The following is a 121896-nucleotide window of genomic DNA, read 5'->3' as shown; positions in this document are numbered from 1 at the left end:
GACACATTGCATGCTCTGCTTTCAAGAACATACAGAGCATGTTGGCCACACACAGTATTGAACAGTTCGAGATTGCTGAGTTTCCAAGCCATGAAATAGCATAATAATTAGTTAGCCTGCTGTCCCCAGGAGGTACTAGACATGCCTGCTCTGTGGAAGGTGCCGATGCACACAGAATGCTGCGCGGTTCTTCAGTTTCTCAGCAGTCAGTGTTGCGGGTGGTTGTGAATGGTTTTTCTGCTTTCATGAATGCATGACACTTGACTAGGGCTGCATCCACAGCCAGTGTCTAAATCAAGAGGTGGTGGAGTTACTTTCCATTCTGACAGCTATTAGAAAGGCTTCCACTGGAACCCTCCATGCAGTTCTGGGCACTGTCCTCCAGGAAAGATGTGGATTAATCACAGAGAATCCAGATGAAAGCAACAACATCTAGAAAGTCTGGTTTAAATAGTAGGATTTGCAGTTTGTCTGGATGGAAGAAGGCTAAGGAGGAGAACACTTTAGAAAGTTTTCACTGATAAGTATTTTTATGTGTAGATAAAACAAGGCATGTAAAAGCTTTAGTTGCAGGAAGAAAGGGGCACAGCCAGGGAATTCACTGGAACTCCAGTTTCACTATTAATGCCAAAACCAAATAGGATGTATGTGCAGAAGCCCAGCTGATCATCCCTTGGAATGTGGATTTGCAATATCTAGTTCTTGGGACCCCACCCCACAACTTTACAACCAGAGAAAGAGAATGCAGCTTTGTTAAACATGTCTTGTGGATCATTGTGAATTTTAAAAAATGAAAAATGATCCTTGATTAGCTAGAGAAAACAGATGATGCTGTGATAACTAAAACAAACAAAGCAGGTGTCTTACTTACCCAAGGCTGTGAACAGTAAGCACTTGCAAACCTCCTCTTTTCTGTTTATTCAATCTCAGCTGTATTTTGTTCACTTGACAAAGTTTAAGTTTACCTGTTTTCATCTCCCAGTGTGTTCACTCCAGTCATTCTAAGGAACTCTTGTTTTGTCAGAGAAACATGAGAACCTTCTTTGCCATCTCAAAATGAATTCTTATCCCTAGGGTTTCCAATCCTGGACTACATCCCCCATTTGGGAAGACTTTTGTTGCAAAGATCTTTTGTCTCTGTGTTTTCACCACACTCATCCTTTGTCCTCACAGTTTTGCATCAGGCAAACCTAATAATTAGTTATGTTTAATTTAATTGAGAGCCTGGATTCTCAGGTGCTGTCTGTGTTAGACGAGAAAAGTGAAGGAAAATCATGCCATGAAAAAAACATCACTTTAAACCTTCATAAAGCCTGAAAGCTCCATTTTTTGTTCTTTTGCTCTTTGCTGATGTTTTCAGGTTGGACTGGAATTCTTGAACAGGAGAATTGTGCTGCTCTGTGAAGTTAGACCTTGGCCAGGGCAAGAAGAGCTTGGGCCTGAGTGGACATGCTTCAAGCAGGCCAAGCCACTTCCTTGAGAGCCCTGGTGTGGTTGGGTTAGTGAAACTTGGTGTCTTGTGAAAAGTGCTGCAGTGTATGTTACCTGCAGCATTCCTTACCTCAGTGTGTCACAGCAAACTGCTAAGAAAGAGCTACCAGGGATGCACTGAAAACAAATGTGCTGAGAAGCTGGGTCTGTGTCTTGCCTGATGGAGACAGGTGACGGCATTCTAAGGGGACCAAGACACCTCAGATAAGTTTCTGGTGCCCACAAGGCTACACCTGACAGCAGCCAGATCAAATGTATCTCTGAGTGCCAAACCAATGCGGGCATATATGGGAGCTCAGAGGTGCCAGTGGATCGCTTCCTGAGCTTCTCCCGGCTTGCACGCCCTGGAGGAAGGCACTTGGTAAACAGGTGGCAGGGAAACTGGCATCCAGGTTTGTCTGATCTTGCCTGTCAGGCTTCTTCAGCCTGGACAAACAGGCATTTGAGTGAACTGAGTGGTTCTAAGCAGCCTCTTCTCTCCTGCCAGCAGCTGGGATGATGCCAGTGACTTGGGCCTGCTCACCTCAGTGAGACATGCCCTGCTTGGCACAGGCCTTTGTATCCTTCCTTTGTCCTAGCTGGGAGCAGCACTTCCAGAGCTAACTACAGTTCTTCCTTCAAATGCCACAGGACATGGAATGCCAGTGCCAGGCAGGTCGTGCAAAAAAAACAGCCAAGTACTAACTCGAGGCAACTGGGGACATTTTCAGATGAAGGTCATCACTAGGTCTGGGAAGTGTGGGGCTGGAGAACCATTCACATGGACTGGCCACCTCTGGTAAACCTCTCCACTCTTGTCTTGTGGCTGCTGGTGGAGACCAGACAGCAGAGCTAAGGAGGAGCTTGGGGCTGACACTTTGTGGGAGATTTGGTAAAAAAATCATTAAAGGACAAATCCATGGGGCTTTGAAGTGGATAGGTGACAAAAGGTGACATAGGGTGACGAAGGTGACATAGGGGAAAGGAGATTTGGCAGCAATGTTAAAACTTGATACCACAAGACTGGAAGGCAGCTCTCCTGGGCTGACTGCAGACTTGGAGCAGCTCTAGTGGCTGTCACTGGGCATGTGGGGCAAGCTCACAGGGAGTAAAGTAAGGCACGGGATTAGTGGGTGCATTGACACAGGTGGCATTTGTGGGGAAGTAGCTTTTATAAAGTGCCCATGACTGCAGCTACAGGTCCCCGGCAGTGCTGGTAGTGGGGCCATCCAGCCTGAGTGGCCACGACTCGGTCTGGCTGAGCCTTGAGGCCTCCCTGCTCTCCCTGGCCCAGTGCTGCACCACTCCTCTCGAGAAGGAGTAGTTTTTCCAGCCGCAGTCTCAGGGTGCTTTACAGTGTCCTGGATCCCCAAGAAGACGCGTGTATATCTTGTGGGGCTTCCCAAAAAGCCGAAGCATCTGGCTCGGCACTCCGAATGAAGGACGTTGCCACGGGACGAAAGACAAACTCCAGCGTGTCTGACTCGTTAAAAAGCAGGAAAGACCCTCTGGAAACAAATGCTGCTCTTGCCGCCACCCTCCGCAGCGCCCCGCAGCTGCCCCGGGGATGGAAGGAGCGCGCTTGCCATCCCGAGCGCGGCGGAGGGTAAGGGCCGACCCAGCCGGGGCCCGGGGCGGGGGCCGGGCCGGGCGCAGCTGTTCTGGGCCGGGAGGGGCGGCGGGGCCGGCCCCCGCTGAGTGACGGCCGGCCCCGGGGCCGCGGCCGGCCCGGACCCCCGCCCCCGGCAGCGGCGGAGCCGGCGCGGCCAGGACGAGCCGCCCGGGCTCGGCTCGGCACGGCACCGCACGGCACGACACGGCACGGCACGGCACGGCTCGGCGCACGGGTGCGGTAAGCGAGCGAAGGGGCGGCGGGCCCGGCCCGTATCGGGGCACAACATTTGGCGGGCACCGGGCGCCCCCGGCTCGACAGAAATAGCGGGCGCCGCTGCGCTGCGGGCAGCGCAGGAAAGGGAACGGCTGGGGCGCTGGGTCGCCGTGCCTGCCTGCCTGCCTGCCTGCCTGCGGCACACTCGCCTGCCTGCCAGGAGCCGTGCCCGCAGGTGGGAGCGCGGAGCCGGGGTGCGCGGAGCCGGCGGCGGGCGTGCGGCTGCCGGGGATCCCGGGTTCGGGCAGGCGGGGATTCCCGGGGCTCGGGCAGGCGGTGTCCGGGGCTCGGGCAGCCGGGGATCCCCGGGCTCGGAGCGGCCGGGCCCCCGGCGGGCGGGCGGGCGGAGGCCCGCGGCGGAGGCGCTGGCATGGACGGACGGACGGACGGATGGATGGATGGCAGGCAGGCAGGCAGCCGGCGGCGCTCACGCGTGTCCGCGGCAAATCCCGGCGGGGATCGGGAGTGCTGGCACGGCGCTGAGCGGCTTGCAGAGGGCACCGAGAGCTCTTCTTTACTGGTTTTGCTTGCGCTTGTAATCCAGGGAGCTCTTCTAGGAGATGGTTTTCCAGACAATGAATCGCTAGAAAGCTGTGCTGCTTTTGTAAGGGAAAAGTGGAAATTAGCATGGGGGGAAGGTTCCTTGGGGCCGTTTGTCGTATTTGCTTTGGCCCTGCTTTCTCCAGCTTGAGATAGTCACTGCCTTGAAAAGCATTGCCTGTCCTAAAGATAACCTTTCTTTATTCAGATGGACACAGCTTCTGCCCTCACTCTGTGCTCATCTGTTGCCCTCTGCTTTTTAAATAGTCATGCATGGTTTGTTGGGCAGAATCCATAGCCCTCTGCCTCCCTTCAGAGCCAGCTGCTCTCCCCTTATGTGGAGGTCCTTCCTACTTGCTTTACATCTTTCCTTGGATGTTGGGCCTTGAGCCCAACAAGGGTGCTCAGCCATGTGACTGAAGTTGGTTTTAAGTGGTTTGATTTGTTTTTTAATCCCTTTCTTATGTGTGAACTGCCAGATCATGCAGCAGTAAAGAGTGATTTCCTCGTTTCTCGTCCAGATTTGTGCTGAGAGGTGGCACCTTTTCTCAGAGCAAATACTGGACAAGCTTTTTGGGCATGGAACCCCTGCTTCAGGTCATAGTAGTGAGCTCTTTTGCCCTCTTGAAAGGAAGAGCTGGGCTACAACATGGAAGCCAAGCACCGTCTTGCTCACACTGTAAAGCCAGATTCCTTTTGCAGCGCTGCCTCCTGACAGTGTCTGTACCTGTTGCCCTAATGTACACACGGCTGGGTATTCCAACCAGCACACTGCCTCACAGGCTCACTGCTTCTCATTTCAAAGTCTCTGTTTTCCCCCTGTCAGGGCTCTTCCCCCACCCCTCCTTCAGCGCTGCATTGTTTCCCAGCCTGACTCATCTTGTTCTTCACACACTTCTCAGCTCTGATGGTCTGCTGCCTTTTCTCCAGATACTGTGGTTTTGCATAATATTGGAAATATGTTGCTTCCCCCCCACACCCTTACTGTATTTGGGAAAGCCAAACAGATATGGGAACAGTCTGGTCTATCTCACTACTGACTTTCTTTCCTCAAGTTTCACTTTCATTCACCCAAAGGATCATTTGATTTATCTGTACAAAAGATCCTGAATTAACCTTTTGTAAGAAGCACCAGTCCTCTGTTGCCAGATGTGTAGCTCCTATTCCCCAGAGCAATGTGCTACTAAATGTAGTGTTTGCAGGTGAATTGTTGTGCTTTTCTGTGTGCTGCTTCGCTGTTTTTCAGGTGTGTGGAGTTTTCGTGAAAGCACAGCTAGGGGGAAGGAAACTGTGATCTGCCTTCTGATTTTTTTCCTCAATAGCTGACAGTCATTTGCACGTCATGAGCTAGCAAGACTCACTCCTTTGATCAGGTGGACACCTGTAGACAAAATGTCTTCACTTGATAAAAGTGAAGCCTTGACCAGGCTCTTGGGAGAGACAGGACAGAAAGTTGTGTTCCGTGACTCCGTGGTGCTAAATGGCCCCATGTTCTTGGCACGCGGAGGCAGCATCACGGGAGGCTCTGTGGCTCTCCAGCCCACCCCCAGCTCCCAGCAGACCCCCCCTCAGATAGGGAGGTTCTGGCTTCATATGGCCTGTGTCTGCAAATCCCCAAAGATGGAGATTCCCCCCCTTCCTGAAGCCTTGCCTTAGAGCTGCATCACCCTCCTTGGAGGGAATTCTTCCCACTTGTTCATGGTGAATGAGATAAACACATAACAGAGGTTATCCTGGGTCAGACCAAAGTCTGTACATCCCAGGACACTCTGACTGGGAGCAGCCTGGGGAAAGCTTGGAGGCAAGGTAGCAGTGTGCTCCCTCAGAGCTCTCTCCCATGCAGGCTCTGTGCAGCTTGGTAGCTCTCCCAGCTGGAGCTGGTTTCTTTGCTTCTGCAGGCCTTGCATGATGGTGTGAGGGTCTCTCCTCTGTTAATGCCTCACTCAGGCTTGGTGCACATTGTTCACTGCACACTCACTGCTGCTGACACAGTGCCCATTTGGCTTCGGTGTTAATTGAGCATCGGCCTGTCTGGGGCTGATCAGCTGCACCTTGGTGGGGCAGCTCCCTGCCGTTCCCTGTGCTTCAGCCGCACTAGCAGCAGGGTGGGCTTGGGATGTGCAGGCATTCGTGTGTCGCTAGCAGCACTCTGTGCTTTGGCTCTGGCTCTCTGGCAGGGCTGCTTCACAGGACATGGCCATTGCCCGCCTGAGGATCTGAGGCACTGCTCAGTGCAAGACAGGAGCCTTTCTGCTCCAGTGTTCACCATGCAAAACCAGAGTGTTCCACAGAAACAGAGGTGTCCATACGAGGGCTAAGAGAAACTCAGGAAAGAAACCCAGGATCAGTTTCCAGAGCAGACTGTGGTGGCTATGAAGCTTCCAAGTGGAAGGGTTCAAGTTACAGAGCAGGAACTGAGAGCAGAGTGTCACTAATGACTCAAGTGTGCCCACATGCTTTTCACAGGGATTAGTAATTAAGCAACTCAGTGCATGCCAGGTGCATGAGACAACCTCACCCCAAATAGGAGAACACATAACTGTGTTTACAAGCGTGTCTTAAAAATATGTGAAGTGGGGGAGATACAGCTGGGATGCTTTGTGTTTGGGCTTTGTTAGATCTTGGCCTGGTCACCAAACATCCAGGCTATTTGCTGATGAGAAAGACCACTTGGTGAGCACCAGTATTGAGTTGTGTGGCTTGCGGGCTGCAGGGCTATTGACAAGAGGAGAGCCAGGAGATAGAGGAGTTTCTGGATATTGGGTTAGGAGCTGGGTGAGCTGAGAAGACTGAGGAGAGTGCAAGCAGTGTGAGACTTTCCTCAGCACTAGTGGACAAAGGGACAGGTTACTTAGCTTGAGCGCAAGGAGCCTTCCCTAGTGTGTGCATGACAACAAGGTGTTTGCTGTGGAGCTGTCAAGGATGGGAATGTCAGCTCTGACATGAGGATATCCATGGGAGTGAAGCTGTACCGTCAGTAGGTCTTGCCCATGGCCTATTGAACTTCCCTGCTGCAGGGGTTGGGTGGTGACGGTAGCTGCAGATAGTGTTACATGTTCTGCATGGCTGGTATGTCACTGCAAGAGTCACAAGTCATGTGCTTTGATAGCTCCAAAATCCTTTCTTCCAGATGTTTCCTTCAAATATGAATTTCAGGATGTCTTAGATTAACAGCTGCTTGTTGGGAGGAAGCCTAGATCTTCCTTGGAGAAGTTTCAGTTCCCTGAAGGGACAGCAGATTGGTTGTTGGATTTCCTTAAGAATGAGCCTCTTGCAGAGAGGCTGAGTGTGCCTCAGTCTTTCTTGTTGATGGCTGACTTGCCTGGAGCAATGAGTGTGTGTGCTCTTCTTTCTACATCTGATATGGCAGAGCTTCTCACCGTCTGGAGCATCCCCTCTCTTTTCTCTGTCCACTCTCCTCATCCAGGACACGAATTTGTGTTTTTTCTTCTTTAAGAATAATTTCCATTTAGGCAGCCTGTTGCTGACTGCAGTTGGGTACCTCCGTAGCCTTCCTCTCTCCAGGCTGAATAAGTCCAATTCCTTTTGCTTGTTCAGCTTGGAAAGACGTGTGTTCTCCTAGAGGACCTCAAATTGCATCCATCTGCATCTCAGTGGTGCTAAGCAGAGGGTCCCCTTTGGGTCTCCCATGTGCATCTCCTGGCTAGACACTTTCTAATGCAGCTTGGACTCCAAGCCCAGGGCAGAGTCTATCGAAAGTCTTTTGTAGCTTTAACTAAAGTTTTCATCATCTTGTACATTCAAGGTGGTGATGCAGGGCCCAGACAGGCCAACAGTACTTGATGCTGCAGCCTGGGTGTGTGTTTATGGCTTGTTAAAATGATGCTTTCCTCTCTGACTAGAAAATGAGATCTGCTTGAAAAGGAGTCTACAGAAATGTGCAGCCAGCCATTACCTTAAGGGACTGGTCTTAGGCATTTATCTTCCTTTCATTTTAAGAAGAACAATGTACATTTGAAGTGGAGGAAACTTATGAGGCTCTGTACCTCAAGTGCAGGGCATGTAGTCACTTGCAAAGCCACCACTGGGCTCTGGTAGTGTCTGTGAGAGAAGGGACTGTGGGGCTGAGGTGTGATGTTGGTACCTGTGTGCTGGGAGGAGGCACACCTGTACCAGCACAGTACCTGTACCACACAATTCCCCTCGTGGGCAGGGTGAACCGTGGTCACAAGCACCCACCAGTGAAGAGTTCTGCTGTGTGTGGCTGTGTGGTGACACTGGGGATGGATCCAACTCCTCCTCTGCTCTGCTCTGATTTCCTACTGGGTTTTGCACAATTCACATAGATCACGTTTTTAGATGTGGTCTCGGTAGGAGCTGATGTGCATCTTTCCCTTCATTGCTGCTGCATCTGGCCATAATTTGTTGGTCAGTTTTTGAAACTGCAGGGAGCTGGTTATGTCTGGTTGCCCAGTGACTCAAAAAGCAGAGTTACCCATGGAGTTATCAGCACCCAGTTGTGTTGGGATACAAGCTCAGGGTTTGAAAATTGTCCCAGGAGGAGAGAATCAGCAGAGTAGCTTTTTGGTGGATTGATCTCCTTCTTCTCTACATCCCCACCGTGCCTGCTCCAGCACTACGTGTGTAACAGCTACCCCTTCTCGAGTGCTTCTGGTAACCCCACCTGGCCTTAGACCCCAGCTCTCCCTCATTGCTGGCTGTCACCAGAGAAGATCTCTGGGCTGACAGACCCTTTGCACACGTGTGCAGCTTCCCAAGGAATAAGGGTCTGAGTCCTGCTTGAGATTTCATTAAGGTTCACTACTGGCTTTAATGTTTGTCACCACATAAGGACTGACCACATAAGAACACAGTTTTTGTTTAGAAAAAAGATGGAGATTATTTGTTCCTCTCATCTGCACAGCATGCATCTTGGATCTGCACCTGGGTGACTCACTGAGATTTAAGTGTATGCACAGAAAGCACCTGGTTTCTCTTGAATTTATAGGAAATGGTCACTTGAGGTCAAAAAACTCACACTCCGTCAAAAAACACCCCAGTCACTGGCATTTATCTTTTAAGTTATGCTGCAAGCAAAGGAAAAGAAAATTATTGCAGCAACTATAGGGGGGATGGTTGATATTGGTTTGTTATTTTTATACTGCAAAACAATAATTCTGAACTTTGACTCAGATTTATACTTAAGCTGTAAAAAAAAAAAAACCTCATAAATCAAAACCCTGTGTGAGTCAAACAGGAACAGTTTTCAAGCCATCCCTCATGATATGAATTCCTGCCTTCACTGCTCCTTGAATACAGCTTTCATCCTGAAAAGATTTCTGTCTTCAAACTTGGCAGTTTTTGCAGGAATCAATTGCTATGCTGGTCATGCTTGGCTGCCTCCTTATCCCAGAACCCAAGCCCCATGCTCTGCTTTCACATTTCAGAGCACAGAAAAGGTTTTGTGGTAGATTCATGGGCTGTCTGGGGCGAGGATGTTAATTTTTTTCAGACATGGCTCTCGTTGTGTGGCAGAGTACGCAGAACTCCTGTCCTCTGCCTCTGGTGGTTGTTGGGTGTGGTGGTGGCCAGGGATGCTCCAAACCCTCCCACAGGCCAAGCCTTGGGCACGGTGCTGCCTGCGCAGACCCCGGAGCCAGGGCTGGCTGGGCTGACCATGGAATGTATTCCTGGAAAGCCCCGCACCCCGGCTGAGCTTAGCTGCTCTTTCTCCCTGTGTTTTGATGAAGGGCAGTGCTTTCTGTCCTGTGCTGTCCTGCTGCTGGCATGCTGGCACATGCGGGAGGTTGCGCAGGGAGGCGCTGGGCTGCCCGGCACAGCGTGCGCCAGGTGTGTCACACTCCATGTGCCAGGTGTGTCACACTCCATGTGCCAGGTGTGTCATACGTGGGGTGCGCCAGGTGTGTCACACAGGGTGTGCCAAGTGTGTCACACATGGCATGCGCCGGCTGTGTCACACACGGGATGGGCCAGGTGTGTCACACACGGGGTGGGCCAGGTGTGTCACACTCCATGTGCCAGGTGTGTCACACGCGGGGTGCGCCAGGTGTGTCACACACGGCAGACCTAACAGCACGTGTGGCTTCCACTGTGACATTTTTGTGTTTTCTTGAAATTTGTCTTGCTGCTGTTCCTGTCACTTTACCCAGTTCTCCCTCTCCTCACTTTTTCCTGGGGCTGTCAGATCACAGGGGGATAATCCAGCAGACCCTGCTGTAGCCTGAGCCCAGTGCTGCCCTGCTCCTGCCCTCCCTCTCGTCCACCTGAGGAGCACAGCCAAGCACTGATGCCTGCCCTCGGATGGTGGTGAAGCTGTGGGCCACGTGGGCCACTCTCCCGGATGGATTTCCACCGCTTCCCTGTGCAGATGTCAGTGCTGCTCTCAGGTTTCAGCACCCCAAAAAGGTCATGGTGCTGCAGGGGGCTGTACCAGTGCAAAGCACTGTGAAAGGATTATGTCCAGTGTTGCACAGGATGCTTTTCATTTTCACTTATTTTCAGCATCCATTTGTTTGCCCAGCACTTTTGAACCTTTCGGAAAGGAGCTGTTCTATTCCTCTCATGATCAGCAATGTTGTTTTGTTTGGTTTGGTTTTGTGTTCCCCTATTCATGGTGAGAACAGTCTTTCCTGTAGATTACCTTTTATTATCTCCCAGTGAATTCAATTTTTCTCCTTTAATAGTTTTAATGATTGTTGTGCATTCCAGCCTATGTGCTGCTCAGACTTATTAAGTGCAAGTGCTTGGGCTGTCTTCCTGTGTGACTGACAAGTACTTTGAACAAAGAGGCCTAATATCTTGCTATCTTTGTAATCTATATGAATTTCAATTTTTTGAGGACTTAAAGTTGCAACAGTGTCAGTTCTGTTCAGTATGTGTATATTGCACTTATATTATTTTGTGATGCCTTCCTTAGCTGACTGAATGAAGAGTGATAGGGTTAATGAAAAAGAGTGAGAACTCAAGTTGTGCTGAAGGATCTTGTTGTTTAGTTTGAGCCGAGGTGAAGGTGGAACCTGTGTTAAACCATGCTTTTACTCTGGCACAAGTCAGGGAGAACCGTTTTGTGGTGGTGGGTTGTACTCTGTATAAACGAAAACAATTTCACTTAGGCAGAATTTACCTGCTTTCTTATCACTGCCAGTTCAAAGCCCTCTTCCATTTACAGCAGATGGGCTGGTTTGCTTTTTCTCCCAGCACTCATTAGCAAGATAGGTTAGAAGAGGCCTGGGATGTGGAGATAAGGGAGCGCCAGCGAACACATAGGTCCTGGCGGCTGTGCAGGAGGAGATGGAGCTGAGCAGCTGGTTCTGCAGGCAGGGGAGCAGTACAGAATGTCCTGCTGCCACGGGCAAGGCTGCTCCTCTCCATGAGCAGCCCTCTCAGTGTGCTCTCCACGGGAAATGTGTGAGGTGCCGGCACCGTCTGGCTGCACCAGCAGTCTGGGAAGGCACTGTGCCCCCCGACACTTCTCTTTGGGATACTCAGGAAATTGAATTCTCTCCACGGGGATTTCAGCTGTGCTTCAGCAGGCTCTGCACCTGTCTTCAGCCCTCAGGGCCTTTTCTATATGCAGTCTTGGCTTCATATCTCTGCAAGATGCTTTGAAACCTGAGGCGTTTTCCAGAAGCGTTGCCTGTGTGCACTGACATCCCGTGTCTGTCCTGCCTCTCGGTGCTGACACCTCTGTCCTTCTGGAGGGAGGCAACAAGGTCACCCTGCGGGGCTGCGCTCTGCTCCCAGACAGGCCCTGCTTGAGTCTTGCCTGCATTCCTGGGAAGGGTCTGTGGCTGCCTCTGGGAATAGTTGTCCTCATGTAGCCAAGACAGATATTGCTCTGTGTGTGGCAGGTGTGGGTATTTTAAGTCATTTTAGGGAATTTAGCAGCCTGAGGTGGGTTATTCTCTGCCTTTCTCCTTGCTTCTAGCTCCAGCTCCTTCCGTGGCAGAATGGTCAAAACTACATATGGCAGATGAAATCCAGGCTGGTGGTGGCTCGTGCACTGCTATCTAAGGCTGCAGTAGCACAGCACATATCTGCCGGATTCTCGGCTGTTTAGATGGCCTGGAAAGGCCCGGGGTGGCCTTGGACAGCCCGCGCTTCAAAGGACGAGAAGGGACTTCAGATCTTTTCTCGGTCTCGGTGTTTATTAATTGTTTATCTAAAAGATTTTCCCTCTGCCCGACAGAGGTCTGCTCAGCAGTCAGCCATGGGCACACACTGAGAGCCCCTGGGGCGGTCACCTATCTTTATACTCGAAGTTACGTATACAATATTTATCATTTTTCCCCAATACCTTTTACCCTTATTAACCAGTGCACTTTTAGTAATAACCAATCCCAAAGTGCCAACATCACCACAGAAGATGGAGGCCAAGAAGAAGAAGAAGAACAGGACACGCCCCAATTCCTCCATCTTACTTCTTTAGACCCTCCTGTACAGAAATCTTAAACCCTGTGTTTCACTCTAACTAACTTATCCCTTCACCATTCACCCCAGTGAAATCCTCCCATCCTCATACAGATGTCGTCTCCTGTGTAGGATCAAAGTCCAGCCACCAGACACTTCTGGCAACATTCCAGGACTCCCGAGCCCCCCAAGGGCGGTCTCGGTCACTCTGCACCTCAGTCCTGAGGGGCTGAGATCCCACACATATCCAGATCGAAGTGCAGGCTGCTATTCTAGGATCTCCTGCCTCAGTGTTCATGGGCAACTGCAGCAAAGGCCCTTCTCTGTGCCTGCAGGGGCTGAGCAGGGGACACGGCTCGGCTCGTAGGCTGGCTGGTGTGTGGCTGCTGCCTGCCAGCCTTGCAGCACAGGGAGCCCTGCACTGAGGGCTGCAGGGGGCTGGTGAAGCACAGGGCTGTGGGGTTCCTTCCCCCCACTCAGCCAGACCCCCTGAGCCACACCGCTCCTGCTTCCATCCACCCTCCTGGCTGCCCTTGGCGCGGTGCCCACGGGCTGATGGCTGCTCCTTGGAGCAAACCAGCGCAGTGAAAAGGTGATTTTCACCCTCTCAGTTCCCAGAGAAACTGAGGGACTTTCAGGGGCTGTTTCTCCCATCCAGAAGGCACCATCTCCTCGCGCTTCCTAAGTGCCGAGTGGCAGGAATGTGAGTGATGCAGGAATTGCCATCACACTAGTGGGGAACCAAACGTCTGACAAGATGACAGCTTCTAAATTTAAGGGCTTGCTGTTGAGCAAGCATGTGTGCATTACTGTGCCCTTTTGTGACCAAGCTAAAGATAATTTTCCTATCTGGAACAGCAGCTGTGTTGTAACTTGCATAAAGAAACTTCTCCACTAATGAAGAGTGATCATAAGAGCATAATCTGTCTGGAGGGGACAAGCAAAGCTGGAAAGATGTGATTCAGGGTAGGGCTCTGATGTTCCACAGGAGCTGAAAAGAGACCATTTATAGAAACTCAGAAGATGTTTGGCTCCCTAAAAAATACACAGGCCTTGCTGCTATTTTTAACATAAATGTCACATAAAAGAATAGCAACACTTTAAGAAAAGTTACTTTAAATTATCTAGGACTTGGTATTCTCTGCAAAAACAGAGCCAAAAAAAAGTAAATGTACAGGCAGTGCTGTGGAGCAGAAGGAGACTGTCAGCAAAAGAGCAGAGTTGGATTTGCTTTTGTGTGTTATGCTGAGTGTACTTTTAACCCACCTGCATGTTTTCAACACATTGAACCTTTTTCTCTGCTGTCTTTTTGCTTGCAGAGGTCCAGTTACATGCATATGATTGTGTATGGCACATTGTATTAGGAGACATGGGCCAAACCTTGGGGTCAGCAGGGATTGTCCTGATAGACCATTCACTTCTCTTCTTGCAGGGTTGGTGTAGAACGTGCAGTAGCACACAGGTCAGCTGCTTAGCTGGCAGCAGGGCAAACATGTGCTGTCCAAGGAAAGGTGGGTCACTAAATAGCACATTTAACTGGCAGCCTCCTGAACCCGAGTGGATAATACTTCCTGATCTCCTTGCGGCTTTAAAATACGGGAAGAAGTGCCATGCACTGCAGCCCTGTGGAGGTTTCAGGGCTCAGAGGTACTCAGTGGTGCTACAAATCTGTTTTCCCCTCCAGTAGCAATGTTATCTGGAGTGCCATGTGTACGGCAGTGTTATTGGGGGCTTGTAAGGACATGAGTGAGAGCTGAATGCTTCATGACTTATAGTTTATTGTCCTTCAAAGAAATAAGTGCCCAGGATGCTTCATTAACATCTAGCACTGCTTGCAGAAACACATCCCTAGCCAGGGTCCTGTACCAAGAACTTCCTCAGGGCTGTCCCCTAGATCCGTGGTGGGCAGTGTGCTACTGGAGCTGTGCCGCTCTCTCCTCCCTGGGTGATTGTCTGTGTGTGGGATATGAAAGGGGGGCTCTGAGCAATCCTTTGAAATCAGCTGTGCTTTAAGCACAAATCTCCAGCTCTGGAGTGTTCAGTGTTCCCCAGCCAGGCAGGCTGCAGCATCATGCTTCATGTGTTCAGTGCTAACATGTCTTGTTTTCATATCAGGTTCTGTTACAGCATAGAAGTGAGATCCACAAGACTCCTCTAAGATGTCTTACAGAAAGGAGCTAGAAAAATACCGAGACCTGGATGAAGATCAGATCCTTGGAGCTCTGACAGAGGAGGAGCTCAGGAAGTTAGAGAATGAACTGGAAGAGCTGGATCCTGATGTAAGTAATTTTTAATTGAGACGTTAGGTCGTGAATCTTAGTAATTGTGGGGGAGTGGGCTGCATTAGTAATCTGTATTTCAGTGGGATCCTTTGCAGAGCCTGTACTTGGAGCAAGAGTAGAAGACACTGGATGCAGATACACAGAAGAATTTTTTGACGTTGGAAGCACAGTCTACATGTGTATCTTTGTTTCTGTTTTTCTGTTCTTTTCCCCAATGTGATGAGCATCTGTGACTTGCTGCAGCAATATGAGCCAGGGCTGGTGCAGTGCAGTAATCCTGTGGAAAATGGATCTCTGTTTCTAAGCAGGCCACCTTGGAGGGAATGCTTTGCAGGTTGCTTGGTTTGAGGGTTTTCTGGGGTGTTTTTGGTGTTCTGGGTTTGAGGTTTTTGTAACAAACTTCAAATGGCCTGTATTTTCATCCATTTAGGCAGAAATCCAAATCCTGGAGTTTTGCAAAGTGGGACAGTTTATTTTTAGCAACCTTCTAGCATCAGCAGGAGCTGCACATATGGAAACATGGGGGCTGCTGGAGCCAAGCTGGTGAAAGGTTTTTGGAGCCAGCAGTGCCCCGTTGCAGGGGATGTGCAGAGCCAACTGGCTGGCCTCTGGTGTACGGCAATGTTACTCGAGGAGCTCGGGCACTGCCAAGTGAGAAATTGTTCCTGCAACATGCAGTTAGTGTTTCTGGAGTAAACGATGGGTGCTGTAGATTGCATCATCAGTATTTTTAATTGTAATGCAGGAAAATATTTGAGAGCTGGCAAACTGGCTCCTGGGATTAAGTGTATGGGCTGATGGGCTGGTAACAGCTACCTCAGAAGACACGGGGTGAGGCAGCATTCTGTTAAAGATGAAGAAAGGTAAAATAATTACGGACATCTGTCATTGCAGGTGTAGTCTGCTTGAAGATTGCATTGTTGCTTTGCACGACATGAAGTCTGTGGAAGCAAGCTGTCTCCTATGCCTCCCTGTTTGTGCAATTCACATGCTTCTCTTGCCCTCCAGGGCTGCCCGATTCTAACTGCTTCCTGTTAGTAATTTTCCTTCCCAGGCTTTTCACTGATACAGACATAAATTATAATGAAGTACTTTTATCAGGCAGGCATGGAAAAATCAAAGTGTGTTGTTCAGTATCACCTTGGATGTCTTAAAAAGTAAATGTTGACTTCTATCCAGTAAAGCTTTAAAGAACATGCTTAGTGTCAAATCTGGGAATAGTCTTACTTACTGCATTAAGGCTGTTCTATATTTAAATATAAGCAGGTGTTTACGTGCCATATGTGTCAAGCACAAACCAACTTCCCGTGGAGGCTTACGTGACTGAGTAACAAGGAGGCAGCTTGAAAAAAACCTGGGATTCACAGGGGGTTTGCTCTGATCTTCTCTGTGAGACCCTCACTGTAGTTTTGTGATGGATCCTAAAAGGCAGAAGAGACCACCACAACTCTCTGATCTGCTCTGTGAAAGATCATGAGATTTAACTGAACTGATTCTTTTTGGGACACATGGAGCATTGTGGGCACTTGCACAGACTCATATAGTGGGGAGAAGGTGGCTGAGAGATTCCAGAAAGAAAGGGCTGGAGCTGATGTTGCAGAGAAACCTCTACTGGGTAGCATTTGAAACTGAAGGGGGAAAGGAGTATCACTTATCTTGGATGATGTGGGAATGAGTGGGGCTGGATGAAGATAACCTTTGACACAAGGAGAAGCAAACTGTCCAGCACTGTGGAAGAAGAGTGGTGCAGAGGGGAGAGTGTTGGATGGATGGGGATTGTGGCCTGCAGAGATAACCTGTGTTTCTCACCTCCATGTCTAGAATGCACTGCTGCCAGCAGGGCTCAGGCAGCGGGACCAGACACAAAAGCCACCAACTGGCCCCTTCAAAAGGGAGGAACTCATGGCCCACCTAGAAAAGCAGGCAAAGGACATTAAAGACCGAGAAGACTTGGTTCCTTTCACGGGTGAAAAGAGAGGTATGGTCATCCTTTGCACTGTGCTGGGTGTATCACAATGAAGGCATAGTGGGTGCACAGCAGAAGGGTTATGTCTGATCTGTGTGGATAAAACTTCTTTTTGACACTACTGGTGTGGTGAATCTGCTCTCTCTGCTGCCTAGCCCCAGCCCAGGCTGGCTGATAAACTGGGGTGGGCCCACGAGGTCCCTGTGCTGGCTGATTTGGGCACCACCTGATATGTTGTTAAGTGCTGGACAGAAGTTGTATCACTGTGCAGCCTTCTCCCATACCCATGCATCTGAATCAGGTTCTGGGAAAGAAATCATCTTCTGTCCTCTCCTGTTCCTCCTTGCCCTGTTCTCCTGTGAGCTCCTCATGTTAAGCTCCATGTTTCACTGTTGCCTTTCACTCTCCATTTTGACTCCGTGAGCTTCTCACCATAGAGAAACTCCACAGCTCTCTGCAGCTGTGATGAGGCCCAGCAGTTCCCATCTAGTTTTCATAATCTCTTGACAGCTCCAGCCTTATTTCCCAGTCTCCTGCAGGTTTGTGTCTTCCTGCACCGTACCCCGCAGTGGCTGCTGCACTCCTGCTCTGCATGGCCCTGAGGCCTGTGAGCAGGGCTTTTCTCTGCCTCTTTGCTTTTCTTCTCCTTCTGGCATCTTTTGCTGCTCTCCTTGTATATGACTCATTATCCAAGTGACTTTCCTGCTCCCATTACAACTCCAAATATCATCTAACAAGGGACATGGTCCGGTCAGTCCTTGCCTCTGCATTCCAGAAGCTTCTCAGTAACTTCTCTCAGCTGTTGTGTCTCCCTCTGAACCGTGATTCCCCTGCAGCAGAAGATCTGCTTGTCCGGTGTGAAAAAAAAATGCATGAAAATATGGGCATATCAACATGTTTCCTGAGGGTCTTTCTGAAAGGTGCCTCCTTACTGACCAACACGGCTCCCTTAAAAAGAGCTTGTGTAAAATCTGTTCATTTAACAAAACTTGAGGCAGTATTTTTAGATTTAAATTTTTTTTTTAAAAGTAGTCCTTGAGAGAGATAAATGAGTAAATTGAGTACTATTAGGAAGACTGGTTTGATACCTTTCAGATGTGTCCCAGTCCAGTGTTGCTTACCCATCTGGCAAGCCCAAAAGGTAGAAGCAGTGTTCTGCAGGAGACAGAGATATTTCAAGCATTTTGAGTCTCCAGCATCATACTTCAGTTTGTTGAGAATTTAAAAGCATGAAACGTATTTTGATTTGTAATACGCTGTTGAGAGAAGACATGACTTACATTAACTGTGAGCCAGAGATGGCAAATTACATATTCACAGCTGTGATGAAGCTGTAAATAAGTCACCATGTTTGAAGTTTGGAGGGTGATTTACTAGTTGGCCATGGGAGGTGCAGTCCCTGGCACACTGCGACATGAAATGTCATGTGTTGTCATCATGCATGCACTGTTTAATTTAAAGTTCAATCTTGTAACAAAGCACCACTGAGATACAAAACTTTCTAAAACTTAGAAATTGACTGAAATTAGGTAATTAAAATTAAAATAGAATTAAACCCCAGAAATTCTGATGTCACTGAGGTGTCAGAAGGAGTTACTGCATGACAGCAGAATTAAGTTTGCCCTGTTTCTCTTGTTCCCTGCTGGCGTTGCACCCACCAGAGGGTACATACAGTTTGCCCAGCCATGCATCTGGTGGGACAGGGGTTTCAGATCTCCACAGCAAGCCAGGGCAGACATTTTGCTGCTTAGTACCCAGAAGGTGCTGTGCAGTGCAGGCACGTGACACTCTGCCTATTTTTGCAAGAGCAGCTGTGTCTCAGGAGGCAGATTCCTGCTCTCTCTGTCAGAGCAGCAATGTGCAGGCAGAGGATAGGAGCAAAAGGCTCTTTATGGCAGCCTCCATTTTGTCCCAGGGGACCCTGAGGTGCAGTTGCTTCTTCCTTGAGTCTAAATTTAGCCCCTTTCTGCATATCCCTGAGCAGCAGGATTGTTTCTCCCTTTTGGTATCACTGACTCTGGTTTCAGAGAGGTGACAAAAATAGTCCTGACTGGCATGCTGGGCCAGGCCTTTTGCAGTCACTATCTCTGCAGTGATCCAGGACTATTTTAGGGGAGGGGACTGCTCCAAAATATTCCCAGAGCCCTCCTGCACCTGTCCCAGCAATGCTGGATTTACCCAGCAGACTGCTCCCTGCTGTGGAGTCTTAAAGCATCACAAGCCTCTCTCTTTTCTTGTGGGCTGTCACAGGTGTATGCCATGTTGAGAAATCCCAGACCTGACCCATTCCCTCTCCGAGAAGGATCTGCTGCCCATTGCAGCATGAGCAGCAGGGAGCTGGGAGCAGCTGTGCAGGGCCATCTCCAGCCCTGTCTGCTGCCCCATTCCTCCTGGGATGCAGCCAGCCCCAGCAGAGAAGGCGCTGTGGCTTGTCCAGAGGGTGCCACAAGCAGTGGGATGGGGGCTGGCAGGGAGCCCACTGCGTCCAAAGCTCCAGCCTCCTGTCCATGGGGGCACCCCCCTCAGGAAAAGGCCATGGGCAAGCAGCTAAGATGACAAGTCTGCATTAGCAGCTGGACCTGTGGATTTGCACCTTTGAGTTGCAGGGAGTAGGTCTGTTTTGTGGCCTCCTTCTGCCCAGAGAGATAAAGCACAGAGTCTCCATCTGGCAACTCTTTGCAATAGGGTTGAGCTAGACCAGCTGCCCTAAGCCTGCTCCTCCTTGCATCCCATATGTTCACTAAGTGCTGTCTCTACTTGCTCCCAGAGCTTCCCACCACCTCCTTTCCACCCTCTTGTGACTAATGTGCCATCTGCCTTGCCAACATGCACAACAGCAAGAGGTGTCTTGGTGGCAGGACTGATCCTGCCCAGCGCTGGGACAGGCTTCTCTTGAGTGGTGGCAAACCTTCACCCCTTTTGTGCAGCCTTCAGAGAGGCGGGGGTCAGGCTGTGCATGCCTTTCCGAGTGCTGGGCTATGGACAGCCGTGATCCTGCTCCGGTGTGCTCCTGGGTTTCCGTGGGTGCTGTGCTGCTGGAAGGGCTGAGCTCTGCAGCTGCCCACGGCCTCCCCCTTCGCATGGCAGCAGGACTCAGACCAAGCTGATGGAAAGCGATTCAGTTTCTCCTCTGATTTTTCTCTTGTACTCCCTCTGTCCTTTCTACTTTTCAAATCTCACAGCATGGAAATGCATCTGCAAGGGTAGCTGTGGACTGGGTGCTGTAGCTTATACTGAGAGTGACCTCATTTTGCATTCATAGGAAAAGCTTGGATTCCCAAGCAGAAGCCGATGGATCCTGTTTTGGAAAGTGTGACTCTGGAGCCGGAACTGGAGGAAGCCCTTGCTAATGCCTCTGATGCAGAACTCTGTGACATTGCTGGTAAAATAATTTCTCAGTAATCAGGGGTGAATGTTGTTCAACTTCTAGGGGTTATTTTGTTCTTTTGTGAGAAATGAGCTATTGCACTTTTTGCTGTTTCTCTAAACACTGTCAGTTCTGACACAATTCATTTATTTGTTAAAAAAAAATTACTCTAAGCCTGTGTGATTTAATCAAGAGTGGGGACCAAAGATGAGGAGGAAGAAGAAGGGTTTATGTATGGAACAGTGCGTGGTTTGATCTCTTCCTTTGTCTCTATCACTGACTGTTGCTAATTCCAGCCTGTACATTCAAGAGCAAAACTTTCTTCAAACCAAATCTTAGGAAACAGTCAAGCGGACCCAGTGGATTTCTTGTGCAACCTGGTAAAGGATCTGCCACGTTGTAGAAGTCTTTCAGTGGTCACTCAGGCTGGTCTTTGTTAAGGAGTTTTTTCAACACATTTTAAGTGGTGGGTTTGTTGTGATTTGTGTGGTTAGACAGTCAGATGACAAACTGGTATGTTGCTGAAGGCCATAGTGTGGACTTAGCTCTGTGCTTGGGATAGGGCCTGCCTTGGCCAAAGGAACACATGGACACCCCATGATGCCTTATGAAGCTCACATGTGCTCTGCTGGTCCAGCAGTCAGTGAATATTTCAGTGATACTGGCTTCTTCTTCCAGTTTTGTCTCTTCAGGTTTCCATACTCCCTAGCAGTGTCCTCGCTGGAAGCCTGTAAGACTTACAAAGTCTGTAGAACAGCTGCACCAACTAGACATCTTCTACATAATAATACCATCTTCTGGCTTAGAAATGTGTTTTGCATTAAGGCTCCCAAACATATGTACCCTGGCCAAGCATTGCATCCCTGGATTTAACTATTTTTGCTGTTGATTCCTGAGTCCCGTAAAGCTCTGTCCTATAAAATCAGCCTTTCTGAGCTACAGATCTGTGTAGCAATTATTGTCCCATGGAAAAGCTCTTCAGGGCAGCTTGTTCTACAGTTGCTGGGAGCATATACACTTAAGTGGGAGCAGGAGTACTGATGTGATACAAACTGTTCTGGAATCTCAATATTGACAGTGACAGCCTTGCTCCTGCCTGCTTAGCAGGATTCATTTAGCAGGAGCTCATTTTGCTCCTGCCTGTTTAGCAGGGACCATTGTGAGCTGCGGTGTGCTGGATCCCTTCCTTGGCAAGGCCAGGAGGGTGGCTCCCAGTAGCCCTGGAAGGGCTCCCACGCCTTTGGTCAGGTGAGGGAGACAGAAATGGGGTGCCTTCGTTGGGCCTGAGTTCCTGTGGAGAGTACACTATAAGCACCAGACTTAGAAAGAGTGGGTCCCTCTTGTCTAACAACACAAACTTGAGCCCCCAAAATGCATGGTCGTGACAGCAGATGCTTACCTCTCTCTGCAGTCCAGATACTCACACTCCTGGCTGCTGGAGAGATTTCATTGACCAAATAAGCTGTGACTGGGGGACTGTCTGAGTTACCAAAATGCTGAGCCTGAAAATTCCTTTTCCAACCTCTGTTGCACCCATGAAAATTCCATCTGCGAGAAAATGACAGAGAAAAGGGTGAGCTAAAATACAAACAATCACACCTGAAGTGCCCAGCCTTACTCAGACTTTCAGATGGAGACTGCTTGGCTCTGTGAGATCCAGTTGGGGATGTGCTGGTGGCCATGGAGAAGTTCACTGGGACACTTTGCTTCTGGCTGTCCAGCCTGTGCAACCCAGAGTCACGATGAGCTGTCACTATTGGAATTAAATCCCAATATTACCGGATGGAACGTGACATCACACTGCAACATGTCACCATAACAGATCCTATTCTTGTGCTAGGCTTCAAGGATACCTTTCTCCTGAAATTCCAGCCCTTCTTGGCCAAAGCAACAGAACATGGTGACACACTGGTGCCAACCAAGTCTAAAAAGTGCCTTTGTGGTGGCATGCTTGGATTTTAGGGAGAAATTTATTGTTTTCCCAACTGTGTCTATCCAGAGATCAAGACTTGTTCAGATGTGTCTGTTTCAACAAATATTCATATGTCTGCATTTTTCTTTAAAGAGTCATATAGCTTTTTAAAAAAAAAGTTATTGATTCAAAAATAAGTTTATTTTCAACTTGATTTTTCTGTGCGTAGCAGGCTTACTTTTCAAAACAAACTCTTTGCTCAAAAGTTCCTAAGCCACTGATTTCTTGTATGTCATTTGCAGGAAGTTCCCCAGAGCCCCCAGACATGGTTTAATTTGCATTTGCATATTGGCTTTGCAGTCTTGAGTCTGAGAGACACAAATGGGCTGAGTTTGGCTTTTGGGCTCTGACAGCATTTGAAGGTGTTCGTAGCAGCACTCTCTACATTTTGACCAAGACAGCAGAGCTTTAGCTTCTCGCAATGTCACCTTCCAAAGGTACGAACGTACCGAGTGCAGCACTCCAGCCTGCTGTTGAGTGAAAACACAATGTGCACTGCTGTGCTGCAGGTGACAGTCACTCCCTTGCTGCCTTGCGGTCGGTTTGGCTCCATGTGGGGCACAGCTCTTCTCCAAAACGGGCCTGTGGAATTATGTGGCATGTGCCCAGTGAGCAAGGGTGATGAGGATGTGCAGGCTCCTGCTGGACTGGGCCACTTTTACTAAAGCCTACCTAAGGCATTTTTCTGAGTTTTTTACTGTCTTCTTCCCATTATTTTTGTGTGATGCTGAGTCAGGTAGGTTACTGGGAAGCTTTGAATGTTTGTTGTCCACAAGAGGATGTTCCTCTTCTCCTGTGGCTCAGGCTATACTGGAATAAACAAGCAAACACATTGGAGCACTGTTTATATTAATGTCAGCTGAGGGGCTTTGTCCTCCCTTTGTATGTTTTTTATGCTTGCATAGGGAAAGGTAGTGTGCTGTAGAGTCTTTTCCTGGCCCTGGAGCCTACAATAAGTCCTGTTCTCCTGTTTCTGTAGCCATCCTTGGCATGCACACGTTGATGAGTAACCAGCAGTACTATGAGGCACTGGGGAGCAGCACCATTGTGAACAAAGAAGGCCTCAACAGTAAGTGATTCACGTTAGCAGTATTGGGCTTTGAAGCTGCCAGCGGAGGCAGTGATGATTATTTTTAGGCTGAAGGGTAGAGCTGTGCGTGTCAGAGCAGCCTATGATTGCTGGGGCCATCTCTGGTGCATCCTTGCCCTGTGCCAGCAGTGGGGTCTCAGCCACCTCCCCGGTGCCACCCTAGGGACAGCCTTGTGCAGGCAGTGTGCCTTGTGTCACTCGCATCTGGACACCAACAGCACACACAGCAGGCACGGGCTGTCCTGGGCTGCAGGGCCCCAGTGGAGTGGCTTCTCATCTCATGGCTGCTTGTCAGGTCATGCTTCCATCTCTCTTCTGGAAGAGGAGGAAAACACTCAAAGAAAAGATAGTGCTACTCAGGCTGCTTCCATTTTCACATCTTGCTTTTCACTCGCAGGTGTGATTAAGCCCACACAGTACAAACCAGTTCCTGATGAGGAGCCAAACTCAACGGATGTGGAGGAAACCCTGAAACGAATACAAAGCAATGATCCTGACCTGGAAGAAGTCAACCTTAACAATATTATGGTATTTCTTCCTTTCTACCCTCCTCTCCTAGTAACAAGACTCTGATGGCCAGAAGGCAGGCACTGTTTTGCTGCACAGAGCAGTATCATCACACTGAATGTAGCCAGACAAGAAACACCAGCGCTTCCTTTCTCCATTGTGGGCAGCAGAATGGATTGTTACCTGCTGTGGGACAAAGGCCTGGGGTTGGTAGCAGGAGGATCCCTCTAAGTGCCTGGAAAAACAGAGCTGTGTCAAGGGTGTTCTGGGGACACCCAAAACTGGCTGTCTGGTTAAAGCCATTTTAGATTGCTTTAATGACTTAGACAGGCATATTTGGGGGAGGGAATGTTGATGTGTATTATAAGATGGCGGGAGGAAAAAGCTTTCACAATCCAGATACTTGCCATAAAAATATGAAGAAGTCGCCCTTCACGCAGGTGACTCTGTCTATCATCCAACCATCCCTTCTGTGGACTCTTTTGCTTCTTGTAGAAAGCAAGTCAGGACATAGCACTGCTTCTTATGTTGCCTTTGGGACACATACATCCGCTAAAAAATACAGCTTCTATTTTAAGGGGTCTGTTAAATGATGACATAGCTAAACAGCAAGAACACAGTTAACTGCACGTGCACATCAAAGACATTTTTGTCCCCATCTTTCTAAAACAGAAATGTTTTTATTTTGTTTTTACGATTTGATTTGGGCTAGTGACCTCATCCCTTGAGGACACAGGGCTGAGGATTGGGCAGGCAGGCACTATTTTTGTGTGTTGAACTCATGACTTTGGGATGGGGTTGGAGAACTGGGGAGTGACGGTGGAGATGCTGTGCTTCTGGGTGCTGTATTATGGCTCTGCAGATGACTTTGAGTATAGATGATTCCACATGGTGGGATCCAAATGGTGTGGCAAGAAATCCAAGGTGAGGATGCCACTTACAATTTTAGTGAAAATTTGAACATCTGAAAGGGGTATCTAAAGTTCTTCATAAGTGAAAAATACTGATTTTGAAGGAACTCAGAAAAAGCAGCATGGATTTTTTTCTGGGCTGAGACATAGCCTGTAAGGTGTTGTATAAAGCAGTCAGAGGTGTCTGTGATTTGTGTTATGAGGAGATAATTTCAGGCCTTTCTGGATCAGTTCCTGTAGGTGGAAATTTTCTGAACGTGACATGAATGTTTCTCAGTGCTGCCATTCCTACCAGAGAGCACAGGAGCAGTGCTCTGTAGGCTCACGGATCCTGGTTACCAGCATCCCCACAATGCCCATGTTCCTAGGTAGCTGAGTTTCTGGGCAACTAAAGAGCAGAGATGTGGCTCAAATCAAGTCAGTGAGCTTTTAGCAGAGCACAAAATAGGATGAAGACGTTGCCATGCTCCTTAGAACACGCTGATTATAAGCAAGAGTGAAAACTTGTGAAAACATTTTTCAACCCCTTCCCAAATTACTTCAGTGCATTTGGTGATTTGACCTTGATGAGAATCTTGTACATGTATTGCATATTCATTGCATACAGATGATGGCCTGACACATGATTTCTGCATTTCTTGTCACAGAATATTCCTATACCAACTCTAAAAGCTTTTGCAGAAGCGCTGAAAAACAACGCATATGTGAAGAAGTTCAGCATAGTTGGGACCCGGAGCAATGACCCTGTTGCTTTTGTAAGTACTGTGAGCTCATTGTCCCAGTGTTGTGACAGGAACTGTTCCCAGGCAAGGTATTTTCAACCTTATTGACTGGCTGCTTCTGCACCTTGTGTTGTGTTTGGCACATTCCACACCTCTGGCTGTTTGCTAGTAATTCAGTTTCAGGAGCATTAGTGGAAGCCAGCAACAGACAGGCTTTGGTTCCTTCACTTCATTTTTCATCTATGGAGGTTTCAGTCCTTTAACCATGCAGTCCTGTATTTCTCCTCTAGGATCTCCTGGAAAAGGAGCATGAGACAACAACTGATGTCCTCGTGGCATCTTCTAAAAGCAGTTTGTCTCTGGAGATTTGTTTCTGTTGGTACAAAGGTGTGCACACCTGCTGCTCCCCCACACACGTCTGTTCCAGCTGTCTCTCATGTGTTCTTTGCGCAGACGTGTGCAGAAGCAGGTCTCTGCATCCCCTAATGTGTGCCCTCTGTAGGTAGGTGATAAGGGGTCTTTCTGGCTGCTGTGAGTGATCTTAAGTATCAGTGGGGACACAGGGAGGAGCCAGTCATTCTGCCTGGCCTTCCTGCTGCCTTGCGGGCTGCATCTTTGCATCCTTCTCCAGCACCATTGCAGTCAGGTTTTGCTCTTGGTCACCCAGGTTACCCCTGCCTACCTCCACACACACACACACACGCACACACACACACACACACACACGCACACACCAGTTTCCTGCTAGAGAAAGAAACTCTCTGGAGGGCAATACTGCTCCTAAATGAGTTCAGGCCCTCTGGACTGGGGAGATTGCCTGTGCAGGCAGGACAGGTGCTGTGTCAGAGCTTGAGCGTGCTGAGCTGGGCTGGGGGAGCTGTGGGGCTAAGTGCTGTGGGTGCAGATTAGCCCTGCCACGTGGGCATCACCTTCTGGTCCTTCAGCTTCACGTAGGTGAATCCTCCCTTGCAGTTTATTTGAAGTGACATGATCTGATCAGGTCTGGGGTGTTACGAGCATTCCAGCCATTTCCGGTCTTACCCACTAAGGAGGTAAAAATGATTAATATGGCTGCTTGGGAGGACACTTTGGATGTGGAGATCCCTTGTTCAAGACAGATGCTCCTCTCTCTGCATGTTTTAATGGGAAGCATCTCTACCCTGTGCAGTGCAGGCAGGGCCAATGCTGGTCAGCATCCTTGTCATACCATGCTGACTTGAGGGGAGGGACAGATGAAGCTGTCACAGGGCAGCTGCAAGGTATGGACTATCACCTTTTGGGGTAGCCCCAAGTGCTGTCCATGCCAGGTTTTGCTGTGGCCTCCAGCAGGCCCATGTTCAAGCATCCCCCTGCAGCAGGAGGGAGCCCCCTTCACTCCACAGAGAGCACTTCCACCTGGTGACAGTGAAACTGCACAGTGTGTAGGATGCTCCAGGAGTACTCTGGAGGTGAGGGGGGCTGAAGCCCTGCTGCCGTGTGGTGCTCTGCCCCTCCTGTCTCACTGCCAGCTCCTCCTGCCCACCTCTGTCCACAGGCCCTGGCAGAAATGTTGAAGGTCAATAGCACACTGAAGAGCCTGAATGTGGAGTCAAACTTCATTTCTGGGTCTGGGATCCTGGCTATCGTTGAAGCGCTGGAGGGCAACACGTCGCTCGTGGAGCTGCGCATTGACAACCAGGTGAAGCGAGCGTGGGTGGCAGCTCTGCTCCGGGGAGCCTGGGGGAGCAGAGTGTGCCGTGACACAGAGCCTGGGGCAAGCACAGCTCCCTGAGAAACCCACAGCTTGAGGCAGCTGTGCTATGGGCAACTCAGAGACAGCTGACTGATTGAGAGACCAGAATCCTGGTTTCTACACATGTCCAGCAGCTGCTAATCTGTCCAAGAAATAAAGTCTTTGGGCAAAAGGACTTGTGGGAATGTCTGCTGGAGGAGCTGGAGCCTCTCAGTTGTAGCATGTGTACAGGAACAGGCCAGCAGCTTGTTTTACCAGCTCCAAGTCAGAAATGGACACAGGTCCAGAGAAAGATCTGCAATCTCCACCCCTTCCCTCTAAGTGCTTGCTCCGAATCACCCTCTAGCCTGAACCGTTTGCTTTTCTGTTTTCTGTTTTAAAAAGAGTCAGCCCTTGGGCAACAAAGTAGAAATGGAAATCGCAAATATATTGGAAAAGAACACCTCCCTACTGAAATTTGGGTACCATTTCATTCAGCAAGGTCCCCGGCTTCGCGCCTCCAATGCCATGATGAGTAACAACGACCTGGGTGAGTCAGGCTGGCCAAAAGCTGGGAAGCATGGGAGGGTCCTGCGGGCAATTCCTGGTGGGATTAGGGCAGAACTGCTCATATTAAAGATGCATATGAATTAGACTGTGCCTCTTGAAGGGCCTGATGGTGCTTTGCCCCTCAAGGAGGAGGGCAGCCTTCACCAGCTGGTTTCTTACTGTGGCTGCTGTCAGCCAGGCAGTGTTTCTTGCAGTTACAGTGGGTATTGTTGGGAAAGAACAAGGGCTGCTGATGTGGTTCAGTAGGGCTTGTGATACAGCGTGCGGCACATGGGCTACGAGCTTCTAGCATTTGTGATTCCTGCCAACTGCTTGTCTTCCTCCAGCTTCATTCCCACTTTAACAAGGAGATGAAAAATAGTAGAGTCGAACTTGCACAGCAGTTAAAGTTTGGCCCATCCCCCTCAGCAAAACTGCAACTGTTTCTAGGGATATGTGGGAAACCACATTGCTTTGAGTTATCTGTGTACCCTCAATGAAATGATTAGACGTGCTTGTGAAGCAAAATGTGGGCAAGTCTTCAAACTGCCATTTCAGCCAAAGCACGTGGCAGAGCCTTTCCATCGCTTGGCCACAAGCTGCTGTAGAGCACTGGAAACCAGGCCAGCAGTGCTGAATGCAGCTAACACACCCACCACGCTGTACACAGCAGCTGTCATATCAGGCAGATGATAAATTTGTTGTGTTTTAAAAACAAATGGAAAAAATCAATCATGCTTCAGCTGGTACTCTGCTCCTAAGAAGCACAGCCAAGCTATGTGCCAGTTCTTCAAGGATCATACAAAGCACTCAGTACCTCGTCACTCCAGCACTGCACTGGGAAAGGCTTGCTATTTTGTCCTTTGGAACAGAGCATGATTTTTAATGACTCTGCAGCACCTGGCATGCAAAATAATCACCTCCAAGATTTACAATCTAGTATTTTGATTGTTCCTGCTGTTAAGAGGACAAATTCACAACTTGTCTTCCACGTAAGAGTTGTGTATTTTACCTCCTTGTCCACTTAAGATCTGCATTTTTTGTCTGATTTGGTTCTTGTTTGCAGCTCGTAGTCATCAGTCTGATGGTCTCTGGCGGTAGCATCTCAGCTGTACACCTGGACAATGTATAAGTAAAAAAAACCCTTTATTTTCCTCCCTGTCAGCAATAGCTCTCTGCTTGTGCTCCACTCCAGTGCTCTTGCCTATCAAGTGATGCTACCAGAACATGGTTTTGGTCTCATACCTTCCGTTCCCTAAGATGCTGTGTGTGAACTGACTGTGAAGGCTTTTATGTTCATCTTCACCAGCTAACTTCTGCATCCTCCTTACGTTCTGGGTTTTTTTTCCACGCCTTTCTTGGAGAGTCACGAGTGTAGGTGTCAAGAGGTATAAATCAACTTTTGGCTATGTTAACCATGATCAGAGGACTGGAGCCCAATGTCTTAGGATAAGAGGAGATTTTTAAAATTTTTTTTTTTAATTGAAAAGGCAGATTTTTAATTTGAAAAACCAGCAAAGGAAAAACTGTGACATCTGTTTCCTGCTGTCTTTCCATCAGTCAGATGATGAACTGGCTGAAGTCCAATTACAAAGGCAAACTGTGAAATATCATTGACTATAAAATAAGGGAGGTAAGGCTGAAAGTAGCTGCTGGCCTTAAAAGTCTATAGGGAGAAAAACCTCATCTTCCTTGATTTTACTGTGTAAGGCTGTGCCTGCTGCTTAAGGCGGGAATTCAGAAGGTGATGCTATCCTGTTTCTTTCCTGGCAGAAAGTACATCTTTCAGCTCCTTTCTATGGCTGTTAGGGCAAGCCTGCCATCCACATTATCCCGCTGCCATGACTGACTCCTCTTTCTCTTCTTTTTCAGTGAGGAAGAGAAGACTTGCAGAGGTGAATGGGCCTATTTTTCCCAAGTGCAGAACTGGAGTGTAGTTCCTGGCCATGGAGGTCATTCCCAGTGATCTGTGCTACACTGTGGAAATCTAAAGGCAATAAGTGCCTTGACAGAGTATTTGTGGTGCCTCTGTTCTGTTTTATGCACTAACAGTTGAAACGAAATAGTGGCTGTAGTTTTTATGAAGATTTTATCCAGTAGGACTGTTGATGTTTTCTGCAGAGTTGGAAACTATTCAAGCCAACTTGTCAATTTAATGCAACCTCAGTTTAGACTACAATCCAGTGTTAAAGGGGATTAATTTTTCTATAAAATTCCTGCACGGTGTTTCATAGTTAGGATGTGGTATGCATGAATGAAAGATAAAATTGTTTCACACAAATTATAGAAGTATTAAAAAAATACTTTATTTTATTTTATTTTTCAAAGTTGATCTCAAGTAACTACAGAGGAATAACTAGTTTAACAAGCACTTCTAACATATGGAGACATGGCTAATTTCAAGAATTGTGAGTTACAATTTTTGCCAACATTTGCTGAATCATTTGAGATGCTGTGTCAAATGCATCCCAGTGTTTCTTAAAAAAAACTGATCTCCACCCCCAACTAAATGGAATTTAAGGCCACCAGATATAAAACAGAGTCTCAGAAATCAAGGGGTTTAGATGGGTGAATATCCTTCAATCCCATGCACATGTGAAGACAACACTCAATCTTAGAGACAGCCAAACTAATCCGCAAATGACAACCTTCTCTTCTATTCCTCACTCCCTTCAGTTTCCTAGTGTTAAAAGTGTTTGTCCAGATACTCACTGCACACAGGTCACATTCTCTCCCTTTGCTGTTTTGTCTAGATGACCATGTCCATTAACTAAATTTTGTTCTGCTAGGAATTATTTCTCTTACTGCTGTCCCTTATGTCCACATAAATGCAAGAATAAATGCTGTGCCCTAAAAAAGCTGTGAAGTGAAATACCCCAAATCTGAACTTACACTACGTATGCTCTCACAGCTGTCAGTGTACACTCATCATTCAGCCTGGGAGGAATTCCCCACAGGCTTGTGGATCTCCCAGACCTGCAGCAGACTGGACCCAGCACATCCAAACCTCCCACTGTTAATGTGGGTGGGATCCTGCTCAGTAAGAAGTCTCCACAGAAGAAGCACTGCTGTACTGAAACCTTAATCTTGGGCAGATGACACATCCTAGAAAATGTTCTCTCTTGCTAAAAATCTACCTTTAAATGTCTGTTAGAGAGTGAAGTTTTTCAGCCTTTTACATACATTCTGGCAAAAGTCCCAGAGATTTCTCCAGAGCTTGTGCACAAACACTGCTGATGATTTAGCTCTGACCAGCGAAGCAGAGGAACACTGTTCAGCAATGTGGGAAACATACTTGTTGCTCTCCAAATCTTAATAAATGTGCCCGTGGTGTCATATAAAACACTTCACCATAGCTTGTTTCCTCCACTGTGCAAGTTCTGTATCAGAAAATGAATGTGGAATAAAAATGCTTGAAAACATATTAAAATGAAAAAAACTGGCAGACTTAAAAAACTACCTCCTTCTATGTGCACTGTGAAGACTTTGAAATGACCAACTGAATCATCAAATTAGAGCCACACACTTTCAGCCAAGCCATGTACTTGGATATGCATGACACAGGCTCAGCTCTTCCCTTGGTTTCTGAAGGTAAATGAATCTTATCCTGGAAAGCCCTGGTGGTACTAAGAAGCACAGACATGCAAGGAGATTAATCTCTTAGATTAAGGGAGAGACCAGGGAGCACTACCACACGGATACTGCTACCGCCCTTAACAAAAAAAAGATAAGAACTTAGTCCTGTGTTTCACTGTAGCAGCATCCACATTAACCTTGCAGCCCAAAGGTCTATTAAGCTGTCAGGATCATCCCAGGTTCCTTGTCTGATCCTCACAGAGCTGTTTTGCTGCAGGATGCATCTGACAGCTGAGGGTGGTGCAGCAGAGACAGGCAGTGCTGAGGCATCAGGCTGTGTGTAAACTGTAAGCTGTGCAGCAATGGAGCTACAAAATGGTGATACTTAGGAGCAAATGTATCCTTGTTTGCAAATCTGGCCCAGCAGCTCCCTGGGAAAAGGGAGGAAAAGCCATCTGGTGACTGCAGCATCTGGGAGTCACAGCCCATCCTGCTGAAAACTCTTCCCTCTCCTGGAGCACATGTGCCTTCTCCTGGAGCATATGTGCCTTCTCTTAGGCGTTACCACTGGATGCCAACAGATAGCTTTTCACATGCCAAGTCCTTATTTGTATTAATCTGACTGTCCTGGGATTACGTTATGATGCTTATATCCCCATTGTTCTGTGCCTTTAAGACTGGGTCTGAAGAGTGGAAGTTTTGTTTGGGTTTCTCTTGTCAGGGACACACAGACAGGCAGTACATAGGGCTGTTTTTCGCTTCTTGCTTTCAGCTTGCTGCTTTGCTTGCTCCCTTTTCTGCTCTCGCTTCTGCTCTGCTTTGGCCTCTGCTTACTAGCTAGTTCTAGCTAAAGAGTCCAAATTCCTTCCCGGACTGTTTCTCCTCTCCTGTTCCTGTGACCATCTCGAACCTGCTCCGGACTGGGGCCCGGGAACACCGAAGGTTTGCACCGTTTGGCTGCAGCAGCTGCCCCAGCGCCGGAGGGACTGAGAACAGAGCAACCACCCCCGAAAGAGACTTTCTGATTTTGTCATCTTTCTCAGAGCGGTGTCATCGGGTATTGTTCATTTGTGTGCTGGGGGGTGCTGTGCCTGAAATAAGCAGGTTCTTTCCACTTCTCTCCGAGGAATTTTTCCCGAACCAGTTGGGGGGAGGGGCCGTGTGGGTTTGCTTTCTGGAGGGGCCCTCCTTTGCAGATTCTTTAACAAATTTGCCCTAAACCAGCACAAAATATTGGTGCCCAAACGTGGGGCGAGAGAGAGAGTGGAAAAACCCTGTTTTGACTGCATTTTGGTTGCTATTACTCCGTGTTCGTTTAAATCAGCTAATAGCCATGTTTTTTGAATTCATAATATCTATTGGGGTGAAGGTTTGCATGCATTTCTGGTCCCTAGGGTTTTTTGAGATTTTAATACCTCTCTGGTCCCTAGGTTTATTTTCTTATCCAGAAATAGCTTTAGTATTGCCCCTAATACGTAGTTTTTACATCAGAGGGGCAGTGACCAGAGTAGCTATCCTGCTGGGCTTGGTGGCAATGATGTGCAAGAAGTTTATAAACATGCTAGGGTCTGCTCCAGGTATGAATGGTTCATGGCTATGGTTATGCATCCAGTTTGTTGCAGGAGGAGCAGGAGGGAATGAGGTTTTTCAGTCTCTGCTTTCCTCCTTCTCCTATGAATCAGTTGCATGACTAGTGAAGGATGTTCAGTTTCCCCTCAATGTTAAAGAAACCATCTTCCTGGTATTCAATCTGGTAACCTTCCTCTATACAGCCTGCTGCTTCTCTAGAATGAGAGCTGAGATTTCTAGACGGGCTGATGAGACCCCTGACTCAGGAGTAGACCCCGGTGTGGAAAATCCTAAGTGGTGTGGGAAATGGGAGGATATGGGCCAAATCCTGAAGGAATTCTCTGACCCTATAGTCTGGGATTTTCCCCACGAAAAAATTCAGAACCCAGCTGAGGTGGGGAAATATCTGAAAGAGAAGTACCAGGATGAGCCTAAGGGGGAAGGTCATTGCAGTGAGCTGGGCCCTGGCATATGCTTATCACACACTGCTAGATACTGTCGGGCAGCAGACAGAGGCAGAGGGGCAGGGAGATAAATCAGCAACTGTCCCGGTGACTCAGGCTGCAGCCAACACCCCAGGCTCGAAGCCAGCAGCTAAACCCATGGCTGTTGCTACCAGCACTAGAAGTGGGAAATGCACGGACAAGACCAATCGACCAGTGGGTGATGATGATGATGAAGGAGAAGGAACCTCAATGCCTCCTGACATAAAATCAGAAATCAAAGCAGCAGGTGCAAGATCAGATGCAAATATTGAGTCCTTTTCCCTGAAGGACCTTCGTGGCTTACGGAAGGATTACACTCGAAGGTCTGATGAATCCATAATTATCTGGCTGGTCTGTCTCTGGGATGCTGCAAGTGAGGCTACAATTCTGGATGGCACTGAAGCCAGGCATTTGGGATCGCTGTCACAGGATCCTGTCATAGACCAAGGAATGATGAGGGGGGCTAACCCCCACAGCCTCTGGGAACGGGTCCTAAGAAGTGTAGCACAAAGATACCTGTGTGCAGACGATGTCTATATGCAGCAAACTCAGTGGAAGACAATAGAGCAAGGGATCCAATGCCTGAGAGAAATGGCAGTGGCAGAGATTATCTTCTCAGATGATGTAACAACTAGGAACCCAGACTTAGTACCATGCACGCCTGTGATGTGGCGAAAACTCGTACGACTTGGGCCACACGAATATGGTTCTGCCTTAGCCATAATGAAGAGGGATGAGAGGGATGAGACTGTGCTTGACATGGCAAGGAAGCTCCGAGCATATGCAGATGCTGTACATGGCCCGACACATGCCAGAATCGCAGCGGTAGAAACACGTCTGCAGAACTTGGAGGATAAGATAGAGGAGAACCATAAGAAGCTCAGAGAGGAGATTAAAGAAGACCTTCTCCAAATCTCGGCAGTACGGATCAGAGGTTCTGGTATCCAAGGCAGACGTTTCCCAGATGGTGAGAGAAGGTACACCCCACGAGCTGAGCTGTGGTTCTACCTGCGTGATTGTGGGGAAAACATGGGAAGGTGGGATAGGAAACCTACTGCTGTTCTGGCACGACGGGTGTGTGAACTGAAGGAAGCCACCAGAAGGAAAGCAGCTCCAGTTGCCCGTAGCCGAACGGCCAGGTATGATGATGATGACATGTCTGATCCCCTCGAAGGAACATCCAAAACATACGCCCAGGGAAAGAAGGATAACCAGGCTTAGAGGGGTCCTGCCTCTAGCCAGGTAGAGGCCTGGGAAAATCGTGTTTTCTGGTCTGTGTGGATTCGTTGGCCTGGCACATCGGAACCATAAGAGTACAAAGCTTTGGTTGATACTGGTGTGCAATGCACATTAATCCCATCAAGACGTGTGGGGACAGAGTCTGTTTCTATTGCTGGTGTGACAGGGGGATCCCAGGACAGAAACAGGAGAGGAGAAACAGTCCAGGAAGGGATGTGGACTGTTTAGCTAGAACTAGCTAATAAGCAGAGGCCAAAGCAGAGCAGAAGCGAGAGCAGAAAAGGGAGCAAGCAAAGCAGCAAGCTGAAAGCAAGAAGTGAAAAACAGCCCTATGTACTGCTGGTCTCTGTGTCCCTGACAAGAGAAACCCAAACAAAACTTCCACTCTTCAGAGCCGGTCTTAAAGGCACAGAACAGATGAATGGGGATACAAGCACCATAACGTCACCCCAGGACACTGACAAAAAAACCCCAGAAAACAGGATAGAGAGCCCCTTATGGGCTAACTTGCAAGAAGCAGGCTAAAACAGTCTCTTATCCCCTTCTCTGCTCCCTGCAGCAGAGAGAACATGGCTTTTTGGGACTCCATCTGTACATCTCAAATCCTTCTCCTCCCTTACCTTAGTGCAGCAAGGACAAGGAGAGGCCTCATGGCTCCCCTGTGCCTTTGAGGTAGAATCTCCAGCTGCAAGGAGCTCTCAGAATTGTACCTTGTAGCCAGGTCTACCATGTAGCAGACTAGCTAGTTTCAGTGTTTATCTCTGCAGAATTAAGCACCTCCAACACAGTACGTGAAGTGTGTTTGTGCAGTACTTAAAAAATTACATTGGAAGCACTAGAAGTTATTTACCATAGACGCTTCAGAAATTTACATACAAAATAAAGTTGTTGCCATCCTGTACTGGTAAGTGATACAGAAACAGCATTTCAAATTGATTACAGTGTTCCAGACCTGCTGATAGACTGAATTACAGAATTGTGTTCTTTTTAGCCTAACACAGGAAGATCATGGGGCACTCCCCCATCAGTACTTTAGACCAGACCTGCAAGTAGAGCTTGCATGTTCCTTCACAAATACTCCAGTCCTCAAAACCACAGAGGCTATCCAGCCAGCAGGGACTGGGAAGCCAGGGAGACATGGGCACTGCTGAAGGTGCCTACTGATGGGAATTACCTAATTTCTTCTCAAGGATGGGTTGTGCACAGGTTTACTATTAAATAGTATCCTAGAAAGATTGCCAAAACTCCTAAGCTCCAGGGCTTTGCCTTGTTAATGGAATTGTTATGAGGACAGCTGGTACACCATTGATTTCACGGTAGCAATACTGGAAGCAAGAAGAAATATTTGTCATGGCTTTAATGGAACCAATGCCCATGTATTTAATTTGCTAGTCAAGCCAACAATGAGGCCTTGCTGAATTAATAGCACCATGGGAGAAAGGTACAATCTCTATGAAAATAACATAGCCCTGACATTAAGCAACTGCAGAAACCGAAGAAACTGTTTTCTTGCTTTTAAAAACATTTGCCAGTTAAAAACCCCAAACCTAGGGACTTTGATATCCTTATGACTTACTGTTTAGTTCCCAGAATGACAGTAAATTTAAAAGACATTTTTTCAGTCAAGACACATCTTCCATGCTATTAATAAATCCTTTCTTTACATTCTACAGCATCAAACACACAATACAGCACATGGAGCAGTATTTTAAGCTCATCTGCTGTAGGTCCCTTCAAAGACAATTTCTCCACTAACAAGTGCTGGAAATTGCATAAACATCCTGCAGCTTTTAAAAAACCCAACTCATGTTTAAAAAGCACAAATGCTTCCCAGAACTTGAATTATTTAACCTGGATAAAGGATCTTGCAGTCCTTTCATAGCTGTTGCTGACATTTATGCAGACATGCATCACTTCCAGTGCCATGATGCTGGTATTTTGACAGTCTCTGTGCTCCCCTCTTTGTGTGGTTGTTTCAATGTGGTTCAAGCTGTTAGGTGTTTTCAGTGCAAGCAGAGCTGAGCCCTGCCTATTTCATACACTGACAAGCTGAGGGGAAAAAACAGCTCCCAGGGAGACTGAGCACTGGAAAGAAGATGAGGTTTGCTGTTCATCCTACAGGTCACACAAGTATGGGTAGGCAAACAGTGTCTCTGGGCCTTTGCTCCAGCTCTTTATGCTGCCTTCAGACAGTTTTACAGGAGTTAAGCCAGTAATTTCAGGTAACATTACCTTGCTTCTCACTGCTATAAAGCAAGAGATGCAGGTCAATGGTGTGCATGTGGACTTATCTTCAGGATCTAATCTGGTCACATACTCATACCAAACTGATAAATCTGCTGTTTGTACACCTTACTACAAGCTACTGAAGCAGATGCATGATCCTTGGAGAGGTCAGACAGGTTGATCTCCATGCAGGAAGAAAAAAATGGAATTGTTCTTGAATTCCTTCAGTTTCTTTTGAACTGTGAGCAGCCCTGTCACATTGCAGATACTCTGCTTCAAAATCCCCATGGTAAAGGCCACACTACAAGACTGTACCCAGAGAGAGGAATCCTGTAGTGCTGGTGATGAATTGGGCACTCTGGTAATTTACGGGCAAGTAATGGATGGTTTTCAGGGCATATTCTATGTTTAAAGGCAGCATATAAACAAGACTTTCCAAGCTGACATATTTTCATTATTTCCAAACCTAACTGGTTAATGGATAGAGATCTGGTTACAGAAGCCCTTTACATGAGCACGTGCCAGATTAACCAGTGAAACAGCTTAATCTTTTCCTGTGTCCAGCATCCTTGGTGAGACAGGTTCAATGGGCACCCTTGGCCGTCTCCTTGTACATTCACATTCCTCCTTAAGTACCTGTCCTGAAGCCCTTGAAGTCACCTTGAGCTCCTTCTCTTGACAAACAGGACAGCAAGCTGTAAGACCTTTGTTGCAACAACTTGGACATGTCAGGACAAGCTGCCGGCAGTGCTGACTGGAACAAAGTTTATACTGGTCCCACAGCACCCCACAGTATCTGCATGCTGGAGGGAGGAGGAAAAGAAAAGGTTAACACCCACACTGCTCTGGCTGCTCCCTTGCAGAGGGCTTGCCAAGGCACCATGGGGCTGCCTGCTCTCATTTAAGAGCCTACTGTCTTGCAGGTTTTTAATTCCTGTTTAGCTTGATCTTCTAGAATCTAGTTCAGTTTAGAACATCTTTTTTGACACACTTAAGACAGTTTTCCCTGTGGAAAAGAAGGGAGTAGCTCACTAGTGCTTTCTCTAGTTCTGAATAGACAGAGATTCTTACTGACAAGAGAAGAAGAAAGACATGCAGGTGGCAACTAAGCCAGTATGCAGGAATGTCACCTGCAGAGGAAAGGGATGCCATGGAACTTCCTTCCATCTATAAATAATGGCTTGTGCAGGCAGGGTGCCATTTGCAGTCCTGGTAGAGTCCTTCCAGAACATTATGGGTTTTAACTCTTTAACTGAAAGCTACAGCCCAGTTTTAGCTGTACCAAGAAGGTGCATATCACAGCACTTCCCCTTGAAACTTCCGTAGGAATGGCTGTGATGTATCCAGAGTATGTTCTGTTTCCATACCAAGTCAGGCCCCTTCAAGATGTATAGAGTAAATGCAGAGGAGGAATGGGAGTTATGCTTGAAAAGTTACAAACTCAGAAAAAAAACCAGCACTGCTTCCTTAAAAAAAGGGGCTGGAGCCAAATTCCAGCTACTTGTATCTGGCAACTGATAGCAAAATAAGAGATTACTTAATTTGCAGAAGAGCAATCCCAGCCAGAAAATCAGGCAATGGTTTCAACAGCTTCAACTAGAGGCCACTGAAATTCCATGGATATAGAATTTCTTAAACATGAAATTAACAAATTGCTATAGAGCATAGGTGTCACTACTCTCCCAATATCTGGAAGCCTTTGTTGATATTCTGTGAGACTGCTGAAGCAGAGGACTACTGGTAGCAGGAGAACTATTTAAGACTTTGGTCACTTGGCCAACCACAGTCTACTCAGCACTGTGGGCAACCAGGTGGTAACAATGGCTGTAGTGCTGGACATCTGTCTCCATAGGTGCAGATGGCTCATAACAGAGCTGCTCTGCAGGGGATACTTCCTTCTACTGCTCCAGTTTTAGTGAACTCTTGTTAGTGACCCCTTTTCCTCTCGTTTCTGTTTTACACGTTAAAACACATGTAAAGCATACGTACATGTTTACATCTAGTGTTGGCAGTCATCACGAGAAGTGACAGCACTACGAGATCAAACCAAGTATGAGGAAGAACTACACAGGCCAGTTTGCCTGTCCCTATCCTGCACACCTCTGGAAATGACTGCAATAGCTTCCCAGCCTTCTGCACTTACATTATCTAGTCCTACCTGAGATGATATCTTCATTGGAACAAATGGCGTAACGATCATCAAATACAAACAGCTTCCCCCTGTAGAATCCATCTGGAAACTCTTCTAGGTACTTGTGAATTCCACCTTTTAGCTGGTAAACCTCTCTGCACACTGCCTGTTTAAAGCATATTAGCAGAAAAACTGAAGGAGACCACAGCAGTGGTGGTGTGCCAGAGTTCCCAAAGCAAATGCTGTAAATGCCAGGGGTCAGTGAGAAGCAGCAGCCCCTCAGTGACCATCAGATGGCACCACGTGCAGCCACAGCTCTAGGCAGTGCCACCAGGGAGTACAGGGCAGCTCCACAATGCTGGCTTGCTGGAATGAACCCAACTCTTCATTTAATGTTACACTCAAAAGAAGCTGGTAGCCTCCTCACTTGAGGAAGGTCTGCTGTATCAGAAATCAAATGCTTTTCAATCTCCATGAACTGCTGCTTTTTATTCAGTATTTATTTAATTAACAGTTAGTAGAAGCAGAATTTCACAGGGTTCACATTGATGCAGCTGAAAAAAGAACCCCAAGGTTTGAATCTCTGGAGAACCTTTGTGTTCTGTTTCCTTGATCCTTGGGAGAAGGATCCAGGAGAAGAGTGGGATGGAAATTTTAGAACACAATTAGAACAATGCACTGTGCTGGATTTAGTTCTGGGAAAAGCACTGACTGGCTAATTTTCACCACTGTGAGATGCTCAAGCTGTGCAGTAATGACCACAGAGCATAACCTCGACAGTCTGTGGAAACACTGCAGAGTATTTTCAAGCCCGCCTAAAACAGTCCTACAAATATCTCTTCTCAGGAAATGGGTTATATAATTATTTTCACTGCTGTGACACTAGTCCACACAGGTCATACTGAGCCACACTCAACTATCCAGGTCCTTGACTGACAGCATGAGACAAGCACATGTCAGAGGCATTTATCTCCCCACCTGAGCATTCTGCAGTTTGTGAACAGTAAAAATTCACCAGCAAGACAAAAGACAGGTGCCCTTAGAGCAGCCCAAACTCCCCGATACCTGTGCCCTCAGAATGACATCTTACCTTGCTCCTGAGGTAAGCAGAGCCTCTTTCACAGCGAATCCCTCCTGTGCAGTACATTAGGACACGCTTGTCTTTAAAAAGCTCCAGGTTTTCATCTACATAGCTTGGAAAATAGCTGAACTTCCTGATATCTGGAGCCAGACAGCCCTGGAAGTGTCCCTGCAATTACAACAGATGGCCATGCAACTGGTTACAAGCACTGGTAAGGTCCGTGCCTCAAACCAGAAGTAACAAACCTTTGGGCTGGAATATTCAGCTCACTGCAGCTGCTTCAGGCAGCTCCTCAGCTGCATTTATGCATCAAAACATATGTTAAAATCTGTAGGAGGATTCTGGACACAGCAAGTCTCCTCATCAAAAGAAGAGAGAGCTAAGCCAAACTTTCAGAGAGAAGACAAACCACAACAGTGCATGAGGGGTGGTGGTTGTGACAGCAGGATGCCCCTTTCCTTTTGACAGATGGGACAAGACAAAAACTGCTAAAATACATCCCTACAAATTAAGCTACTTCAAACATTCATTCTCATGTTGTATGGACCTCTTTGCTTTCTTTCTGCCCCACACTGTATTAAGCACTTGGCCAGGCAGGCTCCATCCTGAGTTCCTGGGCAGATCCTCTACTGCTTGTATCTAATATTCATTACTAAACTGCACTCTGTACACATTACAGTCAAGCTGGAGAATGTAATCTCTTCTACAGAAAGGTTACAGCCTTATTACAGCGACCTGAGGAGGTCTCCAGGGTGAGAGAAGGATGAGAATCTTGTTTGATGATCAGAAGGCTGGATTTATTGATATATGATATATAATACATTATTACTATACTAATAGGAATAAAGAGAGAAGTTGCAGATGCTGCTAAGCTAAGCATAGAATAGAAAAGAATCCATAACAAAGTTCTGAGTCCAGTTTCCCCGAGCTTGCTCCTGTGATTGGCCCTTAATTGTACACATGGAACATGAACCAATCACAGGTGCATCCTATTGCATTCCACAGCAGCTGATAACAATTGTTTACATTCATCTTCTGGGGCCTCAGCTTCCCAGAAGATGCACAAATCCCAAAGAAAGGATTTCTATGAAAAAATGTCTGCGACACAGCCTCACAATCATAAAATACTTCACCCCAGCACCTGTAAAGAAGCAGGCAAGCAGCACTTACTATTTTACTTTCATAGAAGTTCCGACAGTCCAGCAAGATGGTATCACTTTGTCCTTGAGTGGCCTGAGACAAATACTGTTCTACTTCTCTATGAAATTCCTGAGGGGATAAATGGATTCCTTTAACAAAACAAACAAACAAAAAAAAAAAAAAAAAAAAGGAGAAAAAAAAAAGGGGGGGGGGGAAGAGAAGTGAGAAGCAGAACTATGAAACAATGTCACAAATGAGATCACTGATCCAGATTCTCCTCAGATTTCCAAACAAAACTTTTTTGTAATTATTCACAGACTTTTCATCCCAACTCAATCAGCCAAGTTTATCCACGTTTGGCTTTCTACTGGCAAATGGAAGTTCTTCTGTTGTTCCCTACAATGGAAGAAGCAGCAGAGAGCTACTTATCTCTATGATCTTTTGTCATCCCCCTGGCTACTCTTACAGCTGCAGAAGAGGGAGTGACATGTGCCACTTCTCTTTGCTCATATGTCATTACACTTCGAGGTGCAGAAATGCAATTTTTAATAAACTCTTCTTGATAACAATAGAAAATGTCCATAAACATGTATTACTTTCAGCACACTTTACATAAAGTTTCTCAATTTTCAGGGCTTAGAACTCTTAATCCACTGAAAAACTAAAAAGCTCAACCAGCAAAATCATTTACTTTATTAAAAAACACCCCTATAAGCAGCCTGCCAGAGTAATAGGAAACCATCTCCATGAAATGCTAGAAAAAGAGTAGGAAAAAGGGCAAAAAAGGAAAGAAATAGCCAAACACACAGCCCGCAAACTACTAAAAAATGGGAACAAAAAATAATCCTCTTCCAAATCCACAAAAAGATGCTGTACAAGTTTGGCACCAACAAGACCTCTTGATGGAAAAAAAAGCCCAAAGCTGCTCTGTTAATTGCCATTTGCTGTGCTCCTTTTACCACCTATGTAAGCATCCTTAAAGCAAATCCACAGCCAGAACACCTTATCAGGCGTAATCCACACTAAGCAGCTACAGTTAGCACAAAGCAAATGCAGCCAGATGGAGTTCATGCAGAACTTGGATCTGCTCAGTCCAAAAGGCAAGAGCATGGTTGTTGGCACCAAAACCAGTGAAGCCAAGTCAGCAGTCCCTACTGCTCCATGTCATTGGAACTCTCCCACAAAACCTGAAGTTAATTCTGAGGTTTTCTGAGGCAACTATACACCTGGCTAGCCAAAATCTAGGCCAGCAAATTCTCTGCACCAGTAGCTTTTGACTACCAGTAAGATATCAATTTCTGTATCTATTTCTCCTGTGTCCTGGTGATTGTGCAAACGGAAGTATTTTTGATGAAGGATTTTACTCCTCACTCATCTCTCACCTGGGTGAGAGGCTTTCTTTTTTTTTTTTTTAATTACATAAACTTACCAGTTTCCTTATAAGACACTATCTTTGGATCAATGCCCATAGGTACAATTTCTTTGAATACTCCAACTCGAAGGTCTGGGAAACAGTGAGCTCCTCCTGCACTGCTCTAGGAAATCAAACACAAAAAAACAATTCACCAAAATTTTCCAGGTGTCAAAATTAAAATTACCCACTCACTTTAATTCTACAGATCATTAGAATATGAAAATATCTTTGTGGTTGAGGGAAAGAAGTGTCTTTCCTGCTGAAATCCACACTCTAAATCCTGAAGTTAAGGCAGTGGACCCCAAACATCACCTGGAAGTCTTAGGCCCAATGACTGCAGGTGAGACAGACAGCATTGGTTGGAAGTGCAGGGATGTAGACCAAACATTAGTCAGCAACATGTTACTAGCACTTATTGTGAGAAAGTTGAGGCCCCTACAAAAACATGCTGATCCTGGCAGGAATATTAACTAGTGTCCTCCAGTAATGGATCCGGTTGTCACCTGCAGACCCTGCAGTTCTCTTCATCCCTCTGGCAGAGGACACAAGCACAGCTGTGTCTGCAGTCGTGCTGTGTGAGAGGGGAGCTGCAGTGTTCACGCACGTGTGATGGACGTGTAAGGGAGGTCGGCCAGGCACACGATTTCTTAACAAACTCCAGTGCGGGATTTCCCCTTCATAAGTCCTGGTATGCCCTTTATTGGTAGGCACCCCCACTGCAGGCTACAGGGAGAGAGAATTTCTGCAGGGCTGAGCCTCAAACATGGCTCAGGCATCATCAAGTAAATAAACACTCAAGGAAAAGTGCAGTGTGCAGCAGCGCTCCAACTATTACGGAAATCAACCACGGGAACTGTAGTGGCCACTGGGTATGTTTATAGCTCCAAGCACGGTTGTCACTCCTCTATCCCATGTCTTCATGGCACAACAACCTGAAAGCCTCACTCACTCGGGCATACAACATTCAGAAGGAACTGTGAGACAGCAAACAGAGTATTCCACTAATGCATGAACACTGATGCCCAGAGAGGTCATGCAAGGTTGAAGGTTTTGCCAAGGTCTGGTAAAATTCCATCCCTGTTTTTTTGTATCTACATAGGACTGTGACTAACACAACTCCTCCTGAAATTCAGCCAAGCATAACAGACACTTTTAAACCTAAGACTGAATCATCACTGCAGCTCAGCATGGAATTTGAGTTTTGCAAATTTCACTAACTCCTTTGATCTAGTTGTTTATGAAAAAATAATAGCATTCCCTGCAAATAAAACTGTAGAGAAGAGCTGCTGCTTAAGCAGCAGCTTTCCTTCCTTGCAGAGAAACCAGAACCTACAATGGTTGGCAGCCAAAGCCTACCAAAATGCCATACAGTGCACCAGCCAGTGCTGCCCTCATCATCCGAGGACAGCAATCAGTACATATGCTTCAGCCAGGCACTAAGTGGAGTAGGAAGAAATCTCTTGAAAGTCCCTATACATTTTCTCTGCAGAATACCCAATCCATGGAACTAACAGTGCACCTATTTGGACACCAAAACTCTCATGAAGCTAAGCCAGTAGTACTGCTTCCAGTCAAAGCAGGGTGAAGAGGACAGTGTGCAACACTTTGCTGGGCTAAGCATATGTCACGATGCCTGCCCAGTCTGGAGTAAATGCTTGCTGCAGAATGGGGCTTAGGCACACTCCCTCACTCACCTGTAGTGGGGGGCCTTGCAGCTGCACCCAGAGCTGCCAAAGCTTGTAGCAGCTGCTAACACTGCCCATGGAAACTCCCAATTCTGGTAAAAACCAGCACAGATTATGGTTAAGATCCACCTACTCAGGTAAGTGGTGGGGGAGCAGAACTGGCAGAAGTAATACTAAGAAAGGGAAGAAAGGCTCTACTTATTTCTTGAAAATTAAATTACTTGCATTAACAATGTCTATGTAAAAATTGTTTTTTCATACCTTGAAATCCTCTTGACACAAAATGTTTTTGAACAAAGGCTGGGAAAGCATAACTTTAATGTAGAGACTGGTAGCTACTTTGCTTCCACCAACTGTCCCATTAATTCCTTCTGAAGCAACTCGTACCTAGGAGGCAAGAGGAGAAGCTGGGGCTGAACCTTAGTTACAGCAAAAGAGATCACAGTGAAATCAGCAAAATATGCCTGGGTGACAAAGGGCAGGCACAGGAGCATGTTCAGAAAAGAGACTACTGAATCGGGAAGGACAATACGGTTAGAATGAAGTTGAACATAAAGACAATAAACAGAGAAAAACCCTCAACAATCCAGTAATCACTTCTCACCCATTTTAAAAGAATCACATCAGGAGAGTCAGAGAAGTCCACTCACTAAAAGGAGAAATGCTGTATAAACAGAGAAATTGCTGTCTGCAAATCCTGCAGTCAGCATTAGAAATCCCACTGGAAGTTGTCTCAGAAAGAACAATAGGCTTGTGCTGCATGACTCACAGCTAAAAAAGAAAATGTGAATATGCATAACGTTGTATCTAATATTAAATTTCGGGATGAGTCATTTTATCTCCAGCACTGACAAATGAACAAAATCTTTGAAATGGGGATGGGGGGAAGGGGGAAAGACTGAATATAGGAAGCAAGGAAAAAACCAACTGATTGGGAAGGTGAATGCTGTATCTGTCTTGGATGAAATGGAAAAAAAAAAAGAAGAGTAACTGGAGCAAAACACCAACTACCACACAAAACAGCTGAGCAGAAAAAGAAGTGAATCCATGATGACACTTCACCCCCAGAGCTGTGCTGATGCACCACTGGCAGAGAGCAAGAAGCTACTCAGGAAGACAAATCACAGATAAAAGGAGCATCCAGCTCCACACTGCCCTCCTTCTCCCCACAGATATCCTAGGAACATCAGCTTTGTGAGGTAAAATTCACCTTCTCCCAGAGCATCCACAGGCCAGCTACACAAGCAACTCATGTTGTTGGCCCAGCCTGCCAGGAATGAAGAGAACAGACTGTGCAGGAAAGAGAACTGCTACATTATGGAGTGGTCTAAGGTGCTGGCTGCTCACACCTAATTCCTGACAGTATGGTTTGCAGGCTGGTGTAGCCACTCTGTCTGGGAGCCCACTGTGCACTGAGGAGGAAGGATTACAGGTGACCAGCACAGGTGACCAGCGAGTGGGGCAGGCCCAGACACATGCTCTCCCTCCAGCTGCGTTGTGCTGTGCTGCAGGTGCCCTTCAGCCCCAGGATGCACCTGGCCTGCTAACGCCAGCTGAGACACCTGCATGAACTCCCTGCTGACACCAGCGATAAAGCCACTTTCATTGCCTTGCCTTTATCGAAAAATGCATCTTTATAGAAAAATGCACATTTCTCATGTGAATATCCTTTCTGGTTGATGGCAGGAGTGATAAAAAGACTCATTTTCCCGTTTCCATGTGTAAAACTCATGGAAATGGGGTAACCCTTGCAAGGACAGGGTCTGCACTGTGTGCTGCTTGTCAGGTTCACTCAATGCCACACAGCCCACGGTTCCCTGTATCAAAAGGAATTTAAGATTATCTGTATTTCTTTTTCTTTGTTGTGATAGCTCTTAAATAGAATTCTAAAAGATACTTTACCAAGTCTGAGTGCCTCTCTTAATGGGATCACAACAGACTAGCACTTTGTGGTGCAAAATACAGCTGGTTCTCCACGTAACACATCATCCTACACTAAATAGGGATGTGTGGGTTTTTCTTAAGAACAGAACCATTGCTTCAAACCTTACCTTGCCAGTGAGATGTAGATGCTGACACAAGGCCTTTTGCCAAGCACAGAGTTTCTCTGGATCCCTCACCTCACAGTAACAGTAATAGAGAAGTACGTCTCCCACCTGGCTGCCCACAGCATGGCAAAGGTAAGCAAATAGAAAAAGAATGTTAAGAAAGAAAAAAATTACACTATTAGCAGTGACCATTCAGAAAGCAGACAATTTTATTTTGACAGATCCCTCAAACAAACTTTGGAGGGATTAGCACTACTGTATTTCAAGCAGAAGGAATCTTAACCAAGAAAAGCTCCCACACTTCTAATTCGAGAGTCTAGTTACAAAGTGAACTTTGTACTCTCACTGCCAGTGGCCTACCATATGCTCTCCCCACACACAGAACACAAGAATTGCTGACTTTTGTGCACACAAGCAAGACATTAAATGCTTGCTTTGCCAAAATGGCACTTGCTCAAGCACTTGAGCTGTTTAAATTTAAAAAGCCAAAGCTTTTTGTGAGATTGCGTGTTCCCACATTTTGTGCAGCACAAGCCGAACTCTGTCACAGTCAGAAATGTTGTGAATCTCCTTCATAACTAAATGAGCCCTTCAGGAACCTGAACGAACAGCAGAAAGGAACCCGTGCAGAGCACATCCTGCTGTTCTGCCCTTCTCTGTTGCAGTCCTTCCTTGCAGATCCAAGCTGTGAAATAACACCCAAACAGGCCTGCTTTAGCAATACAGGATGATATAGCTCGGATAGCTCTATCCACCATTAAAAACAGCAAGGAGTGTAACACTTTATCATAAACGATACTCAGAGGATCTGAAGATCCAGAAGAATATTGGGGAAGACTCCTCCTGTACCTTAGAAGTGTCGCTTGACTGAATCTCGTAAGAAGTACTATTGGCAGACCATGACATACAGCCGCGTACTCCGGGAGCTCCAGAGCGGTGAGGGGCTCCCTTACCTCGTCAGGTCCTCCTGGCTGACGTGGCTGGTGTCCGGGAGCGTCCAGGAGATCTCGGGGCTGCCGCAGGAGTGCCCGCTCGGCCGGGCCGCGCTGCCCGGGGGGCTGCCCGCGGCCTCCGCCGGCCCCGCCTGCCGCCCCACGTCCCCGGAGTGGTGCAGGGCCACGTGCCTGTGGATGCCGGGCAGCTCCTCGAATGCCTGCCGGCAGCACCGCCACCGCACGCCCTCTCCGCCGCCGGGACACCGCGACGCGGCCGGCACCTCCTTGGCTTTGACGAACAGGGAAAAGGCCTGGAACGCACCGCGAGCGTCCGCGTTAGCGAGGTTACAGCGCCGCCGGCCCCGAGCCGGCCCCGGCCCCGACCCACCTTCCTGCGGGCGGCCGCGCGCTGCTTCCTGCCCGCCGCGGCCCCCTCGGCGCTGCCCCGCGGCGAGCCCGGCCCGAGCGGCGCCGCCTCGCCCGGCACCATCTCCGCCTCTCCGCCAGGAAGCGCCTGCTGCCCTCCACCTCCGCCTCCTCCTCCTCCCGCTTCTTCGGGCCTGCCCCGGAAGGGCTCGGGTTCCTCAGGGAAGCGGGCGGGAGAGGCCGTGCCCGCCCCGGAAACAGCGCGGCCGCGGGCGGGGAAGCAGTGCTCTTGGTCGGCCCGCGCGGGGTGTCTCGGCCCACTGCTTCCCGGCGCTCCGCAGCGCTCGTCACCGCTCCTCACTGCTCCTCACCGCTCTTCCCGACTGCTCCTCTCCGCCGCTCCTCTCCGCCGCTCCTTGCCATGTCACGGCGGCGGCACAGCGACGACAGCGATGGTGAGCCCCGCGTCCACCCCGAGGTGGCCGGGCAGGGAGGGTGGGTTGGGCGGGATGGAGCAGCGGCGGGATGGAGGAGCGAGCAGTAGGGTTTCTGCGGCGTGGGTAACGCTGTGCTCGGTGTGTTGTCGGAGCAGGGCAGCCCCACAAGAGGCGGAGGACGTCCGAGCCGTCGGAGATCGAGGAGAGGCTCGAGTCGCTCATCTGCAGGGTGGGAGAAAAGGTAGGCGGGCTGGCGCCTCGGCAGAGTTAAAGCCTTGTTTCCCTTCGCCCTCTCCCCTTCCCGTGCGTGGTGTGGGGGCACTTCGTCGGTAGTAGCGACCCTCCAAAAAAATACTAATTTTATGAGATGGGGGGAAAGTTGCCGTTTTTTTGCTAAGCCACGTGCTGTGGCGGTTAGGGGCTTAAATCGTAGCATAGCGCTTCCCAAACGGCGATAAACGGCCGGAGGATAGTTACTATTGTATCTAAGGATGGTGCTGATGGTTCTAGCCTGGGAAGGGTGTGGAAGAATTAAACGGTCTTCCTGCAGCATAAGTTTCCAGTCCCGACAATAGGGCTGATGGAGGAGGAGGGGGTGGCAGAACAAAAGATGATGATGCTCTGAAAAACAAGGTGTTGTTAATCAACGCTCAGCCGCGCTACCGGGGTGTTCCCGGGATGATGTTGCATCCCTGGGGAAAGTTCCTAGCCGGGGAGCTTGGCGGTCGGGTGCAGCTCTTCCTCGGCAAGCGAGAACAGATCCTCGCTGCTGGTGGATTGTAGCCCTGAAAAATGAGGCGACATGAAAGGATGCTCTTGTCCAGCTTCATTGTCTTGCATGTGAGAGTTGGACTAGTTCGTTTTGCCTGGTTGATAAAACGTTTGTTTTTTTAATTTTCGTTTTAGAGTAATTCGTCTTTGGAGAGCAACCTGGAGGGCCTAGCCGGTGTTTTGGAAGCTGATCTACCAAATTACAAAAGCAAGATACTACGAATACTGTGTACTGTGTACGTATTGAGAAGGCCTGGGAATGTGGGATGTGCTGTCGTTGTGCATAAGTTTAGTGTTTAAGGTAGTTTCAAAGCCGTGAATAGCTTTAGTTCCTGATTGCTGTCATAGCCTAGAGTTTGTCTTACTACAAATGAAATAAATAGAGGAACAAGCTCATAACTTACTGGGTGTAATTCAAGCTCGAAGCAGGTAGATGAAACATTAGAACTGGTCTGCAGTGGCTGTGGGAACACGGCAATGCCGGGCAAAATCGTGTTTCACATTAAGTGCTTAATACCACCGAAGTGGCTGCTAACAGCTACCTTTGTGTTCTGCGATGATTTCTCGCAGCTTCGTCTTCCCTGGCTGGCAAGTGCTCATGCCTTTGTAAGCCCATTTGCTAGAGGAGAGGAACTGGGAACGAGAGGAGCAGAAACCAGGTTCTCTGGTGGCTGCCAGATCTCCTTCCTCTCCCTCGCAAAGTGCAGAAGCAGAGGTGCCATGTCAGGGTCACTCGGTGATGTTGAGGGAGGGATTGTGCAGGATGTGTTGCAGGAGGTAAGACAAGTCCGAAGGAAGGGTGTGGTGGCAGACTATTGAGCCTGTGCTAACATTTTGCAGATACTTAAAGTCTATTTTGTAGCAATATTTTTATTAAGGGTAAGTAGTGTGCTTCCTTCCGGGGCAGCAGACAGATACCGCTTATAGTATACTTACAGGTATACAAAAATGGTTGAGGTAAATTACTTTTTTACAGTGGGACCTGGCCTTCCCTATGCTGTGTAATAACATTTATTAATTTCGAACTTGAAACAACTTCTTGCATTCTCACAATAAATTCTGTCATTAATATTATTTGTTCAACCCTCCGGTATAGTCAGCACTTAGATGTAAATGAAAAGCAAATGTTTTAGCACAAGAAATTGATAGCAGCTGTCTTTTCTGATTTCCTCATGAGGCAAGTTTGTCTTACAGCAGGCAGATTCTAAGATGCTATGTTGTGGCCAATTGGCACGTGATGAACAAACAACTAACACAGTATTTCTTTTTCTGTGTCAGCGCACGTCTGCTACCAGAGAAGCTTACAGTTTACACGACATTGGTGGGCTTGCTGAATGCCAGGAACTACAATTTTGGTGGGGAATTCGTAGAAGCCATGATTCGTCAGCTTAAAGAATGTCTGAAAGTCAACATGTATAATGAAGCTGTGCATTTAGTGAGTGGAGTTTTATTTGTCTGTTTGTTTCATGTCCTTTTTCTTTCCTCCTTTCGTCTTTTTGTTACTTACAACGTGTGTTTCAGTGTCTTTTGCCATCAATGTGCAGTACACTGTAAGTATTCCAAGAGAAAATGTGTGTTATATGAGAAATATTTTCTTTCTCACGGACGAGGAGTCACATTACATTTGCAAATTTATTTCCAACAGTATCTTTTTCACAGTGAAAAATTAAATTTGTGTTAAACCGAGGTACTTTTTGCTGTTTGTCCTTCAGTCAAATGTAAAAGATTAAAAAAAAAAGTCAGTCCACTTCCCTGGTATTGAGAGGTACATGACAATCTTGTGCCTCCTCTGGAAAAAAAATTGAAAAGAAAATGAACACTGTAGTTCTTAAAAGCTATTTTTGATGTCTGGTTGCATTCTTCTGATAAGGGGTAAAGATCAAGAAGTCAATTTTAAGTGCTGGCTGTGTTTGAAACTATTTGCTCCATCCTTGCTGATTATAGATTTTGTCTGCTGTAAGGTATTAGACACCTCAGCAGTGTCTGATTTAGAAGCCCACTACCAAGTTCCCCACCTATTTATGAATCAATCCCACTGGTGAAAATTAAGATCCCAGTCAAGAGACTGATGTTAGGTCAATTGTAGGACACTTTTACTAATAAGATCTAATTGCTAGAACTTCTGTTATTTTTGTTATCTGATACTGTATAGAATAGAGAGAAGTACCACGGTTTTCTTCTGTAATATCAGTTTGCATGTTTCGCACCATTGCTTAATTAGGAATATTAGCCTTATGTTATTGCAGTGGGGGGGATTAAGGACATTAGAGTGAACAGTATATTAGGCAGCACGTATGATGCTTGTCATTTAAAGGTGAGTCTGTGCAGTGTGTAGTATTTCAGCCTTTGTGGTACTGAATGAGTATTATACTTTTATTAGTGGTTTGCATTAATAATTTAAGTAATGTTTATTTGTACTTGTGCTGCCAGCTTAAAAAGTATTAATTTAGAATGTTCTTTTTCTCTTTAGGTACGTTTTCTGTCCGATCTCGTGAATTGCCACGTAATAGCTGCACCTTCAATGGTAGCTATGTTTGAGAACTTTGTGAGTGTGACACAGGAGGAGGACGTACCCCAAGTAAGCAAAAGATCTGGGGGCTCCCTGGGCCTGTTTCACGGCTTGTTTGTACTGTTTGTTCGGTCCTTATGCTTAGAACAGGGATGTTTTAGGGAGGGGAGCCTAAATGGATTGACACATGCAGTTTCCTGAGCATTAGTGAAAGGAGCCTGTGGCAATTGGGAAATACGTGCACAGTAAGAAAGTATGACAAAGTGGCCAAATTAAAATTTATTTTACCTTACTCTGGAAATTGCAGAGTGTGCCTAGCTTTTCTGCTGTACTGACCATTTGGAGAATTTTGAAAGTGATGCCATTTATCCCATTTTTTAAGTCTGCCTAACACGGTTCAAGGGAAAAATTATACTTTTCAAGCATGAATATTTTTTTCTGATGTCTTGCCTGTCCAGTTGCAACTGCTCGTCTTTACATTCCTCCAAAACAACTTGCTGATGTTTTAAATGGAACTGCATGTGTACAGAATCTGCTGGAGCTTACTCAAGTTTTGGTATATTACCTTCTAGGTGCGATGTGACTGGTATATGTTTGCATTTCTGTCATCTTTGCCTTGGGTTGGAAAGGAGTTATATGAGAAGAAGGATGCTGAAATGGATCGTCTCTTGTCTCAGGCAGAAAGCTATCTGAAGTAAGTTGTAACTGGTTACAAACACTCTCTTTGGTATCTGTTCAAGTGTGAAGTAATAGTCTTGATTAACGCTTACTTTAATGTATTCTAAAACTTTAGGTGTGAACCATTTTGTGGGGGGAACAAAGCCCTAAAAATGCACTAGGTGGAGAGATTTTTGAATTTGAAAAGTTTTGCAGTCTTGTTGAGTTCTAGGGTATGTTTAAGGTCTTGTTCTGCTCATGATGAAGCACCTGGAGTCGTAAGTATGCTGTTAATACAGATAGATTGTTGCATTAGTGCTGTACATTGTGATTGCTTTCTGTCTAGGTGCTTCAAGTTAATGTTGTCAAGTTGCTATGACGGAGATATTTTAAGTATCGCAAACCTGATTTTTATCTACTGTAGACATTATCAGCTGAAGAGAATGAATATTAGAACACACGTACAATAAAAACAAAACTGCTGCCCTAAATTAGTCTGTTAAAGGTCATGTTTTCTCTCCTGTTTAAACAGACGCCGCCAGAAGATTCATGTACCCATGCTGCAAGTGTGGACTGCTGACAAACCACATCCACAAGAAGAGGTAATTAGACTTTACACTTCATTCCTTCAGAAAGCTGGAAAAATAGTTTCATACTGAGGTGTTCTTTTATCATGAAATTAGAAGGCATCTCTTAAGAGTGAATGCTTTGATTTGCCTGCTATTTGCCATTGATTTCAAAAAGTTCTGTGTGGGGAATTCTTTTCCAAGTATTGGGCTGAAATAAGAGGTTGAGTTGAGTAAGAAGGAGGGAATTCTGTTGTTTGCTGCAAGCCCCTGAGGAAAACTTATGAAGTAAATTGTAGTGTTTAATTTTGATCTGTAGGTTACAGGGCTTCATGTTAAAAGGACTTTTTGTGTAAAACTGTGAGCATGCTGGGATATTACGATGCTTTTAATACCACCAAAGAGTAGTGACTATTCTCTGCTGTAGTTTCTCTGGGGCTCCTGAGGTGCCTGTTGGCTTTTAAAAAATTGCCAGAAGTTAAATTTTACTGACACAAAGCTGTATGGATTCAGGAATAGTTCTGACATTTAGGGTTCTTAAATTATTTGTTGGTTTATTGAATCAGCAGTTTAAGAAACTTGGTTTTTTTCTGGATATAGTAAGGAATGTATACATTTCAGATAGTTCAGGAAACTGCCCTTTTTGTTCAGAGATTCAGCAGATCTAATGTTTCTCACCTTTCCCTTCAGTATTTAGACTGCCTTTGGTCTCAGATTCAGAAATTGAAAAAAGACCGTTGGCAAGAGCGGCACATCCTGAGGCCCTACTTGGCTTTTGACAGCGTGCTCTGTGAGGCACTGCAACACAATCTGCCTCCCTTCACACCCCCACCCCACACTGAAGATTCTGTGTACCCGATGCCAAGGGTTATTTTTAGGATGTTTGACTACACGGATGACCCTGAGGTGAGTGATTGCCTTGCGGAATGGTGAGTGGAGTTCACAGATAGGTTCCTGGGGCAATATTGGTGAAAATGTGATGTATGTGATGTCCTCTTCCCCAGGACAGTGAGTGATTGGAAGGCCAGCAACAAAATTGAGTCTGCTGCCTTTTACCATCGCTTACTGGCTTCTGGTTTTTGCAGTGGAGAAGACCATGAGTGTTTATTCTTTCCACTCTGTGGCTTTAGGCTAGGCTTCTTTAGTCTAGCTTAGCTGTTTGTTTTGTTTTTTTTTCCAGTGACTTCACAAAGCAAGGGAAGAAGCAGATGCTCTTACAATCATACAGAACAGAATCATGTTCTCTAACTTTGTTCTTATCTCTTGTAATGAGTGCCACTATTCGTTTTGTTTTAAACATGGGTGACTCTGAGGTTTGTGTGGAAATGTGTCATACCAGTTTTTTTAGTCCTGAAGGATACAGGGCAGCTGAGACCTCATGGTGTTTATGTGGATGTTGGGCAACTTTTTTCTACCTGTAAATGTATCTAAGAAAGCTTGCTGCCTGTGGTACCACTGCATTAGCAGTGACCTTCATGAATGTTCACTTTTTCTTACCAGGGTCCTGTCATGCCTGGCAGCCACTCCGTTGAGAGATTTGTGATAGAGGAGAACCTCCACTGCATCATCAAATCTCACTGGAAAGAGAGAAAGACTTGGTAGGAGAAGCTTAGTACTGGGAGGCTGTGGCACTTTTTAGTGCTGCTGTGGCTTTGGTGCCAGCAGGGATATGACCTGTGCTGGTGGGGCAAGAGCTGCAGATAAACGTTTTTTGAAGCTGGTAGTGAAAGTTTATTTACTGCATTTATCTGTGCTGAAACTGTTGCCTGGAATACTATGTATCCATAACATCCAGATAACAGAGTGTCTAATCCAGAGAGCAGTAGTTTCTTGGGAAGGGAATCCCTTGAGTTATATGGCATATGGTACAAAAAGTATGCAGACATGCCTTATTCCTCATGGGACCTCTGTGGAAAATGTGGTTGTGTTGTGCTTCCTGGAATGCTGATTAGCTGGGGCAGTGAGCATGGAGCTGGTTCATCTGCAGCTGACTGAGCATTGGTGTTTATAGACACCTCCTTGCTGTGCTTCCTGTGGGAATTACATGCCAGAGATAATTGACTTCACTCTGGGAAGTCACTGCTGGGCCAGATTTCATCAGTTTCAATTCAGCTGTGCCAGGAGGCAGTCAGGGCACTTTTCTTTATTTCTGCCCAAGCACTGTCTGATGTGGATAATTGATAACTAAGATGGTTTGCCACAGCTGTCACACTTCTCTATGAAAACTAGCAAACCTAGAAATAATGTTTTTGGTGATGGCATGTAATAAAATTTTGTGGTTGCAGCTGTTTGATCCAGCAGAAACTAGAGATTTGGTGGTGTTGTTGTTGCTGTTGCTGGGATAGTCTTCATTAATTCTCTGAGGATAGTAAAAGAGAGATACAAGATTTGCCAGAAGTAGTTGTTTGCTTTGCACAAGTGATAGGTGATAATGAGCTGATTAAAGATAAGGTATTTTAAACATAAGAGTTTCATATATAAACATTAGCTTAATTGTATTTTCAAGTCATTCCAAACATAAAATTGTTGGGGATAATTTTTTTCCCCTTTTCATGAACACATGCTACAATTACAGATCACTGTGACTTTCTGTGCTAAACATTTGTGGTTTAGCAGGATAGGGTTCAAGCAGTGTTACTGCTGCACAGAGAGTACATTGTTACCTATCATAGTTTAGGCAGTGCTAGTGAGCCCTTGTGCTATTTCTTTTCTTCAGTGCTCTGAGGATCAAATGAGAGATTTTGAAGGATTATTGATTTGTTTGGTGCTGTTTTAATTTTCTTTAATTCTCTTGCTTGAGTTTTATATCACATTTGCTGTGTTATGTCTGAATTTAATGTGTCTTTGGTTTTACAGTGCTGCACAGCTGTTGAGCTATCCGGGAAATAACAAGATCCCTTTGAACTACCATATAGTAGAGGTATGGATTGTAGAGATCACCTCTTTGGTGCTCCGTTATTTCATAAGTAACACATCCCTGTTAGCTCCATTATAGGTTCTTTAAATTACAGTTTGATTTGGGAATGAACCAGAATTTTGTTAAATTCAAACAGCACCTTTTAAATGAGCAGGTTATGTACACTTCAATGATAGTCTTCTGCTTTTGTTGTAATTTTAACTTGGTGCATTCAGTTTTAAACTAATATACAAGAGGAAACGTACACAAACTGAAATTCGAGGAACTCAGTTTAAACATAGGAAAAATCTGTTTTTAATGCTAAGGTGATTGAGCACTGGAAGAGTTGCAGAAGTTCAAAACCTAGCAGGACACAGCCCTAAGCAACTTGGTCTAAGTGACCCTTGCAGTATGCAGGGGGCTTTAGACTTGACGATATCCAGATAGACTCAGCCATTCTGCATGATTTTATGTTTTGATTGTCTAAACTATTTTGTCCTGCTAACCCTGAAAAGAACTTGTTGTGCAGTAGCAACATGTTTCCTCTGGGCCGTTCTCCTTACTGGAGAATTCTGGGTAGCTGTTACATTACCAGCAAAGCAGCACAGATCTTCTTTTACTGCCTTCATTGAAAAGTGTTTTCAAGTTGCAGAGCCATATTCACTAATTTTCATCAAAAATTCAGAGGAATTAACAAAGTAAAGTAAAAGCAACTTGTTGTATAAAGGCTTTATGAAGAAGTAATTAGAAGTATGATTTTTCAGTATGGTGTCATAATTTTTAATTATGACAAGAAATAATCCCATGTAGAATATTGATCTTAAAGTAGGATTGAGAATTACTTTTGCCACCTAAATGCCAAATACTCTGATTGCTGTGAAATTGCATGAGTTTTGGTCACCTCTGTTTATTTTTTTACTCTTCAGAGTAAAGATTACACTTCAGAACATACTAAATTTATTACATTAAACAGTGTTGAAATTAGGAATAATTTTATCCCTTAATATTTAAGTATATGCAGTGATTTTACATCCAGTATCTTGAAGTGCTGTAAAAAGTGATGAAAAAACTAAAAGTGTACAAAATCTCTGACTAACACTGTAAAAATTCCTTTTTTCCTTATGAAATTTCACTGAGTTTCAGAATCCAACTGATTGTCCAGTTGTTATTTCCTATCTTAAAAAATGGAGCTATTTTCTGCCCAACTGAGTTCTCCCTATCTTTTCGCCATATCTGTCTGACCAAAATGTCCAAATTATGCTGACACAGAAAGGTTCCCCAGCATCTTACAGTCTCTTCATGCTTTTGAGTCCTTCCTTAGAAAAACAAGTTCTAGCCAATGTGTTTTTATGCGATGTTTTCGAAATTTAGAAATGGATGTTGATTTCTTATACAAGTAAGACTTTTCTAAAAGAAGAAAGGCTCCCTTAAGCATTATTCAGAAATTTAAAGAGGAAACTGATCAACCATAATGAATCAAAGTTTCCCAGATCCTTTGATGAAATTAATTTTAGTTGAGTGTGGAATACAAAATAAACAGAAACTCAAAGGTGGATGTTGTACAGTGATGATTTTTTTTCTAGCACTCAGAGGCTGACATGCTGTTATAGGCAAACTTTAAAACCACAAATGTTGACTGCAGGATTATTTTCATGTTTCGTAGAAGGGTTTTCCCAAGGGGTGGCGAGCATATGTATTTATTGTATGAAATGCTTGTTGTAATTCTCAGTTTAAAGTTGTGACTTTATTTATATATGGTTTTATATAGGAGAAAAGAGGACATAATGGAAAAGATAAAAATGTAGTTTTAATGCATATATTCTTTTCATATATTTAAGAAGAATGCTTAGGCTTCATTATTCACTACTCAACAAGATCAGATTATTTCTGCATTTCCCAGATCACTGCAGTGGGTCATGTTATAACTATGCCCATTTCTACACTTACATGCTACGTTTGTTAGGCATAATAGAGTGTAATGCTGGTGTTGTGTTAGCATGAACTGATAAGAGCAGTTAGAGTGGAGTGTATTAGTAGAGTGTTGTGTTACAGCTGCCTCTTACTGGTTCTTTCTCTTTTTCCTGGAATGCGCATTTGATAGAAAAATATAGGTCTTTTGGGATAGGTAATTATTTAAGATTGATGGCCACTATTGAGAAGCTGAGAGTTGTGCAGGACACAATGGACTGTGCTCTTATTCTGTGATTTCCTCTCCCGCAGGTAATATTTGCAGAGTTGTTTCAGCTGCCATCTCCACCACATATTGAAGTCATGTACACAACGCTGCTGATTGAGCTGTGCAAACTTCAGCCTGGCTCCTTACCACAAGTTGTATCCTTTCTGTGCTCCTGAGGAGCATTTATGAAATGAAGTCTTTATTTGTTCTGTAGCTGATGGGATTGTAATAGATACTATTAATATTTTAATATTATTTTAATTATTAGTATTTTAATAACTACTATTAATAAATAGTATTAATATTTCACAGTATCTGCAGGAAACTTTTCCTGTAACACTTGCATTGCTTGTTGCATGATGTGAATTCTGTCCTTCGGTGGAAGAAGCCAGCAGTCTTGTTGGCTAATGGCTAATGCCATAATGGAAGAAGAGGTTGGGATTACAGGGTGGAACTCACAATATTCTTTGCTTTTTCTACTGTGGATTTACCTGATTTTGGGGTAGGCTCAGGGAGCTTCCAATACAAAAAGTTGATGACATTCTACTAAAACTGGAAAGGAAAAACATCTGATTTACCTACTTCTTTTTTATAAGCCTTAATAAGAAACTTTAAGCTTGCACAAGCCACAGAAATGCTCTACATGCGTTTGGATACAATGAATACCACATGTGTGGACAGGTATGTGTGTTTTGGAGAGGGTGGAAAACATTCCTTGATATCCAGTGTAGAAGAAAACAAAGAGGCTGTTGAAAGAGTAATCAGAAAGTAGCTTGTTAGAGCTACCTGATGTTATTCAAAATGTTCTATGAGCTCTGGCTCTGAGTGATCTCCAGAGAAGGTGGAGGGTTTACTGCTTGCCTCTCCTCCCAGGAATGCCCCCCCGCAGGTGACAAGTCCAGCTGTCTGTGTGGGACAGTTAAGATCGGTGACAACTTTTCTGAGTTAAGAATTGTTCATGGTTGCACTGTTGCACTCTGCTGCACACTGTGCCTGCTCCCTAGTGGTTGGGGGCATTACTTGGAAGAGAAGTTGATGGCATATGTGCCACCCAGAGGAGGAGAATGGTGGTGATTTCAGCCTTTTAGTAAAGTCTGCATTGAGTAGCAGAGTGCTTAATGACTCATTGAAAATGTGAAAGTTGTTTTTTTGTTTATTCACAGTAATTTTACATTTTAATTGGTTGTTAAATACTTGATCTCTTGATGTGGAATACTTGATAGGCTATTTGTCCATAAAACCTTTGTGACTCTCCAGACTGAGTCCTTTGTATCTCAGGTTTTACAACCTGTTTATTGCTGTAATAGCTTAAAGAGTTTAGGCTTGTCTTGGAAAAATAAAATGCATTTTTAAGAGCTCAACTGAAAGTTTTTCTACATTTCTGACTTTTGAACAGAGCTTTTTTTTTTTTCTTTTAATTAAGATTTATTAACTGGTTTTCGCACCACTTGAGCAACTTTCAGTTTCGTTGGAGCTGGGAAGACTGGTAAGTTTCTATCCTTTGGTTTCAAACCTGACATTGCTAAAACTTTAACATTTCAAACACATCCAGAAGGTGTCACAGTATGGTGGCTTTGTTAATGGCTTTCCTCTAGCTTATCAGAGACTTTTTGTTATCTGTCCACCAGCACTCAGATTATCTTGGTGATCTATTTAATCACTGTATTGTCCCTAGTGAACTCAAGCCAGTGTGTGCATTCCTTAAAGAAGGGAAGCAGAAATGTGATCCCTTTAATTTGTCCTGTACTTTCTGTCAGTTGCTAGCAAACTTTCCAAAATGCCTCCACATACCTTTTCTTTACTTCAATGGTTTGTGCTGACTCTGTATCCTGAATTCATTCTGTTGTTTTGCTCTCTGCCCTACCCTAAACCTTTCATTATAACTTTTATCCTTCAGACCTTGTGGTCTTTTTCCCACCTGCTAAATCCTAGTGCCTGAAGTTCCTTCAGAGTTTGCCCTGCCATCTGTTACTACTGGGCCAGATTTTGAACCTGCATCTCTAGCAGAAGCTCCCTGGAGCCTTGAGATTTCTGTTCTGGGCACCCATGTGGCAAGGGCGATTCCCTTGAGGCCATAGTCCTCCATGGAGTAGTTTCCAGAGCCTGTGACTGTACCTGCTTTCTGTAGGTTATCTGCCTGAGAGTCCTTGTGGAGAGGGGTTCAGCCTTCCAATAGGGTTCTGTGGCTTTATTTGAGTTTCATGCACTGTCCTCTTGTGGAGTTGAGTGCTTGGTGGCTATCCTGGCATGCATCCGTGGTAACTGACCAGGCAGCAGTCTTCAAAGAGTTAGTTTTAGTTTGCCTGGATGTTCCTTGATAGCAGTGCTTCTGTAAATCTCTCTCACAAGAGACTTTTTTCACAAAGCTTGCAAGTAACTGTATTTCACGCTTTTCTTTACCTGCAATGCATCTGAAATCAGCCAGAAGAGCTGAGGGAGAAACAGACTGTGAAATCACTCAAGGTTCTTTTCCTAAGGAAAGGGGAAGCCAGCTAACCATATCCACAAATTATTTTTAGTGTGGTGGGGGAAGGGAGGTTACTTGAAAATTTATCACACAGAGATGAGATGAAACTCCAGCTATGCTAATTGCCAGTAAGGGAGGAGTGATTAACTTACCTCCATGGCTTAAAGTGCCTACACTCCAATGGTCCAGCACCCCCATTGTCTTCAGGCTTTGTTCTATCAGACCAAGCCAAAAAGAGACTAACAAAACAAAATGCTTTTGCTAAAACCATTGTGTTTTGTCATTTGATAGGTCAGATTGTCTTACTCAGGACCTTGAAAAACCCAAACCCAAATTTGTGAGAGAGGTTTTGGAAAAGTGTATGCGGTAAGTATGATCTTTCCATAGTTGCATTCAAGGAAGAGTTTCATCTGAATACTGCCAGATTCCTTTTAACTTGACTCTTGTCTTGGGCACATCCATTCTTAAAATTAATTTTCAGTTAAAAGATGAGTCTCTTTGTATGATTTTTAATCTGGTTTACCTGCTGTAGGACACTGCCTTTAAAGTGAGGGAGAAACAGGTGATGCAGACAGTAGTGAGCTATCCATGCACACCGTAGTTACTTAAAGACATGCTTCACCATACGCATGGGAAGAAAGAGAAGTTGGGCTATATTCGTGGAAACTATTCAACATTCACAGAAATAGAGGGAACTGACCATTAATTGTATTAAAAACTAAGAACTTAGTCTTGATTTTTCTAGGTGCCTCTGATGTTCATTTACTTTAAACGAAGCAACAATTGTCTAAACAAACAAAATCTCCAAACTCAACAAGACTACATAATCAGTAGTTCTGATAAGTAGTCTGGGCTTAAAATTGTTGACATTAGAGTGGTGTAGAAGAGCGAAGTAGTTGGAAAAGGCTATGTTGTTCAGCATCTTATGTGAAAACAATCGAGGTTTGGGTGAATTCTGTATCCAAAGTGTGAAAGCATTGTGCTGCGCAACAAATGCATTTTTTTCTGCGGCAGTCTTCCATTGCACTGAAAACTCTGATAGCAAATTAAGTCTTTGTGAGAGTGAAATGAACCTGGAAAGTAAAATGAAGGTGTCTGGTTTAATATTTTTCCTGCTTTGAGTACTGACATCTTACTGGCTTTCTGCAGCACAGGTTTTTGCATAAAATTTCTTACCAGGCAGCCTTTTCACAAGGCAAATTAATTGTATGAAGATGAAACTCTAACATCACAGAGTTAAAATAGAAAGCATATTCTAATAAGTTTGGTTTATTCAGCTCTTACTACCCAGCAGAATTACCATTCTGTTGTATAGGAATCCTGAATCTTGTTCTATGGACATTACATACAGAAAAACATTATAAAGAACTCATTAGCTGTGGTATTATTCCTTTTTTAATTCAACTGCTGTGGAACTTGTTATTTCCAGACTCTCCTACCATCAGCGAATAATAGACATTGTTCCTGCAAGTTTTTCTGTCCTCAGCCCTGCTAATCCAGTGTGCATTTACAAATACGGAGATGAGAGCAATAGTAAGTATTGAAATTACTAGTGGTCAAGTTGAAGAAGTGTTTCAGCAAGGGAGCACACTAAACTGACTGTAATATGAGTTGTCTTGATAAAAAAGAATACAGATCAAATATACATGATTTTTGTATGGGTAAATATGCTTCACATGAGCAATTAATATGTATTAAGCCTGGATCTCTCTAATCCTTTCTGCTACTTATGAAGCAAAGAAAATCCAGATACATCAAGATACTATTGCTGGTGCAGTATTATTTGCCAGAAGTCTAAAATTAGACAATTCATCTATTTCACCTGTTAAAGCACAATACTATGGAAATCAGCATCAGAAGTGATAATGAGAAATTATTTTTTGAACTTCATGGAGCACTAGAATATTTTACCTGTAAACATGATTTAATGAGCATACAGAAAGAACTGATACCATAGACACTGAAGTAGAGAGGGACCTTATTATTCCTTTTATTGCTCAGTGTAAATACAGTCCTAAGCATAAAAGTGTCATCATCAAAGATATAGTGAGGAAAAACAAGGAAGTATTGTATTTTTAGAAACCTGGTGGAAACTGAAGTAGAGCTTTAGTGAGGAACATGATTGCCGGAGCTCACATCTAAAAGTTCTACTCCAAATTTTGAATTTAACATGAAGACCAGAAAATGTGTTGATCAATTTTATGGCATATTGAGGTTGACAATGATATTAGAAACACCAAGCTTTAGGTGTAGCTGGGAAGGGTTCTTGTTTCTCTGAGGGGCAGACTGATGTTAAAAGTGCTTACTTGCCTTTCCACGTTTTTGACCTTTTTTTGTTTTTTGTTCAGGGTCTCTTCCTGGATATACTGTGGCACTCTGTTTAACAATCGCAATTAAAAATAAGGCCAGCAATGATGAAATCTTCAGCATTTTAAAAGATGTACCTAATCCAAACCAGGATGATGATGATGGTAAGATACAAACTGTCATTCATTCCATGTGTAGACTGATCTGCCATGCTTTGGAGCTGAATGTGTTGGTTCACAGACCTGTATGCTTTTCCTTCTAGTAGTGGTTTCATTTGAGCAGTAAATACACCACTGCTAGTTTTTTTCTGTGAACATCTTACATGCAGAGGCCTGCTTGTTTTTCCTAGAGGTAACCTTGTGCTTGAGGTGTGTTTTCTTGCAATTATTGATGGAATAAAAGAATTTAACATCCTCTTTGCTTTCAGTGGCAGAGGGCAGTTCTGAAATTCAGGGCTTCTGCCCTAAGAGCTTCCCTCCCTTCAGGGCAGTCCCCCAACACATTAGACAGCAAGCCTGCTGGCTGGCATGTTCCACAGATTAAGTCTCACAGAGGGACTACTCACATTCCTCTAAGCCTTGCAGCCGCAGGCAGCACTCATTCCTAAAGCCTGAGTGTTTTATGGAGTGAGGGGTGTGAGAGGCAGTTAGAAGTGATCTAAACAATAGCGAATGCTTCATTATTTTTGTAGTATTTGCAAGGGTTCAGCTGCAAGGCAGAGAGCAACCATGGTCTGGTGGATTTTTTTTCCCTGGGATCCACTATCATGCTTCCTGATCCGCTTTTGGCATTACCCACTAGTTAATGCTCTTCCTTCTGCCCATGTTCAGCTTCAGGAGGGCACCTGACACCATTCACTATAATAGCCATATTTGCTGTACGTGCCTGGTGGACCCCTCTCCTATATCCTAAATGGTTGGCCTCTGTATGTTAGTGATCCTTACCTTCTCCCTCCTCACCCATGCCCCCATCTTTATGGCTTTCCAAGGACCTCATCTTGGTGCACAGCTGCAGTGTTTCCTTTGCTGACTTTCTGTGCTGCCACCAGTGCTGTCACATGTTAGTGGGGTGGCTGTGTGTCTGACAGAAGTTCATGTTGGTGACAAAGGTTTCTGCACATCTTCTCCATGGCAAAATTGGAGCGTGAAACTGCACATTTTGTGGGAGTCTTTACTAGCTCCTTGCTCAGCCCTGCAAAGCTCTGTGTATGGAACTCGTGTGAAATGAGCTAAAACAATAAGTTATCTCTACAGCTGTATGAGTGGCTTACATGCTTTACTTGAAGTATTTAATAGTTTCAACTTCAAATAACTTGCAGGTGAAGGATTTACTTTCAACCCTCTGAAAATAGAAGTCTTTGTTCAGACTCTGCTCCATCTAGCTGCAAAGTCTTTCAGCCACTCCTTCAGCGCCCTGGCAAAGTAAGTATATCATCTGCATTATTTTGGGGCTCACAGAACAGTTTAATTCTGACAGTGAAATGCATGATAAAAGAAGGGGAATGCCAGCTTCAGCATTGTTGGTATTCCACAAAGCAATATGACTAGGAGAGCTAATGACATGCTTACTGAAGGAATGGTAGTGTAAATCCTACATTATACATGTAGATGCATTATGCATTAGGAATGGAATTAACAGAAATGTATACATTCCAGTCATGTGATATAAATGAGACAGGTTTGGAAAATTACTTCATTTTTGTATTGCTTACTTGCTGATTATGGCAAAGAAAAAGGGATTTCCCTACATTTCAATGACTGGGTAGCTACCATCACAATATCTTGTACTATGAATATGAATCTAGGACAATTATATTTGTGTAAAAAAAAAAAAGGAAAGAAAAAGAAAACATGAAACTTCAAAATAGTCTGCTGCTCATTTCTTCTGTCTACGAAAGCAGAGTAAAATCCATACTAAAAGAGTTTAGAATTCATCCCTTAAAGATATGCTGGAACTGCAAAGAATTTACTGCACCATTTTTAGCAAAATTAGAGAAATGTTTTTAATCGTTTGTGGTTTGAAGTGGGTATTAAGGGGTTTGTTACATGAAAGGTAGTCACTTGCATGACTTAATGAGTTATTTTTCTATCTGGCCCTAAAGACAGATAAAACTACTACAAAAAACGTGCACCTGGAAGCTCTACAGAGGCAATGTTGATAAGAAGCTGCAGGTAGTAACCTGCAGTCAGGAGTAAAAGAGGCAGGGTGATTCAAATGCTTAGACCACTGTATTTTCTCTGCTGCACAACAGCAGTGGCAGCCAAGAGATCAAGAAGAGCCTCTTATGCTTTATAGTTATATTACAATAAGCTGGGCTATGAATGCAGTGTAGCAGTCAGAGTAACTGCTAAAATAGGTGCTTTTAGCAGCCTCTCCTTGGAAAAGAGGCACTTAGGATAAGTGTCTGAAGTTAGAGAAATACGTTAAGAGGAAGGTCTAAGGCTAAAAAGGCAGCAAATTTTGGTTCAGCTGTGTATAGATAAGCACATGAAGCAGAAAAGTGCCTCCTGCTTCTGAGAGCCTGAGAAATGTAGCCTAGCTTCAGGAAGCAGGTTCACCACTAGCATATAAGTTGCTGTTAGGAGGTGTCATTTCTTTGTAGACTATTTTAGCTCAGGATGGTAATATTTTCCAGGGAACAGTTGTCTAAGAAATGCTGTAGATAGTCACATAATTTTCTTTTAGCCAATGTAAACCACTTGCCTTATATCTGCTGCTCTTTTGACCTGGTCCCATCCTATCCGTTGACTACTTACTTCTATTAAAAGGTTTCATGAAGTCTTCAAAACACTTGCTGAAAGTGATGAGGGGAAGCTTCACGTTCTGAGAGTTGTGTATGAGGTTTGGAAGAATCATCCACAGGTAAGATCCTGAAATGTCAAGGATCTTTGTGAGTTTCAGCTCACAGAGGTCATATGTGAATTAAAAAATGTACAGTTTGTTTTATATCCTTTAAGATTTGTCTACTGTCATTCTAAAGAAGTTTAGGTTTTTTGTATTGTTGCTACTACTCAAATGAAGGCCATAAACCATATGCCATCAGTGGTACTGCTTCTTTCTCAGGTAGAATTCACTGTGAAAGAGCAAGGACTGTCTTTAAGACTCAGATTCAAACTGTGCTGGCTGTTGAACAAGAGACTAACTTTTGCTGAAACCATGGCTTTGTTCAAAGTTTGAAAGCAACATAAATACATAAATTTAAACAAGATGTAGATCTCATTTTTAAAACAGGCCACAATCCTAGAAATGTGGAAGCCTAGAGATTTTAGGGTTTTTTTTTTCCCCCCACAACAACTGCTAGTGGAAGCTGTCCAGTTATTACACAGAGCTCATGCTGGAGTCACTGTTGTGTGTGGGCAGGGTGAGTAGAGCTGCAGTAGTGGCTGTTCAGAACAGGATCAGTCTGACAGCGCTGGGATAATGTGTTCACTCTCGAGCCAGAGGAGTTAACACCCTAAAAGACCTACAAAAGATGTCTCAGTTGTTTAAGCTGTTCTGTTTCTTCTCAGCAATTGTGTTTAACATCAGCTGTCATTCTATGAATAGAAATCAATGAGGAACTTGGGCTGACTTTGCCTGCATTAGTTACTTCATGTATTCCTTGCCAGTTTGTTTGTGTTGCTGGAAAGTGAACTGTGCCTCGCAGTTGCACAGGCAAGACTATAAGAAGTGATGCCACTGAGAACCAGGAGTAATTCTTGCATCTGCTACTAGACCTGTGGTCCATTCTCTAGTGGAAAAAATGAGCACCTAGAAGATACTGGTGCAAGCTGTTACATCTCTTAAAAACATCATAAAATGAGGATTTAAAAAAATATATATTTAACTTCTTACCCAGTTTACTGACCTTGCAAATGTGACATTTACAGTCTGACCTACTTTTTGCTGCCATTTTACTGGATCAGAAGAAATTTCATAACTGCAGTGTAACACCTGAATCAGCTTCCTCTTCATTCCTTTGTATCACAGCATTACCAAACTGAGATGGAGGTTTCAAAACCAGACTAGATAGTCATGTTACATTTTTATTAATAAATCAAGATCCCTTTAAAAAATCTCATGTACAAAACTCAGGAAGGTCTGCTATTTGCTCTTTTACTTAATCATTACTTAATCTTCTTCTCTTGCTTCTACTGTAGTTCAGTGGTTTTTGCTTCTGATGAAGAACTTTTTTCTTACTCCCAAGTCCTCAACCTCCTTGTCGCATGGAAGGAATGGTGCCTTCAGAGCAGGACACTTGTCCAGAGTCTGTTTTCAGGATGTACACCCTATTCCCATGTCTGTGGGAACATCCTTTGATTTGGTTCAGACCAACAATGCTTTATGGCTTAAAGCACTAATGAGTGGTCTGTGCTGCAGGTAGTGACTTAATAGCAGGAGCCAATAGTCTCTGGATTTAAAAGCAAGCTAGTGGTGGTGACTTCATAAAGAGAAACTCTAACATTGAGGTTAAATATTTTCTTGAAATCCTAGATGTGTGGTTTTTGGAAGACTGGGCTAAGTAATCAGAAATCCTTCCTGGCAATGCAGAAAGACAAATAGAACATAGGATACTATCCTGGGACTTGAAAGTTGAGTGCTGAGTCCTCTGTATGATTCATTCAGTTATTTTAATTTTCCTTCCTTATAAGGAGCTTTGTTACACTTCCTCATTTGACAACGGGTGGTTGTAAGGATAAATACAGTGCAGGCTGTGGTTCTTAGATACTGTGGCATTCAATCACATGAGTAACTAAGATAAGCCCCTTTTTCTGAACAGCTTGCGTCTTCTTTAGTCAGTAACTCTTCTTTGAAGTTGCATGCTAGATGGCTTGCAACTCCCTCAGAATCATGGCAGTGCCTGTAGCAAGTAAACCTTTCCAGTGGCTCCACAATGCTTGTTTGTTCTATCCTGAGGTTAATGTGCCCTGTCGAGAACAGCTTAATGTCATGTCTGAGGGCTGTTGCAGTTCCAGGAGAGTAGGCTAACAGCAGCTCCTTCATTATGGTGATCTGACAGGTGTATGTACTCTGGTTGGAGTACTTTGATGTCAAATACTAGTGCTCGTGTCTCTCAAGGCCTCAGTTCTAGCTCTGATTTTTGTATTTTTTGCTTTTGTATGGGAGTATGTATGCTAATAAGGAGTGATAGTTTCAGAAGTAGGTATGGTTGTTAAGAGAGTTAAAATGCTGTATGTAATTGATACAGATCCCCTCATTTGAAATATTTTAAGCTAGACTACCCAGTTTGTTAAAGTATTTGAAATTACTCAGTAATACCACTTGATGTAGTGTTGCATCGAATCATCTCTGGTTTTATGTGAGGATGGAATGTTTTACATATATTTTGTATGTATTGTCTTTCACAAAATACAGATGATTGCTGTGCTTGTGGACAAGATGATTCGGACACAAATTGTTGACTGTGCTGCAGTAGCAAACTGGATCTTTTCTTCAGAGCTGGCACATGATTTTACCAGGTAACAAGAACTTGGTTTGGGTTGTTTGTCTTTGATTTGCTGTTTTAACTCTCTAGTACATAGTACAATCTTTGAAAACTCAGTAGTGGAATAAGGTACAATTGGGCTTTTGCCCTTTCTACAAAATACGTACTTCAACACTTTTCTTTCTGAATTGGGGTATGAATGTTGGCATGAAGTGCAAGATTGCTGCTAGTGTGTAATTTTGCTAGCAGTGTCTAAGCCTGCTGAAGTGGAGCTGTTGCTAGACAGTCTGTTGCTGTGTGTCGTATTGCTGCTGGCTGGGCACGTCCTGGCCCTTGGGGTGGGATGTAACTTGTGCCGCCACAGGTGCACTGCAAACTGAGATCAGAACTGTTAGATCTGAGGAGTCAAGTTTGGTGTTAATACTCTTGCGGTGTGTATATGAAATAAAATTCTGACTCTGAAGTGTACTGCAACAAATAGGCAAGAGCTGATGGCTAAGATTTCTTGCATTACAAGTATGCTTTCCTATATGCTGAGTGTTCATTCACTCTGGTAGATAGATGTCTCCTTAAATGATATGTAGATTTTCTAATTCTCCCACTTATATTTTTCTGTTAAAAACTGACATTTAATTTCCTATTTTCAAGTAGTATGTAATGTGGTGTTTTGAGCTGTGTGTCTTTCCTAGGTTTTATATCTGGGAGATCTTACATTCCACAATTCGTAAGATGAATAAGCATGTCCTGAAGATTCATAAAGAACTGGAGGAGACCAAAGCAAGATTGGCCAGGCAGCACAAAAGAGTGAGTAATTTGTTTGTAAATCTTAAACCAAGTTATATAAGCCTGCATGCTGATCTACAGACACTCAGTTAGTTTTGGGAAGGACTGAATATGTATGATTGTTCAGGAAGTATGTCTGCAGAGGTGTGGTCAGCTGTAGCACTGAGACATCAAAAATCAGATGCATGTTCTTGGTCCTAGCTGTAATTTAAGAATTCAGTAAAACCTTTTAAAGGCATGTATACGTATTTGGTCTGTTCAAGTTCTCTCTCACAAGTTTCTCTTCCAATGTGAACTTCCACTTGCCTTCTAATCTGGATTCCAATTACCTTATTAGAGAACAGTAAGAACAGTTACAAATTATTCATAGTAAATTCTATAAAAGAGTGCTCTTGTGGCTTCCATGCAGAAGTGCACAGAAACAGCTATTTGAAATTGAGAAGTTGGCTGTTACTGTTCTTCTGATGGATGCTGCTGGATTCTGACACTGGCATGGCACTTCCTTCTTCCAACTTATTTTCCTGAATATGGTTGCATGTTCTTGCATTATTAAATACAACAAACTGTTGAGGAACCAGCTGCTGTTGTGTTCTGTTGTCTCAAGTGGGCCAGTAAAAGGGAGTGAGTGTCTTCATCTGTGGCAGCTGGAAAAGATGGGGCCTGAGGAAGCTTGCCTGAATGCAGGACTTAGTTATGACAGAATTCAGTCAGGATATAAATACGCTGAATTGCAGAAAGCAAGAGAGAATTTCTGTGTTTCTTTGAGGTCTGTAAGTGTGTTTACCTGCAGAAAACCCTTAGCTAGCTCCAAAATTATGAATGAGGTTAATGTCAAAATGTGACACAGAGCTTGCTGATGTTTTTTGAAGAAAGCTCTCAAGTCAGTCATTTGTCCAGAAACTTCTGTTGAGAGATCACTATGAACTCCCAGCTTGCCAGTGTTGGTTCTTCCTAGTGCCTTCATCTTGTTTCCTTCACTCACAGCAACAGCCATCCTGGCTGCCTCCTCAGTCTACATTGATGACCAGTTAATAAATGCCTGTGATTATGGAACATTTAGGTGTAGTCATTGATCTTACTGTGAGGCAAAGAGCTTCTCTGGCATCTCTAAATATATCAGTGTTTTAATTTCTGTCCTTGTCTCTTGCTGCAGCTCTTTATTACTTAGTACTTTAAATGAGTATTGTGCCAGGAAGAAACATTTGTATGCAACAGTGAGTAGTTCTGCAGGCTGTTGCTCTGCTGCATGACCATTCCTTTTAGAGGAAGTTTTCATTTCCCCAGCATGAAGAGTGTTCCCTTACCATGGAATGAGTCCAATGCTTACATGATTTATCTGGTCCTTCAGTGTTTTGAGTTCAGGAAACCTCTATAGATGGGAAAAAGGCAAGTTCCTATAGAGATAAAATTAAATTCTCATTTGTTCTGGTAAGTTTTTGGTTTTTATACTGATTCAGAGCTGTACCTGCCTTGTCGTTATGAACTTCATTTCCTATGCTGTAGGTGAGTTAACGCATTTATCCCAAGTTACACATGCTTCTTTTACAGATATTGAAAGTTTTGAGCTGGTGATGTATGGATGTCTTTGCACAGAAACAACTATATGATACTAAAGCAGTGTCTTGTGTTTGAATTTACCATAATCCATCAGATCCTGTCTTTCCTCCTCTATGCCTTGTAGTCTTGTTTAAGACTTAGTCACCTGAGCTGGTTTTTAGGTGTATTTTGTGGGTGGTGTTGTGTTGTTTTTGATGCAGTGAAGCATGTCATGGTCCTAGTTAGTAGATCTGTTTCTGTGCTGACCTTTTCTAGTCTTGAGAGTAACCTTTTTGATCATGAATATAGGGAGTACCCACTTCATAACAGTGGCTGCAGTCTTCAGCCTTCCTGTTGTGCTAACTAGCTGGATTCATCTGAGTTCTTGCACCAAGTGCAGGAGAGAATTTGCACCAGGTGCATTATTTTTTAAAACCCTGAGATTTCAGAACTCTTTAGTTAATTACCTGTCTTGCTATAGTAAATACAATTTGAAAAAATCTATGCCAGATTGTTTTTTAAAACAAAGTTGTTTGTTACTATGTAATGATAAAATTAGCAGGCATATTGCCTTTCACTCTTTCCCTTAAATAAACTGTGAAATCACAGATTGGCCTGAGTAGGAAGGGACCTTGGAGATCGCCTAGTTTTAAGCCCTTGCCATGAGCAGGGACACTTCCAACTCCCCACTAGACCAGCTTGCTCAGAGCTCCATCCAGTCTGGCCTTGAACAGTCTCAGGGATGGGGCATCCTGAGCTTTTCTGGGCAACCTGTTCCAGTGCCTCACCCTTCTCACAGTAAAGAATTTCTTCTCTATTTCTTATATGAACCTACTGCCTTTCAGTTTAAGGCCATTCATCCTTGTTCTACCACTGCATGCTCTTGTAATTAGTACCTCTTCCTTGGAGGCTCCCTTCAAATACTTGAAGGCTGCAGTTAGATCACCTCAGAGCCTGCTCTGCTCCAGGCTGGACAATCCAAATTCTCTCAGCCTTTCAGAGGGATGAACATACTCCATCCCTCTGATCATCGTGACCTCCCTGTGCTGGGAGCCCAGAGCTGGATGCAGGTTCCAGGTGGGCTCTCCCCAGAGCAGAGCAGAGCAGAGGGGCAGAATCCCCTCCCTGCCCTGCTGCCCACGCTGCTCTGGATGCAGCCCAGGACACGTTTGGCTCTCTGGGCTGGGAGTGCCATGGCTGGGTCATGTCCAGCCTCTCACCCACCAGCACCCCCAAGTCCTTCTCACAGGGCTGCTCTCCATCTGCTCATGCCCGGCCTGTCCCCTGATACTGGGGGTTGTCCTGGCCCAGGTGCAGCACCTTGAACTTGGCCTTGTTGATCCTCATGGGATTCCTGTGGGCCCCTTCTTGAGCTTGTGCAGATCCCTCTGGACAGCATCCTGTCCTTTAGGAATGTCAGCTGCACCACACAGCTTGGTGTCATCTGCAGACTTGATGAGGGTGCACTTGACCCCTTTGTCCATGTCATGAATTAGGATAACACTGGTCCCAGTACAAATCCCTGGGCAGCACCACTGGTCACTGATGTCCTGCTGACTAGGACTCCACATTTGTTGATCACTACCCTCTGGATGCCAGCAATTTCCTATTCATGTAACAGTTCACCCATCAAATCCATCTCTCTCCATTTTAGAGGGAAGGATGTTGTGGGGAGCCATGTCAAAGTCCTGATCAATGACATCTGCCTCCTTTCCCTTGTCCACAAGGGGAGTCACTCCATCACAGAGGGCCTGCAGGCTGGCCAGGCAGGACTTGCCCTTGGTAAAGCCGTGCTGGCTGTCCCAAATCACCTCCCTGTCCTCCATGTGCCTGAGCACAGCTTCCAGCAGGATCTGTTCCATGATCTTCCCAGGCACAGAGGTGATGCTCACAGGTCAGCTGTTCCAGGGGTCCTCCTTTCTACCCTTTTTAAAGATGGGTACAATGTTTTCCCTTTTCCAGTCACCTGGGGTTTCACCTGACAGCCACAACTTTTCAAATGTCAGGGAGAGGGGTTTGGCAACTACATCCTACATCAGCTCGTTGCCTCAGGACTCTAGGATGCATCTCCTTGGCTCCTGTAGACTTTTAGGTACTTCAGGTGGCCACGAACCTGATTTTTACTTAGAGTGGGAAAGACTGTGCTCCCACAGTCCCCATCTTGCTGTTTGTCCACTCAAGGGATGTGGGAAGAGGGGTTACCATTGAAGATGGCATGAAAAGAAGTTATTTTGAAGAAGCTTGAGTTCCTCAGCCTTCTCCTCATTTGTTGTTACCAGCATACCAGCACTGTCTGTCAGGGGACACACCTTCTTTGGCCTCCCTTTTTTGGGAGGCATACTGTCCTGTTATTCCTTGTGTCCCTTGCCAGGTTCAGTTCCAGCTTTGCCTTGGCCTTCCCCACCCCAGCCCTACTATGCTCTTCCCAGGATACCTGCCCTTGTTGCCACTGCTTCTCCATTTGCTTATTTCCTTTTAGTTTGACCAGCAGTGCCCTACTGAGCTGTGTCAGTCTCCTCCTGCCTTCCTTGTCTGATTCCTTGCTCCTGGGAATTGCAAGCTCTTGCTGTCTTCAAAATTTGCCAGCTCTGTTCCTCTCCTTTGTCCCTGAGGGCAGTCTCCCAGGCAATCTCATTGACTGTATCCCTGAAATGCTGAAAGTCTGCTTTCCTGAAATTCAGGGCCCTCTCTTGACTCCTTTCCTGACCCCTATCCCTCAGGACTGTGAATTCCACCAAGGCATGATCACTGATCCCAGGCTGTCTCCTGGCTTGCCATTCCCCATCAGCCCCCATGCGCTGGTGACCAACAGATCCAGGTGACACCTCCCCCGTTGTAGGGCTCGCTACTCCCTGCGTCAGGAATTTATCCTCCATGCTTTCTAGGAACCTCAAGGATTGCCTAAAGCTCCTTTTCCAGCCTGGGCAGGGTGCTGTGGTCCCCCAGCAGCAGCAGAGCCCGTGAGCAGGGTGCTCCTGCAGCTGGAGCGGGAAGGCTCCGTCCGCGGGCTCTGCTTGGCCGGAGCCGGGCACAGGCACCGCCAAAGGCTCCCTGTGCTGCCCGGGCTGGGATCAGCACCCACCAGCTTCACACCGGCTCATGCCTGTTCTTCAGAGACTCTCACGCTCAGCTCTTGATGGGCAATCCCTCTGTGTCTCTTTCTTCCCTCTGAACAGCCTGTGGCCATTGTTAGTCACACTCCAGTCATGGGATCCATCCCACCGAGTTTCAGGAGTGACAGCAAGGTCAAAACTGTCCAGCAGTACGGTGGCTTCCAACTCCTCCTCTTTGCTGCTCACGCTGCATGCCCTGGTGTAGGGACACCTCAGCTGGGCTGTCAGCCCCAGCACGTTCCTGGAGGAAAAGGCCGTGATTCTGATAAGTCTCTGTGCTTGCTTAAGTTTCTCTGAAATCTTGGTAATTTTTTTTCCAGGGTGTTCCCATATTAGAATTTTTCCTTCCAAATTTTTATCTAGAATTGTGTGCTGCTCTTCAGTAGTTCTGCAGACGTTTTCACAGGTGGAACTAGAGGGCATTAATGGTATCCACACCTGCCAAATTGCTGTTTAAGTCCCGTGTTGTTGTCATTTACAGCGAGACAGTGATGATGACGATGACGATGATGACCGAAGCACCGATCGGGAAGATGGACCACTGGAAGAGCAGATAGAGCGCTTGCAGGAAAAAGTAGAGTCAGCCCAGAGTGAGCAGAAGAATCTCTTTCTTGTTATATTCCAGGTAATGATGGTCAAAGTGTCTTCTCAGTTTAATTTCAAAGTTACTTGATTTATAAGTTTTCAGCATCACTACTATCTTGGGCATTTTCTTGGAATAATCGTATGGGAAGGGGTTGATGACTTCACCATGGGTTAGAGTCAATCCAGATCATCCCTCTGTAAAGACTGGTTTGGAACAGGATCTGATGAGTTTTAAGTGCTTAGGAAGAGAGGAGTTCTGCTAGCACACAATTTCCTGAACAACCAGAAGGTAACTAGTTTATTTTCATACTAAATTCAGTATTTGCCAAGCAAAATAATTATTCTCACAGTGCTGTTCAAAGCTTCTGACACCCATATCCTCTTACCTTAGGTTAGGATTCTTCTTTAGTTTAATGAGACTGAACAAGTTTGGGTTTTTTCTCCCCTACTGCAGCGTTTCATTATGCTGTTAACGGAGCACTTGGTGCGCTGCGAGACTGGTGGAATTGATGTATTTACACCTTGGTACAAGAGCTGTATAGAGAGGTTGCAGCAGATCTTCCTGCAGGTAAGTTTCATTTCTCAGCTGGAAGGGTGTTGGCGGGGCCGTGCTTCTCTGGGAAAGCTCGGCTGCTGGAGGGCTGAGGCTCCCCGGGAGTAGCAGTAGGTGGCAGCAGTAGCTTTTCCCCAGGGGCTGGTGTGGGGCCAGGTCACAGCTCTCTGGCTCTGGCCAAATCCCTGCCGCAGTCAGGTGGAGTGACTGATCCTGAGTGCAGAATTTCCTCACTGTAAGCGTACTGCAAAAATATTTCAAGATGTGGTTATGAATTTCACCGATTTACACTTAACTGCATGTTTTTAGTTAGGGCAAAGTTGTGAACAAGCAAGAATGCTAAAATAGACGTGTTTTAAATAAGTGAATTAAAATATTGCAGGATTCCTTTTAGTGAGATGTGTAAATATCTATGAAACATGTTTTTTGAATATTTGGCTCTGTATTAAATCAGTTAATAAGCACAGGTGGCTGGATGAAAGTGATTAGTTACAGGAGGTTATATCTGTGTGAGGACAAGATCTGTTGAAGAACGGAAGCATTGGTGTAATTGTCCCTTGGGATGACTCCTTCCCTGGTAGTAGATGTCTTCAGAGGAAAGCAAATACCATGATTCTCCCAAGATACCTGCAGTGGCATTGGATCCTACACACAGCTCAGTATCCATGAGGGAGGAGTTACAGGGAGCACAAGGCAGGATTTCAGTACAGGCTTCATGCTTGTGGTCAGCAGTGCCTCTATATCATGCTTTTCTTATCCATGGCTTCTGTGTTGTGGAAATTAGATGTGCTAAACAATTCAGATTAGAACACTTGTGGTTCTTACATATCTTGACTTCTCTGCCTATTCTGATGATATAAATGTAAAAGCAGTAAACATATGTTGTTTGTTTTTGGTTTTTTTATCTGCCAGCACCACCAGATAATCCAGCAGTACATGGTGACACTAGAGAACCTCCTGTTTACAGCTGAACTGGACCACCACATTCTGGCTGTGTTTCAGCAGTTCTGTGCTCTGCAGGCCTGAGGGATCATCCGTGGACAGAGTCTTGTCTGCAGGACTTTAGTGAAATTTTTTTTTTTTTTTAATGGCAAAACTTAACATGGGGATGGAAGAATTTTTTTTACTAAAACTGGCTTTCACGTGCTCCTGTATACAACAAAAGAGTGTTCTAAAAAAAAAACAAACTGTGTAAGCATTGTAAGCCTTAAAAGTTATGACTAATAGGGGATATTTGTGAAGTAAAGTATTAATTCTTTTTATTGTCTTTTAATTTAGTTTGACTTTTCTCTTCTCTAATGGTAATTTTATTTCTCCCCTCTTGCCTATATAAAAATCAGGCACACTCCTCCCCCAAAAAATATTTCTAACCTTGCAACAAAAGAAGCCAACCCCAAGCAATTGAATTTGTTACCTCTGCTTGTCCTTTAAATCAGATTAATTGCAGAAATGAGGAACAATTCGTAGTGTTTTGTGAGTATGAAAGGGGATGCACCTTCTCAGTGAGCAGTGGGATAAGTTCTCTAGTATATGACATAGGAAAACTGTCTTAATTTTGGGCATGTGAAACACATTTTCAAAGTAGCATAGAGCATAAAAATTTGTTTTATTACCAAGCCAGATAGATTTTCACAGTTTGAAAAAACATATAGTACAATTGAAATATGTTTTATAAATGTATTGTCTAGTGTCTTATTACAGTATCTATAAACAGTTGTAGAGAAACTTCATGGACCACTTCTGAAAAATGCAATTCTTATTGCGTTGTGGTCAAGAAATCATGAACTGCTCTTGGTAGCAGTTCTTCTCTTTTAAATAGAGACAGTAAGCAAGCGTTGGTGTGGAACAAACTTCTGACTTCCATGCCGCAAGCCTTACCTAGGTATTGGGAGCTCCAGCCCCAGATGCCCCAGACAGGGCTGAGCTTGCTTTTTTCTTTCAGCCTGTAACTCATTGGACTGTCACATTTGTGCTGGGCTGGACCTGCAGGCCTGCAGGATGTCAGAAATCTTTCTGTTAGTGACAGTGGATGAACCAAGTGCTCGCACCTCATCTGGCTTGGCAACAACTGTTGCATCTGCTAGGCTTCCCTCGCTTTAAACATGACAGCAGCACGTTGCTCCCATGTCTTGATGAGAAGTGTTTTAATGCTGAATTAAGCGATACACATTACAGGAGAGGCCTAGACTGAGAACACAACTGAAAGTAGAGCAGTCTTAGTTTTAAGTTAGGCCAGTAACATGAGGTACATAAGAGCCAAACCAGAGTGTTCTGTACCACAGTGAGCAGCAGAGACACTGCCTTAGGTGCTCAGGTCCGTCAGCATGCAGGGGGCTTCCAAGCTGTTTATGATCTCTTCATTTTGCAGGTGAATGTTTTAAAGAATTTTATACTCAATGCTGTTTAGTTTTAGCTTAGGAAATTACGTGCTTTGAGTAATTTTGTTCCTGTACAAATTATTTTTTTTAGGTATTATACGTAGAAATGCATTTCATCTGTACATTGACCAATGACCTCCTGAATAAGCAAGGAGGGTAAAAAATTGAACATTTTGCTTTGACCTTTCATCTGATTTTTGTGTGTGGCCTGTAGCAACCCTGTATGTCCTCATAGACTTAGATCTGTTACTTCTACTTTTTCTGCTTGCCCTTTCTGACTTGACTGATTTTCCCCCCCTGCCATTCTTTCAGGGTGTATTGTTATTTGTTGTAAATTTGCTTTATGCAAGGATTTTGTCAGTCATGCACGGACTTATGCTTCAGATATTTCTCTGTTAATGTTCTTAAGTAATCAAATAGGGTTTTGTGTTGGTTTTTTTTTTTAATTTTTAGGAAACATTTAATACTTTAAAGGTTTTAATTGGAGTTTAATAGTTTTTTCACTGGCTTCGGTCAGTATCAGTTCTGATATTAACTAATGGTGAGGGTTCTGACTATAAATGTGACTTCTGTAAAACTGGTAATGCAGTTAGAACTTGCAAACCTGTAACTTTCTTTGAGCCTTGACAAATACTGATGCTGGGGATACAGTTGCAAATGCTTGAGTGTAATCCTGTGTTTTAATACCAAATAGCAATGTCTTTCAAAACTGATTTAACTTCCAATCATGCCAAGCTTTGAGCATGGGCTTTGGCTGCATTTCTTGAGTCTGTTGGACACCTCCATCTTCTTTTAGGTCTAATGGTGTACACCTGACTTGACTGGGAAATTGGCTGGATCTGTAGGAAAGAATAAAACGCTTATGTAGTGATACCAGTCGCTAACTGGAGAAACTTGGAACTGCTGAAATATGAAGTGGTGGATAGTGTAAAGATGCTGTTGAAATGTGGTGTGGTTGGAAAAAAATGCACAGATAAAAACAAAAATAAATGAAGGTGAAGCAGGTTGCTGCTGAGAGTGTTTGTCCAATCTCTTTGGGGGACGCTGAAGCAAAGTTGTCTTGCTGGGTTATGGTGGTGTTAAATGCAGAGGGGTGTGGAGCAGTTTTGTTTCCCAGCAGTTTTGTTTCCCAGTTCTGGTACCCTGACTTAACACACAAGCCTTCACCTCCTTGCACTGCAGCTGGTCTAACACGCTCCCCCCCCGCAGCCGTGTGAGGCAAGCATATGTGCTGCTAGGGACAAGGAGGCGCTGGTGTAGAAATGCTCCCTGTCCCTTTGCCACCTCTTATCCTCTGGGAAAGGGAAGTGCTGCAGCAGGAGGGCAGGAGGGTGTGGGCTGGGGCAGATGCTGCAGTAGTCAGTGACCACCCCCATCTGCCTCATAGAGGAGTTTAAGAGCCCAAGACAGCACTGTGAAACCATGACAAGGAGGACTACCTCCAAAAGCCCTGCTGGGACCTGCCCCCTCCTCTAGCCAAATCCCTGTGCCACTTCCTTAGGTGTTGCAAGGCCTTAAAGCCTTCTCTGCTTGGTGGGCAGGCAGGTTACTGCATAGCTGCAGAGAACATTGAAAAAGTGAAAACCTATTATTGGAAGCATCATGTGCCCTTCCCAGGCGTCTTGTCTCCTCTAACAAAACCACAGAGTCAATTAGGTTGGCAAATACCTCTGAGGTCATCAAATCCAGCCTATCACTGATTATCAACTAGACCATGGCACAGCTGTGTCCAGTCTTTCCTTGAACACTTTAAGGCATGGTGACTCCACCACCTCCCTGGGAAGCCCACTCCAATGTCCGGTCACCCTTCTGTAAAGAAATCTTCCTGATGTCTGACCTAAACCTTCCCTGGTGCTTCTTGAGGCACCATGTCCTCTTGTCCTGTCACTGGTTGCCTGGAGGAGACTGACCCCCACCTGGCTACAGCCTCCTTTCAGAGAGTTGCAGATGGTAAGGTCACCTCTGAGCCTCCTTTTATCCAGGCTGAACAAACCCTACTCCCTCAGCTGCTCCTGGGCTCTTCACCAGCTCCATCAATCATCTCTGGGCATACTTGAGCACCTCAGTGTTCTTCCTGAATTGGGACCTTGAATAGGATGCAGATCTCAAGGTGTGGCATCACCAGTGCCTTGCTGGTCACACTATTGCTGATACAGGCCAGGATGCCATTGGCCTTCTTGGACACCTGGGCACACTCCCAGACTGATGCTGGCCAGCACCCGTAGGCTCTTTTCCACTGGGCCTCTCTCCAGCCACCCTGCCCCAGCCTGCACAGGGTTGTTGTGACCCAAGGGCAGGACCTGACACTTGGCCTCATTGAACCTCACACCTTCAATCCAGCCTGTCCAGATCCCTCTGCAGAGCCTTCCTGCCCTCCGGCAGGTGGACACTCGCACACAGTTTGCTGTCATCAGTGAATTCTGCTGAGGGTACAGTCGATCTCATACAGATCATCAGTAAAGATTTTAAACAGGATTGGGCCAAATACTAATTCCGGAGGAGCACCACTGGTGACCAGCCCTCAGCTGGATGTGACGCCGTTCACCTCCACTCTCTGGGCCTGGCTGTGCAGCCAGTTTCTAACCCAGCAAAGAGTGCTCCTGTCCAAGCTGTGGGCTGCCAGCTTTTCCAGGAAAATGCTGTGGGAGATGGTGTCAAAGGCTTTGTTGAAGGTCAGGTAGACACATCCATAGGCTTTCCCTCATCCACCAGGTGGGTCACCTGGTCATGAAAGGAGATCAGGTAAGTCAGGCAGGACTTGCCTTTCCCAAAACTGTGTTGGCTGGGCCCAATCCCCTGATTTTCCTGCATGTGCTGTGTGATCACACTCACGATCTATTCCATCCCACTACAGAAGCTGACAGGCCTGTAGCTCCCTGGATCCTCCTTCCATCCCTTCTTGTGGATTGGCTTCATGCTGGTCAACCCAGACCTCCCTGGCTGTCCAGGACTGATGACAAATGCAGAGCAGCTCAGTGAGCTCTCCTGCCAGCTCCTTCAGTGCCCGTGGGTTAATCCCATCTGGTCCCATGGACTTGGGTCTAATGGCTCACAAACAAGTTGCTCACTACTCCCTCCTGGATTACAGGAGGTCAGTGCTGCTCCCTGTCCCTGTGTACCAGCTCAGGGTCTGGTTGCTCTAAGGATAATTGATCTTTCTGTTAAAGACTGAGGCAAAGAACCCAAGTACCTCAACCTTTTCTTTGCCCTTAATGACAATGTCCCCCCATGCATCCAATAACTAATGAAGATTCTCCTAGACTCTCCTTTTGATGTTAAAGTATTTATAAAAACAATTTCTACTTCGCAGTGGTGGCCAGATTGAGTTCCAGCTGAGCTTTTACCTAATTTTCTCTCCTACCAAAGGAGATCCTTGACCTACCATCATCCTTGTACTCTTCTCGAGTTGTCTGCCCCTCCTTTCAAGGGTCATAACCTCTTTTCCTTGAGTTACAGCAGAAGCATCCTGTTCAGCCAGGAGGAACAGGATGACCAGGCTGGTCTTCCTCCGGCACATAGGGACAGTCTGCTCCTCTGCCTTTCAAGATTTCCTCTTTAAAGCATGGCTAGTCTTCATGGGACCCTTTTGTTATTAAGGACAGTATTCCAAGGGAATCTCTGAACCAGTGTTCTGAATATGCTAAGGCCCACCCTCCACAAACCCAAGGCAGAGGTTTTGCTGACCCTGTTCCTTACTTACCAAGGGTTAGAAACTATCATTTCACTGTGCCTAAGACAGCCTCCAACCACCATCTCCCACCAGCCCTTCTCTTTTCATATACAGCAGATCTATGAGGCCACCGCCCCTGATATGGTCATGTTGTAGTTCAGGAATGGTGTTCCCCCATTTAGCACTTCTACTGAAACACTCAAAACCATGCACAGCTTGCTCAACTCCTCCCAGCAGAAGGTAGATGAGAATTAGAGGCACAAAAGGTAAAGATCAAGGATTGAGATAAGAACAATTTACTGGGAACAGCAATGAGGTAAGAAATGGACAGTACCAATATTGATAATAATGTTGTGTGCAGGGAAGATGATCAATTCACCGGCAAATGCCCACCCCACAAAATCTGATGTTACCCTGGATGGAAAGGACCCCCATATGCCCACCCACCTGTGTAGGTGTGAGGTGGTACAGGATAACCTCCAGGTCTGAGTTATGCCCCTCCTGGATATGGCAAAAAATTACTGTCCTGGCCAGAACCAGGACAGCTCACTTGCCAGCTGTCCTTTGTCTTCCACACAGTCAGGAACCTCCTAGACTGCCGCCTCTCCCCTGCTCATGTTTTCAGCAGACATCCCACAAATTAGTCTCCCACAAGAACAAGGGCTAGTGATTGTGAAACACCAGCCAGCTCCTTACAGAGCATTTCATTTGCTCCTTTATCCTGTCTGGGTGGTCTGTAACAGACATCCCCTGGGATGTCCGCTTCGTTGGCCTTTCCTTGATCCTTACCCACCAGCACCCAACCTTATCATCACTGCCCTTGAGCTCTGTAAGTCAAAACTCTCCCTCATGCACAGAGCCTCTGCCTCTGCTTGCCCACTGTCCCTTCGGAAGGGCTCATGACCATCATTGCAGCACTCCAGGCATGGGAGTCATCCCACCATGTTTCTGTACTGGCAAATATGTCATGGTTTTCCTACTGAAAATTGAAGTTCTGCACAGCCACAGTGGCCCAGGCTCACAAAGGAAGTCTCCAGAGACTTCCCTGGAATCTGCCGTTTTTACAATAAATGTAGAGCCACACATGATCCTTTACTTCATAACATGTTCCTTCACTTCAGTAACTGCCACATGCATTCCCCAACAGCTGCAAGAATGAGAATATAAAATTTAAACATTTAAGTAAATTCACTCTACTGAAAGAAAACATCAAGTGCATTTAGCTCTGCCATGGAGTGCTACTTCCCTCTTGCCCCAAGGACAGGTCTTGCCTTTGTCTCTGCTTCAAAAGTTGGGGAAAAAAAAAAAAAAAAGAAAAAAAAGGATGTAGCAAATGCACCTAAGAATCTGTCCTGCAAAATACAGTAAATATATGTCAGAACCTCCCAAGAAAGCAGGCAGCTTTCCTTTTCAAAGAGAATTCTCTTTTATGGAATTGTGTATCCAAGCCAAAGGAGAACCTACGTTATTACACGGCCTCCCACCACAAGAAGTGCTGTTCTATCAGCCCTCTGCCTGCCCATGACCAGGAACTGCAAACCAGATAACAGTTAGAAAATAAGGAGCCTTCCTCCTCATGGATGCAGAAAAGCCGTGGGAAGTTCACCTCAATTTCATCAGTGCATCAAGTACAATGATACAAACTTATCTTTTGACCAAGAAGATACCAATTGTAGAACTGTTGCTATATTCTACCCTCAGATCTAGCATAAAGGCCAAAGCCTTCACAGAGCTTCTTGCAACTGAAAAATATAATGCTTCACACAAGCTGACAACAGACTGTTCATAATTAGCATTTATTTTATTTTAATACAAAATACTGTTAAAAACAAAGTAAAATTAAAAAATAGGCTAACACTACATCTTCTCGTAAGTTAATTCATGGCCACACACACTGCATGTCTTTTTATATGTATCTTCATCAATGTTTTCTTCCGGTCCATATTCATGTTCATGGATACTGGCTTGTTTCTTCCACAAACTACTCCTCACAGCACGGCGGAGTTCTGGTAAAAAATACAATAAAATTTTAAAATTTTAATAAATCTTAAATGGCATTCAATAAAACTCAAGCTAACCAGCTTCCTGAGGCCTACAGATGACAATATGCTTGCTGCCTGTCTTCCACAAGGTCTGGGAAAGAATCTGCTCTTGCAATAACAAGTTCTGACTTGCCTTGCAATCCTCACCTTGTTTGCATAATTTAAAGGCCAAGAACTACACTGTCATGGGATCTCATAGGCAAAGATTTTCCATCTGGACTAAAGATGAGTTGCTTGCTGCTTTTTCACTCAAAGCCATTCAAAGTTATCCAAAAGGGGTCGGTGGAACGTAAAGGAAAAGTTTTTATAGAACACCTCATTTATTTTACATGACCAAGAAAGAGTCATTTTCATTCAGGTCACAGTAAGCCTCCCAAATGACTTGGCATTCTCTAAGCTTTATGCCCAATAATATGAGTTGCCTCTGCAGCATCCGCAGTGAAATCTGCGGGTTCTCTAGAGCGCACAAGCTGGCAGCAGGGCCCAAGATATTATCCGGATGTTGCAAGCGGGTGGCAAGAATACTGAACAGCAAAATGTGGTCACATTTTGAGCCAAGCCATTCAGGCTGCAAACTTTGTCACGTTAAGGCCTGTGCTTGCACTGAACTCTGGCATCTCGGCTACAGTCTGCTGCCAGTCCTTCAGTATGCACAGCATCAATGGCCCAGACAGGGGTTATTTGTACAATCCCAAGTTCTGCCTCCTTCAGACAGCCCTGGTACAGCCAGCCTGGGCTTTCTGCCCTTGTAACCACCACCCCAAAGCAAAGCATGGATGCTATAGGTGGTACAAAAGGGTCCACCCACCAAATACTCCTCTAAATAATACTTTAGAGGAGAAAAAAGCCATAGAGCAATTTGCAGTAAAGACAGCTGCTAGGAATACTGCGAACAACAGAAAAACCCATTTTCATTACAGTCATTTCACCGGAAGCCTATCACAGATCTATAATGCACTGCTACAAAAATTAATGTCTTCCACTAGTCAAAAGTATCAGAAGCAATCCATGGCACATTCCGGGTCATACCCAAACATTTGAAAAACATTATAATGAACCATTGTAATTGATTTCTGTCACATAACATCCACAGGGCAACAGGGGATTAAAGCTGGAAGGGACCTCAAGCCCTGCAGTCCAACACTGCCCAAAACAGTAATCTATGAGGTCACACCAGACTGCTCAGGCTCACCCCCAGTCCTGAAAACCTCCATTCTACCACATTGAGTATTTTCTTAATAATTTATTCAGATGCAGACACAGGTTTAAACAGAACTGTACTTCCCTTCAGGTACTGAAGTATGTAATTTTGATGCTTTACCTTTAACTTTCTTGTCAAACTTCTTCTGTTTCATCTTCTCTCTGCTATCACGGCGGAGCTCCTTTGCTTCTTGCAAGGCTTCTTCACTACCCCAGACTTCAAGCGAACGCTTGATTACCTACAGGATGGACATAAATGCCTTTTTTGTTTCCTGAAACGATAAAAGTAAACTATTCTAACTTACAAATTTAATTTTTCCCTACACACACATAAACCAACCAATCTTGCTCTGCCTCCCACCTGTCTCTGCTTGTCTCACAAAAGACTGCACTCCTTCCACCAAAGAGGCGACACTAGTCTTTAGTATCAGCTGAATGTAACTTAGGAAAGCTTAAACCCAGCTCTAGTTTTGTCCATATTTTACTGAAGCAGTATGATGGCTATGAAGTACCAAACAAGAACTGCCAAGAGCCCTGGGAAATCCACTTGCCTTTCCTGCCGCCTCTGCAGGCAAAGCTGTGAATGCAGCTACAAAGGGCCACAGACAGCTGCAGCTGCCCCATGCACTTCAGAGTAAAACTGAAGGGCCGTGTGCTTTGTGACTTGTAATTGTGCAACCCACTAAAGTTCTGCTCAATGAACATCTTTAAAATGCTCTCAAAACCAGACATTTCCATAACTTGGACTGCAACAATTTAACTTTAACAAGCTATACATAACACACTTAGCTTTGACAAAACCATTCAGGTACCAAGTGACAACCAAAGCTGTATGAAGGTTAAAAAATGTCTGAAACACACTCAGTTTCTATACCTGTAGTTTTAAATAAAGTTTCATTTCACCCCATCGTGAATTATGAGGGTTTTTCTTCACAATGAATCTGAGTACTGGTTCCCTCTTGTCTAAGTCACAGTCTTTAAGCAGATACTCTTCTTTTGCTTCTGTCCTTGTTATAAGCTTATGTTTATCTTCAACATCTCTGCAAGATGTAAAATAATGATGAGAAAGCTACACCCTAAAACCACAGGTTATTAACATCTAAGTTCCCATACCTTCTAACATTCCTGAAATACAGGTAGCCCTAATACCCTCAGTTTTATATACATGCAAATAACTTTGGATTTCAACTGCTTAGCTGAACTCCAGACCAGATTTACTGAAATTAAGCGTTTAAAAATTCCCATTTCAGCAAACATACACTGAGAAGCCTGCTCTTCTAGAAAGGCTTTTCTTCTATTTTCTTACAATGAAACTTAAAATGAATAATTTCAGGTATTCATCTAACTCAGATGCAATCCAAGAGGACAGACGCATGAGCCTCACATGGTCAAGAAAGAATGTGTAATGTGAGACAGGTCAGATCACCTGAGAATATACACTCTCCATATGGTTCTAGATCCCAGAAACTGATTAGCAACATAGAACATTTTCTATAATGCCGGACAGTAGGCAGAGAAACCATTAAAAAAGGCTTTAAAGACAGTAGCCTTTACCAGATAATGAAAAACTCTGTAACCACAGCAGCTTTTATGAGTTAATGGAAAAAATTACATTTACGCAATCCTGACTGAAGTACAACTTGAATCGTTGGAGCCAAAAGATCTGCCAAACACTAAGGGCTAACAACGGTCATCAAGGAAGTACTGCTGTAAATGCAGCTGTACTAGAATTCAAAGTTCACAGTTACAGCTAATGCACCAAGGACACTCCAGCCATCAGCTACAAGAGCTCAGACCAAAGACTCAAGCTCCAAGCTCCTTTCCTTTCCCTACCTACTGTAACAGTCGAAACAGAACTTTGCCTCCAATATGACTGCGAATTGCCTGCACCACGTGCACAACCCTAGACACTCCTTGCAGTAAATGGGAAGGCGCCCAGAACAAGCTTTTTTTTTTTTTCATTCACCCAATTCATTCTTACACACACGGGCAGCTGGCTGCTGCAGTTGGTTTCATTGCCCTGGTTATCTTGATGGCTTTTGGAGCGTTTTCTTTGTTAAAAGATAAGAGCTTACTCTCCTCTCAAGGTCAAACTCCTGCTTACCTCACGGGCCAACCAGTAACCTCCCATGGGGGCTCTGCCCTTTGGCTGCTGTGCTTCCAGCACGCCCATGCTGACCAAAGTACCAACTGCACTTGAGTTAAAACACTGGGACCACAAACACTCTCCTAATCCCTGCTCCACTTCAGAGTGAGTATTTGTGTTGCATCAGGTTTTCAAATGGCTCCAGTCTGCAGCCACACATAAATTTTCACACTGACAAACACACCAACTGCTCTCATGACATCCTATTACCATAATGTTGCATGAAAATCCACTGATGTCCCCTATCCTAAGGCAGGCTTATGAGACAATTTGTGAATTAATTCCATAATGAAACTTGCACAGGGTAACAAATTAAATTTACATTTTTTCAAAGTTACTGAAATATGTCTCCCTTGCTGACAGTCTCTTTAAACGACTGTAACTCACTGAATTATAGCCAGCAATCTTTATGTAAAATAGTGTTTTTCTCTCCTGATTATTTGTAATACCTGCAATTATCACATGTTGCCCAATCAAAGTGCTGCATAAGGTAGGAGTCCATGAATTCTTTGCCACACTCTCCACAGATGAGATAGTCAAATTCTAGCACGGGTGCTAATGGAAAGAAATATTTTTTAAAGGGACTACAATGATAAAAACAAGCATCTAGAATTGGTATTACAGGCAATTTTACTAGAATTCACATAAGCATATTACAAACTAGTTTCACTCTGTCCAAGCTTTTTAGAACAGTACAGTACACATTCAAACCCATTACCCCACAATTCAATGTCTGTTGGAATGTTTTCTCCCAAGTTAAGCATTAAGTACTTGACTTCAACATTTAAATGTATATTTAACTTAGCCATTGTTAAAAAAATTCTCCACACTTCTCTCACAAAGCGCATCAAATCCTCTCCTGCCACTTCCTCTGTTCTGACCCTCCTAAAATATGCCCTGATTTACAGAGGACATGCGGGCAGAAACGGGAGGAAGCAGAGAAGGGATTCAGTTTGAAGAGGGTGGCTAGAGCAGGAAACTACAGGAGCCGTGCTGGCATCATAGTTCTCTCAGCTCTGCTCCAGTTTTTTTCCTAGCTCAGCCACACCTGCCTCTCCCTAAACGAGCTCAGTGGAAGCCTGGGGCAGTTGGCAAGGTTCTTGTCCGTTCCAGCTGGCAGAAACGGAGGTGGATGGCCAGAGAGCTGCTAGGAGTGGAATGGGGATGGAGCTCCACTACAATCCTCTCCCCAAGCCCTCTCAGCACTGCTCCAAGCCCAGACTCATCTCAGCGCCAGCCACTGCTTCTGGCTGCATCCTCAACGGGCGGATCACCTCCAGCGTCATCACCATCTGCTTTTATGTTCCACAGGACACCAAGAAACACCGATTCGGGCAACAACAGCTATAAGGAACATTCCTTGAACAGTAACATCGGAATTCTATCAGAAAATTAACATTTCTATACAGTTTTGAAATCTGAAAGCGAGGTAGTGCAGTGAAATTTTAGGAACACCTGGAGCAGAAGATTAATGGTTAACATGCAGCACCATATATTTTAATTGCGTTTGCATTTATAGCAGATCCGATCCAGCAAAGACGACATTTTATGTAAATTCAGTCCTACTAGCGACAGCCGGATGCTCAGTACTTCACAGTCATTTCATACTCTTACATCACATTCCATCATTTAAGGCAGTGCTCCCGAACACGAAGACATTTTATTAAGACAATGACGTTATGAATTACACAGCAAAAAATACGCCCAGTGTAAAGGCATCCCAGATCTACTTAAATTTATTGTTAAACATTACCCCATCTAAAGAAGCAGGGCTGCTAATTGTTTACACCGTTAATGAAATCTGGTGCTGATTTCTAACAAAGAGATACACTGCACCAACAGCTCCGCAGCTGATACAAGCAGAACAAAGCAAGACAAAGACAATCCCAGAGAAGAAAGTCGATCTATTTTGGGACCCTTACTTCTCCATTTGCTTTTTTGGGGGGGGAGAATATCGCAAGGCAATGTGCTGAAATCCTCCACCGAACGATCAGTAACTTGGCGCCAGCACGTTTTATAACGATAAAAGCTGGCACTGCAGCAGCGCTCCGGTCTTGGCACAAACCACATAAATCCCAAAATTCCCACAACCGACGAAGCCGCGAAAATTTACGCTCATGTCGGTCTTAAAACTCAAATTCCCCGAAAGAAATAATGGATATAACATTTATGGGGGAGAAAAAAAAATTAAAATATGCTATACCCAAGGGCACTGGTTGTGTCCCACTTCCGCGGCTTAAAATTCTTCATTTTTAATTACCCCGCATTTGCTATAGCCGATTTAATGTTTAATGCTGAAAAGAATCGGACGCGCCACTAATCGAGCACATCCAGAAAAACGTGTGAAGGAGGAAAAAGGATATCAGCAATTAAAATAAAAGAAAAAAAAAAAGGGAAAAAAAGAAAGAAAAAGAGGGTAAGAAAGGAGAGTAAAAAAAGCCCGGGAAAAAAAAAAAAGGCGCCCATCCATCCCGCCCCGCTGGCGCGGCCGGAGCCGGCTCACTGTCGCCCCCGCGCCTTCCTGCCCTCCCCCGCCAGCCCCGCGCACGCGGCGCCGCCTCCTCCCGCCACCTCCCCGCCAAACCCCCGCCGCTCCCTACACGTTTTTTTCTTAATTACCGGGTGGGTGCACGATCTTCTCGCCGGCGCCGCGCTCTTCCTTCTGCTCGCTCTCCTCCTCCTCCTCCAGGAAGAATCCCCCTCCCGTGTCCACGACCTTGGGGAGGGCCCGCGCCCGCGCGCCGCCGCCTGCAGGAGCACAAACGAGGCGGGCGCTGCGTTAAAGCGCCGCCGCCGGCAGGGGGCGCGCGCGGCCGCCCCCACCGCGCTGCGCGCGCGAGGCGGGGGGCCGCGCGGAGAGCGCGCGCGTGCAAGAGCCCCCCCCTCCCCCACACATGTGGGGGGAGGGGGGGCCCCTCGCGCGCCGCGGCGGATTCTCCCCCCCCCAACCCCCACCCCGCTCCAGCCACCCTACCGCACCCCCCCCCCCGCCGCCCCCACCCCCACCGCCCCACGGCCGGCGGAGCCACCCTTTCCCCACATCTTTCCCCTCTCGAAACCTCCCCCCTAGAAAAGAGAAAAAAGGGCGCGGGGACTCGCCCGTTCCGCCGCCGCCGCCATCCGACCTGCGGCAGGGTAGGGCCGGGCCGCCAGCCGCGCCTGCCGCAGTGCCAGCGCCCGCTGCCGGTTCCGCTCGATCTTCGCCAGCGCCGCCGCCGAGAGGTGCGGCCGCTCGCCCGCCGCGGTCGAAATCTTCTGCTCGTGGTCTTGCTCGTGGGCCGGGGCCGCGCCCGCCATGGCGGCGGCGGGAGCGACGGAGCCCCGTGGTCCCCCCCGCTCCGGCTGCCGCTCTCGCCCTTCCCCTCGCCGAGCCGCCGCCGCACTGCGCCTGCGCAGGGCGGGGGGCGGGGGTGGCCACAGAAGGGGCGAGGCCGCCCGCGCAGGCGCGCAGCTACCGCCCCGCCCCTCCTCGCGAGCCGCCAGGGCGGGGGCTCCGCCCCGCCGCCGCCGCGCGGGGCGCGCCGGGAGGGCGCGCGAGGGGGGAGGGGAAGGGGGGGCGCGCGCGGCCAGGCGGCGGGGCGGGGCCCGCGGCCCGCGTGGCGCGCGAGGGTGGGGGGCGGGGGGCGCGCGCGGGCCGGGTGGGGGCCGGTGTCGGCCCGGGGGGGGCGGCTGTGCCGGGATCGGGACCGGCACCGGCGCCGCGGGACTGGGAAGGGGACGGGCTGGGGGAGGGGAGCCGATGATGACCCTGCGCTTTCTGCACCGTCCCCCGCCTCGGGCCCGAGCGGCCCCGTGGAAAAAAAAGCCATAAATCCCGCCCCGCCCGGCAGGAATTCCTTAGCAGCGTCACCCAGCAATGCCCCTTTTGTCCGCCCGGCCCGGCCCCGCCACAGCCCTGCGCGAGGCTGCTTCTCGGCCGGAAACGGCCCCGGCCACGTTTTCTGCCCTGAAAACTCTGCAGGAGCACTCTCCCCACTCCCTGCTGCTCCTGTTCGCGGCCCGCCGTGTCCCAGCCTCGCTCGGCACGGGCAATAAGCGCTTTCTTAACAAAATCCCCGTCCTGCCCTTAATGGTTTCGCGTGTTCTGTGCAAGGCAGGACAAATGGAGGCTGCAGCCTCCCTTACTGACGAGGGACGCGCAAATGGCTTTGTCATGCAAATGTGGCTCTAAGCCACTTTCATATAAAGCCACTTAATGCCGAGCAGCCAGTGCTCCTCGCCCGCCCGTCAGGCAGTGCCTGCCCTGTCCTTGAAGGAACGGAAATGGAGGCACTGGCACAGATGCGTGCTCCCTGCCTCCATGCTGAAACGGGATGACCTCAGCACAGGGAGAAGCCTTCCTTCCCTCCCCCCCATACAACGTCCCCGTCCCCCCCCTCAAAAAAAAAGAGAAAAGAAAAAAGAAAAGCTCGCTCTCTTCCGTGAAACTAAACTTAGTTTCCTGCCAACCCTCCCTTGCTGCTCCCAGAATACGTCCCTTGTGCCTCTCCGTTCAAATGCCCGCGGTAATTACCTGCATGGATTGTGTTTCTCCCGTGTCCTAAAACATTTTATTTCTTTTTAGCTTGTCGTCCTCGCTTGGCATTAACTTTCGACAACAGCCAGCAGAGTGTGCTATGAACGCTGAGAAAAGAACATCCTGCTTCTGGGAAATTTATATATATATCTCCATATATATATACACACATATATATATACATACATACAGAAATGCAGATGAAGACATTTTAAGTGGTTCTAATACTTGCATGAGTGGTAGGTAGCTCCTCCCGTCAATTAAAATACTTCTCTTGTCGCAGATCACAGAACCTCTTCCTTAAAAATTAATAACCAAGTCATACTAAACCGTCTGCTTTCAGCGAGATTGCTTTTCAGTGTTTGTATAAAGTTGGAAAAGTGCCACAGTGGAGATGTCCAAATACGTTTCACAGTCACAGAGAAGGATCTAGAACACGAGGTATTTAATAGATGAAAATGCAAATCGTAACCCCAGCGTACAGGAAGCAGCTTATGCAATTATACAGTATGAGCATACGTTTCTCCAACCTCATTACTCCCTTTTTTGGACTGACTTACTGACAGTGGAGTTCCAAAGAGAGCAATAAACATAGTAGAAACAAGTGAAATAAAAAAAAGATAGAAGAAAAGTGTTTACTAGATGTCTTGGAAATGGAAATGTTTGCTTGAAAAGCAAACACATGTATGTTTGGATTCCTTATGCTATTCTGGTGTCTCTTCTTCCTTGTTTTGTAGGAGCAGACATTTAGGGAGGAGTGAACTGAGTTGTTCTTGTGGGGTAGCAAATAGTTCCATATCATTCATAAACCAAAACTGCCTCAAACCAAAGCCAAGTTTGAGACCCTGTGTAAGGGTTTTAAGGGCAAAAGGACATTATTGTTATGCAACCAAACTGGAATTAGGATTAAAAGGAAATCAGAATACACAAACAAAAGCAAATTCAGAGTCAAGGCGTTCAAATAAAATTGGCTGTGGGCCGCAACTATATATGCAAGTGTTAATTATTAAGTAAAACTGTTTTAGAAATATATACTAGAGATGTTTGGCTTTTTCTTTTTCTCAGGGGCAGTCTGACAGCGCAATCAAAGCAGAATATTCTCCCCAGCTCTGCTTCTGACCAGAATGAATCAAACACTGTACTCCTAATTTTCATGGCCAAGAGAAGGTAATAAAACTAACAGTTTTTATTAGCAAGGAGTTACAAACTATCTCATATGCATTGCTCTGGCCATGCAATAATATTTGTGCTTAATATTAAATACATGTGGCTTAATGCGTGTACATGAGATAATAATTATAATGGTATCTGTGTTTTAAACAGTTTTTCAGGTTCTGTATGCCAAGTAGTATCAAGCATTCCTTGTATTAGAAGGTAGGCTGTCATTAATTGTCAAGCACAGATGTGCATTATTTCATAGCCAGAGATGTGCATTATTTCATAGCCACTATTTCATAGCCTTGCGCTCAGCTCCTCCATCAGTGAGGAGCTGAGCGCAAGGAGGCAGCTGAGCAGTGCTTCACAATTCATCACTCCCATGGAGGAAACAGTGAGTGGCAAGACAAGAATGTTTGCTGACTGTGCAAAACCTTTTTGAGTTAGCAGGGGGTGAGGGTCATCCGTAAAGAATTGTGGGTGATTAGGCAGTAAAAAAGTAGATTAAATACGGAGTAGATAAATGCAGGGTGATGTCATAACTACTCGTAACTTTACATAAAAGGTAGGAATACCTGAATTAGTGCTGCCACTCAGTAGTGACACTAAAGTGTGTAGGCCCTGCATGAATGCCATGTTTATGTTTGGAAAAGCAAGGCACATTTCAAGGAAAGGGACAGAACAAAACCAGGAACACATTTATGGCACTCCAGAAATATGTGGTGAATTTGCACCATGAGTACTGTTCCCTATTGCGTTTCCTTAGAAAGTAAATGCTGGAACTAGAAAAGAATAACAAGGATGCTAGGCTGTCTGACTTTGTGTCCCTTGAAAGGGACAATTGAGATTTGGAGTTCTCACTAAAGAGGGAAGATGCATGAGGCCTGTCATATCCTGTGTAACTTGTGGATGCCAGCTGACTTTCTGAGTACAAACCATCAGATTTGCAGTAGCAGGAGCCCAAGTCTAAACAGGCAGGAGGAGATGGTTCTTCGTTCAGTGCCTTTCTGAATGGCATGCTGAGTACAGGCTGTTTCTCTAGGGTGCAGGGAAGATAGGCCAAGTATTTGGAAGAGGACTGTGTTGAGAGTTAATGAATGAACACCCCCTCACACTCAGGAAATTCCCTGAGCTGAAAGCATTTGGTAGCTGTGGGAGTGTTGCAGAGAAGATATCATATATTTGCCTTGCTTTTCCTCTTCCTTTGACGTTTGCCTGTGGCCTGTGGTGGAAACAGGATGTTGGACTGAATGGGTTCTTCATCCGAGGCAGTACACCTCTTCCTCTGTATTCATGGAGGATCGCACTGAGCCACATGATAGCAATGAGCCTGTGCAATGGGGTCTTTCCAACCAAATTCACTATTCAGCTGGGACCAGGAGTTACTTGCGGAGCAGCTGCTGACCATGTATTTCTATTTTGCCTCATGATAAACTTCTTTCTCTGTGTTCTCAAAATCTTAGTAGCAATATGCACACAGCTGCATTGCAGTTGCATACCTACAACCAAACCATCCTTTTTTCCTTCCTCAGTAGCAAATAATCGTTCCGTGAGAAACAGACCTAAATCTTACTTTTTTGATGAGTTTGTCTTTTGAAGGGGCAGCTGTGGACAAAAATCTCTTTACTTCTCTCCCCACCCCTCCCACCTGTCCCTCTCCCTCTCCCTCTGTTTGATGGCTCATGTGGTGGCATCAATTTTAGCCACATTCGAATTCAGTAGCCAGAAGCTGACTGGCCAATATACACAGGGTGTTGGGCTGCTGCCTCTGAGCATGACTAAGGCATTGGATTTTGTCCAGCGATTTCAAATTATTTTTGAATGGGAGAGAGCAGTTCAACTGCATCCTTAGGAACGTAGGGCAAAAAATACCATGCCCTTTGTGATTTTGTTTCCATCCTGTTTTAGCTTGGTGCACCTATTTCTTATGTTACCTTTAATAAATAAATAGAGAAATATTGTTGGCTGCTTGGTGAAAAAGCAGCATGTGACCTGTGAAAAGCAAAGTGAAGTTGTTAAAACCAGATAGTGTACCTGCTTGGATTTGTATGTTTTCTTTCTGAATTCACCTATGCAATAGCTCATAGATCAGGGATACACAGGGAATCATCCTGTCAGACAGAATGGGACATGCAGAGTAAATTAGGTTTGTCATCTCTCTGAGATTTTCTCCTTTGCTCACTACCTGTAGGAGAGGATTTTCATAGTGATGTGGCCTGTCTTCACGCTCCATTTATCGTACTCCAATTGATGTATACAATCTTGGTTGAACAGATAGGTAATGGAGTAAACATATAACGTGTTGAATGCCTAAGCAACACATTTGAAACAAACAGATAGGCAAGAATCAAAGTGCAATGTTTAGAGACAAAAATTGGCATTGTTCTCTGACAGGAGATCTTAATGCAAGTTTGTTATCATTTTCTCATTACAGGAGATGACAGAATTTGAAATTACAATGTAAATATCTTTTATTTGCTAGCATTGTACAAGACTTTTCTGTTTTATTCCTGAATAGGACTTTAATATTTTGGCTTTTAATATCAATAGCAAACGTTAATTTCATATCTGTGAACAGGAAAGTGTTGATGGCCACATGATGAAAAAATGCTGTTTACTGTTTCAGAGATTGCTACAAAGCTGACTGGACACTTTTGCTATTGATTGGCAATCCAGAAAGAGAAATCCTCTTTCAGTATTTTACCAGAAAAAGCCATCATTCTCTTTGATGCACATAAAGAGTGGGAAACTACAGCAAAAACAGCAGACAAGTTATGTAACTGTGGTATGGCAGCCTTTGGTGATTTGATAACTTCAATACAAAGGTCAAAAAATACTGAAGATAAACATGTATTTTTTTCTGAAACTAAGACACTAGGATATTTTTCTTACCCCATCAGTGGCTGGAAGAGGAAATTTTGTAGAAATGGGTTTGAGGACCTCTCTGAGCTGTTCTAAAGCTGAGCTATTCAGGTTTTGGGGCCTTTTTCCCAAGTGTGCAAGGAATAGCCACATATGATGTAAAACGGATCTCTGTATTGACAGATTTATTCTCCCTCCTAGTGTTTCCATATGGACAGTTATTTAATCCATGCAAGAATCTTTCTTGTAGCAACTTAGAAACATCAAGAAACTTTGGTAAATGCTTTAGCACTTTTTTGTTCAATTAAGAGCATCTCATGCATTTCTGAGACAGAAAATAGGTACATCATCTACTATAATAGTCTCAAAGACATGAGCTTTAGTAGTATTGATGGTGAAAGGCTGAGTGTTCTGGAGAGAAGTTCAAAAATCAGGCCTTACTGTATTTAAGTATTTAAGGACATGGGGAATGTAAGTATTTCCACTTTATATTGTGCAGTATGTTATACTTTTTTTTTTTTCTGAGCCGTAAAATAAAGAGATTTTTTTACTATTGTTCCAAGTCAGCCTGACTTGTTCCTGTGTGCAGAGGACCTGGAATGGAAGACCATAAAACAGCTGACTAATTCTGCTGTAGCAAAAAAAGTCATGTCCCATTTACCAGTGTTTAAGCAGATGTGTCTCTTCTGGTCCTTGCACATCTCTGCAAAACCTGTGGTGTCATTGTCCACAGGTTTGATCAGTTCTCTCTCTCCAGTTGGTTTTCCCAATGTTAGCTGCAAACGCATGATAAATTCATCTCACAGTGCTGTCCATATGTACCTTCAGGCCCGCCCAGTCCTGCTTTTCAGGACAGACACTACCAGGAGCTGTGAGCATTTCAGCTCATTGAAGCATGAGAGGAGAAGGATAATGTGGAATTGATCTTAGTGACTGTGCATTCTAGGTTCACACCAACCTATCTGTGAGAGAAATGTGGAGCCAACACGTGGCTTAAGCCCTCTAGGAGTGCAGGCCCAGTGGGAAGTCCTTCTGAGGGACTGTGCCATCCACAGCATTTGAATCTTTAAGGTAATCTGAATGTATCTTCTCAACATGCTCAGAAAATAGTTTCTGATCAGGGTCTTGCTACCTAGGTTACTTCAGTAGGCTGATTTTGTTGTCTTAGTTTTGATTGCTTTTTCCACCCCTCAGTGTGAAAACTTGGCTTTGCCTTGCCAGAAAGAAGAACAGTGACCATAGCAATTTAACATGTGATGTTAACTGATTTCTCTCTTGGTACAGGGAAGAATGGATTCCAAAGGTTTTAGTACCTCTGATTCAATTGAAACTTATGAGTGAAAGAATATATAAAGAATTCATGATGCCACTCACTCCTTTCTTACAGGTTTGGCATATGCTACATTCCTGTGTTACTTCCACTTCATCCACATCCATGTTTCTGACTAAGCTGTGCAAATCAAACTTTTTAAAAATTTGTTCTGTTTGTAGCATAGGTACATTGAGCTTTGCCATTTACCGTAACCCTCTTTTTTATTTTCCTTAAAGACCATGATATGCTTAGAGCGTGGGAAGTAGTTTGTGACAAAAAATAAGAGAGGGGGAAAAAAAGGAGGTTCTTCTCTTCCTGACTATATCTGGAATCCAGTTAAGTGATTTTGGAATGTAGTTAATGATCTAGTGAGGTGATCCTTCTGTTGCCAGAGACTGCACTTTTTTGATTTTTGCTCAGTGAGAGTTTTCTTTACATCAGTGGTCACAGTTCACAGTTTTCAGCATCCTCTTTGAATTTGGAGGCAATGAAATTCTTCACTGCTGAGTGGAAGCATCCTCACATGTCTGGGAAAGCATCCTGTCTAGCACCCGACTATTCCCTGACTGAAGACCTGACACACTCAGCTGCCAGCCACTGCAACTGATGTACCACCAGAACAGTCCCATGCCAGGAGGGATATGTTACTTTTTCATGAGTCTGCAGGTGCTTTAGGTCTCTCTGTGATGTGCCAGACTGGTTAAACTCAACCAGCTTGGATTTTCATCTGTCAAGGTTTGGATCTTCCTCAAGTCCCATTTTATAACTTCTTGTTTTACTGGTTTTGGGGGTGCATTTTTTCTTCTGAATGTTGCATATTTTCCTAGTTTATGTTTGAAATATTTTTATTAGTTTCAACTTTTTTTTTTTTGTTCCTTCACTTTTCTAAGAAAGCAAGAAAAGCAGAGTTGATGAAGTCTCAGCAGCATTTCATAGATTCATTAACTTTTACCTTAGTGTCTACCAAGATCTGAAAGTGCCTGAACAAATCACCCCAAACGTCCATGGTCTCAGGCTGTTTGTCTGTGCTAGCCACTCCATCTCTTCTCTGAGCAATGCAACTTCTCATGGTACTTTCAAAAGTATTGGGATGGGCAATGCCTTTATTTTCTGAGTGCATGCCTCCTGCTGTCCATAGAATTGGTCTTCTTGGAAGAAAATGGAACATTTTAGTGCTATGTAGCACAACCTCTGTTTCTTCTCTAATACACTAATAATTTGAATACTTTCTTTGTTTCATCATTCCATTAATTGACTTCATACTGTGAAACTTGCTTCCTTGCTCTTTCTTACTTTCTCCAAAGTGATTGCTCAGAACTGCACACCGCAGTAATTCTCTATTGCAACATAAAATTGTCTTAACTGAGGCAGAATCCTGGTTGCAGATTTCCTCATATGGTACATCAGTTCTCTTGACTCATACGTTTATGTGGCAAATCCCAGAGGACTCACTCAGTAAATAGTATGCTGTCATGGTAGCAGGTAGCAAGAACTTTAGTTACTAACTTAATTGTGCAACATAATGATTAAATGAAGACCAGTACAATACTAATATTATACAGCAAATTCTTGAGATGTATTCCATGTCTAGGGAGTGTGCTTGGAAATTAAGTACAGATGAAGCATGCTTGCTAGCTACTTAGGATTCAAGGTACTCTTCCTAATCTGCTTCTGTAGAGACTATTTCCATCTGTCCCTTACCTTTGACAGTTTGTTACACCATAGCTCTCATATAGTCTAACCAAAGCTAACATGACTGGAGCTGCCATAATGTGCTCAAATATTCCCACCTAGTTCTTTCGTTCTGGCTGTGTTTAATGTTTAATGACCATCAGACATTAATTTCTGTATTAGAGTAAATTCCATACTTAGGCATCTTGAGACAAGTTATGATTAAATGGAAAGTCTACATGTTCCATGATTGCTTCAGAGAACTGCAACAGTTCTGTAAAGATCAATTTATCATGACTGACTTTTACAGTAGCCACATTGCTTCCTTCTCAAGAGATTGTCTCCATGCAGCTGTACATTAATTCCATCCTCTGTTATACTTTTTGCTAAGTTCTCCGGAATGGAGACCAAAGTTACTGCTCTATCATTTTTTGTATCTTTTCTGAGGGTTTCTTTGCCAATTTTGAAAATCGCAAATAAAGGAATGACTGTGCTCTAAGCTGCATGAAATGTTGAAATATTTTTATTGAAAAGCATACAACTTTTGGTGAATAAGCAAGATAAAACCTTGCAGTTGTGTCTCTTGGGTGGATATAGAACAAATTATGTACAGCACATTCATGTGCATATTTTAATAAACTTTCTGGGTACTGTATTGGCATGAGAGAGCAGATGCATTAACAGCTTACCATAAAAGGTTTAATTAACATCCATAATAATGACCACAAGAGGGTGCTCTTAATTACTGTTCCGTGAATGCTGTTGGACTTCAATTCTCAGAGCCAATGGGACGACTAAATTTAACACTTACAAAAAATCAAGTGAATTAGTCATAAGTGGAATCTACCTAAGTTATTTGAAACCAGCCATAATGCTTGGTCATATAATCCCCACCCAAATACACTTTCCTCTGAACTGAAGCTAAATCAGACAGGATCTTAAGCCTCCCTTTCATGTGTGTTTTTTGCATTAACACAGCTGTAAGAATAGCAAGAATTTTTGTTTACTTTCGTTACAACTCTCACACCTACAAAGTACATAGCAAAACGTTTAGTGTTTGATACAAAAGTCAGTTTCCAAATGAAAACACATTTTCGTGATGTCCAGTTGTTTTCCAAAAAAGAGAAGTAATTTTTGTGTTTGGTACTGCAAGTACTTCAGCCAGGTTTGTGCACTGAACGAGCTAGTGAAAAAGGGCTTGATTTGGATTTACATCTTGTTAGTAATTTAATCATTAAAGGTGAACAATTAACTTGCTGCTCCGTCTTGAAAGACATCTCGTTTTCCACTCACAGAATATATCATTTTTTGTGAGCTTTATGCATCTGTTTCTGTGTGTGAGAAATGAGAGCGTATTCATCTCAGTTTTAAAATGCCACTTAAATTCCTGACAGAGAGTGGATGCGATGTTAGAGTGCCACTTCCGATGAAGTGGCGCTTCCCACTTGACGGCCAGTTAGTGGAGTACTCGTGTTAAACATCATTCAATACGCAGGTAAGCACTGCGCTTCACATGCCGCCATCAGACTGCTGTATTTACGCACACATCACTAATCTTTTGTGGCAGTTTGTGCTGAAACCGTAACAACTTCCAAGCAGACCACCCACCTTGCAGTGCAGGAATGCATTTTGCACAATTGACAGACCTTTGAGTTGTTTCCTTTCTTTTTTTTTCCTTCTTTCTTTTTTTTTTTTTCTTTTTAAAACCTGTTCCTCTGAATCTGCCGTTCAAAGAACAATAGATTCAAATAATCGCAGCAACGTTGTGTTTTCTGTGTGTTCATGCTGCTGACAAAAGATCAAGACTAAAATAAGAGATTTTTGCCTCTGTAGAAGTTGAAACTGATGAGGCTTACTCCCGCTGTAAGTCACACTGTGCAGTTTTGAATGAGACAGCCAGCTGCTGGCTGGTTCTTTCCTCTTCCTTCTATAAAACTGAAAGGAGGCAGCCCTGAGAGAACAGCAACTGAGGAGAAAGCTGCTGCACTGCTGAATTAACCCAAGTCATAGCTATGTCGCTCTGGAGTCAGAAGTCCATGGCTTCTCCGTGCTTTAGAATTGCCACCCAGCATGGCAATGCAGTGCAGGCTCTGTCCCATCCTTACCAGGGCCTCCAGCAGCATCAGGCTACCTGGGCTGGGACCTGTGCTGTGCCATGGCTGTAACTGGGCTAGGGATAGCCAGCACAGAGTCACTCTGCCACATTAGAGATGGCTCTGCTGGCCTGATACTGCTCCAAAATGTCCATTCATTCATCCAGATCAGTACTTTATGTCTATTTTGGCTCTTGTTTGTTGAAGCATGTTTCTCAGACCTTCCTACTGACATTTAAAAAGGTTAGCAGACGGATAAGTAAAATGCATCCTTTCTGTGGGTGCCACAGGGCAAACAGTGTAATCTTTCTGTAAAAAACTTAGTAAGGTGTATCCTTCTGTAACTTTAGCAGCACAGAAGACCTCCAGAAGTCATGGGCACATACTTTGGTGTTCTCCAGCTGCCAGTGATATCTATCTCTTCAGTGACCTCTGTGTTGGGAGTGTCTGACACTACCAGTGAAGTCAGCTGCTGGCAAGATGGTACAAGACCATAAAAAAGATTAGGGGCACAGTTCTAGTAAAAATCTCTGGATACCTTACAGAAGCAAGGAACCAATCAGTTAAACAGAGCCTCAACTGGGTGTCTTCCTGCTGGTTTACAGGACCCTAAAGCACTTGAAATCCTTACATTAAAATCACAGAATCACAGAATGGGTCAGGTTGCCAGAGAGCAACCTTGACAGGTCAAACATCCCTGCTCAGGCAGGGTCATCCCAGAACACATGGCAAATGATTGTATTCACACAGTTCTTGAGTATCTCTGGTGAGGGAGACACCACAACCTTCTATTATCTTCTATAGAAAATGGCTTCATGGTGGAGTGTCATGCATATATTTTCTTTATATTTTCTCTCTTCATACAGCAGTTCCGCTGATTAGCAGCGTATAGTCCAGTTTATGAGAAGACATAGACAACCACCCATGATGAGTTTAATGTAAGTTTAAAGTGTAGCCTTTCTTAAATTTTGGAGACCTCATTATATGGAGAGTGTCTAGCACCAGGATCACTGATCAAGACTCCCTTTCCCATGCAGAAATTTTGTACAGGCCAAAAACTAGAATTTGGGCTGTTTTTTCAAAAACCAGTATTTGTGAGTGTCCGGTAGACTGTTGGAAGAGTAATGCTGTGTAATGCAGCAATAACCTCTGAAGGCACAGTCAATATGCATGCATCCTGAAAGGCAGCCACAGTGTGTGCAAACCTATTTTTTCTTGTACAACCAGTGAATCCAAAGTGGCCTAGAAGCTGCAAAACCTTGGTTCATGATTCCTGTGGGTCGGCTGCTATTGCTCAGACAGTCCTGTGTGTTCTTGGCACATGTGTAAAATCCTCCTGTATGTGCTCAGTAAACCCAGGGTGTGTATGTGATGCTCACTGCGGAACTGCTGCACAACACGAATCTGTTGAGACGTCATCTGGTAGAAATACGGCAGCCATATAAAAAAGTGTTAGTAATTATAATGTTATTACTCCCAACTCAGAGTCTGACTGAGGATGAAAAAATCCTGTGTCAGATTTATGCTTGAGGCATTTTGTCTCCAGCCACAACCATGTTAAGAATCTTTCACAAGATAACATTTGACCACCATTGTGAGGCTGCAGTCTACACATTGCTAGATCAGTTTGAATTACTTCCGGGCCCTTCAGCTGCACAGGAAGAGCATGTGATTTGAGTGTCTTTATTGCAAAAGCATACAGCAAATATACCTTAGTGTGCCTGCTTGAGTAGTTAGATCTGGCCCCACTCAGTATATTAATTGCTAAAGAATTGTGAATTTGTTTAATAAATACCTGAGATGTGCCAGAAATTGGGGAAATAAAAAAAGCAGAAAAAGAGGGGCATGCTTTGAATTGCTTTCATGCTTACACTTTTCAGTTGGTAAAGAAGCACATGGATGGCATCTCCACATTCCTCAAAGCCTTGTCAGAGGTCTGCTCTGCTTCCTAAGGTTTACTGGTAGTGACAGAAGATGCTGTTCAGGACTTGTCAGTGTTGCAATAATTTACACTTCCTTTCCCTTCCACCAAGAAGAGCAAATTACAGACAGAAGGGGGAGAAAGAGAGATGGAAAAGTAATATCGTTGTTATTACTGAGAAGGTAGAGCAGATTTTTTGAAGGGATTCAGCTAAGCTGCAGATCTGAATCCCATGTGCATACCATGTCTCTTTTGTTAGCTCCGAGAAGTTCTCTCTAAAGTGATTCATTTGCTCACTTCTTGCAGCCATGCAAAAATCCAGACTTCTCATCAAAGCTGGTATTTTAAATGTCCATGAGATTGTTACATAGAGTCCATGGGAGACTGCTACAAATTATTTGGATTTGTGTCTTAGGAAGGGCTGAATCACAGGAGTTGCCTGTTTTTCTCCCTTAAGGGTAAACTGAGCCACTTTCCACTGTCCACCTGATTCCATGTAGAACAACAGGCAAATTGCCTGTTTTCTGGGCCAAGTTCCACAGGGCAGTGGAAATGGTGCTGTACAATCTGGTGTACCTGTTCCCCACATAATGTGTCACTGAGCTTGGGGAGAACTGGTAGAGATGCTTTTGTTTAATTAGACACAAGAGGGGTGGCTTCTGTTTTGTTCAAAACTTTAAAGTATTCCCCAGAGGCCACCACATGAAGGCTGCTGCATGCAGTATTCCAAGGATGATTTTTGATGGCTTCCTGCCCTTACCATGGACAAGGCAATAACTGTGACATTTGTGGGAATCACTGCTACACACAGTTCTTCAATGAGACAGTCAGAAAAGTGGCTAAAGGTGCTTCAGCATATGTGCCAGGTACAGCTGCTCCCTTGTGCAGATCCTGCAGGGCAGGCAGCAGCACAGAGGTGCTCTGTGAGTCACGCAGGGGATGGCCGAGCACTGAACCACCCATGAAGTCTGTGAGGTGCTGTCATGATCACACATGGAGGACCTTGTTCCCCTGTCAATAGCACTTATGTTTTTGATTAAGCGTGGACGATCAATTCTGTCTTGCAAGGCTGGTCATGCTGGATGGAATATGTTTCCCAAAATCTGACAGAGATTTGTGTCAGGAGACATCTTCTGGAAGTATTCAATACAAGACTGAGTGCCCAGCAGAGCTCACTACAGGGCTTACACTAGGTGAGGGGGCTCAGGCCCTCATCTGCTTGAGTGCTTGGTACTTTCAAGCACAGAGATTCCCATCACCTTTCTGCAGCTTGTCCCAGGGCTGTACTGCTCTCAAGGAAAGTTTTCTCCTCACATCCAAATCCTTTTGCAACTCGTGCCCCTTCTGCAGGGCCTTCTATGCTGTGACTGGTCACCTCGGCAAAGAGTCTGCATTCACCCTCCCTACAGGCAGTGGGAGGCTGTAATTACGCCCCTCCTCAGATATCTCCTTTCCATGCTAAGCAGAGTAAGTTTTGCAGAATGGACTGAGTCGAGAACATCTCTTCAACACAATCAAGAGTAAGGTAGCCTCCAGTCAGGAGCTGTCAGCAGGTAATGTGAAGGACAGGGCACATATTCCTTTGAAGGCGCAAGGCAATGTGCTGATTGGAAGTTGCCATTGCCAGTTTTCAGTGACGGAGTAATTAATAATGCACAGGGATAAAGTGGGGCAACAAGAATAAAGAGGAAACAAATGAAACTAGCAGACTAGCTAGATACACAGTTCAGCTGAGTCCAATACTCAGTGAATTGTTCACCGTGGCTGGCTGCCCCAGGAGAGGGTCTCATGTTCTTCCTTAGTGTTTTCTGGATCCTCCTTATCACAGCAATATTTGCTTTGGTGGATTTTGTCTTTTCCTGTTAATTTGTCCATCTCTTTCTGTGAATTTATCTTGTGGGTTTTAAATCCAGGCAAGACCACTGGGTCTACTATAACTAGCAATAATGGGTCACACAGCTGGATTGTGTGTGGTAAGAAGAAATTAATCCTCTGGCTGAATGTGAAGCTCCCATCTGCTGGTTTCATTTGTTGCCTCTTTACTCTTGTACTGAGAGACACACGAGTACCTATTGCCTGTTGACCTTCTCCTTGCCTCTCAGTGCTGAGGGGATCTGCTTTCATGCTAGTCATCTCTTTTCTAGACCAGCATGTCTTGATATAGTTGGCTATTACTTACTTCTCATTATCCTCCCAATATATTTCTGTCCTTTTCCAGTTCTTCTATCTCCTTTCTGAGCCAGGGAGATAAAGGTTAAATATTACTCAGTTGGCATTGTGAGAGGCATGTGAAAGAGGAGATTTAAAAGTGTGTTTGGATACGTTTAGCAAGGAGGAGAGAACTGGATCTTTGCTGATTGTTTATGTAATGTTTTTTTCTGGTTGTCTGAGGGCTTCTCAATGATGTAGACAAAAATGCTGACCTGGCAAAGACTTAACCAGCACCACTGTCGGCTTATCTTTTGTCCAGGCCTCGGTCCTTTAGGCATTTTCAGTGAAGGTCACAGTGATGTTGTGACCATTTACATGTTGCCTGATTTTCTGCCTGCCAAGATGCACTTGGAAACAGAGACAGTCCCTCCCCCTGCCCCAAGGAGGAGAATTGTATTATGAGAGCACTTTTGAAGAAAAATTGCACCTTTTATTTAATTTCCCTCTTTTCTTTCCTGCTTACAATGGTCAAGAGGTGCTGCTGCAGGTGGCATCTGAAAACTCAGTAATTTGCTACAGGGAAGGGAGATGATTCAGGGCATTTCAGTGGTGGCCTCTAAAGGCAGGGGCACCTATGAGAGCTACTCTACAGTGGGACTAGGAAGACTGGAAAGTAGAGGAGGCCCTTTAGAGGTGATGTGACCCATGAAGTGAAGGCTGCTGCAGAAACATCTGGCAGGAGAAGAGAGTTCTTGCAGCAGCTTGCAATGGACCCTGGAGGCCCCACAGCAGGTAACAAACACTGGAGTCATTCCCCCTGCAAGCAGTTTCATGTGAGGGTCACGGCAGAATCCTCAAGCCCTGAGAGCAATTCAGGTCAAGGTAATACCACAGTTATTAAAGCAGCTGAATCTGTCAGTTTTACTGTAAGAAAATGGCTTCTCAGACATCCCTGAAAGAAATGGAGCTACTGTATTTTCTGATTTGCCTTCTGCAAAGGAAATCACTGAGCAGGGACACAGTGTTTGGTGAAAAGAGTGTTAAAATTCAGCTCAGGCTGAAAAGCACTCAGCTTTTAGATGGGTGAAGGCTGGCAGGATTTTCTATCTGTTTTCAGCATTTCTTAAATATTTGTAAATACACAGTTTTGGACTTGGCCTAGGAGTCAGCCCTCATTTTTGCTGGCACTGCCCAGAATTCAGAAGCTTATTATGTGAGGCTTGTGGCACCCAAGGCAAGAGCTGCTCTTTGTGCCGACATGTCTGTCCCAAAGTAAGCCATGGGCACTCAGGGGGGCAGGGGGAGAACAGATGAAGCAGTAGTCTGTTATTTTCTACTAGGAATGTTATGCTAGTAAGATGTCCTGTGCTTTTTACAGAATTATACTCTCTTGCTGTAAGAATAATTTCTCCTTCAAAGTCATAAAATACTGCTGGCAAGGAAAAACTCTGCTTTAAGAACAGCCCAGAAATCAGCAAACAGCAAATTTTTATGTAAACCATTTTCTCAAACCATTTTCTCTGGTGTCTTTGTCCGGGAGCTACCCCCACAATTCAAAGTACAGCCATTATGGTGACACTTTGGGTACACATACAACAATAGGGCAGCTCTGCAGTGAAATGAGATATGCATCACCTTTGATAAGAGAAGACTTGCAGGTATGCAGCTTTGGCCTTAAATCCCCAACACCTGTCCTTTCCCATCCCCCACTTTTGCTTCATGACCAAAAACTTCACCTAAATACAAGCTCTGTTCTTCCTTTAACTCTCCCCCAGTCCTGCAGGGGATCCTCTACTTATAAGACCTTCTTTCAGTGGCTGCATATCAAAGGAAATGTTTTAACAAACAAAAGGACAGACAAAGGTTTTGTGCCCCCTTGTTATTCCTTGCAGCAAATGCATGGCTACTGTGGGGATCAAGTTGTTTTCTTGATCAAGGAGTCATTGGAGATTAACCTTCTCTCAAAGTCCTGGCAGGACAAAGCTCCTTCTCCTGGCAGCAATTGAAACACATGCCATGAGATGAAACACTGGGGTAGGTGGCACCCAGACTCTCAGGGCTGGAGGAAAGCTGGCTGGTGCAGGGAGACACTGTTCGTGCAACCTCTGCAACTGTCTGACTCTCTGAGCATTGTAGCAGTAGCTGTGCCACCTCTTTTCAGTGTGGGGAGATTGCTGGGGTGGACTCAGCCCCACTTGGCTGGGTATGGGTGTTTTACAGTGTGGCAGGACCCGGGTTCTGGCCTGACTATACCACCACCATTACTTCAGTGTGGTGTCCCTCTCTGTGCTTGCCACTGCTTTGGCTCAGACACTCCCAAACAATACCCAGGCCTGGGAGCACCTTTGGGAAACTCCTGGAACAATCCTCACCTATATCCCTTCAAAGTCAGACCCATTTCAATCACACAGAAGGTCCCAATCACGCAGGTGTCCCACCAGACTACCTGAATTCCTAGCCCTTGGGCACTGCCCTTCCTTCCAGTGACTGAACCCTTCCCCTAAGTAGCAATGCTGTCAAAAAATGTGGTGTGAGTGTCTATGCATATTCAGGTGAGAGGTTGTTAGGAGGGGTACCCCAAAGCCAGCATCACACAGCAGCTAGGACATGTTCCTGCCAGGCTGTGGGGAACAGACCTACGCCAGTGTGTTGGTGGCACTGGAACACCATGGCATGCTGGGGTGCATCTTCCAGGGCTATCCTGGAGCTGGCTGAGAGTTTCTACCCCTGCTACCCCCCAGTCTGCTTTCCATCACAGGGGCTTTAGCCACCAAAGGGAAAGAAGTCTGGAGGCTTCATGCCCTTGCCCAGGTAAGGACAGCTGTGGTGCCTTCTGTAGATGTAAGACCTGCCATGCAGACCATCCAGCTCCGAGACAGCTTCAGCTCTTCTGCTGGGTAGCCCAGCTCTTGGGAATATGCAGGAAATCTAAGAGTAAGTTATTGATTGTCAAAACAGGCCAGTTTGCTGGCAGCCCCAAAACCCCTTTAGATTTAAGGAATGGCACTGTGCAGGACTGGTCCATGGTGGGCTGCTTGGGAAGGCACAGATCCTCTTTAGCTATGTCCAGCAAAGAGAATGGAGCTGGAAACTAAATAGGAAGGGAATTTGGGTCAGCAAGGAAGAAAAAGGGCAAAGGAGGGTGTTTATTTCTTTGATATTCTGCTCTTTGCTCCTTCTGAGAAAAATGTTCATGAGAGTTCTTCTGCTGCACTGATGCAGCCAGCTCTTCATCACAGCATCCGTGAAGGAGGAGCAGACAATTCCCAACCTGTTTGATTGCTGCTGTGGGCACAGTTTGTACTTGCTTCATTTTTGCCTCTCTCATTGTTTCATGGTTCATTTGGCTGGACTCTTCATACGAAATAACATGTTAGACAGGCTCAGTACTGGGAGTATTGTGGGAAGGCAAGAGCTGTCTGTGGAAGGGATGGGCAAAGGGATTCTGCTTTCAGCATCCATACCAACTGCCGACAAAGCAATTGTGCATGTTTGCCTTGTCAAACCATTTACAGTATAATAATAATGTTTCACGTCAAAGAAACACACCTATGAAACCAAATCTTTCTGGCCAGTGGCTCTGCCCACAAGCTTTCTGCACTGTGTCCTACTAGCTTATTCCAACACTTTGCTTCATGTTAAACAAGGAAGAGTGAGATTAGCATGTGCCTGATGTTTTAGTTGGAAAAATTTAGTTACAAATGAGTGGAAGAGATATTTCCCGTTCATTTTTGGTCCCCTTTCTGCAGTGCACATGTAACAAACCAAAAGATGAGCAGCTTCTTTTTGAAAAGAGCACAGGCAAGTGCCTCAGCTGCAACAGGGCACTGAAATGTGTGAATGGGGTTGAGGGAAGAGAAAGGGTAAGGCCTGGGTGGAGGCTGGACCAAGAGATAAAGCAGAGATAAGGTCTCTGCAGCTTTCCTCTCCCAACGCTGTTACTCCCTGGGCAGCCCAGCGGCTCCAAAGGTTCATTAGCGGCCCCCTCGCAGTGAGGGGACTGTAGAGGGGCCAGGGGAGAATGGCGCTGCCCCACACCACTGTGGTGCATCTCCATCCTGCCCTGCTACTGAACATCTGGGACAGGGGACGCTGGGGTGGAAGGCAGCCTCGGGATCTGCATCCCTGTCTTGGCTGAGCCTGCTGCCAGGGATGATCAGGACAGGCTCTTCTGGGTGTGATGGCAGACCACAGAAAGTAGGGACTGGAGCTAGCAAAAGAAAAACAAAGGGCAAACAACTTAGTTTTTTTTTTCAGTGGAAAAAGTGGGCTGGGGTCTTTTAAACTTGTATCTCATGTCCAAAATTTCATTAAGTTCTGGCTCTAAAAGCCTCACAGCAGACAGTGGTAGTGGCTGAGTGAGAGGATGCTCAGACCCCTGCCGAGTTCACAGACATGCAAAATAGGCCCTCTTTCAGTTACTCCAAAGGCTATGAAGCTCAGAAATGCTTTGTCCCCAAATCAAACAACTGTAAAATCCACACCTGAGGGTCATAAAAAGAGTGGAAAAATTTAGATTAGAAGAGGATCATAATGAGGTGCCCAGTCCCACCCCCTGATCAAAGCATGACTGACTAAAGTGAGGTCAGGTTGCCTTGTCAACTCTAGAATATCTCCCCAGATAGAGGTCCCATCACCTCTTATCTGGGCCTTGTCTGCATCAATGATGCAAAGAATTTTTTGCTTATATCCAGATAGAAGTTCCCCTGTTGCAGCTCATGCCCATTGTCTCACCATCTCCTCATGCACCTCAGAGAAGAGGTGCCTCTTGCTCAAGTGGCTGACTCTTGCTCACGGGCTGACTGAAAATTGTAGCCCACTGTAGCCTTTTCCTCAGGCTGAAGAATGTCCTGCACTCCCATCCCTGGGACATCTGTGTGATCCTGTGTTCGAACTCCTCAGTTTATCAATATCTCCCATTTCTTGGGGAACCCAAAACTTTTCTTTGATATTCCAGGTGCGCTGAGCAGAGGGGCACAGCCCCTCTGTGCAGGGTTTGGGCATGCTTTGCGCCTGGCAGTCTCTAAGGCGTGTGCTGATGTCGTCTTTTGCTGCTGGGTCTGGGAGTTGTGCGGGAAGTGATGGCACATGTTCACAGTGCATGCCTTCTGCTGCTGAAAGCTGTCTAGGGCACACAGGAGCACTGGAGCATGCTCCTATACAGTGGCAGGACACTGCCTCAGAGCTGTTGTGTTTGCTCTATGAATTTTGAGAGTTCTCTATGAACGTCTAGCTGCACAGGGCTATGTTTCTTGCCCAATTCATATATTCTGTCTTACACTCATACATGAACTAATACTGTTTTTTGGAAATCCTCTGTGCAAGTCCAACATGCCTGACATACTGCCATTCTCTCTGTGTTTAGAAACATTTCTTAAAGACTTTGTATTATTTGATGTGTACATTGTTTCACTCTATGTTTTTGCATTTGCTAACTGGCATTTATTTACAGAACAGAACACAAGTACTTTTGACAAGCACATTTAGTGACTGGTTTCAGAAAGATGGGGCAGGGCTCGCCTTATAGACATTTTTAGACCTGTTTAGGAAAGGTTGTGGGGAACAAATAGCTGCACCTACATTTTTCTGTTTCCCACTGGTTTTATTGGTTTATTAAATTTGACTGACTCTTAATAGGCACAGGAGCACACTGGAGTCTGCTCCCAGCTTCCAGTCGGTCTTCCTCAGAGAAATACAGCTTGAGGAGCAGCAGGAGCAGTGGTGTAGTCAGCCCTCTGTTTAAACAACAAGTGCTGTACCAGAGTCAGGGATTTTGTTTATGGCACAGGTTTTACACCAGCATAGGTGCCTCTTCAACTTATGTGCAGGAAAGATGGTTTTCTTGCTTCATTCCATTGTGACAGCCAGGTTGTTGGAGGAGGTTAAAACAGCGTTCAGATGAGAGACTTGCCTTCTTATACAGCTTTCAGTTCACCTGAAAAAAAAAAAATATATATGCAGCTTTATACATTTATCTTTATATATACAATAGTTTTCACCTGTTGCCTGTTTATGCAGTGATATCAGGCATGGAAGACACAAGGTTCCAGAAGATTCATCTGTCTCTGAGAAGCAAGATCTTACCATGAGTAAAATAAAAAATAAACCCATAAAGGATCAAGTTCCTTGCTTCTCTCCATCTACCATAAGATTTTTTTTCTTTAATGCAGAAAAGAATTTCTTTTCTAACAGAAATAACAAAGAGATTTGACTCATCACTCTAAAACCAGGAAGTGCTCCTGTAAGCTGCTATCTGACTAAGTTCTGTACACTGCAAAGCAAGCTTGCATTTCCCCAAAGGTGATTGGAAGTGATCTTGCTGGGTTCTTTAGTATTAAAGTTGATGCATCTTTTCTTGCATCCAAGTTTTTTCAGGATTGCACAAAGGAGGCAGAGTTTAAGAGCAGCTTTATTTTAACCTTTTGGAAATCAATTACTTCTTGGTTATTTTCAAGCTTTTGAGTAGTCAGAATAGGAGATCACCCATCAATTCTCACTAAATAGATTTTCAGGAATGGCTGAAATCCCAGGACCTTATCTACTGAGCATTTGTAACAAGTTGATTCTTTTGCTTCCTTGTTCTTTGGCAGCCCTTATATCTCTGAATGCCAGGAATACATCAGATGCCCTGAAGATGGTCATGTCAAGCTGTGTTTGTGTGTTTGGGGTAGTTCATTCTTGTATAAGCAGGCTTCACAAATAAAGAAAAGGCATGTAGGGTGAACTCCACAAAAATGCAGCTTCCCAGAACAGTGAGCACTTACATGTAATTGCTTGTAGTTAAATTAGATGGGTGTCTTCCCTTTGTAATGTAATACATGCACAGCCATATCTGATTGTGACATTATGCCCCATATTTCCTTCTGCGAAACAGTAGCAAATTGAAAGGCAAGGTATTATCTTGTAATAGTGAATTTTTAATAAATAATCACAGAATCATAGAATGGTTTATGTTGGAAGGGACTTTAAAGATCTTCTAGTTCTAATCCCCCTGTCATGGTCAAGAACACCTTCCACTAAACCAAGTTGCTCAGAGCTTCTTGCAACCTGGTCTTGAACACTTCTAGGGATGAGGCACCCATAACTTCTCTGGGTAACCTGTTGCCTCACCACCATCAGAGCAAAGGATTTCTCACTAAAAACTAATCTAAATCTCTCTCTCAGTTTGAAGCCATTATCCCTTGTCCTGTCACTAGATGTCCTGGTAAAAATTCCCTCTCCAGCTCTCACATAGGCTCCTCAGGTACTGGAAGGCTGCAATTAGGTCACTGCAAAGTCTTTTCCTTTCTAGACTGAATAAACTCTATTCTCTCAGTCATTCCTCATAGGAGAGGTGCTTCAGCTGATCATCTTGGTGTCCCTCCTCTGGACTCACTCCAGCAGTTCCATGTCCTCCCTGTGCTGGGAGCCCAGAGCTGGATGCAGGTTCCAGGTGGGCTCTCCCCAGAGCAGAGCAGAGCAGAGGGGCAGAATCCCCTCCCTGACCTGCTGCCCACGCTGCTCTGGATGCAGCCCAGGACACGTTTGGCTCTCTGGGCTGGGAGTGCCATGGCTGGGTCATGTCCAGCCTCTCACCCACCAGCACCCCCAAGTCCTTCTCACAGGGCTGCTCTCCATCTGCTCATGCCCAGCCTGTCCCCTGATACTGAGGGTTGTCCTGGCCCAGGTGCAGCACCGTGAACTTGGCCTTGTTGATCCTCATGGGATTCCTGTGAGCCTCTTCTTGAGCTTGTGCAGATCCCTCTGGACAGCATCCTGTCCCTTTGGAATGTCAGCTGCACCACACAGCTTGGTGTCATCTGCAGACTTGATGAGGGTGCACTCAACCCCTTTGTCCGTGTCATTAATGAAGGTATTAAATAACACTGGTCCCAATACAGACCCTTGAGGACACCACCTATCACCCTGAATTCCACTGGGACTCTGAGGTCTTGGCCAATGCTCTCTGGATATGATGGTTTAACCACTTTCTTAAGTGTCTAGCAGTCCACCCATTAAAACCATCTCTCTCCAATTTAAAGATAAAGATGTTGTGGAGAACCATGTCCAAGATTTTATAGAAGTCCTGATAAATGTTATCTATAGCCCTTCCCTTGTCCACTGACAGAGTCAATGGAGTCACTCTATCATGGAATGCCACCAGGTGTTCAAGACAGGACCTGAAGTTTAAATTCATTTTCCTCCAAATTTTTGGGTTCAAATGTCATGTTTTCCCAACCACAAGTTGAAAGCTGAAATCCTAATGTACTCCTATGTCCATGGAACCATGGCTTGTAGAAAAGTATAGAGCACTATAAGACTCCAAGAAATCCATCAGAGCTCATGGCAGCACACCCTGCATCTGCTGGCTTCCACAACACTGGAGCACATCTAGGTTTATGGATGCCTAATTGGACCAAGCCCCACTGAGAGTTACTCAGCTCATGAGATGTGCACCAGCATCAGCAGGGGGACATGTGGGAAAGCATGCTTTTCAAGTGATCCTGACTGCAGTCAGGCTCCAGGTGTAACCATCAAGGTCATCCCTGTCCTTCCTGAGGTGCAGACATCCCACTGGGGAGGGAGGGGAAATGCACTGATGATGACCCAGTGCAAAAGGTTCACAAGTGTCCAGCAGAAAGGGGCTGACCTGCAACCCTGATCTCTTGCTGCAAAATCACGAACTGTCCTTTGGTACTTCTTGCTCTGACTTTTGCATATTGGATTCTGCGCATCAAGGAAAACTTTACTGCTGTTTGGATGGACTTTCCAGATCGACATCAAAAATCTGTAAGGATTTTTCCTGAAGATTATGTTGGCTACACAGTGAAGAAATATCTTTTATCATGCCTTTTGGCCATACTTGTGTTATGATAATAACCTGATGATAATTAGATGGACCTTGTGGGTTCTTCAGGACGTGAAGATAACTTCTCAATCCAGGAATGTGCCACTGTCTCTGGTCTAACAATATTATTGGCATGTTCTAAGAAAATATTTCCCATGGGTTTTGAATTAAAATTTGCCTTTATATAGAGAGGAATGTAATGCTTATCTCCCGACTTTAATAATTCCATAATCACACCAATCACACCAGTCTTTATGACTTTTTGCATCTCAGCCTAATTTCATTGTTGTGAAAATGCTCACATTTACATGCCAGAGGAGATAACTAGGCAGACAAAACCCAAATTCCAGGTGTTTGGTTGCAACTCTTTACCTCCTGGAGTTAAAGCCCAACTGGCTGTTTTGCATTGTGGTTACAAAATTGAGAAAGGATTGAATTCCCTGGTGCTTGAGATCCTCAGTGTGTATGTACCCCAAACAGGCTTTCCAGAAGTGCTCAGCCTCAAAGCTCTGAAGCCATTGTAAGTAATGGTCTGCCATACACCGAAATAAAACATTACTCTGGCAGAAAAAAAACCATGGAATAGTAAAACTTCTGGACTCACAAACCAGACCAGCATACTGTCCTGAAGATGGTCAAGGGAAAATACCATTTCAGCTTGAATTTTGAAATTTACATAAAGAATGGGTGGGTTTAGGTCTCTAAGGTAATGTGAGTTTTTTAAAATACATATCCAACTATGGTATCTGTTATTTTATGCATTTTTAGCTTTATGGGAGGATTGGTTTATATGAACACCAGAAAGGTACTAACACTTTTCCCATCAGTGTTAATCCTGTTACACAGTAAGATGGGTTGGCTACCTGCGATGTTGGACTTGCCAGGAGTGCAGAGCAAATTCTAAGTGCCTTTCTAAGTAATCCTCTCTGTGCTGATAATGTGATTGATATGTTCTGGACTGTTTTGTTTATGAGGCACATACAGTATCAGAAATACAAAAGACTGTCAGAGGGAGTGGTAAAATTACCCTGGAATTACAGTCCTTCAAAATTCTAATAGTAAATGTGACTGCTCATTGCTTCGGAAATCGTTGGGCGTGATAAAGCTTTATGTGAACATTTTAAGTGTGCATAAAAGAATCTAAATGAGGGGGAAAGGGCGCAGCTCCCTAATTTTTTGGCTCAGAGTGTCCAGGACAGGATAGGGCATGTCCTGCTATTTTTCTGTATTAATAGATGTGGACTTGAAACTTAGGTCTTCAAAGTTAAGGGGAGGGTGGGGCGAGAGGAGGAGGCATGCTTCCAGAGATAAGCAGAAGACATATTTCCAGTGCAACAATTAAGCCTGTTGCATGTGATAAATTTAATGTAACCCCAAAAGTTATCAAAGTCCACGTGCAGACGCCGATCTGCGAGGCCAATAACTGAACGAGTCGTTACATCCCTCCTTGGCCAGGAGAGCTGATGGTGTCCCTGTTAGAGGGAGCTTGCAGGGAGTCTTGGTGAAGCAGCCACTGCCTCTCCCCATTTACCCTCCCACTTCTCCCTTTGCATGGCTCAGCGCTGTCTCCAGGTACCGCCAGCAGTGCCAAGCTCTGCTGCAGTTGCCAAACACAGGCACAGGGATGAGCTTGGGGGCCAGAACGGAGAAACAAGTAAAAGCTTAATCCAGATGTGATACACGGGATGTTGGTCCGTTCCTGGAAGGCAGGGATAAGCCCTCTCTGCTTTGCAGCTGAGAGCTGCACTTGCAGCTGCGGCTCTCTCCAGGCAAAGGAGCTGTCTTTCTTATTCCTGAAGGGCTGAGTAGCGTTGAGTAGCGGGGATTCTTTTTTTCTTCCTACTGCCCAGCAGACTGCCGCCACAGCTTTTACATGCAGACGCTGCTTTTCATCAGCAGGGCAGTTATCACCGGGAGAGGCAACATCACAGCCACTCCACAGGAGCTCCACCTTAAATCGCCCCGAAAGCTGAAGCCGGGGCAGGATATGGCAGCTCCGTGCTAAACTGGGTATTTTCTGCATGCAGATTGCATGCTTCTGGTTTCAGGGTGGAGTTCCAAAGGTGGCTTCTGATCAGTAAAGCCTCTGTACCCTGTTGTCACTGATCTACTAAATAAGTATTCAACAGAGAGGTCTTTTGGTTTAGTAGGGGTATGCCATTCAAGATCTGTGTCTGCTGATGACCCTCAGCTTTGCACCTCTCTCACCTCATTGCAGCTGAACCAGCAGAACTCAAATCTGTGACCCCAAAAGCAGAATTCAAAATTTTTGTACTCCTGAGAGGAGGGAGGAAAGCAAGTCAGGGAGGCTCATTGTGATGGAAGGTGCAATGTTCCTGCCTCATCCTTTTCACCGAAATGTTCTGCACTGTGATAGCATATACACTTGATTGATTTGGTAGCTAAAAAGGACTCAGTTTAAAATATGGGCCTGAACCCTCCGGAAAGCCACCTCTTTCCGTCTCTCCTACACAGTAAGTAAATGAGCCAAACAAATCCAGGTCCTGCCATTCCAAGCAGTGGAAGAAGCAGAGATCAAAAGTTGATCCTGCACTAACATTACTTTTTTTTTTCTCTTCTGAGAACAATTGCAGAAAAAAACTTCCCTTTTGCTATCTAATGGGTTTGAAATCTATCGTACCCATGCAGTGACTGAGCCAATTGTTTAATGTGATTAACCTGTGAACACTTTTACAAAAATCTGCTTCCTTTCTCAGCTGCAAAACTGGTAGGATACTGTGTCTAAGGTGACATAACTAAGAAAGTTCTCAAAGACAAGTGCTTGTTTTTGTTGTTTAGTTTGCAATGGAGTAATTCTAGATACAATTAAATGTGTTTGTCTTTTTTAAATAGGTGAAACCCACAGCCTTTATTTACTAGCAGAGATTCGAAGCTATTCAGGGAGATCACACAGTGCTCACAGCTAGTTAAGGAAATAAAGGTGATTGAAGTGAGAAGCTGATAGAAAAAGCCTAGCTGAACGACCCCCTTCAGGGGGAAGGTGATGATGGGTGTTTTCAGAAACTTCTGTAAAGGATCCTTTGAAATACTGATTGAGAGGATAAGTATTGCTTCCTGCTCAGTAAGCACCAGAATGAACACAATAATGATTTACAGAAAAGGCCAAATACAGACGTATCATCTTCTCTTTTATTCAGCTTTTATTGTGGTGTAAAAACAATTCCAGATCTATTTCCTGGAAAGTAAAAATAAAAATTTTCATATATACAGTTTGTAAAAGGGGTTTATTGGTTCAGATCAGTTCAGAATAGTGTTCCCTAGTTATGTGAGCTATTCACAGTATTCATAGGATTTGTCAGTTAAATGCTTTTTTTTTCTACAAAAACAGGTGAGGTTTTAGGGAAACATGCAAAGAAACAATGTCTAAGCTTCTCACGTAATAATTAATCATGGCAAAGCAAACTTCGAAATGCATGGAGGTGTGGAGTCATCCTGAGAAAAGTAAGTTTTAGTTCTGAAACAGTGAGTTGCAACTGTTCTGGGAGTTTAAGCATGTTCCATTACCAGAAAGCTTTAGCAGTGGTGCGTTTTTCGCTGTGTGTGGGAGCTCCACACCTGCGGTAATCTGAAAGGAAGCATCATCTCCTCCCTGCTGTTGCAAACAGATGCACAGGCGATGTGGTGCCCGAGGGATTAGCGTCCTGCTATTCATCTGGGCCTTTTCTGAGTGACAGGTAGACTCTGTGCTTTGGCACTAGAGCTTTGGCAGACATACTCTAGGTATTACTCACCATACAGCATTGTCAGGATGTCAGATTAAAGCACACCCAACCTGCAGATAAAGCCATGTTTCTTTGTTGCCTGTAACTCCTTCCAGTAGCTCACTTTTTGTCCCAAGATAATAAAAGCATCAATGCTGCTTTTTTTCCTAATTAGTAAAACTATGTTTACAGGGCACTGTCAGTCTCTTTTCTTCATGATACCTATTTTATTGTCTGATCAATAATACATGAACTTTCTAACTCTAGGAGTTTACAAAAGATGGATTTCCCTGTTAGTTCTCACATATGAAAAACTTCTTTTGCTGGTGCCAGTATTAAATGATTAGTGGGTGTAGTTTATCACAATAATAGGGTGTTCAGATGGTGGACACAAAACCAGTGTGCTGATCCCTAGGCTGGGCCTGCACCAAAGGATGAAACTGTCAAAAACAAAGTTTGTGTCTGCACATGATGATGTTTTAGGAACGGAAATCTTCTGGCAAAAGTTATTTTGGAATTTTTGATCACTACTTTTGAAGTTAAACAGATGAAATTATGGATTTCATAGGTGAACTGTTAAATGAGTGAACAGCTGGATGGGCTGTCAGGTTTAAGGACAGGGACCCATCAGTAAGAGTAGCTGGGAGACAGCTACATGTACAATTTCTCAGGGTTTAATACCAGGCCAATATTTTTAACATCTTGAGGAGCAACATGGAAGAGGGGATGGAGGGCACTGGGGGTTGTTTCACACTGGGGGAGCAGCTGGAGAGGAACACAGCCCTTCAGAGGGGCCTCAACAGGCTGCAGAAATGGGGTGCCAGGAAGCTCCTGGAGCACAGCCTGAGCAAAGGAGATGTCCTGCCCATGGCTCTGAGAAGCCCAGCAGTGAATGGGGCCCTCAGTCCGGACAGAAGGGCTGCAGTCCTGGTGGAGAGCAAGGCATGTCAGCTGTGAACTTGGGCTGAGCAGGGCCTGGGTGGTCCTTGGAAGCCAGTGGAGCCATCCACTGCTTGATGGCTCTGATCAGGCAGCATCCCAAATTAGATTCAATCCAAGAGAGTTTTTGAGAAAACAGAGATGAAATCATCACACATCATCATCCAGTTCTTGGGCATCGTCCAGAGAGATGGTGGGATCTCCATCACTGGAGATAACCTGATTTAGCTTTGTGGCCAGCCATGCTTGGAGCAGATTGTTAGAAGAGGGACCTCCAAAGATGGCTTCCAATCTGAACTTTTCTGAGTTCCTTTATTTGTGTTTCACAGGACTCTTTACTGGCCTAAAGTTGAAATGGAGACTTTCTTTTGACTGAATGCAGTTTCTTGTGCCATGCCCAGGAGGCCTGTGCTGAGATGAGGTTGTGACTTACAAACAAGAGCTCTCACAACAGGAGGGTGGCAACCAGGGCCCAGAACACACTTCTGTCCTGCCTCTTTCTGATACTTCACAAGATCAAAACCCAGGAGAAATGATCCTGAAAGAAAACAGAGTGCTGAGGCAAGACTGTCCCTCTGTAGCAACACCTGCATCCTAGAGGGTACACAAGACCTGCCTAAAAACCAACTTACCAAGAGGTGCCTCCAAAAGGGGGCTGCAAGAGTCTAATGAAAAACTTCATACCTGGTGTCCCTCATCCACTGTGCCATCCCCAGTGATTCTGAACAGATTGCTTGGGCATAGAGCTCTCCGTGCCTGTGAACACCTGTGTGAGAGTGGGTAAGGGAAAATCTGTGAATGCGTAAGAATGAGAAAACTAGCTTGCTTAAAATTAAAGTGGCTTTCCTGGTCCATAAAAGCTGAGGCAGATAAACTGGTTGCAGATGTGCTGAGGAGACCCAGTCACAAGAAATCACTAAGCACCAATAAAGGTGACCTAGGGATTCCTGTGTGTGCATATAAACATTTTGGTAACAGACATCAACATTGAGTCAATGATGTAAAATCAGATTTGTAGCACTTCTCTAACCTGACATGAAACAAACCTGAAACACACATGGAAAGTAGACCTCACCTTCCTTCCTACCAGGAACACATGGAAAATTCTTCTAGGTAGCTATGCAATATGTTGCAGAAAATGCTGTATCAGAGCAACTTCTGAAAGGAATGAATGGAAAACACACATGCCAATTTGACAGACACTGCTGCAGACTAGTAATCCTGTTGGGCTGCTGATGTATATTTAGCTCTTCACTTAAGAGCCAGTCCTACACTTGGTACTCAAATAAGTGAGCCCCAGGGTCACGTAAATAATCCTCAGGATTACTCAGAAATTATTTTTTAAGGCATGATTAACACGTGACTGGGAGCTGCAGGCTGTGCACATAGAATCATGGAAACATTCAGGTGGGGAGGCACATCTGAAGGTTTTTATTCCCATTCCCCTTTCCAAGCTCAACTGCCTTCAAAACAAAGTCAGCTTGGTCAGCACCTTGACCAGCTAAATTTCGAACATGTCCTGCTGTGGACATCCCACCACCTCTTTTGGCCCTGTCCCAGGGCTGCACCACTGTTGTTTCACTCCTTATGTGCAAACAGAATTTCCTATGCTGCAGTGTGTCCCTTTTTGTCCTTTATGACAAAGGTGAAAACAAGACTTTTTAAAACAAGACATCCCTGTGAACTTCCGAGAGAAGGTTGGTAGCTGTCTCTAAGTCACTGGACATCTGCAGTTAAGGCTTCCCTGAGACATCCCTTCTCCATGCCAACAAGGCCTGATTCCTTCCATCCCTCCTCTCCACCAGGTGCACCAGACCTACCCACCATATCCGTGGCCTTGCACTGATCGCTCTTCAGTCTGCCAACAAATGATGTCTGCTCCCACCCCTGATGTGTACATAGGAATTGTGGCCGCCCTGAGAACCAAAGGTTTTTCTGAAGATACTGTAATGCTTCTATGGCTGTTCATACAGACTAGAATTGGTGCCTGCAATGATGGCTCATGTCCTCTCTCATGTGAAAGAGGGAACAGCAGGGGCCCACAAGGGAAGGAGGTGCTGTTTGCCATGCAAGGCATTAAGCAGCAGGAGTGTGGGCAATCCAGGACCTTGTGGTGGACACTAGTGATGGACGTCTGGACTCTGGACAGGTTAGAGAATGATACTTGGAGGCAGGATTTCATCCTGGCACTTTGGCAGCACCGCTGTCTGACCCCCCTCCCCGTCAGCACTGAACAAATGTGTAAATAAAGCATGCTACTTCTCTGTTGCAGGTCCCATTCTCTCCTTTATTAGTTTGGCTTCATCTCTCTCCATCCCCATCCTTTATTTTCTTTTTACTGACAAAATGCTCTTGCATGGATTTCTTCAATAGGCATTGAAGAAATCTTCAATGCCACAGTACTTGGACGCTGTGGCTCCAAGTACTGATCAGCTGCACAGAAACCTGTCTGGCTTAGGCAAATGACTATTTGCTTGCAGTGTTGCCATTTGCTTTCCAATATAGGCACAAGCTGCAGACGTTAACTGTTGAGCAATGCTGCAAAATCTGTAGGCCAGATCTTTCCCAAGGACTACTCCAGAAGTATACACGGGCTCTCTCTGTGATGCTCTGAAATATGTCAGTATAACTTAATATCTGAGGAATGAAATACACTGAATTGCTGAGAGAGAAACAATTGGATTTCAGTTTTTGAAATTTCACTGAAACTGTTAACACAGCATGCTCACTGCTCACAGGTTCACTAGTTGTGGTGTGGGTGGTTTTAGCCTATTGCACTGATTTCAGGTGCATGCAATATTTTAAATATTCTCATCACACTGCAGTCATGTCCTCCACCCAAAACAATACAAAGTTATTTATTCCTGCTGAATGCAGCATCTTTCAGCCTGGGGGATGGTGACCAGACTTCTGTGGAACACTGTGGGGTTGTGCTCCTTCTTGTGAAGCTCTGACAGGAGCAGTCCAGGCTGCAGCGGAAATGGCTTGCCCTTCATGGTCACCTTTGCAACTTCCAGCTTAGCCCCATGGCCTCTCAGAGACTGGCAGCTCAAGTTCAAGATCTAAAATGCCTGCTTCCCTAGGCAGGGCAGGGCAGCCCACAGTCTGACCTTGGGTTGAAAAGTAGTTTTTTGCAGATGTCAGCTGTACTTCATGTGAGAGAACAAGCCTGAAGCAAGGTGTAAGCAAGTAAGGTCAAGTGCACATAAAAAATATACAAGCATTTCTGATATCTCTGTGTGGTGCTGAGGAGCATGCAGGTATTGCTGGTTAACCTGGAGTTTACAGGAATCATACAGAAATGAATGTCAGAAACCCAGGACTAGCCTGGCTGAACCCCCAGGAATGCTCCAGCATTTGTTCCTCAGCTGTACTTGTTTAGGCAAACCAGACAAAAAGTACCTGATTCAGTCTGAAGAGGGAAGTTGGAGTACAAGGTAAACATGTATGGGCAGCACTCTGTAGCAGCTTGACTTTCAAGTTTTCTGAGAGCAGTCATGCCCACAGAGCCAGTAATGAGAAGGAATTTGTTTGCTGAAAGATCTCTGAGGTTCTGTAACTCTTTTCCAGGTGGGGGCATTCAGACGATGAATGAAGCATTTTCTGTCTGGGACAGTAAATATTTAACTGGAAAGTTTAGAAAGATCCATGTTTCTGAGTTTTCAAGACCTTCTCAAAGGAAGTTTCTTTCCTGCAGTTACAAAATGAAAAAAAACCCACAAAAAATATGATGGAGCCTAGGAAACAGAGAAGCCAGAAGAGCTTTGTCCCTCTGTAATGCATTGTAGTCCTGCATTACCTTCTCTGCAGCACGTGCAAGAAACCTGCAGCAACTGCCCCTGACATCCACAACATGCTGCAGAGCATGTCTGCCTCCCTATTCAATTTTATTCAGCCACTCCCCAAATCCCATTTTTCACATTAGATCTACTCACTGAATGCTCTGTGCTTTTCCTTCCTTGGACAATCAAGCAACACAAAATGTGGCCTGCATAAAAAAGTTATGAGAGAGGCAAGATTTTTACATGAAAATGTCTTTCTCAGGTTTTCCCACTGATTTGTCTGACAGCTTTTGGACATGCGACTGGCATCAGCAACTACCTGGAATTTTCTGGCATGCAGTCTTTAGCAGTCTGGTGTCTAGCCTGCTAGGATGCATCAGGACAGTTTGTTATAGTACCTTAGTGTGAAGAACCATGGCCTTTGGAGCCCTGATCCATGCGGCAGTGAGAGTTTCCAGTGATTTCAGCAGAAACTAGTTACTCCCAAGCACTGAAACCAGCTAAATCCTTCTATTCACTAACTAGGGTATGCTTCATGGCTCATCCTGGAGAAGTAGCTGCAGATAAACAGTCTTATCAGTCCTTCTCTGGTTCAGGAAAGGCTGTGTCTTACATTATATCTAGTGTGTCACAGACAAAAGCTGTGTGATTAGGGCCCCAGCACATTTTGTAGTCAAGCACAGTGGGAAACAGAAGTCCCCGAGGTCTGCATGCTCCCCCACTCCAGCCAACTCAAGAGCCTTCCCCTCTCCGGCAGGATGCACCCGGTGTCGCCAGGGAAATGCCTGCCTAGCCAGCTATGACAAGGAGGCTTGAATCCACACTTATCCACTCAACAGCTCACGCAAGTGGAGACTGGAGAGAGGATCTGCTGGAGACAGAGTGTTCTTAGGATGGTAATGCAGCCTGTTCTGCTCACACAAAGAGCAGTGTGTCTCTTCAGAGCTAAGCACCAGAAAGAGGAGTATGAGAAGGACAGAAATAAGAGACCAAAAAAATCTACAGGGAGTTTAAGTGGGCTTTTTCAGGCGATTACCACTTCTCTGCAGCACATTTCCATTGATCTTGATGGTGGGATGTTGGCTGGGTGTCTGGGCTGCTTCTTCAGGGTGGTTCACTTTCTTGTTGAAAGTGGTCAGAAGCAATCCTTTTTGCATTTGAGTGACCCATGATGGAAGAGAAGGGTGCTGGGCTTGTTCAGCCTGGAGAGGAGAAGGTTAAGAGGGTACTGCTGTCACCCAGTCCACTGTCCCACAGGGTTACATGGGAGAGAGAGACATGGACTATTGTTAAGGTCCATGGGGAAAAGACAAGAGACCATAGGCACTGGCTGCAACAGGGAAAATTCTTGTTGGACATATGGAAAAAAACCTCTTTTTATGAGAGTAGTGCAGGTCTGGGATAGGCACCAGAGAAGTGGCAAGATCTCTGTCCTTGGAGATTCCCCAGACAGACAAGGTAAGGCCT

The 121896-nt window shown here is 45.1% G+C and overlaps 4 protein-coding genes across 6 annotated transcripts; 2 read left to right on the top strand and 2 right to left on the bottom strand.

The window, feature by feature from the left end:
• The first annotated feature begins 3012 nt into the window (after positions 1–3012).
• TMOD1 (tropomodulin 1) lies at positions 3013–31565 on the top strand. 3 transcript variants are annotated; one of them, XM_054281768.1, is made up of 10 exons: positions 3013–3076; positions 14405–14568; positions 16393–16549; positions 19800–19919; positions 22856–22945; positions 23364–23494; positions 25032–25139; positions 26641–26784; positions 27223–27367; positions 29239–31565. In XM_054281768.1, exons 2-10 carry the CDS (start codon positions 14449–14451, stop codon positions 29301–29303), a joined length of 1080 nt encoding a protein of 359 aa, XP_054137743.1. In that variant the 5' UTR covers positions 3013–3076; positions 14405–14448; the 3' UTR covers positions 29304–31565. The 3 variants fall into 3 exon arrangements, with proteins under 3 accessions (XP_054137743.1, XP_054137736.1, XP_054137727.1); XM_054281761.1 differs by lacking the exon at positions 3013–3076 and adding an exon at positions 3281–3322; XM_054281752.1 differs by lacking the exon at positions 3013–3076 and adding an exon at positions 3482–3533.
• A 4294-nt stretch (positions 31566–35859) lies between these two features.
• TSTD2 (thiosulfate sulfurtransferase like domain containing 2) lies at positions 35860–47385 on the bottom strand. Its single transcript, XM_054281740.1, has 9 exons — positions 47284–47385; positions 46914–47206; positions 45964–46072; positions 44174–44299; positions 42243–42348; positions 40844–40962; positions 39683–39841; positions 38620–38758; positions 35860–37264 (listed from the first exon to the last, which is right to left on the bottom strand). The coding sequence occupies exons 1-9, from the start codon at positions 47383–47385 to the stop codon at positions 37005–37007; spliced, it is 1413 nt and encodes a 470-aa protein (XP_054137715.1). The 3' UTR covers positions 35860–37004.
• Positions 47386–47649: 264 nt separating this feature from the next.
• On the top strand, positions 47650–76510 carry NCBP1 (nuclear cap binding protein subunit 1). The gene is made up of 23 exons (XM_054287703.1): positions 47650–47716; positions 47854–47939; positions 48605–48705; positions 49748–49904; positions 50940–51047; positions 51551–51672; positions 52168–52237; positions 52892–53107; positions 53702–53799; positions 55058–55121; positions 57318–57428; positions 57890–57954; positions 58697–58759; positions 60032–60106; positions 61170–61273; positions 62089–62211; positions 63366–63468; positions 64816–64909; positions 67403–67506; positions 68162–68276; positions 73386–73529; positions 73944–74057; positions 74955–76510. Exons 1-23 carry the CDS (start codon positions 47683–47685, stop codon positions 75066–75068), a joined length of 2385 nt encoding a protein of 794 aa, XP_054143678.1. The 5' UTR covers positions 47650–47682; the 3' UTR covers positions 75069–76510.
• A 5357-nt stretch (positions 76511–81867) lies between these two features.
• On the bottom strand, positions 81868–88853 carry XPA (XPA, DNA damage recognition and repair factor). Its single transcript, XM_054286807.1, has 6 exons — positions 88604–88853; positions 88098–88226; positions 85928–86033; positions 84207–84372; positions 83454–83571; positions 81868–82096 (listed from the first exon to the last, which is right to left on the bottom strand). The coding sequence occupies exons 1-6, from the start codon at positions 88773–88775 to the stop codon at positions 81948–81950; spliced, it is 840 nt and encodes a 279-aa protein (XP_054142782.1). The 5' UTR covers positions 88776–88853; the 3' UTR covers positions 81868–81947.
• Between the last annotated feature and the right edge of the window lie 33043 nt (positions 88854–121896).

This window comes from Melozone crissalis, unplaced genomic scaffold, assembly GCF_028551555.1.
Source record: "Melozone crissalis strain CALT ecotype California unplaced genomic scaffold, PUWL_Pcris_2 ptg000005l_1, whole genome shotgun sequence".
In the NCBI taxonomy this organism is placed as follows: Eukaryota; Metazoa; Chordata; class Aves; order Passeriformes; family Passerellidae; genus Melozone; species Melozone crissalis.
The sequence above is the reverse complement of the archived record's forward strand: the minus strand, read 5'-3'. Positions and strand labels throughout refer to the sequence as shown.

Bases quoted from the DNA above. Each gene is read 5' to 3' on its own strand.
- TMOD1 (XM_054281768.1), top strand. From the start codon at position 14,449: ATGTCTTACAGAAAGGAGCTAGAAAAATACCGAGACCTGGATGAAGAT. The intron at 19,920-22,855 runs GTAAAATAATTT...CTGTTTCTGTAG, and splicing joins AGAACTCTGTGACATTGCTG to CCATCCTTGGCATGCACACG. The intron at 27,368-29,238 runs GTGAGTCAGGCT...CTTCTTTTTCAG, and splicing joins GATGAGTAACAACGACCTGG to TGAGGAAGAGAAGACTTGCA.
- TSTD2 (XM_054281740.1), bottom strand. From the start codon at position 47,385: ATGGTGCCGGGCGAGGCGGCGCCGCTCGGGCCGGGCTCGCCGCGGGGC. The intron at 40,963-42,242 runs GTAAGTTTATGT...GTTTTGTTAAAG, and splicing joins AGTGTCTTATAAGGAAACTG to GAATCCATTTATCCCCTCAG. The intron at 39,842-40,843 runs GTAAGTGCTGCT...TTGTAATTGCAG, and splicing joins ACTTCTATGAAAGTAAAATA to GGACACTTCCAGGGCTGTCT.
- NCBP1 (XM_054287703.1), top strand. From the start codon at position 47,683: ATGTCACGGCGGCGGCACAGCGACGACAGCGATG. The intron at 55,122-57,317 runs GTATGGATTGTA...CCTCTCCCGCAG, and splicing joins TGAACTACCATATAGTAGAG to GTAATATTTGCAGAGTTGTT. The intron at 57,429-57,889 runs GTATCCTTTCTG...AGAAACTTTAAG, and splicing joins CTGGCTCCTTACCACAAGTT to CTTGCACAAGCCACAGAAAT.
- XPA (XM_054286807.1), bottom strand. From the start codon at position 88,775: ATGGCGGGCGCGGCCCCGGCCCACGAGCAAGACCACGAGCAGAAGATT. The intron at 84,373-85,927 runs GTATTACAAATA...TACATCTTGCAG, and splicing joins GCAACATGTGATAATTGCAG to AGATGTTGAAGATAAACATA. The intron at 82,097-83,453 runs GTAAAGCATCAA...ATTTTTTACCAG, and splicing joins GTTTGACAAGAAAGTTAAAG to AACTCCGCCGTGCTGTGAGG.